Source organism: Mirounga leonina, unplaced genomic scaffold (genome assembly GCF_011800145.1).
Source record: "Mirounga leonina isolate KUSES-001 unplaced genomic scaffold, KU_Mleo_1.0 Mir_114, whole genome shotgun sequence".
NCBI lineage: Eukaryota > Metazoa > Chordata > Mammalia > Carnivora > Phocidae > Mirounga > Mirounga leonina.
This window is the reverse complement of record NW_023270265.1, coordinates 14,790,860-14,934,505: the sequence shown is the minus strand read 5'-3', so window position 1 is coordinate 14,934,505 and position 143,646 is coordinate 14,790,860. Positions and strand designations below refer to the sequence as shown.

Below are 143,646 nucleotides of genomic sequence, written 5' to 3'. Positions count from 1 at the left end.
TTTTGCTTCCCTGAACTTATCCCTACCTTCTGCTGCCCCATCCCTGTCTGCCATCCCTGTCCCCCATCTGTCTCCATCTCTGTACCCTGTCTTTCCTTATTGCCTGGTTTCTATCTCCTGTGCCCCCCATCTGTCCCCCATCTGTCCTCCATCCTTGTCCCTGTCTGTCCCCCTTCCCTGACCACCACTGTTTTCCATCTCTATACCCTGTCTCTCCCCATCACCTCATCTCTATTCCCATCTGTCCCCTCTTGGTCCCCATTCCTATCTCCCATCCCACATCCTGTCTATCCCACATTTTTGCCCCTTGCTATCCCCTTGTTTATCCTCTCTTCCCTATCCCCCCATCTGTCCCATCTTTGTTACCTACCTGCCCCTCATCCAAATCCCTGTCTCCATGTCTGCTCCCTGCCCCCCACCCTGTGTCTGCACTGCCCCCTCTTGGCGGTCTGCCCCCTCTCAACAACTCTTACCCAATTGGCTGTTTTCTCCTGTCGTTCCAGGAGCTTCTGCTGCAGGGTCTCACCAAGGCCACCAGGGGCCCCAAACCGCTGCACAATGGCCTGGCTCCTCCTGAACTGTTCCTCAGGTACTAGGTGCTGCATGCATCGCAGATAAGTTGCCAGGGTCTGCTGCAAGGGGGGCACTGGAAGTTTGGGCAACTCCTAGAAGAGAGAGTTCACAGGCACTTGCTATGCCTGTTCTTTTTTTTTTTTTTTTTTTTAAGATTTTATTTATTTATTTGAGACAGAGAGAATGAGAGACAGAGAGCATGAGAGGGAGGAGGGTCAGAGGGAGAAGCAGACTCCCCGCTGAGCAGGGAGCCCGATGCGGGACTCGATCCCGGGACTCCAGGATCATGACCTGAGCCGAAGGCAGTCGCCCAACCAACTGAGCCACCCAGGCGCCCGCTATGCCTGTTCTTATGTGGGGTCCATAAGACTATGCCTGTCCCCACGTTGGTCTCCAGAGTATGTCTCCATTTGTCTCTATCCTTGTTCCCCGTCTTGGGTCTTGCCTAATTCCAGGACTTGGCTCAGCAGAATTATGACCTGAGGAAGCTTCCGTTTGTTTTTTTCTGATACCCCAGGCCTGCCCGCCCCCAGGAGGGGATACAGTGTAGAGGAAAAGACCTTGATGTTGGCACCAGACAGACCTGGGTTCATGCACTGACCATGATGCTGACAAGCCATGTGATCTTAAGCAAACCACCTCACCTCTGTACCTCAGTGTCCTCCCCTGTAAAATGGGGGTAGTAGCCTCTACCTCTCATAGGATCAAACAGATCCTATGTGAAAGTGCTTTTAAATCACAAAGAATGGGTCTAAGGTGAAAGAGATCTGTTATTGATATTGGCAGCTGGTCACTCTTAATTTAGGAGTTGTTCCCAGCTGGGGCTTCAGAAGCTAGTTTATCTCTGGACCCAAAGGGTGTAACACTGATGGAGAGATTGGCTCCTTCTTCCATCCCCTCCTTTTCCTTCTTCCTCACTGAGCTAGTCACAGTCAGAAACCACGGCTTTTCATAGTACTGATTCAAGTTTACAAAGTTGGTGGTAGGGGGCCACCTTCTTTCAGGGTTTTTTTCCCTTTGGGGTGGTGGGGGTAGGCTGTGGAGTAAAGGGACCCATTGAAAGCTTGCCTCTGCTCTGTTCCTGCTGCTGCATGGGCTGGAGCCCTCCCCACTGCCACCCTGGGCAGACAGGGACCAAGCTTGGGAGCCTGTGCTGATGAATGAATGGGAGTCCTTGCCTGCCTGATCCTGTCTTTAGAGCTCACTGCCCTAGGGGGAGGGAAGAGGGTGTCAGTGCCAACTATAAGCTGCTTATGCCCCAGGGAATGCTCAAAGGTGAGGGTGGTCTGGGCAGCATTCTAGGTTGCTCAGCCCACTTCAAGAGAGCCAGGTCCAGGCCCCCCACCCGGCTGCTCTGGTTCCCTCTTCCTTCTCTTGTGGTCTGGGGGTCTGTGTGGAGGGCAAGTGGGCAAGCACCTGCAGAAAGCCCAGCCCAGCTGGTGGCTTTGCCAAGAGTGTCAGCAGGCCTGGTTGGAGCCCCTGCTAGAAACAGGCCACCCTTCCTCAGGGCTCTGACAGTGTGCTGGGACTCAGTGATGGGGAATCCGTGATGGGTAAAACAGAATGAGTCAGGAAATCTCGGCCCACATGTCTCAGCCCCCTGGGGCTCCTCCCCAGACTCTCCTGGGCTGCTGGCCCATGCCTGGGGCTGGAGACAGGGACATGTACTAATAAGGGTCTTTGGACACTAAGGTCTCAGGTCAGTACACATTTCATGGGCAGTTCATGTGAGCCAGGCCCTGGACTGGACTCAGGGACAATGGAGAAAGAAGGCCTGCTCTCAAGGAAGCCCCAGTCCAATGGGAGGGACATGCCATAGACCAGACTCAACAACAGAAATGTCTGTCAGCTGTAACAGTCAAGACAATGTGGTGAGCAATTTCATGGGGAGAAGCCCAAAAGTTCTGATTAGGGTTTCAAATGAAGTCCTGGGTAGAGGTGGCAAGAAGACAAACATAGCAGGGGGGCCAACACTTCGACAACCTGGAGATCAGATGTGCTGCTCCATCACTTAGGAAGATGGGGAGGGAGGACGCCTGCCTAAGGAGGGGTGGCATTGTCTTAAGCCAGTGGGGAAGATGGTGCCTAAGGCCCCAGGACTGAACTAGGGACGGCAGCTGGGGCTGGGATATGACAAGGCTTAGAGAGTTCAGTCTTACCCTAAGGCAACTCCACTGGGCTCAAAGCCTTTGGAAGTGAAACTTGGGGAGACGGAAAAGCGTTGGAAGAAGAGTACCTGGCCCAGATCAAGGGCTGTTCCTGGCCTTGGGAGTTAGGAAGCATGGTAGTCAGCAATTCTTCAACATCCCCTGAAGCCACTCCCCGCCCCTCCAGGCTCTCCCAGACTCCTCAGCTGGCTCAGGGCAGGACTGCAGCCTGGACTTCATACCCGGCCGAGGGCAGGGCTGGTGGACAGGCAAGTGCTGGGGGCCAGTCCTATACAGGACTATTCTGGAAGCAAGGGTAGGTGAGTGGGGAGAGCAGGGATAAGAAACAGGACTCCAAAAGTCACTCACAGGCTCCTCCTCACTGCTGGGAGTTTTTGCTGCCATCTTTTGGGGAGCTTTTTCCAGTATGGGCATCTTGGCGACTCCTGGCTGGGGAAGCAGAGGTGCAGACCTGGGGGCCGAGAAGCAGAGAGGCATCAGTACAATAGCCACATAGAACTGCCACGGACCCTTCACCTCCCAGAGCCTGACACTCCACCCCTACACCGTGAGGAAGCCAGAGCTGCATATGGGCCCCAATTACACAGGGCCTCATTTTAGACCTGCTCCCCAATCTCCCAACCCCCAGACCAGCCCCCCTGACCACAGTGTCCTTTCTGAGTTCCCAAATAGGATAGAGTGGGGTCTGAAGCAAGCCTTTAGCTGACACTCGGTCCATAAGATTGTCACCCAGGCTCAATTGGCCACCCCAGGCCAGAGTGGGGAGAGAGTTGAGCTGGTTCACTCCAAATCATGAGGGGTCCTTGGCAGAGCACTTGCTTTGTTCCTGCCTGGGACCCAACAGATACATGTTTTGTTGATTAAAATCTCTCCTACTAGGACTGTGAGCTTCTCCTGTTGTGTTCAGTGCTTCATCTCTGGGACCTAGCCCGGTGATGAGCATGGAGTAGGATCAGGGCTGGGTAGCTGAATAAAAGGAATGCACACATGCCTGAATGTATATAGGTCCTCTAAGGCTGTGGGCTCCAGGACACACTCTGGGCTGACTGGGAGCCTGGCCTGTGGCCAAGGCAGGGGTTGTGGTGGAGGACCCTGGGGCCTGCTGGATGGACTGTGACTTAGGCAATCTCTGGTTTGCAGGCTCCTAGTGTAGCATGGAAATGCTGAGGGACAGTACAGGGCAGCTGGGCAGTCCGGCCCCTGGGGGCCACCTGACTCAGCCTGGCGAGAAATGGATTAATTTTTTATTTGCAGTAGAAGTGACCTAGGACGAGAAGGGCAAAGGCCTATTTTTAAGGCTACCCTCTACCCTCAGCGAACCCCCTAAGCAGAGCCTAAGAGCCACACACCTGTGATTTCCACTCACCCATCCCCTATTCACCCCCAAGAGCCTAAAGCTGATGTGTAGCCCATTTTTATCCCCCACCCCCCACCCCAGGCAAGCACAGCCCAGGTGGGGGGCTAGGCTCCAGGCACAGTTGACCTAAGGACAGAGCATCCAGGAAGATGGATGAAGCAGGATCAGGAATGGAGGAGCCTGGGGCTGCTGGGCAGGACTAGGCAGAAAATACAGAACCCACATTAACTCTGTGCCAGGATGCCACCGACTAAGTGGTCCCCCAAGCTGCTGAACAGCATAGTAGCTGCCCCGACACCCTGCAAAATGGAAGCAGCGGCATCCAAATTAGGGTCCCTGGTAGGGCTGCAGAGCTCTGAAAGGTTGGTGAAGGCAAGGTCAAGTTGGTAAAGGCCCTAGTGCAACTGGAGACCCCAATATCTTGGAGAGGTGTGAGATTGGAGAGGGCTAACACCCTGGGGACCAAATGGGAGGGACTGGTCCCTGTGGGGCAGCCCCTTGCTTTTCCTCTTTGGCCCATGGGCCCGCAATTAGGAGGTGTATGTCTGTAGGTAAGTGTATCTTTCTGTCTGTCTCTGTTTGGTGCCCTCTGATCCATGCTGCCACCAGCCTGGCTTCCGAAGGCAGCCAGGAGGGGTCTCTGCTCTGCCCTGGAGGCCCAATCCCAGCTCCGCCCCCGCAACACTGGCAGTCCCTGCTCTCTAGGGACTCCCTGGGACCCAGCTCACACTTGCCACCTGAGGCTGCTCCGCACCTCCAGCCCTCCGCGACAGTCGGGTGCGCAACCGCAATTCAAAGGGGTCCGGTGAGACCTGCCAACGCCCTGACTGGGCACAGAAAGTGCAGACCTCGGCATTGATCAGTTGGGGATCCAGGAGAATAGAGAAGTAAGGATACGCACGTGGAGTCGCGGAGCCTGATGGTCAAGCCTCTCCAAGCCCTTTCCCCCTAACTTCTCACCGTCCTGCCCCCGGACCCCCAGCCTCCACTCGCGGTGGGGAAGCGCCAGAGCCGCGGAATCCCACAGTCTCCGCGCGGTTCCCCGACGGCCGCTTCGGTTCAGGACTCCCGCGGATCCTGGGGCCTCTGGATCCCCGCGCGTTCCCTAGACGGAGCCTTCCTCCACCGCCCTCGGCTCCCTGCGCTCTGCTCCCCGCGCCGCGCTTCTCCAGCCCCTCTCACCTGCCCTCGGCTCTGCCGCGTTGGCTGCCGCTCCACCGCACCGAGCAAGACTGGGGGCGGGAGTGTGAGCCGGAAGGGATCCAGGGGCGCGTAAGCAGTACGGGGGTGGGGGCCTCTGTCCGCGGTAGCGGCTCCGACGTCGCCGGGTCCCCGCGGCCTCCCTACTGGCTGCCCGCGGACCGGCCGCGCCTGTGATCGCCTTCCTCCTGTTCCTCCTCCCTCCCCTCTCTCCTTTTTCCTCCCTCCCTCAGCCCCACCCCGTCTCTCTCGCTCTCAGTCCTCTCCCCCACCCCCGCCGCCGCCTGCAGCGATCCCACCTCCCGGCCCCCTGCTCCGGCTCGGACGGCTTTCTGGACGAGTTTGTGTAAGGGTAGCGGAATCCAGGCCCGAGAAGGGGGTGCAGAACATTGCCCCGCCCAGGCCCATTGCCCGCTGCCCAGCTTTCCCCAGCCCCGGCGCTCTCCCAACTCCATTATCCTAGCCCCGGCTGCGTCTGCAAAACCCGGGGGAGGGTTGGGTCTGGGGAAATCTGTGCCCTCCCCGCCGTCTAGGCCAGGCTCAAATCATACAACTCCTTTCAAAATGATAATCATCATCATCATCATCCTGTTTGTTGATCACTGCAGGTTCTCCTTCCTTTTCTATTCCCACCCCATCCTTGCTGGCACTATGGGGCGGGGGTGGGGGGGGTAGGGGGTGGGGGGGAGTGGAGATACAGACCTGAGGATGCTTACAGAAACGTAGCCAGAGGCAGACACTCCTCCCAGACAAAGCACTCCTCCCCCCACCCCCACCCCAGATATAGATCCTTACACACCAACACACACAGACAGACCCACAAAGACAGACCCTGCCCAGACAAACACACACAACAGCCCAACACGCAGATCGAGGACAGACGTGCACACACCAGCAGTGAAGACTCTCACAGGCATTGTTTAATACACAGGCGTACCCCAACTCTGCTGCCTCTCCATGCCAGAATTGGAGGACTCTTCGGCCTTCATCAGGCCGCAGGCTCCAGGACTGGGAGTGGTCTGCAAACGGGGGCCTGCAGCTCCGGAGACCCGCACTCAAGGTGGGGAGACTTCTGACAGCCTTGGCCAGCTGCATCCACCAAGGCCGGGGTAAGGGTGGGGGTAAGAGGGTGGGGGTTGGCACCCTCTTCAGTCACGACTCAGACCCGCACAGCCAGGACACAGCAGGCACACCAACTGTTCCCCCACTCCTCGAAGGATAGAGCCCAGCTCTCCAACGAACACACAAGACTGAGGGCGGACCTCTGTCCGGAACAGCTCGGCCCCTACTCCTCACCGGAGCCTGGACAGACCGGGATGCCGGGCTCGAAGGGAAGCCCACCCCCGGCCTTCAGAGCTCAGAGGCTGACACCCGGAATGTTCTCAAGGGGCGGGGCCTAGCGCCCGCGGAGGGAGCGGGTCCTCAGGCTCCCCCGGGCGGCGCCCTGGGGCGCTGCGCTGGGGCTGGGAGGGAGGGGCTGTCGTGAACTGAAGGAAGTCGTGTACTACAGGGTGTCCGAGGGTGGGAGCCTTTGCTGGGTTTGCTTTTTTTCGTATCTCCTCTATCAGGTAGCAAAAGAGCCACAGGCTTTCCGGGTGCTTGCCAGGCTCAGACCTGGATTAGGGCTAGACACCGCTCACCCTCCCCTCTGCCCTGGCCCTCTGCCCGGCCGCCCACCCTCATCAGTAAAGAGACTCGGTCTCGAACAGATATAGTTTATTGATTCGGGCCAGAAGCACCGCGGTGGAGGGGGCCAACCTGGCACTGAGAGAAACGGAAGGAAAGACAGACAAACGCACGGTTCTACACAGGGGAGCCCCGAGGTGGCGCCTCGCGCACCTCTTTATCTCTGCAGGACCGTATCGCATCGTGTGCCTCCGTGCTCTACGCCCCACTGGACGAGAGGGAGGGAGGCACAGAAAGGGTCATAGAGAGGGGATCCCGACAGGGAAGTCAAGACGGGCGAGGCTGTGGAATACTCGTTGGAAGGGGCGGGCCCTGCGCCGGAGATGGCCAGTGCTCTCACAAGGTAGCCACCTTGACCCAGGGGGTGGGGAGTGGGTGGGTGGCCTGGAGGAGTAGCGGGGCTGCTAGCTGCGGGCGTAGTAATTGTTGTAGACGTCCTCGCACTCGTCAAAGGGGCCGGAAGGGCTCCGAGGAGCGCCGTCCGGGTCAGACACCGGGCGCTCACGCAGACGCACAGCATCATACAGACCCTGCGGTGGCTCATCCAAGAGCACGTCGCGTTCCGAGCGGGAGCGCCTCAGGAGGCCCACGTTGCGCAGCAGCAGCAGGACGGGCGCGTAGAGCAGGTTGGCCAGGCCCATGCCGAGGCTAAGTTGCGCAAAACCGAGCGAGTGCACTATGTGGCCCGCCACTATGGGCCCGAGCGCATAGGCCACGGAATAGGAGATGTCGGCGATGGCATAGACGCTGCCGTAGACTGAGACGTGGCGCACGTCCACGAGAAAGGCGAGCGTGGGCAGCAGTGCCGTGTCAACCAGCGCAATGCCGAAGCAGAGGCCGCAGAGCGAGACCACCAGTGGTGCGAAGGAGCGGCAGGCAGGCACCACGCAGGAGCTGGCTCCGATCACTGCCAGCCCGAGGGCTCCGTACAGCCACTGCAGGTGTGGGTAGCGCGCCGCCAGGCGCACGGTGAGGTAGACGCCTAGCACGTGCGGCACAAAGGCTGGCAGCCAGGCCATGCCCCTCTCCCATTCAGACGCCGCCATCGTGTGCTCCATCCACGTGGCGATGGTAGGCTCGAGGAAGGCAAGGGGGATGTTGCAGGTGGTGAGCGCCCCAGCCACCACGGCGATGTAAGGGTCCAGCATGAGGCGGTGGATGGGTGTGCCCACCGGCAGGTTGGCCCGCGCCCGCGTCACAGCGGAGAAGGGCTTGGCCACCACCAGCAGCAACAGCGCGTCGAACAGCGAAACAGCGGCGAGCACCAGAAAGGGCACGTGCTTGCCCGCGAACTGGTAGAGAAAGCCCCCGAAGGGTGGCGCCACTAGACTTCCAAAGCTGATGAAGGCCAGCGCCACGCCCAACGCGCGACTGCGCTCGGGCTCCTCCGGATACTTGTCGGCGATCATGGCAATGCCGGACGTATCCGCAAAGGCCGAGCCCAGACCCTGCAGGCTGCGCGCAGCGAAGAGCGTAGCATAGTCTTCCGCGAACGCGAACAGCACGGTGGAGGCGAACAAGACGCCCAGGCCGATAAGCAGCGGCACGTCGTAGCTCATGCGGTCAATGAAGGGCCCGCTCAGGGGGTTCACCAACAGCTGCAGGATGGCTTTGGAGGCAAACAGCACCCCGATCTTCACGTCCTCACTCTCCGTCGCTGTCTTCGGGGATTCCGAAGTGTTGCCCATGTTGGCACTGCCAGTGGCTGGAGTGGACGGCTGCAGGGTGGTCACTTCGGTGTTCGGGCTGGGCCTGCCGGCCTTGTGCATGTGGGCAATGTAGTCGGGCACGATGGGCACGATGACCATGTACAGCATGTTGTCCAGGAACAGCGCCACGCACACGATGACCAGCACCAGGCGCCGCTGCCGCCGGGGATCCTGCAGCACGGCGCCCATCGCCTCCGACAGCTTGATGGCTGCCGCCCGGGCCGGACCCACGGGCGCCGCGGGTTCCATTGCCTCTACTCCGCCGCTTTTCCGAGGACGCCTCCGCCGGGGCCGGGCGCGGGCGCCCTGCAGTGCAGAGACCGGGGCACCGAACTTCGCGGGCGCGGTCCGCGCGGCGCAGCGCCCCCTGTGTCTCAGGTGGCTGCAGGGCTCATGGCCCTGTGTCCCGGGAAAGGCAAAGACCCTGTCCCTCGAGACGCCGCGGCTGTTCGGAGCCGAGCCCGGACCCGCCGCTGCTGGGCTCAGGGGCGGTCAGGGAAGGCTGGCGCGCCGAGGGGCCAGGGCCAGAGACTGAGCACGCTGCGCCTCCGGCTCCCCGGGCGCCGTCCCCGAAGCGTTGAAAAGCCGCCCGCGCGGACCGAGGGGCATGCTGCTGCCGCCCGCCCGCCCGCTCGCTCGCCCAGCCGCAGCTCTCCCCTCCCCTCGCGTCGGCTCTTGCCTCCTCCTCCGCCGCCTCCTCTTTTTTTCCTTTCCACTCGGGGCTGTGACGCGGCGAGTCTCGGCCCCCGAGTGGTGCCCCGGCCACTTGCGTCGCTCATGCTAATGCGACGTCGGCGGGGCGGGGGCCGGGGGGCGGGGCGCGGCCGGGCAGGGGTCCCCTTCCCAGATGCGCCAGGACTGGAAACCCTAGAAAGGGGGCTTGGTAAGAAGAGAGTTCTGGCCAAGCCTCTGAGGATGGATGCGCCGCGCGAGGAGCGGGCTGTCTGTTCCCCCCCGCCCCCGCCTAGTTCTAGGACCCGCGGGGTTTGGGCCCGCTCTTTCCCCCTCCCCAGAGGGTCGCGCAGCGGCCGCTCCCCACCGGCCCCGCTGGAGAGGAGGGTGCCGAGGGCTCCAGATCTCCGCCTCAGCCTGGATCTCGGCGTACAGCCGGCAAAGAGCCCCCGAGGTGAGCGGTGGCTGCGTCCATCAGTTCTCGCAGCTGAAATGTGGGGCGGCGATTGGTGGAGAACCGGCTGGGATACCCCAACCCTTTCTCTGGCCCCACCCCCTGGCCCCTTCCTCCCCCGGGAAGGGAGGGGGAGACGCAGAGACTGCTGGGCCCGGTTCCGACAGACCGGCCCTTCGGGAGAATGTCACAGCAGAGAATTCCTAACTATGAGCTTCTGGGGATAGAGGGGAGAAGTCGCCTCGCTTCCACCAAGGGCCCCGAATATCAGCCCTGCCCCTCCCACCCTCCGGTACTGCTTCGCCACTTTCTCCCAGCCGGTACTCCCCCTTTCAGCTTTAGCTGTCCGGGTCCCCCAGCTCCGCCTCTTCTCCTTTCCCTCCTCCTGACCCCCTCCCCACTGTAACTCCTCCTAGGTGCTCCTAGCACTAGAACAAGCCCTCCAGCCTCTTCAGCGAGGTCCCGCCCCTTTCCATACCCCCCCCCCCGCCTCCCCCCCCCCCCCCCCCCCGAATCTCCAAAGCTGCCTCCAAGTCCCAGGTGGGCTCTGGGAGTGACATGGCCGGGGGTCTCTCTTGCAGCTGTAAGAAAGCCCGAGTGGGCGCCGAGCCCACTCCCACGGCAGGACCCAGCAGCTTTGCTCTCATCCGAGGCTCAAGGGAGGCTCACCTTCTCAGAGGGCCGCACCGCCCAGACGCCGCATTCTCTGCAGACTGGCTGAGCCGCCCTGGCTGCGCGCTGGGCCTGAGTCCCCCAAAGAACCATGACCCTAGATGGCACATCGAGTCCGTGTTCCCGTCCAAAGCTGGCAGGAGAAAGGCTCTGAGGCAGCTGAGACTGGGATACATGTGTTGTTGAGATTACAGTTTGCCTTTTCCAGAGTCAGAGAGGAATTTTCCCATTCTTCTGGTCTCAAGAGCACACTAGCATTAGATCCAGCTTCTTTCTCTCCTGTGCTCCCCACCCCAAGCGAGACAGGGGTGATGCAATGCATGGAGCTTGGGCTTTAGAGACAGATGACTGAGGTGGCTCCCAGTTCTGCCACTTACTAGTATGGGTGCCAGGGAATTACTTCACCTCTTTGTCCTCCAATTTCTTTATTTGTAAAATGGGGTAGTAAGAGTACCTAGTGCTTAGGGTGCCTGACACATAACATAATAAGAGTGATATAAGTGCTTGCTATTGTCGTTACTATCTGTAAAGTGTGTTCTTTTATCTTTCTTTCACAGTAGTGGGTCTTCTGAAGAGCAGGTAAAAGGTACAGGGGCATCTTGGCTTCCTGGCTAATCCTTATGGTTAGGTGGGCATTGTGATTCCAGGCTCTGTCCTCGCTGGTGGGAGCCCCAAGGGCAATGGCAAGTTGGCTTCTGTCTTTGAGATGGCTATGGGATGAGGTGATGGAGACCAGAGTGTCAAGGTGAGAGACAGCGGCTTTGGTACCTGTTGCTTAATCTTCCCCCACCACCCCGTCCCAGGCACCCCAGGGAGGAGGAGGAGAAACCCTTCCACTTAAGGAGCTCCCAGCACTTGCTCTCCACTGACCAAACTGCCCTCTGTCTGAGAGAGGGAAAGAGCCCAGTATGGGGACAGATCTGGCTCTGACTGACCTTTGGCAAGTCACAGTCTCTCTCGGTCTCCAGCCTTTGTCTCTGTTAAGTAAGGGGGTGAGGGAGGAGCCCACTCACTGCATTCCCCAGGGAAGTGGGTACCAGAGAAGGGCTCTTCAGGGTGACAGAATTATTTTAAATTTTATTCAAAGGCCTTGAGTCAGCACACACTCTTCAGCTTATCACAGTGTCCCTCCAACTGACTTTGCATATTTATGTCACCTGCCTGGCTTTTCAGTCATTTGAGTTTTAAACCTTGTGATGAGGAAAACGACTTTCGAGAAAAACAACTTTTGTTTTTCTAAGTTGCTGCCTAGGCATTTTGCAGTTTGATAGCCCTACTCACACCCAGACTCCGGACATTTAGATAAGCACTTGAGTTTAGGATTTTTAAAAAAGATTTTATTTATTTATTTTTTTGAGAGAAAGAGAGAGCATGAGGGGGTGAGCGGCAGAGGGAGAAGAAGTAGACTCCCCCCCAAGCTGGGAGCCCAGTGGGGGGCTTGATCCCAGGACCCTGAGATGATGACCTGAGCCGAAAGCAGACGCTTAACCTATTGAGCCACCCAGGTACCCTGAGTTTAGGATTTCTGACTTAAGTTCCCATTTTGCTTTTCCCGGGGCACCTTTAAAAATAACCACTTAGAGTTAAGCCCACAGAATGTTAGTGACCCCCACCACCTTGTAAGTGTTTGCTACCCTGCTGTCTACTGCTCGCTGGTGACCTTGGACAGAGGACTGCCCTTCCCCCTGCTCATTGCAGCCACACACCTCCCCTCACTGTCCCACCCCTCCCTGCACTTCTTGGATCTGTAACAAGTAAATCTGTGACTCTACTTCCTTTGTATGGTTGTATTGAAACTGCATCTTCAATTGAGGTGACCCCATGGGTTTCACTTTCCCAGAATGGGAGCTCAGATGCTCAGATGGCTCGGGGCGGGGGACTACTACCACGCGCGCACCCCCCCCCCATGTGGGTGTTTTTCTCTTCCTCTTTCAGCACATTGTAATCTGCATATTCTTAATTCAGTACACCAGCTCCAGCTTCCTAAAGCTTCTTAACGCAGACCTCTGGCCTCTTCTGACTCTCCCGTTGTGAGACTTTTAGAGAGGCAGTCTTCCAGCCTGTAGAGCAGTTGTTATTTATGCATATATTGTTTGCTCCGTCTGATTTTAAAAGGGGGGGGGATTTAAAGCAGATGTTTTTCTGTCTAGTGGCTGAAGAATTTAGAACTTAGTGGAATCTTAGAGAAAAGAAACTTTCCCAGGGACTTCAAGGTGCAGACATCTCTCCCAGCCTGTTAGCCCTCATAATTCATGACTGTTCTTGAATATGGAGCCAAGTTATCTCTGAGATCATGCTCAACTCTTCAGTCCTCCATTCACCAATGGCAGGAAACAGACTCATTTATTAAGCACTCTATGCCAAGGGTGTTATGTGTGCTGTTTCATTTAATCTCACTCAGTCCTGGTGCAGTGTAGGTGTTCTTTCCCTTATCTTACTGATGAGGAAGCTGGGCATAGAGAAACTGGGTCACTTGCCTGCGATCCCAACAGTAGAGCCTGGATTTAAATCAAGGCTTCGGAACCTGTTTTGTGGTTCTCACAATACTTCCCTATTCCCTGTGCTTCATTGTGCCTCTGCTACTGCATTTACAAGGTGGCCACACCTTGGCAGTGTAAGGGAGAGGGACAGATGAAGATTGGTGGGAGGAGGAAGGTTCTTGGCTGCCTCCCTAAGGAAGCTTCTGGGACACTAAACTCCCTCACCCTCCAACTTCCAGGTCAGAAGGCAATCCTCTACCCCATCAATCAGCAGCCCCAAGGACTAAGATGCAGGAGTCTCAGGGAATTGAGGACCCCGTGCCTCAGCAAAAGGCTAGGGACTGAGCCTTGGCAGAACTGGAGAATTCCCAGTTCCTGCGCTGGCCTGTTGGGAGCTGTCCAGGGTGCTGGCCCCAGCTTCGCAGCTGGCTAACTAGCCTTACACAAGAGCCCTGCCCCTCCTGTTTCCTGTGTCTGTGGCTTCCTCTTCCACAGAACTCTTGGTAAATTCCTTTCCAGAGACTTCTCTGACCATAACTTACAGGAAGAAGAGAACTTCCAATCCAACCATGTTGGAGAAAATGGCAACATTTTCTTCTCTGCTTTCTCAATTAGATACAGGAACTGTTGCTACAGATTACATATCTGCTACTCAAGGTAAGTGAAATGGTAAAGGACGGAATTGATTTTTTAGGCACATAGAAGTGCTTATGATGTTCTAGGCACTGTTCTAAGCATCTTACAAACATTAACTCATTTAATCCTCTTACCAACCTTCATATTACCTTTTTACAGGCAAGGACACCGAGGGACAGTAATTTATCCACGGTCAGAGAGCTCATAGGTGGTGGAGAGAGGATTCAAATGCAGACTATCTAGCCCCAGCACCCAGCTCTCAACCACCTGAAGATTATGAGTCGACTTACTTGAAAGTATCTAGCTCAATACCTGGTACTTAATAGGAGCTTAATTATTATTGTTTTGTATGGACAGGGACAGCTTGGTGATTCCCTGCTGACTTTTCTCATTTTATCCATTGGATACAGCTGTGGCCTCCATCTGCTAGAACAAAGTCCTTTCCTCGAGCTTGGACTGGTGTCAAGTGTTGCTTGCTGTAGACCTGGGGAGTCCTAGTATATGGGAGCTTGAGGAAGGTGTGGAAGGATAGCCTTCCTGCGCCTGTGCCTGGGTGAGGTATGGTGTGTGTATGCCAGGGTGGATCTGGAGGGAGTTGTATAGTATGTGGGTGCTGCTTTGGAAGAAGGCATCAGCCCATCATGGACTCTTTTCTAGAAGGTTGTGGGCCACATTAATTCCGGGGCCATGCCATTTGTTGCTTCACTGAGACATCTGGTCTCAGAGACTCAAAATGACCATGTCTCTGTAGAGAAGCAGGTTCATAGCAGTGATGGTGGCAGCGTGTGGGTGGGGCACCTGCTCTTGATTTATGATTTCTTTGTCTCCCTGGAAGCACTTAAGTGCAGGCTTAATTCCAATGAAGCTCAGAAGCCTCTTTGGATTCCAGTACTGGGGGAGGGGGTGCCATTTACCTTGGTCTCACTACTCACTCTGTGTGCTTCCTCAGGAAGGCCTCAGGGCCTCAGAATCACTTAATTAATTTAGGCTTCCTCAGTCACATATTCTCAGATCCAAAGGAAGAGAGCAGCCCCTGTCAGCTTTTCCTGGAAGCCTGTGAGTCTGGTGGCTGGAAGCCAGAAGGACTACGTGCCTGCCTGCCTGCCCTTGGCTAGTGCATCCTTAGGACTCAGACCTGTCTTGCACACTGCATAGCTGGGCTCCAGTGGAGGAATAAGGGGACTGAAGTTCCTACTGTGGACAGGCCTTGGAACACCTCTACAGCTCAGAGAAGAAGCTGCTCTTACCTGCTTTTCTTCTGACTCCTGACACTCCTCATGAAGTAGAAGCAGGGCCTCAAAAATCACTTGGTTTATGCTCCCTCCGTTCTCCTCATCCCAATTCAATGAGTTTCTCAGGTTCATCTCCCTCCTCCATTGAGACCATCCCCACCCAGACCCCTAATCGTCCCTTAAACGTAATCTTCCCTCACACTGGGGAGTCAATCACCTCCCAAACTTGTCCCTTGCCTCCTGACCTGGCCAATCTACCCCTGCATGGATGCCAAACTTCTTTTCTGTAAAGTTTCAGGCAAGTTCCCATGTGATTAAAGAACTCCCAGGGCACCCTGCTGCTGTCCAGCTTCTTCTTCCAGCATTGTGGCTTTCCACAACGAGTCCCCAACCCGTCCTATCTTCCTTGTCTTCCCTAACAGACCGCTGGAGCTCCCACCTCGGCACTTTTGAACCTGAAGTTCTCTCAGCCCATGCCGGGCTTTGCCTTTCCTTTGTTGCCATAAATGCTTCCCTGATTCCTAAAGTATTGTGAACGCCCTCCCCTTCACCTAACCATGACTCCTGCTGTATTTTTCTATTCCTCTTCAGGAATTTATCTCACACTGTGTTGGACCTGTTCTCCCCTGCCAGCCTGAGAGCCCCTTGAAGGCAATATCTGCCTAGTGTGTCTAATAACAAGATTTGCTTGTCATGCATTCAGAGCACCGGTCAAAGTACTTTGCATAGGAATGGATATGTCAGTGGTTTTTAAATCTATCTCTACATTTATTAAAATGAAAACCATGGAAGTATACATGAATAGAAATTGCTTATAGAGATGCTCATAGAAATTAGAACATTATGAATATTTGTTCATGGTCCCCAGCCCTGGTCCTCTCTGCCCCTCTCAAAAGCTACCACTGCTACTCTTTTTACATGTATTTCCCAAGTTCTTTCTTTTATTTTTTTTAAGATTTTATTTATTTATTTGAGAGAGAGAGAAGAGAGAGAGCAAGCACATGAGAGGGGGGAGTGTCAGAGGGAGAAGCAGACTCCCTGCCGAGCAGGGAGCCCGATGCGGGACTCGACCCCGGGACTCCAGGATCATGACCTGAGCCGAAGGCAGTTGCTTAACCAACTGAGCCACCCAGGCGCCCTCCCAAGTTCTTTCTAAACCCTTTTCCAGACATATCTATGAACCCATATAAAATGTACATTAAGCAGCCTTTATGTTTAAATATATATATATATATATTGAGATTTTTTAAAAATTTATTTGACAGAGAGAGACACAGCGAGAGAGGGAACACAAGCAGGGGGAGTGGGAGAGGGAGAAGCAGTCTTCCCGCCGAGCAGGGAGCCCGATGCAGGGCTCAATCCCAGGACCCTGGGATCATGACCTGAGCCAAAGGCAGACGCTTAACGACCGAGCCACCCAGGTGTCCCTAAATATATATATTTTAACATAAAGTTTGTTATATATGTATCATTCTGCAGTTCTCTCCTTTTCCACTCAAGGATATATCCACTTTAATCCATAAAAAGCTCAATTTTCTTAGCTGCTGTGTAGCATTTTTTGTTATGAACATACCCTAGTGTTCACAGTTAGTTCCCTGTGATAGACACTGGGGTTATTTCTAATGTTTAGGCATGATGATGTTGCAATGGATCTCCTTGTGCTTGTGTGGAGGTGCTTTCCCAGAAGAGACACCAGCACCTTGATTGATCCCAGCAATTTTGAATTTTGAAAGAAATTTCCAAATTGCCCTCCAAAGTGGCTGCATAAATGTATACCCCTGCAAGTAGTATATAAGAATACACAATTTCCAACACCCTAGCAACATTTGTTCTCTTCTGCTTTTTTTCCTTTTGTCAATCTGTGGGAGAAAAATGGCATTCAATATTATTTTAATTAGATATTTTAATTGGCTGAGTACCTTTTCTTATGTTTATTGACCATTTGTGTTTCCTTTTTCATAAATTGCCTGTTACTTTCTTCCCCCATTTTTCTATGAGGTTGTTTGTTCTTTTCTTCCTGCGTTGCAGGAATGTTTATTATATAGACTATCATTATTAAATAGAATAACTTCATCAAATATATTTTCCTTGGGCATGTTAATTGTGGCTAAAAATCATTGCTACTTCTTCAGTACTAGAATTTATGGTTTATACATATTGGGCAGGATAGATTGGAGTGGACGTGAAGTTGCAACATCAATTAAAACCCTTCAGAGCCTCTTCATCATCAATGGAGAGACTCCAAATTCTTTAGCTTGATGTAACAAGGTCTCTATAACCCATCTACCTCTATGGCTTCAATATGATACCTAGATTTGATTGCTGATTTCATCACTTTCTACCTGTCTAACTTTGAGCACATTTACTTAAATGCTCTGGATCTAGCTTCTGTTATTTAAAAAAGCATACAGCTGTCCCTTCTTTGCAAGTTTCTAACTCTCTGACCTTGTGCAAGTTACTTAACCTTCCCAAACCTTACTAATATATCTATAAAATGGGTGCATTGACAATGCCTCCAACGGTTTGAAATGAGATTCCTTGTGAAGTAATTGTTACTGCTGTTAATTATTCTTCCTTCTGTCTGCCTAGATGACTCCTACACATCTTATGTGGTCAAATCAAGTCTCTTTGTCCTACTCCCCAAATAAAACTGATTTGTCTCTCCTTTGTGCCAAGACCATGTGTCTATCACTGTATTTGTCCCACTGTGTTATGAAGGTGTGTTCACGTGTCTCTTTCCTCTACCAGAGGGTAGGGTCTGAGGAGAGTGGGTTGCACTTAGCTCCTGGTATACAACACCCCAGTAGATGACAGTGCAATGGAAGAATTAGCCTGTGTGTCACTTTTGAAAAGAATAGGACTTTCTTATTTTGCCAAAATTTTGTTGAACCTGGAACAGACAGAGGGACACTTAAAGGAAAGCTAAAGTGTACCTGAAAAAAAAAAAAAGCCCTAGATGTACCCTGGAGAGAGCCAGAAAACAGATTTCCCTTAAGGCACCTTGACACAGCAGTGTAGCTGAAAAATCTCCCCTGATTGACTAGTTGGGTAGGCAAAAAGATATTTAAGGGAAACTCTACATTTTACAGTCAGAGTTGGCTAGGTAGGGAAAATCAAGAAGATAGATGAAGGGCTGCCAGCCATCCCTTTTCGTTTTTAGAGGCTTGTTTTAATCAGAAAAGCAAGCACTGATCAGTCAGAGTCATCCCATTTTCAGACTTGAGAAGTGTAAGTTTGGGGCAGGGAAATCTCAGAGCCCTGCACAGAGGGAGGGCAGAGGACTATTCTAGAAGGATGTCCTTTATAGATGCGTGCTGCACAGGGCTGGAGCATGCTTGATTGTATCGGTACATCCCCAGCACCTAGCACAATCTCTGCACTTAGAAGGACTCAGTGAAAATCCAAGGGAGATGCTTGTTTGAGAGTGAATTGTTCTGAATGGGTATGTAGTGACCGTCTTCACCGAGAACTATGGAAATCCTCTGTGCTTCGATAGTGTAGACATGGGTTCAAGATCATCTATCTTGAAGCCTCTGAAAATAGATTCCTTCTCAGAGGGGCCCCAGGTGTAGATGGTAGAGTTGCAAGGAGCTGGCCCCATCTGGTAAGAAGGCTGGCCCTGCAGGGCCCACCTACTGCTTACCACCCTGAGCCTCCCAGTCACTGAGGATGGATGGGTCTAAGTTTCAAATATGGGCCTGGAGGGAGCAGGGACACTATAAAGTCAGCTCAGTTCCCCTGATTTTTGTCTGAGGGGCCAGAAGTTTGTCCTTTCCCAGGCTGCCTGCCAGGGCCTTCTCCGGGCATTTCTATGATGTAAGAGAGAGGTCAGCAAGCAGCCCCAGTGTGAGCCCTGGTTCTGGGCCAGATGCCGTGACAGGCTTTTACCATTATTAGCTTTCAATCTCATAAAATTCCTATGAGCTAAGTCCTCTTCTGGGCCTCATTTTGTAAATTGGCAGTGTGGGGGGTTGAGTAATGTGTCAAGGTCACCTGGCTGTCTGATTCATGTCCATGGGTTTATCCATTTAGCCATGTGGCTACTGTCCCCTGGAGGCCTGTGGAATTTCTCTGTGGCCTTCAAAGCACTGCTCTCCCCCACAACCTGTGTGCAGGGTCATGGCTGCCATCCTCCTCCAGGTGTTGGGGACCATCCAGCCTGAGGCACAGAGGCTATACCTGCTTCCTCCTTCTTTAGACATTCTGACCTCTGTCCTTATTATCTCTTGCTAGGACTATCGCAGTAGCCTCTTGGTAGAGCCCCCTGCTTCTGGTGTTACCACCAGCTCTTGACTCCCCACAGTCAACTTTTTAAAACATAAATCTTCCCCACAGTAGACACTGAATAGATATTTATTAAATAGGTTATCCTCCTACTTTAAATCCCCATTGTCTAAAGTCAAGTTCACAAGCTCAGCTTTATTTTATTTAAAAAAAAATATTTTATTTATTTATTTTAGAGAGAGAACACGAGCCGGGGGGAGGGGCAGAAGGAGAGAGAGAACCTCAAGCAGACTCTGCACTGAATGTGGAGCCTGATGTGGGGCTTGATCTCATGACCCTGAGATCATGACCTGAGCCAAAATCAAGAGTCAGATGCTTAACCGACTGAGCCATCCCAGCGCCCTTAGGGCCAAGTTCATGGCTTTCAAGGCCTTTGGTGTATGTCCCCAGCTCCTTCCCATGTTGCTTCTACTAGCACTCCCTGTCACACGCACATGGTTGCCTGCCCAGGACACCTGGGTCCTGCCATGCCCGGTCCCACTGTTGGCTATGTTTTTTTTCCCAACAGAATGGGTTACTAACCATGGGGAGCATCCTGGCCTACATGCACATACCTTTACCCTTGCACTGCCAGGAGGGATTCTAAGGTTTGATTGCATGTCTTCTCCCCACGTTGGTCTGTATTTAATCCATCTAACATCTCCCAAGCCTACAGTGGGACCTCACAGCAAGAAAAACATCTGGGAATGGTTTCTGCCACACACACATATAGATGTGTATACTGACCTATCCCAAGTGAGGCATACTCTTGTTTCTACTATAGTTATGTTAGATGCTGGTCACAACCCAATAACTTGGGTTTATAATTAGCAAATTGTTGGTGACCTGTGGATTGAAAAGCTTCCACTGCCTCCCTTATTCCTCACAACAACCTTATCATGTTGATGCTACTATTCTCTTCCATTTTATATTTGATGAAACAGAGACACAAAAAGACACATCACACAGCTAGGAAGCAAGAACCGGGGTTTGAACCTAGGCAGGTGACCCCAGAGCCCATGCTCAAAACTTGCACAAATGTGGCTTTGCTGATGGATCAGGGCTTGTGGGGCTGGGTGATTTGGTACTGAGCCCACTGCAAGGGTGGCTTCCAGCTCCCTGCACACCCTTGGGAAATGGCCAACAGGAAAAAAAGAGCTGGAGCATCACCTCCCCCCTAGGGTTGAGCTGCAGCTACAGGGTGACGCTGCCCAGAGTGCTGTCTTGCACCTCCAGGAGTGAAAGAGGACAGTTAGCTTGTGCCAAATGGGTGGTAGCGGGATCCTCTCCTCGCCTGTGGTCCGTGCTCAGGGAGAGAGGCTGGGACCAGGTAGAGCAGGAAAGGGATGCTGGGGAAGATTGATGATGGCTAATGCTTCATAAATGTGAGCTATACCTCCCTCAGCTCTGTCACCACTGTGTCCCCAGGAGCTGACACCATGTCTGGCACATGTGGAAAAATGAATAAAAAGGGGCTTTCTCTGGAGGTGTTTGCAGGGAGGAAAGCGACCAGAGTTGTGACCCCTTCTTGTTGAGGTACGAAGATGTTAAGACACATCTGAAGAAACTCGGAGGCCTGCTCTGTGGCCATGTGGCAAGACGAGGCCCCGAGAGGAGGTCTCTGTGAGAGAACAAGTCGGGGATGGAAAGTTGGGTATTTCAACCCTCAAACTCCTGGTGAGGTCATGGGAGGTTCTGGAGGAAAAAAACCTATATCTTGATGGAAAGAAACGATCCCATGGGGGCGTGGGCAGGTGGCCAGGGACACCCCTGAGTGACCCTACCTCTGACCATACTGGCTACAGGTGTCCAATTCTGCATCGAGGTCTGACTTGGGATTGCCTGAGCAGGAGATGGATCCCCTGACTAGTCCTGGAGCTCCAGCTGGTGACATGGACAGGGATGCAGAGACTTTGTAGCCGCAGGTGTGAATGTAGAGGTGGTTTCCCTCTCTCCACAGGTGTGTGGGGAACTGGGCAGCTGGGCTGGTAATAGTGGGGAGATCATTGGGGGCACTCTCGGTGGAGAACATGATAAACTCTGAGTATCAGGGAGACTAGCCAGAACATTGTTTCCTCAGATAATTAAGATGCTAGTTTAAAGTTAGTTTCAAACTAATTCTTTTCTAAAAAAGATTTATTTATTTAAGTGAGAGAGAGATAGAGAGAGCATTAGTGGGAGGGGCAGAGGGAGAGGGAGAGAGAATCCTAAGCAGACTCCACGCTGGGCAGGGAGCCCGACAGGGGGCTCCATCCCATGACCCTGAGATCATGACCTGAGCCAAAACCAAGAGTCAGATGCCCAACTGACTGCACCACCCAGGCGCCCCATTTCAAACTAATTCTTGATGACACATGCACGCATCCCTCATAAGGACTGTGCCTGTCTCCCATGGGCTATGAGGCCCGAGCAGAGGGTTTGACTATCATCAGGTTCCAGGCCTGGCCAAACTAACAAAGAGTGGACAGTCTGTGGGTTTGTAAATGAACAAGTGACAGGAAGACAGGTGCCATTTCCTCACTTGAACTTCTTGGATGCCATCTGATAGCAGATTACTTGACCTGGAATGTACTTCTTCTTCTTCTTTTTGAATGTACTTCTTTTCTGACCTCAGATACTGAGCCAATTCCAGCCTCCCTTCTGAGTTAGTCTGCAGGGTTGATGGGCTCAGAAAGCCTCTGTTCGTCCTCTAGTGGCCGGAAAGAGAGAGAACAGCAGGGCCAGCCATTGCCCTGAATAGCCCTCCTCAGCCCTCCCTAGTGAGACGTGGGACCCAATGAGCACTCCCAAGGGGCTCAGGAAGGGTCCAGGCTATACCCCACATGGAGGACCACCAGATAAGACCTTCTACTTGTGGTGGGAGTGAGAGATGCCCAAGTTGTCCCCTCTGCCCCTGTCCAACTGGCCCAGGCTCAGACCCTTGTAGGAGGGATGGAGAGAGGCACCTGTTGCAGGATCGGGATCTGGATATTTTGGAAAGAGAGAGGAAGAGAACTCTTTCCTGAGCAAGGCATGGAGTGTGAATGGGCTGCCCCAGGCCAGAGGGCAGGGGAGAGAGGCACACCCTGACCATTGCTGTCCAGGGAAGAGAAGACGGAGGCTACACCCGGAGGCAGGTACTGCAGGTGGGGGGTCCTGTGTGGGGGCTGGGTGTGGGGGTGACATACTGGAGTGCAAAGCACTGGGGTTGGAGGGGCTCTGTGTCAAGGCCCTGGGAGCCAACTCGCTTTCTGTGGCTAATTGACAGAAACAAAATAAGAATCCCTATTTTTTTTTTAAGGATACACTTCCAGATGTGGAATGACTGGTCCAAATGGTAGGACCATTTTTGCATCTCCTAATACATAAAGTCAAATGGCTTTCTGAAAGCATGATGCCTGATTCCATTCCCATGATAGGGTGCCTCTTTCCAACCTGACAGCAACCAGAGTTATTATCTTTGAAAACCAATAATCTAATAGAGGAACCACATCATCTGTTTAATTATTGCCCTCTGAAGATTAGACATCAGCACCATGTCCTCCCAGTGGCCTCCAGGCCCTATGGTCTAGATCCCACCCTCACTGCCACTTGGCAGGTCCTCTGCATGGCTGTTCCACTCTTTGCATGAGTTCGACCCTCTGCTTGGAAAGTAATCCATCTGCATATCTCATTTCCTCATCTCCCTCTGATCTGCATTTATTAATGAAGCTTTTCCAGACAACCTTGCCTAAAATTGCTCTCCGCACTTCTTATCCCCGGCTGCTTTTCTTCTTTTCCAGTGTGAATCCTCATATACATAGTTTACAGATTATGTTTATTGTCTGTCTCCCCTCCCTGGAATGGATGCCCCAGGAGGTCACATGAAAAGGGGAAAACTGGCTGCACAGTTTCCTGAGTGGACATCAGCATTACCTGGAGGGTTTGTTAACACATAGGGTACTGGGCCCCACCAGTTTCGGATTCAGTGGGTCTGAGAATCTGTATTTTTAACAAATTCTCAGCAGGGCTTTGTTTGTCGTTGCCTGAAATTATCTTACACCTTTCCTGAATGGGCTGCTGGTTCTGAGACCATACTTAGAGAACCACTGGCCAGTTTGATTCCATTACTGGTCTTTGCTGCCACTGTCTGGTCACTCTTGAGAATGACATGCTCTTCCTCTGATGTTCAATCATGCATCCATTCATCTGCTTCTTGGTTTTAATGTTTCACTGAAAGTATCTTCGCGGGGATAAATTCTTCTTCTTGTAAATTCCTCAATGAAGATTTTACTTATACATTGGGCTTTAATAATCCATATCAAATTTCCCCAATATAACTTGTACCTCCGTGAATATTCTTTAGGAGAGGGTTAATCAGTTACTTAATCAATTAAATTTTTTGTCTATGCTTTTTTACCTATTATATTTTGGGTTGACTATTTTTAACAAATCCGCCCCTCCCAGGAAATTTGGTCAAAATGTGGCTGAAGTTAAATGGGCAGGGTCAAAAATGTTCTGCTTTGTCTGTGCAATTTCAGGATTACGAAATGACCTCTTTCTTTTTTTTTTTTTTTAAGATTTTATTTATTTATTTGAGAGAGAGAGAGAGAGAGCACATGAGAGGGGGGAGGGTCAGAGGGAGAAGCAGACTCCCCGCCGAGCAGGGAGCCCGATGCGGGACTCGATCCTGGGACTCCAGGATCATGACCTGAGCCGAAGGCAGCCGCTTAACCGACTGAGCCACCCAGACGCCCGAAATGACCTCTTTCTAAGATGAACCAAGAAATCTGAAATCATCAGAGTTGGAAGACCTGATTTGAACTTAGGATTTGCCACTTGCTGTTGTGATCTTGGGCAGGTGACTGATATTCCATTTCCTGAGGATTTAGTGAGATAAGGTCTGTAAAGCCCCAGCACATAATAGGTATTTTAGGATCTGCGAAGACCTGGGCTGTGTCTGTCCCTATCCAGGCTAGACTATACTCTGATGCTTCATTCTCCCTAAATTGGAAACAGCAGACCACCTGGACACCAAGTGTCGTCTGAGGTTTTCCCCCCTATGTGCCCAGATGTAAACAGCACCATGTAACATCCATGCATTATCTGAGGGGATGGCTGGGATTTAGAGACAATCCACACACATGGCCCTGGTCTATGGAGCTGGTGGGGTTTGCCTGACAATAGGATAGGGTGGAGGGACTCATTGGCTTTTCCTGTCACCTAGTCAATCCCCTCTAAGGACAATTGGGCAGCTGTTTCAACAAAAGGTGGGGATTGTTCTGACCAACATCACCGTCTCTGGGGCAAAATTATAGGTCCACAGAGACAGCTATAAAACATCTCCTTGGTTCTATTTGGGCATGAAGAAACAAGTTCTTTTCCCCAGTTTATTTAAGATATATATCAAAAGAGTAAGCAAGCAGGTTTTAAAAAATGAATTATGTCTTTATGATATATAACTCATTCAAACTGGGTTTTAAACAAGTAGGTTTGTTAAAGAAAGGGGCTTTCAAACATCTGCTTGAAACAGAAGATACATGTCCTCCTCCCTCAGAGCAGATTCATAGACCACTTCCCTTTCAGAAGACAGATAGAGGTCTTGGCATGCCTTGCTTAGGGACAAGGGACAGTCTACTGTCCATCTGTCTCCAAAAGAGGGAGAATCACTTCCCAGGTGTGCTTAGCCCCACCCACGGCATTCTCCCAGGGCCTCTCATAGCAAGAAGTATCATTATTTTACTCAGGCTTGGGGAAATGCTGATGCTAAATGCCCAACTATTTAATGATTGAAATTTGACTTTGGTTTGCCTAATTTCTAATTCCCTAAATTCTTCAATTTCTGGCAGTGGGTGCATCATTTTCTGAAGATACTTCAGATCGAGAGTGAGGGACATGGTCCTGTGTCTCTTGATAAATTGGCCCCTTTATCTTTAGGAAATGACCTTCTCCATCCCTGACATTATTTGCTCTGAAGTCTCCTTTGTCTGATGTTGATATAGCCACTGAAGTTTTCTTTTGACTAGTGTTATCTTGTCATATGTTTTTTTTCCACCTTGATGTTTAATCTATTTCTGTCTTTATACTTAAAGTGCTTTTCTTTTAGCATGTAGTTTTGGTATTGCTTTTTCATCCAGTCTGATAATTTCTGTTTTCTAATTGGATGTTTAAACCATGTACATTTTATGTGATTCTTTTATATGATTAAGTTCAAGTCTATCATCTTATGATTTGTTTTCTGTGTATCCTATCTTTGTTCCTTTTTTTTTTTTTAGATTTTATTTACTTATTCATGAGAGACAGAGAGAGAGAGAGGCAGAGGGAGAAGCAGGCTCCCAAGGAGAAGGACTTGGACTTCTTGTTTGATCCCAGGACTCTGGGATCATGACCTGAGCCGAAGGCAGACACTTAACCATCTGAGCCACCCAGGCGCCCTCTTTGTTCCATTTTAACTCTTTTCATATTTTCTAATATTCAATTATATATTCTCTGTTGGCCTACTAACTCTTTGTTTTGTGATTTTAGCAGTTGCTCTAGGGTTTAGAGTACGTATCTTTAAATCATCATGGTCTACCTTCAAGTGATATTAAAGCATTACAGATAGAACACGGGTTTTAAACTGGGGGCAATTCTGTGCTTGAGAGGACAGTTTGCAATGTCTAGACAATAGGGGCCTTTAGTGGGTAGAAGACAGGGATGCTGCTAAAAATCCTTCAGTGCACATGACAGTACCTCACAGTGAAAAATTACCTGGTCCAAAATGTCATTATTGGAGTGATTGAGAAGCCCTGACATATAGGATAAAGAACCTTATAACAGTGTACTTACTCTCTCTCCTAGCCTTTGTGCTATTGTCATATACTTTATTTTACAAATAATTACTATAATACATTATCATCATTTTTGTTTAAACTGTGTTATCTTTTAAATCAACTTAAATAATAAAAAAGTCTTACATACTTACCGATATAGTTACCTTTTATGACATTGTTTCTTTGAATAGATCCAGACTTCTTTTTTAAAAATTTTAAATTTTTAAAAATTATTTATTTATTTATTTATTTATTTATTTATTTATTTATTTTAGAGAGAGTGAGAGCATGGGGGGGAGGGGAGAGGGACAGAAGCAGAGGGAGAGAGAGAATCCCAAGCAGGCTCATGCCCAGTACAGAGCCCCCAAGTCAGGGCTTGATTTCATGACTCTGAGATCATGACCTGAGCCAAAATCCAGAGTCAGCTGCTTAGCTGACTGAGCCATCCAGGCTCTCGGATAGATTCAGATTTCTATCTGGTATTATTTTATTTCTGTTTGAAGGATTTCCTTTAACATTTCTTATATTGCAGGTCTACTCATGATATATTCTTTTTAAAAAAAATTTTTTTTTTAAGATTTTATTTATTTGCGAGAGAGAGAATGAGAGAAAGAGAGCATGAGAGAGAGGAGGGTCAGAGGGAGAAGCAGACTCCCTGCTGAGCAGGGAGCCTGATGTGGGACTCGATCCCGGGACTCCAGGATCATACCTGAGCCGAAGGCAGTCGCTTAACCAACTGAGCCACCCAGGCGCCCCCATGATATATTCTTTAAGCTTCCCTATGTCAGAAAAAGTCTTTATTTCACCTTTGTCTTTGAAAGATGTTTGTTTTGGGTATAAAAATCTAGACTGATTTTTTTCCTATCAGTACTTTAAAGATATTGCTCTACTGTGCTCCTGTCTGCATTGTTTCCAAAGAGAAATTTTCAGTCTTCTTTATCTTTGTTCTTCTGTACATAACATGTTTTTTTCCCTTTGAACAATTTTAAGATTCTCTCTTTCACACTGGTTTTGAGCAATTTGATTATGATATACCTTGGTGTAGTTTTCTTCATATTTCTTATGCTTGGGGTTTGGTAAGCTTCATGGATCTGTAGGTTCATTGTTTTCATCAAGTTTGGAAACTTTTCAGCCATTATTTTTCAAATGTTTTCTGTTCCCTCCCTCTTTCAGGGACTCCAGTCACACACAGATTAGTTTGCTTAAAGTTGTCCTATAACTCACTGATGCTCTGTTCATTTTTAAAATTCATTTTTCTCTATTACATTTTGGATAGCTTTCATTTACAAGTTCACTAATCTTTTTTCCTGCAATTTATATTCTGCCATTAATCTTATCCATTGTATTTTTCATTTTTTATATTGCAGTTTTCATCTCAGGAATTTAACTTGGGTTTTTTTAAATAAGTTCCTTATCCTCATTATGAATCATATTTTCCTGCTTCTTTGAATGCCTGGCAATCTTTGAATGTCAGATGTTATGAGTTCGCCTTTCTGGTTGCTGAATGTGTTTTATTATTATAAATCTTCCTGAGCTTTGTCCTGGGATGCAGTATAATTTACTTGGAGACAGTTTGATTCTTTAAGTTTAATTTATAATTTGTTTGGTGGGTCTGGAGCAGTACCCAGTCTCGGGTTAATTATTTGGTATTATGAGACAAGACTTTCCTGAGTACTTCTATTGTGAATTATGAGGTTTTCCAGTCTGTCTGGTAGGAACAGGCATATTCCAGTCATTGTGTGAGCATAGGCATTGTTCCCTGACCTGGGCAATTTCCTTACATAAACATGCTGGTCAATACTCTGCTAAATACTCAAGGGAGACTCTCTGTGAGTCTGTAAGTCTCTGTAGTCCTCACTCCTTCCTGGTATTCTGCCCTCTAAACATTAGCTACCTTGATTGTCCTAGACTCCCAGCTCCATGTTCTCAAATCAGAGTTTTCTGGCCCTGTTTCAGTTCCTCCTGTTTGTATTACAACCTGGAATTGTTCTCAAGGTGGAAAGCTGAGGCAATTTTAGGGCTCATCTTGATTTTTTGCCACCTCTGTATTTCATTGCCTGGTGTCCAATGTGTTAAAATCCATTGTTTCATGTATTTTGACTGGATTTTTGGTTGTTCCATGTGGAGGCATAAATATGGTCCTTATTACTCCCTCTCAAAAATCTAGTTTTGTTGTATTATTATTTTTTCATTATATCTGACTTCTCAGCATCAAGTATAGGATCTGAAACAGAGAAGGTGATCAATAAATGCTTACCGGATGGTCAGGGGGGTGGAAGGATGCAGTGTTGTGTATAGGTTAGTGAATAATTGGTTGACTAAAAGCAGAACATGGTCTAACTGAGCTGAGGACCAGCACAGGATGACAAAGCTGAGAATCAAAGACTGGGGAGAGGCCAGAGGACACTGGACAGTCACTAGAGTCTGGTGTAATGGCAGAGAAAAAGCCGACCCAGGCCCAGTCAGAGAGTTGGCAGCTCTGTGGTATTTAACAAAGAAGCAAGGCAAAGGAGCAAAGCCCTGAGAGTGTAAGGTCTGTGTGAAGTTCTGATGTGGTGGAACTGCTCTATGGGCACCTCTGTGCTTCCTCCCAGGGTGGTAGATAGGTTAGCATCAGCAAGAGGTAGAAACCAGCTACAAATTCTCGTCTTTGGCCTTGACTCTTTTATTTATTTTATTTTTTTAAGTTTTATTTATTTTTTTTAGTAATCTCTACAACCAACGTGGAGCTCAAACTCATCACCCCGAGATCAAGAGTCACATGCTTCTCTGACTGAGCCAGCCAGGCGTCCCTGGCCTTGGCTCTTTTAAATAGATCAGATACTGGGGCCATCTGGGGGTCTATGAGAATCCAAAATAATCTGCAAAATGTATTTGTGTTTTCTTTTTACTTAGTATAGGGAATACAATGTAGGACCTTGTTTAGCTAGACAAAGTTGTATCTGTAATGTCAAATTTTAAAAGCCAATAGTACTTTGAGAAAGAGAGAGAAGGAGCAGGAGAGAGAGGGAGAGAGAGAGAGATGGTGAAAGAGAGGAGAAAGATTTAAAGAGAAACATCTTACACAGTATTTCACATAGAAATATGATTTTCAAAAGGTTAAGTTAGGGGCACCTGGGGGGCTCAGTCGTTAAGCGTCTGCCTTCGGCTCAGGTCATGATCCCAGGGTCTTAGGATTGAGCCCATGTCGGGCTCCCCACTCAGCGGGAAGCCTGCTTCTCCCTCTCCCTCTGCCTCCCTCACTTGTGTTCTCACACGCTCTGCTCTCTCTCTCTCTCAAATAAATAAGTAAATAATCTTTTTAAAAAAAAGATTAATTTACTCCCTAATTTGACTCTCTTTTGTGCATTTCCCTCTCTCTCTCTCTCTCTCTCACACACACACACACACACACACACGAGTCAAGCACTTAAAGCTCATGGTTGTTGTTGTGACCCTTTTCTTGTGGTTTGTTCAAGACATGGAGAAACAATAGAGATGTTCAGAAATGACTGGGCTATTTTACCTTTTGAAATAATAGTTTCAGATTGCATGCTCTGTTACAAAAGGTCCAAAAGTTACATCTCTTGTCAATCCAACTACTTTATAGATAACCTGTTTTATCAACCAATATGCAATCAGGACTAAATGTTTGGTCTCAGTGTCTTACTGAGGTTTAGAATAATCCTTTACTCTTTCTTTGGCAAACCTGTTTTCTGCAACCTTGGTGATGTTTATGAACTCTTTATTCCTCTTTCCATTCTCTCTCAGTTAATCCTTCCGGGTCCATTCCTTTGAAAGTTTCTTGTTACCCAATGATCACTACAATTTCTAGTGGACTTCCTGTGGGAAACAGTGCTGTTATTGCTCTTCATTTTATAAAATCACTGGCAATTTGGGACAGAGTGGCCCACAAGCGCCTCATGAGAGCCATAGGCCCGGGAGGCAGACAACAATAGGCCTTTTAATAGTAAGAGGTGGACATTCAAGGCATGGCGCATAGGGACTTTTGCATATACTATACGGTTTGGTCCTATGGAGTGGGTGCTATAAACACAAAGGACCATTCCCTGATTCTTGAGATACTGTTTTTCCTGGTTTTTGTGACATTCTCTCCTTCCCATTTTTCCTCTTACTCCAGTTTCTGTCTTCTTCGCTGGTTTCTCATGCTTGAACTGTAAATGTTAGAGGCTCTAGAGCTTGATCCATCTTTCTAATTATACATTGCCTCCAGGTGTTCTTGTCTGATTTCATGGCTTCACATTCCATCTGCGTCCTGAAGGCTTCCAAACTTGTTTCCACTTCAGACCTCTCTCCTCTGTTCCAGGGGAGCAGAGATTGTATCTTTGTTACTTGCTGCTGTGTCCTCAGTGCCTAGAATAGAGCAGGTGCACAGCAGAAACAGTACATAGCCATTGAATGAATATAAGGTGAGGAAACCAAGGCTCTGAGATACTAACTCACTTCCCAGGATTCATATCAGTGGCTAAGCCAGGACACCAGGCCAAGCCTGTTGTCACATGGCCTCAAAGTCTGTGCCTTTTCATATATTCAATGGCTGTCTTGAGGAAGGGTCCCAGAAACTTCTCCTCTAGGTGCATGCATGAACAGGGAGTATGCACATGCCCAGGAAAGTGGGCCAGATCTGATGCCCTTGCCGAGGACTTCCGGGATCTGCCACTCAAGGTGAGGGTAATGGTGCTGTGTGCCCAGGACACTGAGTGCTGTAGCTGAGCCTTGTGGAATAAACCAGGCATCTAGCCACCCAGTGCAGGACTGGCAGTGTGTGCAGAGGACTGGAGAGATGCGAGTGCTGGCATGAGGTGGTGTGATCTCTGCAGAGAGGACCCCACTCCTATAGAACCTGGCTGTGCACAGCGGCAGTGGAGGGGCCTGGCTGTGCTTTTTTTTTTTTTTTTTTAAGACTTTATTTATTTATTTGAGAGAGAGAGAGCACGCGCAAGCAGGGGGAGAGGCAGGCAGAGGGAGAAGCAGACTCCCCGCTGAGCAGGGAGCCTGATGGGGGGCTCGATCCCAGGACTCTGGGATCACGACCTGAGCCAAAGGCAGATGCTTAACCTACTGAGCCACCCAGGCATCCTGGGACCTTGTTGTTCTTTCAGGGAGCTCTAACCACGAGGGACCCTCTAGGACTGATGGGGGTGTGTTGTCCACCATCGACATGGAATCGGTCAATAGACGGAGGGAGGATTTCAGCTATTTGTGTGTTTAAAGAAAGTTTTCAAACCCGGGACATACCTGGGGAGTATGTGGTCAAGAGGCCATGGTCTGGCTTGCCATGCATCCATGATTCCCTCTGGAGGAGGTTTGGTATTTTGATGGTTAAGGGTGGCAGGGGTGGGATACCTGGGGCACAGACTACCTTCCAAAAGGGTCTGCGGTTTGTAAGGACAGAACATTGACCCTCAGTTTCTCCCTGATTGAGTGTGGGGATAATCAGAGCTGCAAAGGGAGAGACATGAAGAGATTTTCGGGCCCCAGGGAAGTCAAGGCTGCATGTGAGCAGCCGGCAGGATCAGATGACAAATGGGAGTGGAGAATCGGCAGCTTGGTAGACATAAGGCCACGCCAAACGCTTTTCTGTGGGGCCTGGAAACTTCTGAAGGTCCTGCCCCATGGAGGTCCTGTCCTGGCCGTGCTCTGTGACCCTCTTCTCCCCAGTTTCCCAGGAAGGGCTGCTACCTCCCAGGAAATCCTGGTGGGTGGTGTGTTTGGATGGAAACAGTGTCCATGGGAGCTCCATTTGAATAGCAGAAAAGGGGTTCCTGAGTGTAGAAGGTGCATGAGCCCCCACACCTTTGATTTTCTCCACCCCAGCACCCCACCCCAAGTCTCCGCAAAAACATACCTAGAGTAGCTCAATAAACCCCCAATGCAGCCATGTTTCAATTTCTTCTGCTCTGCGAGGCCTGATGTGCTCAAGAGCGGCCCACAGCTGTGCACTTGGGCAGCCCCCATTTTGCTTCTTCTGAGCATGCACAGATCTGATAAGCTACAACCTTGTATTTTTCAAGTTTTATGATGTCAAAGATGACTCATTAGGTCGACGCTAGCTTTACTGATTAATCTTACTTATTCACATGTCTTATTTCTCCCTGAAGGTTTGCTGGGAGCATTCATTTCTGCTACACTAGGAACAAAATCACGGGAAGGTCTCTGGAGCATTGCATATTGCAGACTCCATCTCTTTGGCCCTCCACATTAATTTCCTTCAAATGACACCAAGGGGCCAATATGTTGCACACACACTTTTGCTTTGACGAAATTTTTGCTTTCATTTCTAATCATTTGTGTAAAAAGCTCTGGTTTGGGTTTGTTTAGACCATTTGGGCAGGGAATTGATCTCCAAACCATTTCCAAATTGCTTCCACTTTGGAATCTTGCTGAGCCTGGCATTTTTGTCCCCTGGACCAAAGGCCTCAATGCCTCCATCAGTCAGAAAACAACACACACCACACTGGCTGTGATTCCCAACTCCCATCCCCAATAAGGATCTAAAAAATTTTAAATTAAAGCTGTGATCCCAAGGCATTAATTGTCTGAGAGGGTTTTGTATTCTTTCCTTGAGTATTGTTTTGTTAAGTTGGGATTTATCTTGGGACCTTTCCCGATTTCTGTACCTTTGTTCCCCGATCCTTACCTGTATCAGTTCTGTACTGACTCCAGCTAGAACAGCCAGCTACAAACAAAATACCACATTTCCTGAGTGGGAAAGGTGAGACAGTATAACTTTATGAAAAATATTACCACTGGACTTCATGGTAGTTATTCTGGTGTGATAGGAGGGAGATAACCAGAAAGTGGAGGGAAACGTAAAGAAAAGAAACAGCCAAACGTGGGAGGGTCGCAGTGAGGATGAGAATGAAGGAAGAGAGGCGTTTCCCTGAACGTGGTGGAGTCAGAAATGCCTCCTCTGGTCTGGAGCTCCGGAGGCTGCTACTCAGTATGTGGCAGGTGCCAAGGCTGGGAGACAGGCCTGTTCCCAGCCCACTCCTGGGGAATCCCAGTTTCGGTGGTCTGAAGGGGGCCTGGGAATCTGCCTTTAATGACCACATTCATGATGCTGATGCAGCCTCATGCCACAGTTTGAGAACCATGGCTCCAATCTAAGAAGAGCATACTAGAGCCAGGAGGTAGAAGGAAACCCTGGCAAACCCCTTCAGGATCCCACGTGACAGCCTCCCAGCCATCCATCTCATAAACACCAAACAGAATCATGTCTGAGGCATTTTGTTAGGCAGGGAGGATATGGAGGTACAATGGGTTCTTTCTATCCCTGCCTTCAGGGCCTTATAACACAGTGTGATCCATGCTCACATTGATAAAGCATCATGCTGTATTTTTAAAGTATTATTTATTGAGCATGGGAGAAGCTATTAATCAAATAATTAAAACAACAACAACAACAACAAGTGTCATGCTTATCTACTCTGTTTCTTAAAATCCAGTCTTTAACTGAAGTGTCAGTGGCAGATAGGAATGTGGTTTGGAGACTTTGGCATACTCACAGCCCTGGGGACTATGCAGGGCGTGTCCGGCAGTGTGTGGGGGAAATCGTGGGGGTCATCTCGGAATCCTGCTTTTCACATTGTCCCAGTGTCCAGGCCAGGTCTGGGATCCCTCCCTTCATAGCCCTAAACCCCTGGCCATAATAGTGAGTGGAAAAAAAAGGAAAACCAAGTAAGGAACACTCCTGGCCTTCTTCAAGAGTCACAGGAGCTAGAGTGGGTGTAGGGTGTGTGGGGAGAGAGCTGGGGATGGGACTGAGCATGGCAGCCAGCTGGATGGAGGGTTGAGACCTGGAGCAACTTGTCCAGGCTGACGAGCTGCTCCAGGGGCTTGGAAATGGCTTCTGAAAGTCTCTTCAAACTTGAATCAGAGCTGATGAGGTGGTGGGGACAGGGAACAGAAGGAGCAGTGGGAGAGTTTATTCTCCAAAATCCTCTCAACAATCTTCATATTCACATGTTGGTACTAGCGGTGGTTTTCAAACTCATTTGATCCAAACCCACCCATTTCTATAACAAATATTTCTTCACACCGCCTACACACAGTTTTAAAAAATTGGTATAATGCCCTAGGTAAGTAAAATAGAAGGGAAGTAATTCATAATAAAATCATATTCATTTCAACATGTAAATACCCGGGCAGACCCACACTCAGATGCAAACGAATAGTAACATGCTTGTACCTGTATGTAGAATCACCTTAAAAGTGACAAGCAACAGTGAGAACGGATGCAGGTATTATATTTGAGATGTGGATACTAAGAGGGTTGTTGCCACTGGGGATGTGACTCTTAAAATGCTGCCAAGCAAAGTCCCAGCTTACTTTGCCCACGTGGTAGTTGCATGTCCTTAATAAAATTGTGCAAAAGGGTCTTTATGTTTACATGGAGTTCAGGTATAAGCCCAAATAATTATAAACAGATGTTTTTTTGTTTGTTTTTGTTTTAATCTACACCCATCTCTAGGAGAATTTGAAAGTCAAGTGGGGTGTAGGACAATTCTCCCTTTTATGCCCTACCCATTGACAATGTCAGAATTCCAGATCTCTGCCCAAGAAATGCCTGTAGTACCCCCTGCTCATCATTGTGCCCCCTGTTCCCCTCCACGAGGACAAGGACTTTAAGGAGTGCCCTGTGCAAGCATGCCAAGGATATGTAGAGAATGGGTATCCTGAGTGCTACTCTGTTCTTCCTTTTTTTTTTTTTTGAAAGGCCAGAAAACTAGAGCAGTTTCTGCAGAATTAGTTAATAAGACATACTAAAATGGGGATTCCACCAACTTGCAAATTGCACCCGGGGGGAGGAGCTCTCTGTGGCCTCATTTCTGCTGGCCCTACACTTCTGCTAAAACCTATCACTCGTGGTGTGACACTTTCATTATTTACTGCTCCGAGGCTCAGAGAGCAAAGCGGCCAGGCTGGTCTCCGCTCACTTATTCATTAGTTTTAATTAAACCCTCTAATTTTATTTATGCTGCCACAAACTGATTAACAATTTGCCAGCAAAGAGCAGAAAGTCTTTTTTTTTTTTTTTAAAGATTTTATTTATTTATTCGACAGAGAGAGAGACAGCGAGAGCAGGAACACAAGCAGGGGGAGAGGGAGAGGGAGAAGCAGGCTCCCCGCTGAACAGAGAGTCCGATGCGGGGCTCGATCCCAGGACCCTGGGATCATGACCTGAGCTGAAGGCAGCCGCTTAACCGACTGAGCCACCCAGGTGCCCCAAAGAGCAGGAAGTCTTAAAAAGCATCTTGAGGAATCTGTAGGTCTCTAAACACAGACCTCACAGAAATGAGGTGGGTTGTGGGTAGGGGCTCTGCCAGGCTGGAGGAGGCACATTTTGGAAGCTTCGCCACTTCTCACAACCTGAAAACAGCTGTTGGCTCTGAGATCCGCGGTCCCCAAGGGGCTGATGCCCTGCGAGCGCGCGGCCGTGTCTCTATCTGCTGAACCTGACAGTCCTTGTGGCTCTGGGAGAGAGGACAAGGCTGGGAGTGGCATCCTGTGTCCCTGGAGGGGAAGGGTCAAGGTTGTAGGAGCCACTGAGACCTTGGGAAATGGACATTGACCCAGCCAATTACAAAGCTGTCTGGGGGGTGCTGTGCTGGAATTGAGGATGAAGAGCAAGGAGAATTTCCTGCAGACCGAAGGCAGGGGTCAGGAAAGCTTTACGAAAGGGCTGAATTGAGCTAAATCATGGAGGACTTGTAGAATATCCATCACCCCAGAGGAGAAGGACATGAGCAAAGACTCAGAGGTTTATCCCTCTGCTTCCCAAGGACCAGGCACATGGCTCGAACCAAATATCTGGGGGAGAAAAATGAGTGAAAAACGGTAACAGGCTGAATTGTGCAGTTTGAACCTAGCAATGTACAAATGTGATTTTTGCCCCCCTCTGATAACCATTACTATCAACTTTGCTTTCTCAGGTTCTTTTTCCCTTCCTGAAAGTGGGGAGAAAGAAAAGTTGGTCTCTTGCCAGACAAGATCTCCCAGGTCACACCTGGCCAGTATTCTCATGTGGGGTTAAAAACTTTGTGTCCTTTCAGGTAAATATTCAGGTTTTTTGAGATTCTCTGCCCAGGTCTTCAGAAGCAGTGGGCTGCCGGCCGAGGAAAGCACGTGATCTCCCTCCCTCCCGACCTCCCCTCCGAGTCCCCGGTGTCTGTGCTCATCGGGCAGTGCCCAGAAGGGTCCCACTGAAGGACCACCTGCTCTCAGTGGGGGAGGAGTGGCTCTCTCATTCCTGCGTCTCCTCCACGTGTCAGCCATCTGTGCACCTTTGGGGGGGGCCTGTGGATGTGCTTATTCTATAGGTGACAGTGAAGTGACCTGTGACCTGGCAGGTCCTCTCTGGTACGGTGACTCCTAAGAAGGGAGCCCCCTTATTGTCTTCTGAGTCTCTGGCCCTGAGTATTGTGACAGTCTCCTGGGTCACCTTCCAGATCAGTTAGCTTTTGCTACGTAACAAAGTACTTCAAAACACAGTGCTTAACACAGTCAGTATTTACTGGCTCTCACAATTCTATGGGTCAGTGAGGAACTTCTCTGGCCTAGGTCAGCTCTGCTGATCCCTGAGGTCAGCTAAAGGCCTGGGACTCAGGCGGGACTGAATGGTCTAGGATGACCTCACTCATGCATATCAAGTTAATCTAATGTCCCGTTGGCTTATTTAAATGGCAGCTGTCACAAGATTTCCAAAATAAGAATTCAAGCCCTAATGTACTAGAGCTTATTTAAAAGTTGTTTTATTGAGATATCATCACATACCATAAAATTAACTTTTATTTATTTTTTTTAAGATTTATTTTTTGACAGAGAGAGAGAGACAGTGAGAGAGGGAACACAAGCAGAGGGAGTGGGAGAGGGAGAAGCAGGCTTCCCACTGAGCAGGGAGCCTGATGCGGGGCTTGATCCCAGGACCCTGGGATCATGACCTGAGCCGAAGGCAGACCCTTAACGACTGAGCCACCCAGGGGCCCCATAAAATTAACTTTGCAAGTGTAAAAGCCAGTGTTTTTTAGGATAGTCACAAAATTGTGCAACCATTACCACTAATTCCAGAACATTTTCATCACCCCCCAAAAAACCCTATACTCTAGCAATCACTCTCCAACTCCCCTTTCCCACAGACCTTGGCAACTGCTAATTAAAGTGGTTTTAATTTGCATTTCTGAAAGGACTAATGATGCTGAGCATCTTTTCACATGTTTGTTGGCCATATATATATATTTTTTTGAGAAATATTTTTTCAGATGCTTTGTCCATTTTTAATTGAGTGTTCTTTTTGTTGTTGACTTGGAAGAGTTCTTTATATATTCTGGATTCTAGTCCTTCCTCAGAAATGATTTGCGAATACTTTCTCCCATTCCCTGGGTTGTCTTTTCACATTCTAGAGAGTGTCCTTTGATGCACAAAAGTTTCAAATTTTGATGAAGAGCAATTGATCTATTTTTCTATTGTTGCCGTGTTTTTGCTGTCATATCTAAGAATCCATTGCCATATCCAAGGTCATGAAGATTTACTCCTAAGTTCTCCTCTAACAGTTTTATAGTTTTAGCTCTTACCTTTAGGTCTTGCTCCCTTTAAGTTAATCTTTGTATATGGTGTGAGGTAGATTCCAATGTCATTCTTTTACATGTGAATATCTAGTTTCCCATCATCATTTGTTGAAGGGACTATTCTTTCCCTATTGAATAGTCTTGGCACGTGTGTTGAAAATCAATTGACTATAGATATATGGGTTTATTTCTGGACTCTCGATTCTATTTCATTGATCTATATGACTGTTCTTATGCCAAAATAATATTTTAAAATGTAAATTTATTTATTTATCACTTCCTTACTTAAAATCCTCCAATGGATTTGATTTGTACTTGGAATAAAATCTAAATTTCATGCCTAGTTTACAGAACTCTAGGTATTCGGCCCCTGCCTACCTTGGCTTTGGTCACAGTGGCCCAATTTCTAGACTTTAAATTGACCAAGTTTGTGCCTGCCTTACCCTCTTTGCACTACTGCTTGCTGTCGAAAATCCTCTTCTACCTGACACTCAGATAGTGATCTTCTTTTGTTATTCAGATTGCAGTCAAAATGCCCCCTATTCAGATGCTTCTTTATACCCACTAAAGAGGCACTGCAGTCACTCTCTAGCATGTAATCCTGTTTTATTTTCCTGAGTAGCATTTATTACTTTATCTTTTTATTTGCTTAACACATTTATTGTTTTTTTTTTCTCTGCTAGAATGTAAGTCTCATGAGCACATGTACCTTGTCTGCCTTGTTCACCTCTGTGTCCCCCACATCCATCAGAACACCTGGCTCATAGTAGCCGCTGGATAAAATGCATCTGCTAAAATGAAATTACCAAACCCATGAGTTGGTGCTCTGCCTTCTCTAGTAGCCATTTGTTGAATAGCTTTCTCTGCAAGGCGGCTGCTCAAAGGGAGCTTCACAGATAATGAACAAGTGGAATTGCTCCACAGTGTACAGCATTCAAGATCATATGATTCCACTTTCTTTCTATAGATTTTATCTGGAATTAGATACCCTGTAAACATGTTCACGTCCTCAGGTTATTCTTACTCTTGCTAAATTCTTCTTTATGTTCATGCTCTCAATCAGTTTCCACTCATATGAAGACTAGGTCAGCAATAACTTTTTTTCTCCTGTGTTCCCTTCAAAATCTCCTTAATGTACAAGTGCAGATGTCAGTTACCATGCTGGTTACTACTAATAAAATTACACTGAGATAGTGGAGTCTGCTAAAATCAGGGCGCATTGAGATTAACCTGTACTTTTTTCTGAAGTTTGAGCAGAGCTTTGCTCATACATATCTGTTTTCTTCTTCTTTCCTATTTATTTATTCATTCATTTATTTTAAAAAAATTTCTAATTGAAGTATTGTTGACGTATAATATTAGTTTCAGCTGTACCACATAGTGATTTGACAATTCTGTACGTTACAAAATGCTCACCACTTTAAGTGTAGTTACCATCTGTCTGCCACAATACAAAGTTATTACAGTATTGTTGACCATATTCTGTGTTGTACTTTGCATCCTTTTGACTTACTTTATTACTGGAAGTTTGTACTTCTTAATCCCTTCACCTATTTGATCCATCCCCACACTCCCCTCCCTTCTAGAAACCACCAGTTTGTTCTCTGTATTTATGAGTCTGTCTCTGTTTTGTTTGTTTGTTTTGCTTGTTCATTGTTTTGTTTTTTAGGTATTTTATTTTATAAGTGAAATCATATGGTATTTGCCTTTCTCTGTCTTATTTCACTTAGCAAAACACCCTCCAGGTCCATCCATATTGTTGTAAAAGACAAGATTTCTTGTTCTTTTCTTTTATATATCAGCTTTGGAGAGCAAGGTGTTGGTTGAAGATTACTGAAATGACCCTAAAAGATTAGGGGAAAAAAGCAGTGCCCAAAATTAATCCTGGAGGGATTTGAGAAAAAGTCAGGGTAAAGACAAAGTTGGACAGAATATATGAAAGAGTGAGACTGAGAGAGATAAAGGCACAGAGGGCCATGGTGGAGATGTGACCAAAAAGTAGGAAGACTGTACTTCATCTCCACATCACACTCCCCTACTGTATACACACATGCACATAAATACACACATATAATATATATTTCAATGGAATCATATAACCATTGTTATATAGTCATTGCTTTTAAAATTACTTATTTATTTATTCAATACATTTTTAACATTACTTTTTGTAGTGGTTGCTAACATAATTCTAAATATGCATTTGCCTCTATTTTTAGCTTTATCAGTTTTGCTCAGTGTTCAATTCACTTCTAGTATATTTCTTTTTTTTTTTTAATTAGTTTTTCCATGTTTATGGGGAGTGGGGAGCCAAATTGGGGCATTGCTGCTACCCTGAAGTTTTGAAAAATGAGAGTCAACTTAGTCGTTCTGTTTTGTAGGGGTAGGGAGAGTTTCTTACACCGAACACTAAACAGAAATTAAAGGCACAGTGACAATTCTGGTCATATTTAAATGAGTTAATATTTGTAAAGCATTCAGGACAAAACCTGGCCCACAGTCAGGGCTATAAAACTGCTTGTTACATAAAAAGCATTAAAATCCAAAGTAGTAAGTGCCATAGTAGAGATATTGAAAATATCAGTTTAGGGTGCGGAGGAGCTGTGAAGGCCTAACTCTGTTTGGAGGGTCAGGGAAAGCGTCAGAAAAAGAAACTTTGGAATGGGTGAGAGAATTCCAGGCAGAGAGACCCATGTGCAAAATCACATAGGCCTGATGATAACAATTAGGGATATGCTGGGAAAAAATAAAACGGTCCCCCTCCTACCAAAAACCCTGGTTCATAGATTTTGTCTATTTCTGTAGTGTAAATACTCCCACATGGCCAATTTTAAGTTCCCAATGTGAGGCCACTGATTCATATCTTGAAGCTCTAACCCCTAATGTGACTGTTATTTAGAGATACAGCCTTTAGGAGGTACTTAAGGTAAATAAGGTCTTAAGAGTGGGGTGGGTCCTAATCTGATTGAGCAGGTGCCCTTATAAGAAAAGGAAGAGACAGGAGCGCCTGGGTGGAGTCGGTTAATTGTTTGCCTTTGGCACAGGTCATGATCTTGGGGTCCTGGGATCGAGCCCCACATTGGGCTCCCTGCTCAGTGGGGAGTCTGCTTGCCCCTCTTCCTCTGTCCCTCATCCCCACTCCCCTCGTGCTCTCTCAAATAAATAAATAAATCTTAAAAAAAAAAAGTGAGGGGGAAGGAAAAGGAAGAGACACCAGAACTCTCTCTCCACCATGTGAGGACAGTGAGAAGGTAGCTGTCTGCAAGCCCAGAAGAGAGTCCTCACCAGAACTGAATTGGACTTCCCAGCCTCTAGAACAGTGAGAAAATAAATATCTGTTGTTTAAGCCACCAAGTGCATGGTATTTTGTTATGGCAGCCTGAGCAAACTAAGACAGTTGGAAAGAGGTGCACGCAATGGACTTGCTAGACAGTCCAAGCTGACTGCAGCACAGTACAAATAGAATAGTAAATAGTTCCTTAAATCTTGAGCAGAGGCATCCAGAGAGTGCAGAAAAATCAGATTGGGCAGGATAATAAAATGGCTTGGATAACATGTTAAATAGCTTGGATTTTATCTTGCAGGGGTGGGTCTCAGGCAGAGGAGAGACACCATCAGAAGGCTCTGAAATCCCCACCCAAGTTCATGGGTAGGGAGCAAGACTGGGCTAGGAGACTGGTTGCAACGGTCAAGAAAATTGAACAGAGGGGATGGAGAAGATGGGATAGATGTGTAAGCTATGGGGGAGGCAGAACCAATGGAACTTGGGGACTGAATGGATGTAGGGGGGAAGTAGAGAGGTTTTGGTTGACATTCAGACACCTAAGTTTGTAAATGAGTATTATAAGTAAGTTACTAAAACCCCCACCACTTCTTATATTCTATCTTAACCCATTCAGGCTGCTAACAGACTACCACAGAACTGGCAGCTTAAAAATAACAGAAATTTATTTCTCATAGTTCTGGAGGCTGGGAAATCTGAGATCAAGATGTTGACAGATTCGGTGTCTGGTGAGAGCTCATTTCCTGCCATCTTTTTGCTATGTCCTCACATAGCAGAAGGGGCGAAGGATCTCTCTGGGGCCTCTTTTATAAGGGCACTAAATTCCATTCATAAGGGGCATGAGTGAAAAGAAGGATCCTGAGTATTCAGGTGGGCACAGGAATCATCGAAATCTGAATTGTTGCTGCTAATGTGACCTTATTACCATTCTCAGGCAACAGAGGTCAGGAGAAACTTGGCTTAGAGAAAATACATAGATCCTTTAATTAACTAAATACAAATTCATCTAAAAAGCTTTACTGAATTAATAGTGACTGTTTCATTATGCCTTTTCTAAATTAAAGGGATACTAAAAGGATAATTACAATTGTGTGGGGGTAATGATGCATCTTTCCAGTCTGAAGCTCCAAACCTACTCTCCATCTCTCTCAACTCTGCCCTGTGCCCAAAGAGGCTGATCTATACAGAATGGAATCAACAGCCTCCGTTGCCCTCTGGTAGTCAGTAGGTTTTGACCAATGGGAGGCAGCAGCAGATGAAATAATGAAAGGGCAGTTAGTTCAGGGTATTTATTTTCCCAGTTCCCTCCCACTGAGCGACCATGGGTTAGTACATTTCAACTGGTCTTTTCCATTCAACTATTCTCTTCCGAACCTTTGTCTTCCCATTACCCTTTCATGCCCAGGGATGGTGTATTCATTTGTTAGTGCTGCCATAACGCAGTACTACAGACTGGGTGACTTAAAAAAGAGAAATTTATTTTCTCACAGTCTGGAGGCTATAAGTCTGAGATCAAGGATTGGCAGGGCTGGTCTCTTCTGAGGCCTTCTTGAATTGTAGATGGCTGTTGTGTCCCTGTGTCTTCACATGGTCTTTCCTCTGTGCATGTCCATGCCCTAATCTCCTCTTCTTATAAGGACACCAGTTATATTGGGTTAGAGCCTACCCCAATAACCTCATTTTAACTTAATAAAATGTTCTTAGGGTCTTCAGAGATCCTATCTCTAAATACAGTCACATTTGAGGTACTGGGGGTTAGGATTTCAATTGAATTTGGAGGGATGCAATCCAGCTCATAATATATGGGAATAGCTCCTAACGTTTTGCCTTCGCAGGGGTACTGTGCCATCTGAGTTGTTTTCCTAATCCTGTCCACACCTTTGTAAAAGTTATTAATTCTCAACTACCTAGTTTGAGTGTACCATCTGCTTCCTGTCCAAATTCTGATTGATACACGGGGGCTCACCAAAATAGTGCACATTAAAAGGGGGACCTCATTCTCAAAATGGTTGGGAACCACTCTATTTCAGGGAGAAACAGCTTTCATATTCAAGCATTAAAACTAATACCTTACCAATGCCTTTCTATTCTCAATTATTGTATTCAGGAGATCACTAGAATTCTTTATTCCTTTGTAAAAAAACAAGTTACATTTTTATGTAACTTGCGGGATGACTTGAGGCAAAGGTAGACTGGTGCTGCTGACAAGAGAGATATGGTAGTATTACTGAGTATTACCAAGTAGCTTCCCAGCCCCCTTTTCCTATTGTCCAACTTCAGGCTTCAAAATGAGGAAGGCACTTCCCTACCCAGGACAAAAGATCCTTTCCTAAAAACAACAACAACAACCCCCCCCCCCCAAAAAAAAAATCCCACAAAGATCCTTCCCTTAGTCACTGAGGTCACTGCTACTCCTCTGGGAGGAGGACTATCTGGCCCTGGCCCTGGAAAATTCACCCTCTTACAGGGCTGGAATCCCTGGGCTGGGAAGCTGCCTTGTTTGGTAAGGCTGACAACCCTCATGGGCTACTCCTTCCTCAGGTAAACCTCAGTTTCCTCCCTTCATTGTGAACCTAGGTGTTGATATTTTGTTTCTTCAAAAGCTCCAAGCAAAAATTCTCATTTGGCTCAAAATCCTTCTTACCTCTTTGATATGAAGACAGATAGTAAATGACTCACTAATGCCATCAAGACATTCATGTAGGCCCACTACACACACACAGCCCATCTCCACCCACATATGTGTGTCGGAGATGGAGGGGCAACAGAGATAAATAAGTCCTCTCCCTATTCTTTGCGTGCCAACAGCCGTACCAGAGGACCAAGAGGTAGCAACAACGTCTACCGCGCGTGGCTATTGAAATGTGACATTCAAGCCGGCTCCCTTCCCCAAGCTTATTTTCTTTGGGGTTCACGGAACACACGTACTTCTCTCTCCCTCTCTCTCTTTCTTTCTGGAAACACGTCTTTTAATTCTTATGATCGCTTTACTAAAGAGGTATTTTTTGACCAGGACTGAAGCGCGTGCCTGAAGCCGCACAGCCGGTCACCAGCCCTTAAAACACTCACACAAATCGTAGCTAGAAAGGCGGGGCTACACGCATCCCGCCAATCACGTGGTCGCGCACGCTTTTCCAGGGCAGCTTGGCGCATGCGCTGTGGTCGGGTCACGCTTGGGGGCGGTGCTTACGGCGGACAAAAGACGCATGCGCCGCGGCCGGCCCCGTGTTCGGGTTCCACGGCTGGTGGCGGCGGTGGAGTCTACGTTTACGTACGGGTGGCCGCGCGGCCCTGGGGTGAGTGTTCGGGCGGCCGGGCTGAACGTCGAGCAGGGGATGTCTGGGCCCCGCTCGGACTCCCAGGCGCCCATGGCCTCGCCTCGGGCATCTGGCCGCCATGAAAGCCCATCGGCGGGGCTGGCCGGTAGCTGGCCCTCGAGTCGGGCGCGCGCCTTCTGTGCCGGCGCACCTGCGGCCGGAAGTGACGAAGCAGCGCGCTCTCACCTGGGGCGGCGGGCGGCACACTACAGTGCCCTCCACGAAACCTCTACTGCTGGGTTTTGTGTCGGCCCCGGAGCGCAGGATCAGCGCGGCCCTGTTTGATTTCGATGAAAAAACTGGAGTTGTTTGTTACTTGAAAGAATCGGGGTAAATACAAGTCAGGCGCTTTGGGCATTGTTACTGTCAAGTGGGAGTGTGTAAAGGAGGATTGAGCAGTCCGTGTACGAATGCTGTAACATTGATTTCCTACGTAGCATCCATCTTCACCCTGTTCCAAGCTGCAGTCATTTTTCACTCGTGTGTCTCCCATCATTTCCTTGTTGTACTGTTTCCTCCAATCCGTTGTCCATATAGTAGCCCAGGTGGTCTCTTAGGAACTTGAAATAGGTCATGCCACCGTCACCCTGTTTAAAACTCTTAAAAATCATTCCATTGTAATTGGAATAAAATCCAAGTTCATGTTTTCCTGGGTCCTTTGTGATCTTGACTACCCCTCCATCTTCACTTATGCCCCACTCCCTCCCCAGCTAGGCATGTTTACAGCCAAATCTGCAAACCAGAATCCAGCTCCTCCCAGAGGAGCCCCAGTGCTCAAAGGGGAGGACAGTGAAGATCCTGTTTTTCCAGATGATTAAGCCTTGCAGAGTGTTAGAAGGTATTCTGTAAGATTTATACAATGAATGGAGTCTTTATCAGCAACTTTAACTCAGTTGTTCATGTAGGATAAAGTAAAAAATTCTCACTGCGTTCCATCCTTCTTTCATTTTCCCAAGTGCCCCAGCTCTTACCAGCCTTAGAAATTACACGTTTCTTTGCAAAATGTTCATTCCAGTTTTGGCCTTATTAATCCTTTTCATCCTTCAGATACTGGCTCAAGTATCACTTTATCAGAGAGGTCTCCCTTCTCATACCTACCTTTGCACTGCCAATTAGGTTCCTCTGTTATTTTGTCCTAAAGAATCCTGTACTTTTATAGCAGTTACCATAATTACATTTGTGGATATAACTTATACATGAACATACATATTTAAATGTGTAAATATGTATGTATGTAATTCTTAAAATGTATGTCTTCCCCAAGAGACTCTAAGCTCTATGGTGACAGAAACTAGTTAACCTAGTACACTGTCTGGCATAATTGACTATCAAGTATTTGTTGAATGGATGATTTATTTCACTTCTGAAACTGTTTAGCTTCTGATGAGAACCTCCTGGTTTTCTGTGCTCATTCCCAGGAGACTTGCCCTTTGGTCCACGGTCATGCTCCAAGTGGCTTCTTGATGTCTCCCTCTCTCCTTCCCTCCCTTCCTATCCCAGTCCCTTCTGGCTTGTTTTTTTTTTTTTTTTTTTTTTTAATCTCTCCAGCTTGGACCCCAAGTTCAGTTACTTGAACTACTCTTCTCAGCATTTGTATCCATGCCCTTTTGTCCTTCTGTACTTCTGCCTGAAAACTCCCAACAGTGACATTTCCCCTGGGGCTGTTAATTACCAAAGGAGGAAATTGTGCAGCCTTGGGGATTGTTGGCAGTCCGTGGTTTTGGGGGGCCCTCCACACCTGTCACCAGTGTTTGTTTCCCATCATTTATTCCAGATTCTTATTCTTCTCCGGCCCCTCCTGCTTCCCATCTGCTTCCTTTCTGCGATTCTCATTTTCATGACTGAATTCACCAGTGATTCAGTTGTCCACATCAGATTTGTTATTTTAGACTTCTTCATGAACCTTACTTCCCTTCAGCATATATGGAGTATCTTTTATGTTATCAGACCCTGGGCCAGGGATTGAGATCTTAGCTTGTATATGTTTCTTTAGCTCCAGACCCAAAGCATTGTCCCTTCCTCTGTTTCCAGGTGGCCTCTTGTTGGTGCCTCTTCTACAGACCTGCCCTGCTGTGTTGTTATTGACATGTTTCTTCTCCCCTAGAGAATGAGCTGCTCTGGAATGGATAGTGCAAAGTTCCTGGTGTCTTTGTATCCTAGTGTTAGTCGCCAGGACCAAAGTTTTATTTAATGAGAAATCAGTGGGGCTTATTGGGAGAACTTCTGGTATTTTTATATAAATAAAGTTGTGGTGGTGAAAGAAACCTTAGTTTATTCAGTTAAATAAAAAGCAAGGCTGTCTCTTGGTTATTGCATTGCTTTTTAATGTATTTATTGGAGTTACACAGGCAATATAGTGAACACATATTCACTATTTTCATTATTCCCCCCATTCCTTCTGCTTCCTCCTCCTCAGTGGTTGCAGGTTTAGTGTGTATCTCCAGATCACTTTGAATGCATTCCAAACATACAGGTGCAGATGTATATTTTTTTATCCAACATAAATGTATTCGTACTCTGTGGTATTTTTTCAGTTTACAAGACTTTTATATCAGTGTCACTGAAAATACTTAATGCCTATACTAAACTATTGGCATGCTACAGTGAACATCCCGTATGTATGTGAGTATTTCTCTGGAATAAATATTTGGTCACGTGCATTTTAAATCTTGATAGATATTGTTAAACTGCCTTTCAAAAAAGCTTTAGTAATTTATATTGCCACCAGTATTGTGTGAGGGTGGATCTTCCTTGTCTGTATTGGATACAGGCCCAACCTGTTTTTGCCAGCCTGATTGGCGAGAAATTGTATTGCACATTGAAATGGGGTTATTTTTGAGAGTACTTAATCTTTCTCAGATTCAGATTTTAGTGGTGATACTGTGTCTTGTTTAGAGTTTGTTTATTAGAGTAAACGTTCAACCTCAGTTTCTGCTGGTCAGATTTGTAGAGAAGCTTGTTCCTTACTTCACAAAATTTGTATATCACAGTTCCTCATGCCACACTGTATTGTGAATCTTTTGTGCCATAATGCAGTGAAGATGCTCACTTGGAAAGTAGTCAAATGACTTCAGTTGATTTGGAGAAGACTCTTAGGGTGTCAGTCAAGATTTTGGTTGCCAGTTTTCTTAGCTGGCTCTCCAGATGTCCTTTGTTGTTGATACTGTGCTTTTTTCTTCTTGTTTGTCTTTTGTTTTTGTTTTTGTTTTTTTTGGTTAATTTTTCTTATTTATTATCAGAACTCAAGAAGATGTATAGCTTGTGCCCTTTTAAGAAAAGTAACACTTGAAACATCGAATTTATCTAATTGGAGGATTACTTGATCTTTTGAGAAATCAATCTTCTTTAAGTATAAAAATTTTAAGGAACTATATAAATATCAACTCTTTATAACCAAAGGCTTATTACATTTTTTTTCCTTTTAGATAGTCTGTAGAGGATGCAAAATGCGAGAATCCCCCACTCAAGTCAAACTCAGGAACAAGACTGTTTGCAAAGTCAGTATGTCAGTGATAGACAAGAAATGACAAGCAAGCAAGAGAATGATGACAGTGCAGAGGTGGAGGAAAGCCTCCCTTCTTGTTCCTCTGTTAATGGACCATCCACTTCTGCTGAGGGGTGTTCATCGGAAGTTCCGAGAAGAGGGCCGGCCCTGCTGCACATCGACAGACATCAGATACAGACAGTGGAGCCGAGTGCGCAGGCCCTTGAACTGCAGGGGTTGGGTGTGGATGTGTACGACCAGGACGTGCTGGAACAGGGTGTACTTCGGCAAGTGGACAGCGCCATTCATGAGGCCAGCCGTGCGGCCCAGCTTGCAGATGCGGAGAAGGAGTATCGATCAGTCCTGGATGACCTCACGTGAGTGTAGACTGTCTTCTCTGATTGCAGAATTTGTGTTTACATGTGATGGAGAATTTCAGATAATAGCTGTGGTATTCCAGAAATCTAGGAGATTTATAGAACCTCTTATTTGGAGGATGGAGTCAATTAGGGCAGTCCTTGAGCCTGTGTGTGAACCCCAGCCCTTTCCCTCAGGAGCAGCACTGAATGTCGTAGTCAGGGTCTCAGGCCAGCTCACAACAACCTGTTTATGCATAACGTCCTAGAGAGAAATAGTGTTCTGAGTACCCTAGAACTCACAAGCATGTGCCCAGAATGGTTTTCAGGAGAAGTGAACCTGAAGGTGTGACATGTGCTACTTGAGATACAGGAGCACATCACCCTCCCTCCCCTCACATTTTTCTCTTGTCCTATAGTTTCTTGCCAGTTTCCTGTGTCTAAACCAAGTGTCAGTGTTTTGGTGATTTTTCAGATTTGCATTTCTGAAAATAATGTGAAGCAACTCCTTGCTTTTCCTTCCTTCTGTCCTACTTATGACTCTACAGGAAAGATGAAGTCCCGTGGAAACTTCATTTGTGTGTTAGAAGAGAAGCAGGCTCTGGACCTGGGCTAGAAGGCTGGGGCAGGTGAAGATTGAACTCCTTCCCTATTGCCAGCCTGCCCTGTCTTGGCCAGTGTTCTAGGCTGTGTCAGGCAAGCATGAAAGAGGAGAGTAATGAGTGGAGGAATGGTGCAGTCTCAGATGGGGGTGGCTGGGGGAGGGGAGAGGAGGGAAGAATGAGGAGCTGTTGGCTACCCTCAGCCAAGGAGACTGTGGTACAGATGGCTGTTGGAACTTAAAGGACATGTTTTCTGCCAGCAGCTTCCTGGTGTGTTCTTTTGGCTGCTTGAGTAGCAGGTATTCTGGAATACTTGTAGTATTCCAGGTGTGAGGAGCTCAACTCCTGATAAGGAGCACACTTTTACATTTGACCTTGGAAATGTGCCTACTGCTTGCATAGGTGACGTCAGAGTGCTGCAGAATTACCACGGAGATGAACACTAGATCCTTGGTGACATGTGGTTAGACTGCTAGTAACTTGCATTGATAACATCTTTTGTCCTGAAATCCACAAAGGATACAAAGAGCAGATTATACAAGTGTCAAGATTGAATTTGTCTTTTGAAAATTGGGAGTTACCATTCTGTGGTGTCTGTTTTAGGAGCATTATATTAGAGATTTTTTTTTCCCCTTCAAACTATAAAATATAATGCTACAGCAAATAAGTCTTCAGTATTGTGAAAGAAAAATATTGTCGCAGAAATCTGACTTATATAAAAAAAAAAAAAATGTCAGCATTTTTAGTACTTTTCCAAACTTTGGGTGACTTCCAAATGAGCTTTAAAAACCCATGTATGGGTTGTTGATAATGGGGGAGGGTATATGTGTTTGGGGAAGGATATATGGGAGTCTCTGTACCTTCCTCTCAGTTTTACTGTGAACCTAAAACTGCTCTAAAAAAATAAAATCTTAAAAAAAAAAAAAACCAAGCCATGTGTATGTATTTTTTTATCTAAAAGGACAATTTATTGCACATTGTTTTAGCACAGTCTCTTGAATCTAGTACACACTTAAAATGCTTGTAGAGTGAATGAAACAGCTTACAAATGGGAATGTGCTGATTTCAGTCAGCCAGATCAAAGAAAACACTAGCAGTTACCTTGAACTTCTAATAACCCTTCAAGTTGTAGATGTGGCCAACAAGAATATGCATTCTGGTTTAGTTTCTTTTATCTTTTAGTTAATAAGAGGTAAAAGGACATCTTTGTAGCATTTCTGTTTTCACATTACACTATTAAAAAAATGTTACCAGAGTGGAAAATAGACATTTTATTTTATTTTTCAGGTCATGTACAACATCCCTACAGCAAATCAATAAAATTATTGAACAACTTAGCCCTCAAGCTGCTACCAGCAGAGACATCAACAGGAAACTAGATTCTGTAAAACGACAGAAGTATAATAAGGTGATTCCAAATAACACATTAAGTATTTCATTTTTGAAAAAGTCATCAGTTCTGTTCATTTAATATTTGGGAAGTATTCTGAAAAGTAGTTAAGACGTGAAGGAAATAGGTATAATAGAAAATTTTGAGTTCCTGTTTTTATGTTTAATATTTCAGCTATTTCCCTTTAATATCTTCTGTTAAAGAATATCTTTTAAAATACACACATACACATATTTTTGAGAAAAGGTTCCCTTGTTGGCTTTGCATGCTGCCTTATTGATGTTTATGATTATGGTCTTCCTTGCTGTGCCATTTTCTTTTACCCAGCTTAGGCTCCTGTTTGGCATGCCGGCCTCTCCTCAGTCTCTGTGTGTTGTGTGAACTTACTTTCTTTTTTGCTTGGCTCTTGCTTGTCCTGATTATATACACTGTGTTTCCTTTTGCTATGGCCATCACCCCTCACACACTCATGCTCACTGTTCTTAGGTATTATGGTCATCACCTGGACACACTGATGGGTCTGCACTTAGGGTTGTACAACTTCAGGGTAGGGAATATCTGTTATGACACTGTTTTTTTGAGGTTTGTAACATTTTTTAGAATTTATGCTTTATGAAAATATATCAGAGTAGGCAGGAATGACTAGTTTTGATCATTTTATTTCTGCCATCCAAAATGATGAGCAGATATCCTTGTGCTGGCAATTGACCCACTGCAGTGAGTAAAGTCCTTGCATCTCTTATTTAAGCTTCACTAGTGATGTCTATAGACTCAGTGCCTCCTTTTGCTTTCCACACACCAGTCCATTATCTTCACCATCCCATCGTCTGTCCCCTACCTCCAGAATAGCAGCCCAAAGCTTAGAGCTAGCAGTGGCTTCAGGAAGCTGGGGTCTCCCCAAAGCAGAGAGAGGACATCTGGCCTCTTGTGCGAGCATATGAATGAATATTCAGAGACCTCTGACCTTGGGCTTCTGGTGGGCTGAAGTTTCAAGGAGCAGTGAGGACCAGACTTTGGGCCATTTTACGTACTAGTCTAAGTCAATTGTATATTCCTATCTTTCTAAAACAGCCCTTTGATGGTTGGAGATAGACTATTCAGAGAGAAAGACTGTGTTTAGTTTTTAGAAAGGCTGTTTAAATGAGATGAAATGAGGGAAAACTGAAAGAAAAGGAATTCCAGTTTAGTATAACATGGCATTATACTCAGCATTTCTTCTCATCCCACTCTCATATTTGGTGTTCAGACATTCTTGAACTTGGAAGAAGAACCAGGTACCATAGGCCTAGTTAATTGGAGATGCCCTGGGAATGGCTGCATAGCTGAACTCTCGTGATGTAGAGGGAGATAAGACAAAGAGGGGTCTGGGGTGGGTAGGGTAAAAGGGTATATCCAAATGCTTTTAAAGTATAGTAATTGGGTAGAATACTATAAAAGACTATAAAAGACAATTGTAAATATGGTAGATGAGCAGAGGAGGCTTTTTCAAGTGTTTGAACATTTGTGTTTGTTTCTTATCCTTACAGCCATTGACCTCATAGCCTGTCGTTTGCAGAAACAAAGTTTAATAATTTACCCAGTGTGCAGTGGGGAAAACCAAGTAGAGCAGTTCTACCACCTCTGTGGAGAGTCAGTACATGTGAAATTAAGTGCTCAGGCACGTAGAAAGCTGGGCCGCCCAGACAGGAGAGTGGGTGGGGACAGGGATGCCTGCCTGATGGAAATGCTTTTAGGCCTACATCCTGCTAGAAAAGTGGCAGTTGCTCAAATAAGGTGCTCTATAATAATAGCAACATATGGGATTTCTGTTTTATTTTGCTCTTGATTAAAGTTTTTAAATTTATCTTTTGTATTTAACAATAAAACACTCACTTCATTGTTGTTTTCTGTATTCAATATTTACCACTCAAGGAACAACAGCTAAAGAAGATCACAGCAAAACAAAAACGTCTCCAGGCCATCCTTGGAGGAGCAGAGGTACAAGTTGAACTAGATCATGCCAGTCTGGAGGAGGAGGATATAGGTGAGGATACTGGGAGCAGTGTCTCTCTGTTCTTTTTTTTTTTTTTTAAAGATTTTATTTATTTATTTGACAGAGAGAGACACAGTGAGAGAGGGAACACAAGCAGGGGGAGTGGGAGAGGGAGAAGCAGGCTTCCTGCTGAGCAGGGAGCCTGATGCGGGGCTCGATCCCAGGACCCTGGGATCATGACCTGAGCTGAAGGCAGGCGCTTAACGACTGAGCCACCCAGGCGCCCCTCTCTTTGTTCTTGAATTGGTGCCTGATGCCTGTAGTGGTGGAGAGTATCTCCTCAGTCCTGGCCTGGGTTTCAAGAAAAATCCCTTTCTTTGCCTTACTGTTAAAACAGATTTAGGAAAATTTTACTCTCTACACCTGCAGAACCAAATATCTTAAGTTATATGGGGGTTTTTGGAGAATGAAAGTAAATGCTTAACTCCATCTACTAGAGGCTGCTGGTGCACCTTTGGTATTATGTTTAATAAATTAGAGAGCTTAACATTCTTGTGTAGTTAATTTTGTAGAGACAACTAACATCTTGATCAAATTACGTTTTTACGCCCAGCATCATCAGTCAGCATTCATAGAATTGCTTTTACATATGTTTTTGGGATGTATTTGGCAGGTTTTCCAAGCATCACTTCTGTTTAAGAAAAGCTATCTTCATTCAGGTTATACTATGGCTCTGATTTTGTTTTTATTACTGCCCAGGATGGGTGTCTTTTGGAAAATGTTTTGAAAAAATGCGTAAGCTCTGAAACGAAATACCTTTGTAGTCTCTGCGTGTGTATATGTAGGTGCGTGTTTAGAAATTGTTGGTAGCTGCTCAGTCATTTAATACTTGAAATATAGACTAAGGCTTCTTAGCATTTAAGCTTTCCAAGCAAATATTTTCTACCAGCTCCTGAAGTTTATTCAGTAATACAGGAGAATTATTATGAAGAATTAATTGAGGCAATAGAAAAAAATATTAGAGAGATGGATTTCTAAATTTCAGTCTCTTAGAATTCGTTTGGCCTGCGACCAAGACTTTCACTGCTGAGGTACCGTGTTTCTTGTTCCTGTCTGGCTGCCTAAAACCTGCTACTGCATTTTACCTCCTCTTGCTTCATTGGTAAAACTTTGCCCAGGATTAATAGTTACTTCCCCAATTCCAGAAGCCCCTTTTCGTCCTTGCTCCACTTGGCCTGTCTGTAGCAGCTGATACTTCTGTGCCTTCCAGGATCCCAATCTCTCCTGGTTTTCCTTTTGGCCCTCTGACCGCTTTAGTAGGTTGTTTGTTTTTCTTTTTTGAAGGAGAAAGTCTGGGGTGGGAAGTATAGGGTGAGGGTGGGGGCATTAACAAGCTGATTCTAAAATTGATATAAAAATGTATTGGGCCAAGAAAAGTTAATCTTGAAGAAGAACAAAATAACAAGATATGTTATCAAGCTATAGTAATTAAGACAGTGAGGTATGGGCACAAGGAAAGACAAATAGACGAATGGGACAGAATGTAGGGTCCAGCGAACAGACCCACCCATACGTGGTCACTTGGTTTATGACAGATACGGCAGTGCAGTGCTGTGAAGAAGTATCATCTTTTCAGTAAGTGGTGCTTGGTTAATTCACACGAAGGTAAAATGAATCTTGGCCCATTACACCATGTACAAAAATAAATGACAAATAGATTTTAAATATAAATGTGAGTGGTAAAACAAAGCTTTTAGAATATAGCATAGGAAAGTATTTTCATGATCTTAGGGCAAAGACTTAATGAGACACAAAAATGCTCACTTGTAAAGGAAAAGGCTTGATAAGTGAGATATATCACAACTAAACTTCTGTTCAAAAGATAGCATTAAGAGAGTAAAAAGGCAAGCTGCAGAGTGGGAGAAGATATTTGCAACACATGTATTAATTGAAGGACAGGAATCCAGAGTGTATTAAAGAACTCTTGGGAAAGGGCTAAAGACTTGAACATTTTCTTCAAAAGACGCTATTCAGAAGGTCAATAAATCTATGAAGAGGTGCCCTAGTTCATTAGTTCGTAGGGAAATACAAATTACAACCACAAAGTGGTACCATTACACACGTACTAGAATAACTAAAATGGTAAGAATGTAGACCAGTTGAAACTCTCAAACACTGTTGGTGGAACTTAAAATTAATAGGACCATTTTGAAAAACTGTTTGGCAGTGTCTCCTAAAGCTTAACATACTCAAAGAATTATGTAGAAATGTATTACTGAAGGATGTGTACTGGAATATTCATAGCAACATAATTCATAGTAGCTAAAACCTGGAAACTACCCAGATGTCCATTAACAGTGGGATGGAAAAATTATAGCGTAGCTATATGATAGAATACTAACAGCAATGAAAATTAACAACTGCAACTATATTCAACAATAAGGATGAATCTCAAGCATAATGTTGAGCAAAATAAGCTGACACAAATGTACAAACATTTCCATTTACATAAAGCTCAAAGCCAGGGACAGCTTGTTTGTAGTGTTAATAGTGTGGTCAGTCATTATTTTGGGGTGGGGTAGAGACTGGAAGGTGCCATGGAGGGTGCATCTGGCGGTGCTAGTAATTTCTGTTTCTTGTTCTGGATGTTGGTGTACAGGTATGTTTTTTTCTGAAAATACACTGAGCTGTACACTTAGTATTTGTGCACTTTCTGTTGTGTATTTTTCTTCACCACAAGTTCAGTGAAAAACTGGCTGTGGCATTACTGCACTACAAGAAATGTAGATTTTAGAATATGGATTCCTCGTGTAATGTTGCCAGAGATTAAGTTCAGAGATTTCTGGGTGACTTTATATTATTATGACCAAACTTCCAGTTTATGTCCTCTGTTCTGTTTGCACATCTAACACAGTGCTGTCCAGTAGACCCGTTTGCAGTGATGGAAATGCTGTCTGTGTTGTCTGTTGTGGTCGTCCTTAGCCCCACACGGCTCGTTGAGCACTTGAAATATGGCAGGTGCATCTGAGGAACTGAATTTTCAACTTAAATTTAAATAGCCACATGATGACTATTATATTGGGCAGTGCAGAGCAAACATTTACCTATTTAGGTACATGTTGATTCTTTATACATTTGCAGTTTTACTGTCTCTTGAATTTTAAGTCCGTGTGGATGCTGGTATTCAAAGTGACATGGAAGCTTGGGAGATTGCTTCCTTGGGGGCTATTCTTTGATAAGGAAATAGACACATTTGTCTGTATGTTACATATGAGTAGGTCTGTCTTTGGCTGCATTATTTTAGAAAAAGTTATTGAAAATTCACCTTTTTGAGTAGGAGTATATTGAATTTGGCATGATGAATGCTATAATAAATTCATTCTCTTCTTTATATACAATATGCTTTAGTACATCCATGATATGTTTTAATTTTTAAAAAATTTTAATTTATCTTTCTTAGCATGTGCGAGTGGGGAGCGGAGCAGAGGGGGAGGGAGAGGGAGGGGGAAAGAATCTTAAGCAGACTCTGCACTGAGCGTGGGGCCTGCCATGGGGCTCAGTCTTACAACCCTGAAATCATGACCTGAGCCGAAACCAAGAGTGAAGACCCAAAAGACTGAGCCACCCAGGCACCCCCATCCATGGTATGTTTTTAAAATGTGAGTTAATCGTAGGTGCTGTTTGTTGAAGAAGTGACTATTTGTGTTGTACTCTTGGAAAGGTTTACGCTAGTGCCCACTACATTGTCATCCCTCTTTCAGAACCGGGGCCGTCCTGTCTCGGCAGCATGCTCATGCCTGTCCAGGAGACGGCTTGGGAAGAGCTCATCCGCACGGGCCAGATGACACCTTTTGGAACCCAGATCCCTCAGAAACAGGAGAAAAAGCCTAGAAAGCTAATGCTCAATGAAGCATCAGGCTTTGAAAAGTATTTGGCAGATCAAGCAAAATTGTCTTTTGAAAGGAAGAAGCAAGCTTGTAATAAAAGAGCAGCTAGAAAAACCGCAGCCTCAGTCACTTCGGAACTGAGCGCAACACTCCCTGAAAACAAACCAAATGAGCGAAGCAAAGTTCTCTCAAAAACAGATAAGCGCTTGAAAAAACACATCAAGAAGCTCCAGAAAAGGGCTCTTCATTTCCAGGGGAAAGTGGGCTTGCCAAAAGGAAAGAAACCTTTGGAGTCTGACATGAGGCCAAAGGCGGAGGGCGACTCCGAGGATGACGAGTCCGAGTACTTACCCACGGAGGAGGAGCTGGAGGGGGCGGGGGGTACCGAGCTGCTGGGAGAGGGCACGGACTATGACCTGAAGCCCGGGCTCATGCCCCGGAAACGGCAGAGAAAAGTCACGGTGCAGGAGATCGAGGATGACTTTTTTCCAAGTTCTGGGGAGGAAGCAGAAGCCGCCTGTGGAGGAGGAGGTCGGAAAGTAGTGAGATGCCGAGATGATGGAGATGAAGATTATTATAAGCAGCGGTTAAGGTCAGTCTGCAGATTGTAAACAGATTGTGCTGCTTGCTTTCTCTTAGGCCACAGGTTTATTAAATAAGAGTTCTAGATTCAGCTTAATGTATTAGACCCCCGTTTATCCAAAGGTTGGACTTCCTTTAGCCTTAGCCTCCTTGGACCAGCAGAGCCCCAGTGGAGCTAATCCCCAATGCTTCTAACTTCTGTATCTTCATTCAGATTTGGGGCAAGTCTCAGAAGAAAAGCTTAGGGGAACGGCTGGGGCAAGAGGCCTGTGGAGGACCGAAGGCGGAGCCGTATGCCTTTATACTCAGGCCACCTGTAGCCAGGGGCAGGAAAAGGAACAGGCTGGCCTGTGTGGTGTATGCTGCGTGGTTGGTTTTTTCTTTTGAAGCAGGAAAGTAATTGTCCAGGACGTTCCTCCAAAAAGGAGCTGAGATTTAAGCTCTAGTGTATGAAAGAATAAGCTTGTTTTCTAAATTCCACCTTCCTTGTCTTGAGAAGGCGGCCCCCTGCGGAGTTACTAACTCCTGTCCTGCTGCGGGAAAGGCGGTTCACACGCACTGCCAACCCTTCCTTTTCACTCTCAGTTTTGATGCCGGGCACTGACTTTGGCTTTTCTTGCCATGACTCTCTCAGTAGATGATGCAAATAAGATGAAAGGGAAGGTGATTGTGTTCCTTCGGGAAGTTGGTTGCCACATATTTTTTGTAAGCCCTGAGAAACTGGATGCTGCAGGTACCCAGTGTGCCCACCGAGCACAACCCTGCCGCATCTCTGGCCTCCCACATGAGCTCACGCAGCACTAAGAAAGTCCAAGGGAAAGGGAATCTGTTTAACAGATTAGTTTTTAAGTATTTGCTCCCGGGATGGCTTTTTCCCAGTCCTCAACAGTTTTTTCTTGTTTTCTATGTAGGGAGACCTCATTTATAGTGTTTCTTGTAGCTTTCCACTGACCTCTGTGAATTCAGATTGTCCTGATATTTTTTCCTTCTGTTATTTAGAACTGATGACCCACATCCAGACTGTCACATAATTCCCTAACCCTTTAAAAGCACATGTGGCATAGTTCTTTTCACACAGAGTTTGAGGACCTGTGACCTAAACCGAGTTCTTGACCTCTTGTAGCATAGTTGAGGAGTGGCTTACATTTGTTACTTCTCATTGCAACTTTAACTTTATTTTGCACAATTAATATCAGTAGAGGTGTTTGAGGGATATCAGCGGGATACTCTTGAACCCTGAGCAGTGTCAGTCTATTTCTTAACTAACTGTAGAGAATTAAAAAAGTGTTAATCTCAACATACTGATTGTAAATGGAACAATATTTTCTTCTCATTCAATATTAAATTTATTTTAAATGTATTAGTATCTTGATCAGAAGCAGTTTATTTTGATTGAATTTTAAATACGGGCTTAATTTAAATTCATGGCAACACTTTTTTCTTAATAATCTCAAGACTGTAGAATAGTTATTTCTAAAGCCATATCAAAGCCAGTTTTTTGCTGAAGTTACAGTAAAATCTCAAATGAATTTCAGAAATATCAATAACTCTAATTGCCACCAAAATGCTATAGCTCTTAAAATTTTATGGCCACAGTTATTAAGGCTGTTAAACTGCAGATAACACATTGAAATGTTTGTATTCCATCTCCTTTGGTACGCTTTGGATTGGGGGATGGTAAAAGAAAAGGCTCAGGACTGAGAAGCATTATTAAGAACATTTTAGAACTGCCAGTTGCTTTTTTAAATTTTCTTTCTTCTTGTTGCTGATCTTTGAATACAGATTGAAATTGTGATGGTATTCCCTTGAGTGAACTAAAAAAAAAAACTTTAGGTTCCCTTATCTTAGCAGTGGTTTGATGATAGATGATCAGAATAAAGCCCCATAGAGTTTGCAACATAGAAAATGACTTTTTCTCTATGGTTAGAGCTTAGGAATATGTACCTAGGCCAGGCGCCTTTTATTGAACTTGTATTGGTTATAGCCCTGTGAATTATAATGCTCATTTAGACTCAGAAGTGAAAGTGAGTCACTCCTAGAGATCTCAATTCCTTTATTCTCTCAGCTGGAGCATCAGAGGTCTTTCCTTAGCTCTAGCTTAGTCCCAACTATGTATCTTTGTTTTTAGCTGTTGCCAAGTGTGGGAATTTCCTATCAAGCCTTTTCTATAGCTTAACCTTTTCTGGAACAGGATAATAGCATTTAGGATCCTACTTTCTCTGACTTAGCCCAAGACCTCAGATCAGTCTTGGAAGTGTTACCCGTTTTTTAAAGTGCCCATATGTTTTTTTGCCTTTCCCACATTTGTATCCTGCTTCTGTCTCTGTACTAAGTTGCATTTGGAGGCTATCTCCTCAGTGGTGTTCCTTGATTTTCATACCTCTGATAATGTACCAGGATGGGTGAGCCAGTTTGTAGAAGTACATATTCTGTCAGTTCTTACTCATGTCCTTAGTATGCAGATCCTAGAAAACATCCATTATTTTTTAATTTTCATTTTGTAGCAGCAGAGTTTCTATTAGGGTATTGCTTTTAGTTGTGAGGTTCAGCTTTCCTTAAAATACATTGCTGCTTTAGAAAGCTAGGGTCTGGGAGCTCCAGGAGTCAAAGACTTCTTAGGAATGACACATGTTCTGTGTTTGAGCAATAGGTGTCCCTGGTGAACACTTACGTGTCACTTATCTCATCCAGTATGTACAGCCAGGACAGGTCAGGGTGGCCCAGAAGACCACACGTTTCATATGTGCACCTTTCCCCTCAAAGTGATCAAAGATCAGCAGTCCTTGTTACCTCAGTGTTTCTGATTGATTTCCACGTGAGATAGGAGGCAGCTCGCATTGCTACATCTTTGCTCTCACTGCCTGAATGCATGTGTGTGCTCCAGGGCCAGGACTAGGGTTTCCGGCAAGGAATTTGCAGTCTTTTAGGGGACATGGGCACCAATAGGCCCTAACCAGTGTGAAGGGAATAATGAATTCAGACAGATATTTGGGGAAGACTTTGTGGAGGAGATTCAAACGGGCATGGGGCCTTGTCTGTTGAGTAATTCAGATATGTTAAAATAGACCTTAGGGTGCAGGTTGTTGAGAAGGAAAATCCTTGCTTTGCTTTGGAGGCACATCATTTCTCATTTGGATTGCCTTGGATAGTGGTGTAGTGGCTGTGGTGTGCAGAGATGCCTGGTTTCTAAGCCATCAGCTGTAGGACAGGCAGGGCACAGGCCCTTGCCTTGCCGGAGAACTCTTGGGCAGTGGCCATCTGTTCAGGGGGAGACCGAGGCCCGGTGTGGACTGCCTGGGAAGGAGTGCCGCAGTCCGTTAGCGATGTCTGCCATGGGCACGGGGGCCTCGGGGAAGCAGCAGCATTCATGCCAGGTGTTTGCCAACCTTGAGATACAGCACAAACAAAAAATGTCACCAACCCTGGCCTCCTCCGGCAGCGGTTGGCACTGCTTGGGCCAGGCTTGGGCTGTAGGTCAGGTTACGTCCTGAGTGAGAGGATGCACTTCAAAATAAGTGTCGTCTCCTCCTGGCACAACTAGGGCTAGTGTTAAGACTTTGACTTAAACCCATACCCTGAAGCTCTTCTTTCTATTTCTGTTTGCCAGATGTTACTGTTTTAGTTGCTAACCTGACGGGCTGTATTTCCTTGGCAGTGAGCATAGAGTAAAGCAGAGGTTCCTAGCCTATGGGCTGATTCTGCAGAATCACCTGGGAGCCCTACCATTGGAGGTGCTGATTCAAGAAGTCCAGTGGGGGGCTACCAAGCAGTAATTTTTAAAAGCTCTTCTAGGTGGTTCTGATGCACTGTCAAGTTTGGGAACTACTTGATGTGTATAAATAGATTTTATATACTGTTTTTCCTTTTGCGCTTATGGCTTTTGGCAGATTCAGTTTGTATTTGTTTCTCTGAAATCCTCTTATATATACCCTGCACGAGTGTGTTTATATAGGGTCGGGCTTGAAAAGGAACTTTGAGGTTAGGTCAAAGCTACATGCTGTACATAATAGATCATCTGCTTCTTATCAGAGCATATGCTTCAGAATCACCTGGAAAGCATCTTCAGGACTCAGCCTGGAGTGTCTGAGGCAGCAGGTCAGGGGTGGGAGGAGCTGGGCACTGCGTGAGTGCTTTGACTGAGCTCCAGCTGAGTCTGAGGCAAGGGTGGTGGCATCCCTCATTATTGCAGGCCCTTACTATGTTCCCACTTAGGAAACCCTGGAGGCGATTGGAAAGAACTGTGGGTAAGGATGTTGGGGTTTGAAAATCAAATGCTTTTTTTTCTCTACTCTAGCCCAGAGTCAGCTTGGTATCGCTGCTGCAAAAACCCCCTCCTGCATTCTACTCCCACCTCAGTGAGTGAAACACAGTAGAGTTCAGAAACAGACTCTTGAGTAGGTGGTGCCTGAGTTTCCTCAAATAATCAGGTACTCGGGGGCCAAGCTGCTGAGATCACAGCCTGAAACCGATTTGAGTTGCTACCTGCCAATGGTTTGAAGGCTTTCCACACTCCCCACCTTGCACTTTTGGTGATTTCTTTTTGTTTTTTTTTTCAATAGTGAATTTATGATAACGTTAAGATAAAAAAAAACTACCTACATCTCTATTTTTCACGTTATTTGTCTACATTTCATTCCAGGCTTTGATCCTATGTATACATATCTTTCAGTTATTATAATTATAGTAAGGTGTTCAAACATTTGATCATGCCCTGTTCAAGTTAATCAACTTGCCTATGATCTCACTGTTAAGAGGTAGAGCTGGGATTTTTTTTTTTTTAAGATTTTATTTATTTATTTGAAAAAGAGAGCACAAGCAGGGGGAGCAGCAGAGGGAGAGGGAGAAGCAGGCTCACCGAGCAGGGATCCCGATGCAGGGCTTGATTCCAGGACCCTGGGATCATGACCTGAGCTGAAGGCAGACGCTTAACTGACTGAGCCACCCAGGCTCCCCTAGAGCTGGGATTTGAAGCCAGGACAGGGTTGTGTAAATGTCATTTCCCTTCTATTTGTGGAATTGGGTGGAATGTGCAATATCTAAGTGTGACCACAAGGTGGCGCCAAGAATCAGCACATAGCTGCCTCCACCTCCCTGCAATGGAAACCAAACCGAAAACCTAAGCGGATTGGATGGGGACTTGGGGAGATTGTAGGGAGTCTAGAAGACTTGACAGGATGGGGATAGAATTTGCCTCATGTCTTGTATAACCTGCATCTGTAGTCATGATGCCTGTTGGTGTAACTGGTTTCTAATCCATCTAATAAAATACCTTTAAACCTTGAAGATTTTTCTTTTCTGCCTCTCCCCTCTTTTTTTACGTAACTACCTTTGAATGACTCCATTCATTATGTAAATCTTACACAGTGTCTTCACACTGCAAGGCTTAATCATCTGAGTAAACAGTATCTCCGTTGTCCTTCCCCTTGAGCACTGGGGCTGCTGTGGCCAGGGGCGAGTTGGATCCTGGTTTGGAGGGTTTGACTGTATATATGAAGAGAAAAAGAGAAAGAGACTGAGAAGAGAAAGGCTGTCAGCATTTTCAGATGCTTAGGGGGGTCAAGCCAAGTAGGATAAATGTTGAAAAAAAGTCTCAGGGTTTTGAAAATTTGGAGGCTTTGATGGCCTGAGCAAGGGTGGCATGTGGGGGATGGAAGGAGGTTCTCTGAGAACTGAATGCATACTACTTGGCAATGTTTCATGTCAGGTGGGCTCGTTGGTTTAAACCTCACAACCCCTGAGGAAATAGGAACTGAGAGCAGAAAGGTGACATAATTTGCCCAAGATAGCATAAATGGAGAAGGCTGGGGAAGGGGTCTGAAGGTGGATTGGGGTAGGCAGGAGTGATCTATCAGTTTGGTCAGTGCAGTGGACTGAGAAGAGCATTACTTCAGCAGCAGGTTTCTGCTGTCACTTGATGGGGACCGCCTCCATATTTTTTGTGGGTCCCATTCCTTGCCTGAAATGCTGTGGAAGGCCATGCCTCCTAGAACCACTCTCCTAGCTGCCTGTCTCCCATCTTATTGTCCTCACAGAGCCTCTTTGTCTTGTTTTGCCCAGAGCTGGCTCCCTTTGCACTGGGATTGTCTCGTTTATTCTTCAGTTAGATCTTTGTTTGCACTGGATGACAATTCAGCACATTCGGGAAAGTTGCACATAGGAAAAGCCAAATTACATTGTAGACCTTGTAACTTTTTAAAAAAAGTCACTTGATCTCTAAAATCTGAATTTATTAGAAGTTTAACCTAGATTTGATCAAGAAACCTAAAGCTAATTTGATCAAGAAACCTAATGATTTAAAGATTGTTCTTACCATCGGTTTCTGGGAGTTAATTTCTCAAGAAATAAACCTGTGTTCTCCCCGCCCCGCCCCCCAGGAGTCTGTATTTTAAAGAGAGAAGAAAAAGTTATTCCCTTAAAGAGTTTTCTTAGAGAGAATCTTGGCTTCTTTTAAATGACGAAGCTAAGACACAAATGAAGACTAATTCTGCTTTGTGCTCTGCACACACCTCTCATTCCCAGCTCCAGTGCATAATTGTCTACATCAGTCTTAATTTACTCTGTGAGATCTGGACTCCTCACTGAGGGTATTTCATCTGCGCAGATATGCCAATTAAGTCCACCCAGATAGACCATAAAAAGGCAGATAAGAAAAGTAAAACACTGAGTATCTCAATTTAGCAAATTAGACTAATCTGTAAGGGATTCTTAGCTGTCTGAAATAGAAAACCTATCGCACTACAGAAATGCAAACTATATTAAATACCCAGCTTGGTGCCTTGAATATATTTTTTAAAAATCAAATTGTACTCATTGTGCTTCTGTTGTAGAATTTCTTTCATGGATATTGCAATAAGTGGAGAATGAGCCTGAGATTGAAATTTCACCCCGTATTGAGAGTTTAACTGTGTGGTGTGTGAATTTTTCCTCATAGTGCAGATCCAAACTCTGGGCTTGGTGGCCCTTGCAATGTGAAAATGAAGGCAGAGAAGTTAGGTGACTTTTGAATTTCAAGCAGCTCAATATATGACTTTCTTGGAGTTTTGGAGCGGGCATGTTCATTTTATTACTAAATCACCTGAAGCTACTAATAATTGACAATTCTTATTGATGGGTATATTTTGCCTTTTTGTGAGTTGGTGTAGGCATTGGTTTGTTTGTTTATTAAGTAAATGTATCCTTTGTGTTTGTTCAGCCCAGATCATCTGTAGTGAAAAGAATTGCTAAACAGATTTTACTGTTAAAAGTTGGCAGGTGTACAGTGAAGAATGAGTTTTTTTCTTTTTTTAAGATTTTATTTATTTGTCAGAGAAAGAGAGCACAAGCAGGGGGAGCGGCAAGCAGAGGGAGAAGCAGGCTCCCCGCTGAGCAAGGAGCCCAATGTGAGACTCGATCCCAGGACCCTGGGATCATGACCTGAGCCAAAGGCAGACCTTAACCGACTGAGCCACCCAGGAGTCCCGAAGAATGAGTTTTGACTCACTCTGTGCAGTATTGAGGTAGGGAAGGACATCTTTTGAGACAAATTTGAATTGAAGCTTTAGAATTTGGTTTGTCTTGTACAGTTGTTTTCATTGTATAGTGCTTAAAGAGGTGATTATTGACTCTTTGGCTTACACTATGAGACGAGAGGTGGTTTTAGGTAGTTTGAAAAATATTTTTGAGAGGCAAGATTATGTAACAGGAGTACGGATTCTGGGGGCCTATTATTTGGGTTTGAATCTTCATGTTGGTGATCTTGGCCAGGCTACTTCACCTCTCCCTGCCTACTTTAACTGTGAAAAAGAGATTAAAAATAGTATCTGCGTCATAGGGTTTGTAAGGAGTAAATGAATTAATACAGGTAAGTTATTTAAAACAGTGCACAGCACACTGTCAACATCGGTAGCTATTCTTGTTATTATTAGTATTTGTTTTCTGACTGTAAATTAAAAAAACATATACATAGTGTGGATGTTTGTATGTGTAATTTCAAAACACAGCTGGTCCAGAGCTAGCAAAGGTTACTCAGGAGGCGATATGTAACATAGGGTTTAGAAATCACAGACCATGGAATCGAATGCCAGAGTCTTACCTAGTAGCTGTGAGATTTTCTACATCTCTTCATCTTTGAAATGGGGATCATAGCAATACTTTCTTCAGGGATGCTATGGGGATTATAAAAGATAATATATCTAAGCTATTAGGCATATGTCAGGTACTCAGTAAGTATTAGCTGTTCTTATTTGCATGCCCACTAGGTAAAACATTTTTTTTTTTTTAAGATTTTATTTATTTATTTGAGAGAGAGAGAATGAGAGAGAGCAAGCACATGAGAGGGGGGAGGGTCAGAGGGAGAAGCAGACTCCCCGCCGAGCAGGGAGCCCGATGCGGGACTCGATCCCGGGACTCCAGGATCATGACCTGAGCCGAAGGCAGTCGCTTAACCAACTGAGCCACCCAGGCGCCCTAGGTAAAACATTTACTACAGAGATTTCATCGAGCCAGTAGGAGGGTCTGTAAGAATCATGAAGAAGAGCCTATAAATATTGATACATATGAAAAGGTGTCCTCTTTCCAAAGTAAAAGGCAGTTTTACAGTTGGTATTAGTATGCATAGCCAGATCATTAGCTATTATAATACTTAAGTTTTGTTGATGTCAGGCTTTTCTCACCTCTTATACATTTTTTTATTAATACGATAAGGCTCACTTAGTGATAAAATATCTGTACAAATAGGAGCACATTATCAGTAGTTGTTTGGGGAGAAATAAAAAATTATTTCTCCTTTGAATGCACTAGGGGGCACTAGACCTCTGCCCACGGGGCATCTTCAAGCTTCACAGTCTGCTTGTTGGTTCTAAGTGTGTGTAGGTCAGGATTACACTTTGGTTCCTCATGGTTTTCTCTGTTCTCAGGTCAGTGTTCCAGATTATTCTGTTGTGTCTTGTAAGGCTGGATTTCCACACTCCTTGCTGACCTAGATGTGTAGGAGGACATCATACCCCAAGTGGACTGTGATAATCTTACTCTTGGCTGATGGCATGGGTGGACTAGCATGAGGGCCTTCTAGACTTGGGAGCTACATCTAACTCCTGAATGCCCAAGATTGCAGTAGGTGTTTTCACAGTTGTTATTTTTTATTCATATTTAACCTACAATTAACTAGAATGTCTCAATTTTACTTTTTTGTATAATCTCCTGCCAATAATTAATGTTGAGATAGCGTCTGGCATGTATACAGTGTAAAAAAAAAAAAAAAAGTTTCCAGAGGGTGTAGTACATATATTATCATGTCGTGCTGTGACAACCTCTTATTTGGCTCCTTCGGTGGCCAAGGAGACAAATGCAGTGATGTTGAATGATATTTTTAAAATTCAGATCTCCCCTTGCCATTTATAGACCTGAAATGTAGCTCTCTGCCCACATCTGGTTTTCACTTCTCAGTGGGAATCTGAAATCTGTTTTTTACTGGGTTTTCCTCTAGTGGCTGCCACTGAAGTCTGAGGAACTGTCGGAGTTAGAAGATCTCCCCAGTGACTAACGTACTTCATTTTATTTGGTTGCAGCTGTGACTATTACATGGGTGGATTAAAGAAAAAGACGAAGGTGGGATCATCAAAAACATTATTTCCTTTCTAGTGATGTCAGTGTAGTTTAGGGCTAGTTAAACTTTTTTCCCCCTCTGTCAGAAGATGAATTCTTTCATTTAAAAAGGTTGAATCTTTTGCCCATCCTTTTGCACCTGGTCCTAGGGAAGCTTGGGCTCAAACCCAGGGCTTCTGATTCTTCCTGAGGACTGGTATACAGAAACCAGTTTTGTTGCAAAGTAAATCTGCTGGAAAACCCAAAAAACCGAACTCAGGACTTGAAAATAACTTACAAAATTTTTATGACTCAGTGTAATGAGCTTCCTCTCCTGTCCTTTTTTTTTTTCTCCTTATAAAATTAAGAATTTCTCTGATTTTGTCCTTGCCATGCCTCATTCTTTGTTGTGCACCTTAACCATGTTTGTCCAGTGGATGAATCTTGGAGTAGTACCTTAACATCATACATGTGGAAAGAGGAGGAATACAGCAGGAGGTAGGCTGTAAATGAGCCAGAACAGGACGATTCTTGAACCCATTTTTGAATGACCTACTTTGACCATTCTCAAGCCACGCTTCTGTCCCTGGTGTCTTCCTTATCCCTAGCCCAATTCTGAACCTCATTCATTCATTCATTCATTCATGCAGCATTTACTGAGTATCTCTGTTGAGGTGGGCCATTGAACTACTGGTCTCCAGAGGTATGAAAATGACTAAAAACAGTCACTGGCCTCAAGTGGCTCCTGGTCTAATGGGGGAGATAGATACGGTTTTCAAATGAGGCTGAACACTTGGTGAGTGCTCTAGTAGAAACACCAGGTGTGCCCAGGGTGCCGTGGGGTTGGGAAGGTACCTGGAGGACAGGACACCTGACTCTGGCTGGCCAAAGAAGGCTTCCTTCTCTGGAGGCACTGCTTGAGCAGACTCTGAAGGGTCCATGGAGGGTGTGGATGTGTGTGTTTGTGGGAGGGAGGTTGGGGACAGTACAGGAATGCACATGGCACAGGAAGGAGGAAACCACCAAGTCGTGGCATAAAGACAGCTAACTGTGTTTTCCCGCTTAAATATTTTGAACATCCTTGGCATTCTGGAAATTCTCCTTTGAAAAAAAAATTAAGTTTAAATGGTGGCAGCTAGCTCTCAGGTGTATTCTTAGGGTTCCATTGACAAGGTGCCCCAGCACCTGGAGGAAGTGTTGTTCTCGGTATAGTTCAACTGGTTATGCCGTGCGTTGTTGCCAGCAGCCCGGCCCTGGGTCCGAGTTGCTTCTGACAGATCCTTGTGGTCTCCGCCCCAGGCCCCACAGCCTGGGCCAGGTTCTCGTTCTTGCATGAACGTAGCAAAGCCAGGGAGCAGTTTCTCTGCCTGCATCTGACTGGAATTGTCCGTTTATGTTTATTGCTGGGTTCTTTTCTGAGTGGCTGCCGGTGGAGTTGCTAGCAGGCTGCCGGTGGCAGGCGTGTGAGGAGCTAGAAGCGCTGCCAGGGAACACCGGGCCCACTTGCTTTTATGTGGCTGCAGCTGTGACTATGACATGTGCGGAGGTTTTTAAATGAGAGCGTAGAAAATATGAAAAACTTCTTTCTTTTCCAAAAATGTAAGTATTGGACTATTTACTGCCCCCTTCGACTTTCAAAATCCATTTTCTAGCTTATTTATTGAAATAACAGAATTTAGACATTGGGGACCATGTCTGATTTTTGTGATTTTAAATCACTGGGGTCCAGATCTTAATCTTGACCTACCCCCAACCAATTTTAAGTCATTCTGTATCTATTTTTTTGTTACTGTCACATAAAAAGCAGCCATACTTCAAACAGCTCCCTGTTTACACATCTGTTACAGAATTTTAAAATTGAGGTATTCCAGCAGGTACCTTCTGATGGGTAGGGGTGTTTACTCATGGTGATCAGTGGTCACAGTATTCATAATAATTTCTGGAGCATCCATTTGATTCACAAAGGTGGTTTTTGTCCAAATGTATGTGTTCAGGTAGTTCTCTTAAGCCGTTGTGGTGCATTGTATTATTGCAGGCAGATTGTATTGTGCTGTATGTTGCCTCCCCTTCCTTCTCTGTACGTGAACAGAGTGACAGTGCCAGTCTCTGAGGATCGCGTCTGAGTTTGTGTGAGGATTTCAGTAAGCAGACATGATTATGTAGAACGGTGTATTTATTTGTTGAGTACTCATACTCTAGGCTCATGCTAAGGGCTTTACATGTGACACCTCATTTAATCCTCCCTCAGTCTAGGGAAGTACATGCCATTGTTCTCCCCTCCTCACACTTGAGGAAAGGTAGGTGCCACAGAAGCTAAGTGACTTGCTGAGGGTTAAAGAACTGATACAAAGCAGTCAGGATTTGATTCTAGACCGTCTGAGTGCAGACTTTTCCTGTTTTGTCCTGTGCTTATTCCATGTGTCAATCCCAGGTTATTCATAGGTCCTTTTACACCTCCTGGCCAGACAGACTGCTCAGCCTGCCAGGCTGCAGGACAAGCAGGTCAAGCACACAAAAGAGAGCAACTTTAAGACCCTTGTTGGCTTCTAGGATGAGCAAGACATCTGTTTCTCTCAGTTCAGGTGACTCTGGCGCCCCTCCCCCTCCCTTTTCTGCCCTGGCGGCCTTCTCAACCGTCAGGACTTGGTGCGGCACTGCCTCAGGGGGCATTGGGTAGACGGTCAGAGGTCTGTTTTGGCTACAAGCCACCTGAGGAATTACTGCTTTCTATAACAGAAGGACGTCTTAGCCTGAGCCGCATATGCATGTGGTTTTATAACCCTGGTATTTTCTGTCTTTAATATGTGTATATGATTCTACTGGGGCGATTTGTCTTCACAGTGGTACAAATGCTTGTAGGCAATAATGACTTTTCCCTACCACCTTTAGTCATCCTTTAGCCAAACTGAATAAATGTTCGGCTCTTTTCATCTTGATGAAGCGGAAGGCACTGGAATGCAATCATTTCTGCAGTGGCTTATGTGGTTTCCTAGGTGCCGTGTTCTGTGGTGACATGATGCCTGTACATTTTAGGAGGGAGGAGAAAGAGGAAGCTGAAGCCCTGTTGACTCAGAGTGATGCAGTGGGAAATTGAACAGCCACAAAGACTTACTGGCTGAGTCTGAGGAAATAGCTATCATCTATCAATGGAGTTTAAAAGTGATACTCTTTATGTAAAGTATTTAATGACTTTATGCCAAACTTCTAAAACCGGTATCTTCTGGTGTTTTTCTTTTTCTTCCTGTAAAATTATCTTTGCGTAATTGCAAAATGGAGTATTTTTAAGTGGATATGGTAGTTTTTGTGATTCTTCTGAGTTTTGTATTATTCATAAATTTGCTAAACACAAGTATCTTTTGTTTTGCAGATATTTGGTTTTGAGTTCTGATAGTAAGGAATTTGGATACTGAGGAGTATCTCATTATGTGAAATTGCTTGCTTACTAAATTTCAGATAGTAGGTAGCAAGAATCCAGATATATACACTAGGAAAATGTATGTACATCATTTTGGTTTCTAAGTTTCAGTAGTGGGTCTACTTGTATACCAGGGCCTTTCAGCCTTGGCACTATTGACATTTAAGATCAGATAAGATTTTGTTGTAGAGGACTGGCTTGTACATTGTAGGATGTTGAGCAGCATCCCTGGCCTCCACCTGCTAGATGCTAGTAGTATATCTCCGTCCCCACAGCGGTTGTAACAACCAAATATGTCTCTAGACATTGTCAAATTACCCTGGGGGGTGGGGAGGATGGCCAGATTGCCCCTGGTCGAGAACCACTGCTGTATACCATTGCACTTCACTAAATTTGTAGATACTATGAAACTCAGAAGAATAGCAAAGACGATTATAGCCACCGAGAGGTACTTCATCAGTTGCACAGAGATAGTTTTTAAGGAAGAAAAATAAAAAAGAGGAAGAGATCACCTTTAGAAGTTAAGCACAAAAAGGTCATTAAACATTTTATATAAAAAGACTACCTCATGGTTTTATGACAGCTATTTTTTTAGGCTTGGCTATGTACTGCCTCTTACATTTGCTGCTCTTCTCTGGAAACTACCAACAGTGCTTATTTATAGGTACTCTTAGTACCCTGAGAAGCAGCTTCAGATCACCAGCTACCTCTTCCTTACTGATCGCAGTTAAACCTCAGGTATCCCTTCCTTTTGTTACTTCAAAGAGTTGACATTCTCAACAAGGCGAGACTTTATCAGAGGATGTGCTTTAGGGTCCTCCAGCAGCTGCCGCGGTGGGGTTGCCTGTTGCTCTTATATTTGGCCTCCTGTGCTTGGTAATTGATACTGGAAAACACCATTGGTCTAACCGGGCAGCGTGTATGATACTATCCTTCCATTTTCTCGTTTACTTTCCCCCACACATTCTTTTAGTATTCTTACATAATCAGTGGCGGTTAAATGTCATCTTACACATGTTGCTGTTCTCATTCGCTTCCTGTGAGCTTTTTACTTTGAAGGCATTTATCTGTATTGCTTTATTCCATTCCCACCATTTTGTGAAATTCACATTGTGAATATGCATACTGAGAAAGGTCATCCTTTTATTTTGGAAGTAAACAGAATGTGAGGCTATTGAGTTTTGTGTATGTGTATACACACACACACACACACACACACGTATTAACTCACGACACCGGTGTCCATTATAGAGTTATTTGGATGCAGAATTAGTCTGGTTAAATACTACACCTTCCCAACAACCTTAGTGTGTTACTAAGACTTTCAGATCTTTAGACATTTTTCTGGTATACATACATGGCGTCACCCCTCTGAAATAGATACACTCATTTTATATCTGAAAAGCATCATATTACTAAATTTATAACTTAGATTTTATTTAGTGAACACATTTTTTTCTAAGTTGTTTACTTATCAGTCCTTTGATATTGTTGATGCCCCCATTAAGTAAACAATATGTTAATCTGATATATAGCAGTTTTGACCCAAAATTTGCTTTATGTTCAAAATACTATGCTGTTTTATGCTATGACTATCATATCTTTAGCACAGAAATAGTAATTATAAATAAAATCAATTTTTTGTTACATTGCCATTTTGGAGATAGTTATATTGAAATTTTCACTGAATCTTTTCTAGAATTAAGTTCATATATCTTAGGAAGTAGCAGAGAAATTCCCCCTTAGGGTATGCCAGAAGAGGCACAAGTAGTTTTGATAATGAAATGGGACCTTACAGAAATATTTCTAAAGCAGCTGTAATAATTCAAATAAGAATTGAATTGAAAAGGAAGGAAAAGAGAATTTTTTTTCTTTGAATATCAGAGTTTTGGGTAATGACGGTAGCAGAAAGCTAAAAGACCATTCTGATTTCCTTCTTTTTCATGTGCATTATGTAGAACTGTATTTTAATCTGTCTTGTAACCAAAATAATGGAAATATGACTTTTATTTTCATGGTAGGAGATGGAATAAGCTGAGGCTGCGGGACAAAGAGAAGTGTCTGAAGCTCGAAGACGATTCTGAGGAGAGCGATGCGGAGTTCGATGATTTTAAAATGCCGGGTTTTCTGTTCAAAAAGCTTTTTAAGTATGTGCCATGTGTTCTTTTCTTTATATCTGTCGTCAAGCCATTGTGTACAAATTAATATTTTAGATATGACTCAGTAGTTACCTGTGGGCCCCTAAGGTACTTGCAGTAGTTTATTGCAAATATAGATACTGTCAAATGAAATTTTAGCCACGTGCTGCTCATTAAAGTAGATGATAATAAATTGACTAAAGTGCGCATGGGGCACGTTGGTAAGCTGGTGAATCTGTGTGGACCTGTCTCAGCCGGCTAAAAGCAACACATTTAAAAGCCATCTACATTGAATTATTTTTTTGTTCTTAGTAATTCTAAGGGACCAAACCTCTAATTTCTTAAGTCAGATGAATTAAGTAAGAAGAGTAGTATATTAAAATCAATATTGAGGTTTTTTTTTTTTTTTTTACTTCTGTGTAGAAATAAAAACTATTCTGAGTAGTTTGTTTTATGTTGTACCTAAGGGTATAATACTTTTGAGCTGACCAAATGTGCTTCTAAATAGTCTATGTAGATGTTCTAATGTCAAAAGAGAAGATCTAGGCAAACACCTTCAGCATTAAGTTGCTATTTGAAACTGACTACGTTTCATATGTGAAGTGGCTGAGTGTTCCAGATAACTGGAAGCTGTGTGATAGATGCCTGGGCCAGTCTCCCGTGATGAGTGTAAATACTGAGGCACATTTTCAATCTCATCACTCCTGGGATTTACTTAACAAGATACTTTAGGAAGGCTTCTTCGATGCATATAGGAAGTTAAGCCATTAAATAGCTACTTTCTGTTTAGTAGCATCACTTGGTAGTTGGGTGTGGGATGTAAACTTCTTTCTTTGAGATGATTATGCTTAATCTCCTTCATAGATTCGGTTGTCTGCCATGCCTTAAACTTGTGCAGGATGTCTATTTAAAAATAACATGCTTTTTATATTTCCTTTCAAAGGGCTTATATTATAGTTTTAACTCTTACCTCAATGAGGGGAGGGTGGGCAAAAGGAGTTGGGAGTAGTTATTTTATACCACTAAATATATAGGAAAGCTGAAATCCTAAAAATGTGAAGTGTCTTGGTTGGGCTGCCGTAACTGGGCAGAAGCCGACCTATGTAGAAATTCAAATCTGAATCGCTCTAGTAATTTTTGCAGACAAATCATTCTTAGCCCAGAGAGGTGGCCACTTTATTGCTTCTCCCAAATGAAAATTAACTATGGAAGGGTATGTAAACATTTATTGACAACTCTTTTTATCTTCTCTAAAGTGATTGCTTATTAAGGAACAGTCCAAATAGTATCAGTTTGTACTAGCAAAAGGAATACCCAAATTATAAATTAAATTGATTTAATGAAGAAGGATACTTCTGCATGTGTAGTAAGTTGGTATATATCCTTAAGAGTCGAGTTGAATGTGCATTGTTGTATAAGTGTGAGATTTTCTGCTAAAGAAATTTCAGTTACTAGAACCAAACTTTGCTTACTAAGAGTATATAGGCTTCGGTGTATTGACTATTAACCCTATAGTAGTTAATGTAAATACATGTCATATTTGTTTGTTTTAATTAGTCTTAATTATACATTTCTGGAAAATATTTTGTGTTTCATTTCTCAAAAACAGGTTTTTAAACATTTCATAAGTGTTATTAAACTTCTGTTCCTTTTCTTCTGCTGTATGAAAAAAATTAATAGGATTGGTAAGTTTCCATTTTTCTTTTATGATTAAGTTTTAGCTAGGCCAGTTTAATTTTAAACCATAGATATTTTTTTGCTGTATTTACTGCACTCTGTGGAATTAAATTAACAGGGTATAGTTGTACGCAAGGGAGTTAGAGGTACAATTATCCATTTAAGTGCTATTTTCTGCAAGATCATGTTTAACTTTTAAAATTCTGTTTTGAAAGTTTGCCCAGCAAATGCATTCATCTGTATAATTTAGCAATAAAATGACAAACTTCAATCTTTTGACCTTACTTTTAGCCACACTAGCAAATGCAATCTTGGGTTAGTGTGACAATGCCAAGATATACCAATTATTTGTGGTTATTTTGTGATACTTCAGTCTCATGGGGGAAGCAGAGTATGGTCATTTTTTTTATTATTGTACAATAGTTTGTAAAAAATCTTTACAAGGAGTAATTTTTTATATGCTTTTCAAAGGTTCTGAAAACTGTATTCTGTAACCTGCTTTCATTTGAAGTATGTCATTGTTTATAGTGTTTATTAGGAAATCAAAGCAACAAAACCTAAGTTAGTTAGTGGCACTGCTGAAACCAGAACCCAGGTTCCCTAACTCCTCCTCATCCAGCGACACACACCCGCCAGCCAGCGTGCTGATGCGATCTGAGGGCCTTTGTAGAAAGAAAGAGCCACTCTTTGCCATCTTTGTACGATGTCCCAGTTGTTGGGGATTTCCATGTAGTGATGTGACTAATAGGGCCACCTAGTAGATATTTTTCCTTAAACCATTTTTTTAGTGTTAATCATTTTATAAACACACAATCATATGCTCTTGGAGATTACATTTGTTGATGAGGAGACACCCATCACACTACTCTTGCCTCTCCTGGGTCACATAGGATGCAGTTGTCTTAATGCCCTTCTAAACTCCCTTTGGGATACTGTGCAGGTTGCCACTTTTCCTTTCATGGTTTCTCAAGGTCTCCTCTAAGGATTTTCCCTGCCTTAAGTTGATTGGCCCCAAACAAAAAGAGGTGTTGGACCTGTGTTGGGGGAGGCGGTGTGGTGTAGTGGTGGAACACTAGAATGATCACTGGGAGATTTTGGTCCTTACTCTGCCTGGAGGAGTTGCTCCCATACTTGTTCTCCACCTCAGTAAAAGGAGGTTGATTATTTAGTGCTTCTGATCATACATCAGTTTTTTGTACTACATCTTTATCCACAGCTGAGATTGGTCCAGTGTAATGGTTCACAGTCAGCTTTTAGTCTAGATCAGGGGTTCTCATCCTGAGCACAACTGACATTTTGGATAGAATAATTCTTTTGTTGTAAGGACGATTCTGTGCATTGTAGGATGTTGAACAGCATTTCTAGACTCTACCTCCTAGATAACAATTGTACTTTATCAGTTTGAATGACCAAAAATGACTCCAGGGATTGCCCAGTGTCCCCTAGGGAGCAAAATAACTCCCCATCAAGAACTGCTGGTCAACATTATCTCTAAAGTAGAGTCACTTTGGAAGGAGAGGTTCTGGATTTCAGTTCAGGCTTGCTCATTTTTTTCCTAGCAGTATGATCTTTGGCAAGTTACTTAACCTCTACGTGCTTTCATATCCGAATATAAAATGGGTTGCTCATCTTTATGTAGGGTGGTTGTGAGGCTATATCCAAACCACGTGGCCCTCTGCCTCCCCAGCAGTTGGCTTCTTAAGGAGTTGGTTAGCCATTATTCTCTGATTATGTACCATGTATTAATAGAACTTGTCCTTCTTCCTCAATTCAATGATCTTTTATCCATATAAGACTTCACCGTGTTTTGATTTTTAATCCTCTTCTTCAGGGTGCATATTCAGTGTGTATAATAGCAAACTTAATAAGCAACAACATTCTCATTCAAAGTTTTCTTTATATGATAGATAGTAATAGCAACAGCTAGAGGTAAACTTCTGGAATTGATTCTAGGGGAAACTACTTCCCCTAGTAGTGATTAAGAGTTGAAATAAAACTAGTTCAACAAGGACTAGAGTTCACAGTGAGATTTTAGCTAGACATACCACACAAACTGGAGTAAATATCGGGCCAGTAAACCAACAACAAAACCACCTGTGTTTAAGATCGGAAGCTTATCAGCCTTGGTATTTTCTTCGGGGGAAAAAAAAATCTTTAGATTTCATGGTCTTTTTTTTTTTTTTTTTTTTTAAGATTTTATTTATTTGACAGAGAGGGAATACAGGCAGGGGGGAGTGGGAGAGGGAGAAGCAGGCTTCCCGCTGAGCAGGGAGCCTGATGTGGGACTCTGTGACCTGAGCCGAAGGCAGACACTTAACAACTGAGCCACACAGGTGCCCCTAGATTTCATGGTCTTTTAAGTATTTTTTGCCTTAGATTGGTTTTTAAACTTGGCATATAATTTTCATACCATTCTATGATGTTTTTCCTTAACTCTCAAAAATTCTTCTTGCATTAATCCTTTTTTTAGCTTCATTTTTTTAGATTATAGATTGACTATGCCATTGATGGAGAAAGGAAAATACCAACTTTGTTTTTAGAGAGGAACATATTATTTTTCTTTGTCTTATACTCCTTATTTAAAATTTTAATAGCTCTGATCTCTCTGTATTTATGATAAAGCCCCAGAATCAAGTTCTGCTTTAAAAAATTAAAAAGACTTTTTGTATTGTTGAGTCTTTAAACTGTTCTTTTTTGCATCTGCTAATAATACAAGAGAATCATCTGTCATGTACTAATTTTGTGAGCAGCCTTTTATTCAGACTTGTTTATGGCCTTAAAATTCAATTAAATTTTTCCTATAGAAGATAATACAATTGTCAAGTGACTTTTCAACAGTATATGATGTAAATTGTGGTGTTCTGTCTCTTGCTTTTTGATGCTGTTGAGATAGAAAAAGTAAACGTTAATGCCTCTTTTTTCATAGAAAAATTGTGGGAACTTTATATAACTAAAAGTATTTGAGATTTTTTTCCGAAAAGATACTGAATAAAATATAATAAATTTATGCTTGTTTACCAAGCTATTTCTAATGTTGAAAAAGAAATGAAATAGTCCCTAACTACCCGGGTCATCTATCAGTTTAATTAGAAATGTGTTAACATGTTCTATAAAGAAAAATTTGTGATTTTATGCCTAGGTAATCAAAAATGTATGACCTTATAAATATAATACTCATGTAAAACACACATCCGGCATGTTTCTCTGACTGGTACTAGAACCTAGCCAAATGATTAATTCATGAGTACTTTCTGTTATGATCTCTATCATCCACCATTTGCCATTTTCTCTTTCTTGTTGGTGTTTGTTGTTGTAGGTACCAGCAGACAGGTGTTAGGTGGCTGTGGGAATTGCACTGCCAGCAGGCCGGAGGAATTCTGGGAGACGAAATGGGATTGGGCAAGACCATCCAGATAATTGCCTTCTTGGCAGGTCTGAGCTACAGCAAGATCAGGACTCGTGGTTCAAATTACAGGCAAGTGCTCCTCTGCAGACTGTCAGTCTGTGGAGCTCAATTAATATTTCATCAGCTGTATTGCTGTGGAGGAGGGTCTTGTGAATTATTGATGACATTTCAATTACAATATTCCTTTAATTCTTTTAGTGGGGGACATCAAAGGAAAATTTTTACGAGACAATGGAGCTGTAGGGCAGGAGAAATTAAACATGTAACGCTTTTAATGAATTCCAGGCATTGATGCTTCATTTTGCAGATGAGCCCCACTAGATATTTTGGGTCAATACAGTGTCTAAGGTTAGCTTCTACAAATGGATTGTTTACAAACTCAATTATGTTAATATCGATAGTTTACACAATATGGAATTTTAAATTGGGCATAATACCTTTAGTTCCATTTATTAAATTTTACATTAAAATATTTGTTCTGGCAGGAGACCAGGTGAGCATTACAGTAAGTACAAAGTCTGTTCATGGGGAAAGTTGGAGCTTTGGAGAAGCCATTCTCCCGAATTTCTTTTATAATCAGTATGTGCGATAGCATTTACAGATAGTGGTAGTGTTTTTTTGTTTGTTTGTTTGTTTTTTTACATGACATTGTCTGCTCACTATGGTTTCTTCTCCCTCTCCCAGTCTTCGAGAATTTTATATCAACTCTAAAGCCAAAGCCTAAATGATTGCCTAAAATGATGGAAAATTATGTTTAGATTGTGATCTTTATTCTCTTTAGGAATTTAAATGAACTATTAAAGCTGTGGTATTCGGAAAGAATCAACATTTAAACTGTGTTAGTTCAGTATGTTGGGACTGAAATATTTTATCTTGAAATACAGTGAGCATTTATTTACATACTGAAGCTGTAAATTGGCTTTATGTAAATCAGTATTGGTAAAAATAATACGAGGTGAATTATGTAGGATATTTATCTCGAACCCAGAAAATCTGAGAGCTCCTTGGATTCAAGTAGGTTTATCTAATGAGTAACAGCAAGATATTTACCAGATGGTTATGTTGTAGCAACCTCAGACACTCACTAAACAGGGTTTGGAGACACCTTTAACATAGTGCCAATGTGCTGGAAGCTAACAACTGCAGAAAGTGATTGTCCTTGCACTTGGGTTTAGCCCCAGAGAAACGTTTAGTATGGAGCCAAATGCAAACCATAAACTATTGAGTAAAGAACTTTTTTTTTAATCTTAAAAATAGTGCTTTGTTTTTATTCCTATTCCATTAATTTAACAGATCATACTTTTCACGAGGAGTATTTGAAGTTCTAGAATATTTTAGGAATATTTTATATGATGTAGGAAAGGGAAAAAACATTTAGAGATTTTAAAATACTAAATGCTTTGTTGTTATTACATGGAAGTTGTATTGAAGCAGAGGTTTTCCTTCAAATATTACAATTCTATTGCATATTTTATTTGGAACCGTGAAGACATTCCAGCCCAAGGGAAAAAGAGTTGAAAATGAGCATTTAGTGTTTTCCTATCTATGAGTGTCATTAGTTTAGCATTTGCAAAAGTGCTTTCTCTGTTTTAAATAAGCTCTTTGATTGGCTTGGCTCTGCATCTCTACCTGGGTGTTTTTTGTTTGTTTTTTTCTTTTTGGATAACTGGAATGCCCCAGGCTGCCCTAGATTGTTTCTAGGAGTGTCTTTCTTTCCTTAAATGATTTCTGGGATTTTCTTACTTCCCATCTCTTATCTTTCCTTCCCTTCCTGTTATCATGAAACTTGTGTGGAGTCTAATACTCTGGGCCTACGAAAACTCAAGTCATCCCTGCAGTGTAGTTTTGATCTAAAAATTAAAACATGCTCTCCAGAGTGGTGGCAATCCTACTAGGAGTGAAGGCAGGGCTAATAATGAGCAGCAGCTGTAATCAATTAACTATCAATGCTCATATCCTTTTTTCCATAATGAAATAGTGTGGCATGTTGGACGATAGCCCAGATTGTCTTTATTAAAATAGTATTGGTAGAAGTGGCTTCCCAGAATGCAGATGTATCAGCCAGCCAGGCTCTTTATGAATAGAGGTGTGCTGGGGAGCTTGGTCCCCTCCACTTCCATGTGCCAGAGCAAATTGTATCATATTTTTCTCACAATTTTATAACCTGTCCACCTCTGCAACTGGATGAACTTGGAGTTCTTCTCTGTGTTTATGTCCTAAAGAAAAAGAGATAAATGGTCAAATGAAGTTCTCAGGGAGCTGACATGGCTCATTTTGGCTATTTACATTTTCTCGGAACCCCTGTGAGCTGTAGATTTGGGGGCCCAAACTTGAGATGGTCTTCGTGTTACAATTTTATGGTCCATGATCATTGAAACAGTGTAAGTCTCTGGGATACCAAGAAGAAACTTCATGGTAAAGAAGTTTTTTTGGTTTTGTTTTTTAATGTGTTTTGCATGTGTGTTTGTTTTTAAAATAGGGAGAAGCTTATAACATGCAGTTATAAAAACCTATACTGGTTTTTGTGCTCCCAGTTCATCATGTGTATACTACCTTCTCTTCCCTTCTACTCCCTTCTCTGCCATTCATACTACAATAGGTCCCCTGAATTTCATGATGAGGAAATAAATTATTTACCTTTCAAACTTCAGTTAACACTTTAAAGCCTTGGATATCATTTAGTAAATTCCTGGTTACAAACAACGTGGCCTGAACAAGTTAATGAACTTTCAAAGGTAAATATTTTACTTTGTAATTCCTCGTAATAAGTTCTAGCCTGTGGATAGCAGGATTTCCATCTTGTAGGTTGAAGTATTTGACCATTGGAGCTATTGGCTTGTCCTAAACTCATTAGATAATCAATGCTAATCAAAGATGAAAGGAATTTTAGCCAGTTTGGTAATTGATGCTAATCACTCTAGTACATTTAGCCATTTCTTATTTTCATCTCACTGGTTTTGAGGGTTGGAAAAGGGTGGTTCAGTTGATGTGACTGTTAATGGATTTGATTGCCCCTCCTGTGGTTCAGGAACAATCTAGGTCTGCTCCTAGATTTCCACTCAGTGTGAAAACCTCCGTAGTCTTCTAATAGCGGGAGAATGGCAGAAATGAAAGGGCACCATAATGCCAGATCTGTGTTCAGCTAGAATAAAATATTGGCCCTAAATGACACACTGTGAGTCATCAGTGTAGCTGTTCACATTAAGCATGTGATAAAAAGAAAAAATGCTATATAGCTGAATAAAGCATGTGTATATATTTATGCTTATTTGAAAGTGACTTTGTAAATATTTTAAACAGGTTTTGATTGGTTGTTTCCTAATCCCTGCTAAGTGCATATTGATAATAACTCTTGTTCCCTAGGGAGGATATAAAGAAGCTGGTGCATTTAATCCTTTTAGAAAGAAATATTGTCATGGAAGGGGCCAGAGCAGAGTCATGCCATCCTCAGGGAGCTTGAGGGGACGCCTGCACGGGACCTGCCCTTAGTGAGGAGCAGAGCCTGGCTTGGGAATTCTTTGGGAAATGGAAAGTCTCTTGTAGCCTCTACTTCTTGAGCCCTTAATATGGAGCAGAGGGGCAGGGGCAGCAGCTGTGGCTGAAGGGTGAGAGGATTTAGAAGTGGATGGAGGCAGTTTGTCACATTGGAATATAAGGGTGAGCCTCATTTCAGTTATGGCTTGTTTCTGTATTAGAACTACAGGTATTTTTGAGTTGTGTGGAAGATTATTTTTAATATTTCAAGCACTGTGTGATTTACTCTGAGTGACTTAAAAATTTTTTTAAGCTCAGAAATTATTTACCGAGCTGTAGCAAAAAAATAAAAATTACCCATGATTCCCTAACTCACAAATAATCTCTTTTAACATTTCAATATATTTTCTAACAACCTTTAAGAAAATGTTTTTTTTTTTTTTTAAAGATTTTATTTATTTATTTGAGAGAGAGAATGAGGTAGAGAGAGCATGAAAAGGGGGAGGGTCAGAGGGAGAAGCAGACTCCCTGCCGAGCAGGGAGCCCAATGCGGCACTCCATCCCGGGACTCCAGGATCATGACCTGAGCCGAAGGCAGTCGCTTAACCAACTGAGCCACCCAAGCGCCCAAGAAAATGTTTTCATTTAATAAATCTAATATTCATTAATTACGTCCCGTGGTCTCGGCATTTGAAGAAGAGGCCATTCCTACCCTCAAGGGGCTTAGGAAGGATCTAACGCACAATTACAATACGAGTGATGCATGTTATGGTAGGGTTAGTATGGGGTCCTAACTAGTGTGGATATACCAAGGAAGGATGCTTAACTCATCCAGAGAAAAAAGGAAGGCTGTAAAAGAACCTCGGGCTAAAGCACAAGTAGATGGTAGCTAGGATAAGGGGTAAGAAGGGACAAGGGGAATTTCGAGAGATCAGAGGAATATGCACTTTGTAGGAACTGAAGACAGTGCTGGCAGTAGGAATGCTGAACCACAGAGGCAGATGTTGGGGGTGGGGGCAGTGAGAGAGGTGAGGCTGAAGAGGTGAGCAGAGGTCATCCTTCTGGTCTCATAGGCCAGCTTAAGGTGTGTAGATTATTCAAGAGCAGTGGGCAAACATTAAAGCCTTTCAAGCAAAGGGATGAGACATTCAGATTTTGCTTTTTTGAGATGTCTGTGCTAAAAAGTGCAGTAACCTAGGTAAGAGGTGATAGTGGCCAGACCTGGAGTATCAACAGTGTAGGTGGAGAGACAGGGTGCCTTTCTTGGAGGCAGACATGACATGAACTCAGTGTAGGTTGAGTAGGTAGAGAACAAGAGGGACAGATCAGTGATGAAGCATGGATTTTGAATTTGGGGACCTCGATAGTGGGTGACAGTTCTTTCCATTGGGTTTGGAAACATGGGAAGAGGGCACGGTGGGGGAGGATGATGTGTGATGTTGTGGGGGCGTGTAAGTGGAGAGCCAGCAATTAGACATCCAAGCGTATGGTACTTTGGAGTTCAGGAAAGAGATCTGGGCTGGGGACCTAGGTTTGGTGTCATCCGTGTAGAGGGAGTAATTGCAACTATGGGAATTAATGAGGTAACCTGAGGAAAGTAAGTGCAGTGTGCACCTAGCTTCAGATATTCAACATCCTTGTTGGGCTTTTAGAAAAAGGTGGGGCAAGGGGAGAGTGGCAGTGATTCTGCCCCAGAGTGAGCGAAAGGTAGGCCCCGTGGCCTCAGCGTCCTCAGTCAGTCTTGGCTCCCACTTGCCTCCTGTAGCACAAGCTGAGCATGAGTCTAGTGCTGAATTCCTGGAGATAGTCTGACTTTTGCTTAATTTTCATCTTATGTACCAACTGGTGCCTAGCTCCCAGCAGGACTGAGGAAGAAGTAGGCACAGTAATGGGACCCTTGACATAGTGGATATGGTATGGGCTCTGAGGCAAAGGCAAAGGGATTGGTCACACAAGAGGACGGGTACTTGTTCTACTATAATGGGGGGAAGGAAGGCAGGATGGGGCACATTCAGTTACCTGTGGTGTGCAATGTATTAGGATATTTTGGCTGCAAGTAGGCAAAACCTTACATTGAGTCAGATGTTCACAATATGTGTGATACACCTAGGAACCTACAGAGGAGGTGGGCAGTAGACACAGTGTGATCCGCAGCCCAGTGATGTCATCGGGGACCCAGGGACTTCAGTTTTCTCGTAACGTCAGTTATCCTGGTAGCCATCAGATCTCCGTGCACTGTAGCCCAACTGCCCGGCAGCCACTGGGCTACACTTCCTTGTTCATATGCGGTAGGAGAGACCAGAGAGACAGCTCTCCCCCAGCCTGGAATGGAAGTCCTTCCTTCCTTACCCTGAGTGAGCCAGTCTTACCAGGCCCCGAGTGGGAGAGTGAGCAGTGCCGGGGGGTGTGTGGGGGGGGTACTGTGTGCTGACAGCTGTGTATGAACCTGGGTTCCTGCTTCTCCCGTCTTTCCACCAAGCCAGGCAGTGGTCAGAATCCCATCAAGTACAAGTGTGGGAAGGAAGAGGGGACACCCACACAAAGTCATGGTTCTGTTAGGAAGGAGAGAGGGAGAGATAGATGTTGAGATAGTGGCCACCACCACCTATCTACCAGCTCTCTGTGTGAAAGTGAGTTGGAGTGATTACATAAGTAGTTTTGTTTTTTAAAAGACTTCTTATGAGCATTTTTCCAGGTTTTTAAATATTCTTCAAAAGTGATTTTAATGGTTCTGTGATATTCCGTCTTATTTAATAAGCCCTTACAATATTTGCTATATGGCACTGTTCTAAACACTTTACAGGTATTAATTGAATTAAATCTTCATTTAACGCTATGTGATCAGTACTGTTATTACTCCCGTTTTAAGATGTGAAACTGAAGTTCAGAGAGGTTAAGTAATGTGCCCAAGATCATGCAGTTAATGTGTGCAGAGCTGGGGGGTTTCAGACCCAGGCAGCACTCCTAACGACTAGCTTGTGCTGAATTAAAGAAATGGAATGGTTTGTTCGTCCCTTGTCTTTATGGACATTTAGGTGGCGCCCACTTTTTCCACAGTGTAGATAATGCTCCAGTGGATATCCCCGTACATCAGTGTTTGTTTGGGACTGCTGGGTCAGTGGGTGACTGCTATTAAGCCTCTCGCTGTGTCGTGCTCTGCTGCTTCCCATAAGAATAGCACAGCTGCACTCTTGCTATGGGCTTTCCAGGGGAAGTGGTCACTGTGATGCGCGCCCCACCATGCAGAAGCGAGCAGGCTGCAGCGGTCAGGAGATTGACTGTAGGCATTGCTGCGTCTGCTGGTAACCACGGTGCCTTGGGCATGCCAACCTTCAGAGCCCCCGAGCACGGCAGCATTTCTGTCCTGCTTACTTCCCATAGCTGGGAGGTTGACTGAAATCGTGTGGGTGAAAACTGCTAAGATTCTCTTAGGTTTGAAGGGATACGTAATGCCTTCCCTCACCTGGAATAGAAGAGGAAAGGAAAGTACTTTTGTTAGTAATTTTTGTTTCATTTTCTTTTACTTTACTCTAGATTTCACTTACTGGGTGTTAACCTCAACGGCTTTTTCTTTAAAGAAAATATCAATAAATTTCCATAGCTAGGCTTTTCTTTTTCAGATGGTTACCTTTCTATTTGTTAATTTTTCTTGTTTTTTGGCGGTTAATCATCCATATATTGTCATTCATGGTTGTGTTTTCTTGGACGTTTTGGGTGCAGGTTCAAGGGGTTGGGTCCGACTATAATTGTCTGTCCAACGACAGTGATGCATCAATGGGTGAAGGAATTTCATACATGGTGGCCTCCATTCAGAGTGGCAGTTCTACACGAAACCGGCTCCTATACTCAAAAAAAGGTAACACTACAATACTTCAGTACCTGTTGGTTTGCTTGGTTTTAAACGTCTCCATTTTACATATTTGTTTTTCCTTCGATCCCTGTATTTCTCAGATACATGTTCCTGTGTTTCTTCTATGCATTACTGTTACTGATGTAATTTAGAGCTCTGTATTTTCAAAACAATTATGAATGTAGGCTTTATCATTCTAACAGTTCATAGTGGCCTTGAGACGTGTTTGTTGTCCAGCTAAACACAACTGGGCACAGACAGGGCACCACGAGCCTGCTAGTGTGAGTGGGACCATACAGTGGGGGCTTAGAGAGCAGTTAACTAGTTGGATTCGGGCCATTAGTGGCTTTCCACAGTTTTAGGAAAGTGTAATGTAGTAACTCCTCATTGGTAAATGCATTTAACATGCTTTTCAACATATTTTTAATGAACAAAAGAACAGCCTGCCATTTTGAGAATTTCCTAATTTGTTGCTTTTCCTATTGTTTTTTTGTTAAATTGTGTTCTCTGAATCTGGTCATCATGTAAGCACAAGCACTGTATTTTGAATTTCTTCACTAATGTGTAATTTTAGTCACACGATTAAAAAGGAGGTTATTTGTGCTCAAATGGGTAGCACAGAGAGGTGTATTATGCTTTTTTAATTCTCAGATCTGACCATCCAGACTGTTTGCTGAATAGCTGATAATTGCCCTTCTTCACTGTGGGTTTGCAGGTTGTTTTATTGACACAAAGTGGCAGTTTGCTATGAATTCTTTCTTTCCCAAGTCTTTGGAGCTCTTGAGTGAGCTCTTGTGGACTCACACGAGAGCAGCATGCCTGAAAGAGCTACTGAATGTTTGCCTCACTGAGTTAGACACATGTGAGCTCCTGAACTCCATTGTTTCTGCACTTTCACCCAGTACCCCTTTCCTCCAAACTCCCGTTTTGTTCACGATCATGAGTAAGTGCAACTTTTGATAGAAGTCAATCAGGAGTCTCTATAATTTGGTACCTCAGGTTTGGTGAGATGGAATCTTGCTTATACTAGCTGCTGTTAAACCAACTGACTTTGCCCTGAATTTTAAATGATAAATGGAAAACAAACTGAGTTAAAATAATTAATGAAGTAGGGTTAATTCTGTGGACAAAACGAAACGAAACAAAACAAAACAGTGATTTTTAACAGCATAAAAATAACCATTTAGATTGTTTTTCTAGTCAAACCAAATTGTTGTAAATACCTTTTTTGTCACCCTTGTAAAACATTTTTGATGCCTTTTTTCATTTCCATCGTATGTTGACATTTCTTAATGTTTTGTATTGCAAAATCCAGCAGGATTCGTTACTTGATGTTTCTCTTTAAAAGGCACATTTTCCGTATGTTCCTCTTTATCTCTTTTGGGCTACTGAAGGGCATATATTCACTTTCACCTTTATCATAGCTTACCTGCATTTCCTCTTTTATTATAACCTGAAGAACTATCTTCATGTAAATGAAATGTCTCCGTTGGTGCCCTGCTTCCTTGTTTGGAGGGCAGAGCTTTAGAGAATAGATATTTCACTTTTGTTTGCAGTGATTCCATCTTCTGAGGTTGTTTTGCACACACAAACACATGCATATATGTGATTGTTCATAATTTTTTTGGTGCTTTACAGTTTGCTAAGGACCTTAACTTGAAGTTTCTTATTTAACTTTTGAGAAAAAGCAGTAGACATGTGTTTTTCCTCTGACCCTTAATTAACTCTGTTTCTTTTCCATTATAAAGTATCCCCGATCCCTAAAGATGTAAGTTGGCATGCAAAAGACCAAAAAGGTGTTCGTTTGCATCTTACAAACCATACTCTTGACTTAGAAACACAGTTTATTATTTATCATTGTTAATATCAGTTTATTATTTGTGATGAGGACACATTAAAAATACATTAAGTTGTTTGCACAGACCTTGTTAGTAACACTTCCAAGATCAGAACTCCAGCTGCTAGATTCAAACACCAAAGTGACATTTGATACCTTTGCTCCTTCCTTTTAATATTTGTTCATGAAGATCTTTGTCACCACCCCGTGCACACCTGTTGGCTTGCAGATACTGTGTTAGATTACAGTTAAATATGTTTTTTAATCATGTTTCAAATATTCTGTCTGACCTCTAACCCAGCATCTAATGCTTGACTTCCTTTCTGTCCTTATCAGCTGAGATTCTTTTTCTCCATGGGGGAGCTTTCTGTGCCCACGGGCCTGTCCAGATAACGGTGCTCTGGCATGGGGACATCCAGTGCTGGAGAAAATACGGAAGAGGAGAGAATTTCTCTTTAGAAAAGTTAAAAGTCTAATTCAGTAATTGTTCTGCTTCTCATTCAAGTAGATTGTCTTTATTTTCCTAATGATTTGTTGTGGCTGATAGGACGTAAAATTTTGAAAATTAAAAAAAAAATTTTCATTTAGAGCACAGGCATCAGATGATCACTTTCTGAATGGAACACATCCATCATCCTTCTTCCTTACATTGCCTTTTAGCTTCCTACTTCTCTCACCATGTGACCCTGTATTATCTTTGTTAGTACTCTCTTTGATTGACAGCATAATTTAGAATTATCAGATGCAAACCCAGCAACCATGCAGAAAAATATGTGGCTGGTATTTTCAACCAAACAATCAAATCAGATAAAGACATTTTCAGTCTTCTGGATCTTCTTTTAATGGTCAGTTGAAATCTCATTTCATAAGAATCTAAGATTTTCCTTTTCTCGTGTTTTATGATCCCTTTTTTCTAACATAGAGAAACTTGATACATGAGTTGATTAACATACATTTATTGAGTAACTATAAACATGACATTGAGGCTGTTAGGGCTCCAAAATATGGATATGATGTTTTTAACTGACCTTGAAAAACTAGCCATTTTCTTGGGGAGAGAAAATACCTGAAAAGATAATAAAAGAAGGCAGTTTTGTGGTACTTACCTCATAACTCACAGTGGGTGGTGGCATCTTTAGCACTGTGTTAAACGAAGTTTATTTAATTATTAAGGACACTTTTTTCCAATTTGTTGGAAGATGTTTTTTTTTTTTTTTTTTAAAGATTTTATTTATTTATTTGACAGAGAGAGACATAGTGAGAGCAGGAACACAAGCAGGGGGAGTGGAAGAGGGAGAAGCAGGCTTCCCGCCGAGCAGGGAGCCCGATGTGGGGCTCGATCCCAGGACCCTGGGATCATGACCTGAGCCGAAGGCAGACGCTTAACGACTGAGCCACCCAGGCGCCCTGTTGGAAGATGTTTAATGAGAAATTTCTTGCTTGTATTCTGAACCAGTAGTCACTTTGTCTCTGCCACCTTTTCCTGTTATATCCTACAGATATAGTAATTCTGTGGAATATTTTTGATAATTCAAAGAGTTTTATCGCATTTTGACAAACCTGTGGCATTTAGGGGCATGAGAGTGGGAAATGCAACAATAGCACAAAGGTTCCAAAGCATAGCTTTTATCATTACCAGATCAGGGTTTGAATCTTGGATTTGCCATTTTACAGCTTTGTGACCTTGAACAAATCACTTAGCTTCTCTGAGCCTAGTTTGATCTCCAAAAAATGAGTATTTTTTGGTAATTTTGTGAAGAGTTGTTGAGGGTAATAGGTATGCATGAGAAGCTTAGTGTCGTCCTTGGCATGTAACATTTACTCAGGTAATTCTTACTGTTAGAAATAAAGAATGTTGTAGACCATTTTTCTTGGTAGTCAAAAGAAAAGATTGCTGTTTCTGACTGATTCAGTATAAATACTTGCTAGCTTGAAGGTTCACACTTGCTTTATCAAACATGTTTGTGGGCATTCATGTCTAGACCTTTTTTTTCCTCACATCCAGATGCATCTGGCCCCAAATGGATACAATGAAATAGCATGCTAAAATTCTTTTTGCGAAACACAAGGTGTGACTAAAGGACAAACCACAGGAAAACATGGCTGTTTGATGAAACTGCCATCACGTGTTCTTTAAAAAGGCCCGTTTTCTGGAACACTAGTCAGAGGACTTGGCTTTTTAAAGAGCTGGAAGGGAGGCAGGCAAAAACATAGCAAATAAAAGTAGAAAAGGGCCACATGGTCCCTCCAGCATCCTAAATATTTCAGGCCCATTCCAAGTACACAAATTATAACACAAAGTGATGTAATTCCTATTAACTTGAGAGACGGTGTATACACCTGATACACGAAATGATAGATGCTATATGCTTGTTCTGTGAGGTGGATTGTAGAATTATGGTGCTGGAGCCCCTTTTTTCTTCATTGTCAGCACAAATCCTTGTTTATTAAAGATTTAGCTTGAAGGAAATTTTAATTAATTACAGGTGCCGTAAATCCTGCCCGGGAAGCCGCGCTGTGTTTCCCGTGAATGGCCTTCCTGTGCCTCTGCTGCAGCCCGCTCGCCCCGCTGCCTGACAGTGTGATTTATGGCTCTTGTTTTCTACCGGTCCGCTGTTTGCCCTCTAGGAGGGATCGGTCTCCTGAGCCTCCGTAATAACAGCAGCGCTTTCACAGACGTCTTTTAATGACAACCGCACTGCATTCAGTAAGTCAGGCTAATTGCAGATATACCCTATTAATTGCAAAAACTAGGAGAGGTTACATATTTTACAAGCTTTTAATTTGAAACCGCCCGAGATGATTTGTCTTAAGTGTTTGGATAGAGACGTCCGTAATATTCAACAATTCGCCATTATTGAAACTCCAGTCTGGGCCGTTCTAGAATTCTGAGATTGAATCAGGTGAAAACAAATAGTCTTAGATGATGTTTTTACCCAGTGGCCGTTAAGTGGAAGTTACATTGTCAATAGGGACATTAAAAAAAAAAATTCTTACGCTTCTTATGAAAGGGTCTTTTTGATTATTACTCATCATCATACATCTTTCTGAATATGGTAGAAATTGTGTATTTCTATGGCTTAACATTACAGAATTTTCCAAATCAACTTCAGTCCTTATTAAACATGCAAAAGAAGCTGACCATGGTGCCAGTGGTGTGTATTTGAGAGACTTGGCATCTCATTTGCTCAGCTGTGGTGAAGTGGCATCCAGAATCCAGTTCAGGGGGGCATTCCTTGGTGGGTGGGGGCGTTAAGGGAATGGCCGTGGTGAGTCTTTGCATCCAGCAGTTGCAGGAGTTCCAGGGTCCCAAGCAAGTGGATGCACATTTGCAGGGCCTGGCTGCGACCCAGTGGACATTTCATAAACGTGGGTGGTAATCTGTCCTCTGTTGGTTTTGAAGCCCCAAACACTGGCAGTTGTTTTCATCCCCCCTCGTCTCTGTGTGTGCACAGAGCTCCAGGCCTAGAGGAGAGTTGGGCACGGACATTCTCGGTTTCGGTCCGCTGCCTTCTTGGGTCCTAGCTGCTTTATGACTTCTAGCAGCCACTGCTCTCCTGGCGGGGAAGACGGGCGTAGAGTTGTGGCAGCTGCCTGTCCACAGTCTCTGTGGAAAATTTAGGCGCAGAGGAGCTCTTAGCATCAGCTCTGGCTTCTGAAAGTCCCGGGACTGGCGGGATGAGGCGTGTGAGGTGGAGCCCCGCATCTTTGCACGGCCCGCTTTTCTTCATGGGCACTAGGAGCTGCAGCGGGGCCTGTAGTGGTGGATTAGCAGTGTAGTCGGGGTGAAGGGGAGGGAGGCGAGTCCAGGAGAAACCTGGCTGTGTGTTTGGAAAGCTGTGAGCCCTGAGGTTTTTACTGTGCATTCACCGTAAGGTACAGAGTTGGGAAATGGTTAATCAGCTGTGGTCTTCAATGTAGGACTGTGCAGGCATTGAAAACCAAAACTGTTCATGAAAGCCATGAACAGGAAGCCTGCAAAGTAGTGGTCATAATAATAACATAGCTCTCCCTGTTGAACCTTTAATACATACTGGGTACTGGGTATCGTAGGTGTTCTCTAAAGCAGTTTTATAAACTCGCAAGTTTTGAGTGGGTATTATGACATGAGAAAGTCATTTCTCCCTCTTTGTTTTTCTCTTTCAAAATGTTTTTGGCTCGTACTACACCATTTTATACTCTGTTGAGTTAAAAAATATTCCAATCCTAGTTTATTAACATAATATTAAAATCATTTTTGAAGATGTTGAGTTTTATAAAATTTGCATAATTGTGATTACATGAATGATTGCATTAGGTTTCCTGATACTTCGCTCTTCTTATATTCCTGTGATGAGCCTTATTAGGTTAATATACGGCTAGATTTTATTTATAAGTAATGGATCTCTAGTAGGGAGTACACGTGTAAGTGTGGTGTGTCTGTTAGTTTTGAAAACAGGGTTTTGCTAGCCTTACAGTAATGAATTGAAATGTGTCCTGTCTTTTCCTGCATTTTGGAATAGTTTAAACAACAGGATGGATTCCTACATTGCTCGTGAAACCATTTGGGTCTGGTTGACTTTTGGTGAGAAGAGCATACCATCTTTTTCAGGTTCTTCAGTAATTGCTCTGATTGGTTTGTCTCATTTTTCTTGGGTCCATTTTGGTACTTTATTTTTTTTTTAACAGTTGTCCTCTGTCAAAGTGTTCAGGGTTTTGGCATTAGCTCAATGGGGGCAGTGGTGAGAAGACACATTTGTGTAGTATCTACATCTGGGTTGCGCTCTTTTGACCTCACGCTGTGCAGCTGAGTCTGTTCTTTGGGCTGACTTGACAGAGCTTTGTCTGTTTTGTTTTTTTCAGTGAGCTATTTCATTTTATGCTTTTGCAGTTCTACCAGTTTTGTTTTTTTTATGGTCCACTAAGTTTTGTTTTTATCTTATTCTCTCATTTTCCTTTTTTAGCAGATTGCATTGACTGACTGCTCAGCTTGCTTTTAGCCTCAGTGGCGTGTGAGGAATGAGTATTCCTTGTGTGGTCAGAAACTCTGCTGATAGCTCTTAAAAGGAGCTCACGGATGGTGGTGCTCAGATCATTTGTATTTTAATTTTTGACCTCTTGTTTTCTTTAATCTTAACTTTCTCTCTTCTGGTCTGTCAAACTCTGGGAGGCTGCGCCTGGTCCCCTGCAGGCTGTGGATGTCCTGCTTCGTCAGCGCAGCTATGAGGGCTTTGCACCCCTGGTTTGGTGCAGGGCTTGTTGGTAGGTGAAAGTGCGTGGCTCCTCCTCCAGCGCGCACTGTTGCCTTTAAAATATAAAATATCCCTCTCTGTTCCTGTTCAGTTCGTTTTGTCTGCTATTTGTATTTCTAGTCCTACCCTGTTTCTGTTTGCATTTCTTGGGTAGTTCCCATATTTTCAGCTTTCAGTGCCAGGCTCGTTTTGGTCTAAGGGTTTGGCTGTATGTACCCCCTGGAAAGTCTTGCTGCTAATAACCCACTGTCATTGTGGAGACTTCTGGTATATTTAGTCTGAAACCAGCGATCGTATTTTCTGTTTATTGTATTTTCTGTTTTCCTGATTTTTTTTCTATTTTCTATTAGTTTTTTCCCCTAGAGTGGTTTGATAATTATACAGTCTAATTCTTGTATTTATGTGGAAGTAGCAGCTATGGATCAGTAGATGGGCTTGTTTTTTTACAAATGTAATCCAACCTGTTTTTCTTTTATAGTTAAAAGGCAGACAGTGTCGAAGGGGAAGGGAGGGAAAAATGAAACAAGACGAAACCAGAGAGGGAGATAAACCAGAAGAGACTCTTAATCTCAGGAAACAAACTGAGGGTTGCTGGAGTGGTGGGGGTGGGAGGGATGGGGTGGCTGGGTGATAGACATTGGGGAGGGTATGTGCTATGGTGAGCGCTGTGAATTGTGCAAGACTGATGAATCACAGATCTGTACCCCTGAAACAAATAATACATTATACGTTAATTAAAAAAAAAAAAACAGACAGTGTCTGTCACTTGTACTCCTTTCTACCCTTGGATGGGGCAGGGTTTTTAGTGTACTTTTATTTCCTCCTGTTCTTACTCTAGGTTTTGTTAAATAAGAATTATAGTGACACTTAAAAATATATCCCTTTTTATACTTTAGATTTATGCTTAATAATATTTACTTACTGTTTTAATACAGGTTTCCCTACTGTCCAAAAGTAGAGCATTCCTATAAAACCCGAAATGGCTTGAATTGAAGAAGCACTTACCATTAATTTATATTGAAAAGTTCTTGAGCTTTCCTAGACCCAAACAGTAACCTCTCTTAGGCTTTTCTGATACCTTAGGACACATCTTGCTAACATGCACAAAATAAATCGAGATAATGCATAGGTGTTCAGAGATCCAGTTCAAAGCTACAGCGCTTGCTGCCCAGACGCTGAGTGTGGTTCCCGGGCAAGGAGCTTGGTGGCGCCACTCTCGTGCTCAGGGTGTGCGCTGCCTCATAATGGCTCACTGCGAAACAAAGACAAAAACTCACCTTTTTTCATAAAAGCGAAAATCCTTTTTGGCTTTCTTTTGGTCGGCAAAAACAGATACGAACGTAGGTCTTTTGTAAAAGTGAAGAAGCTAACTGAACTTTGGAAAGGCAGAGAATACGTGTGATTTTTTTTAAAGAACTGGTGTATGTATTACATGTAATTTTCCCTTAAATCTTTTTATTCTTTCACGGTGAAGTAGGAGGCAGCGTTGCCTAAGATTGAGTTAATATCAGCTTCGGAGGTGGCTCCCTGTCTACGTTCAAATCATGACTCCACCACTTCCCAGCTGTGTGACCTGGTGTATTATTACAGTTTCCTCCCCTGTAGACCAGGGGTTTGTAACAGGACCTCTGTCCTGTTGCAGGGGCTTGCTGGGAGTGCTGTGTCTGTGATGAGCATTCTGGGTCAGGGAGCTCCGCTGTCCGCTGTTCTGCAGGCGCTGTGCATTCCAGGCACACTTTCTTCTGCCCTTGGTGAGGGACCATGTTCTTTTAGTGACCATACCTCTGCCCTGGCTGGATATGTAGTGTACTGTGCCTAGCCTCTCTCTGGCTGGTCTGTTTTCTGTTTTTGCCTGTCTGGAGGTGGAATTTATTTTTTCTGTCAAGCATGACTGCCAGTTTGGATCAATGCAGAATTCCAGGGTCAGAGCGTTTCCCCTAGAATTATGGAAAGATTGTCTCTTTGCTTTCTGACAGTTCAGAGAAACAGAAGAGTTATCCAACTCAGGTGGAGTATTTTTCCTCTGAAGGGAATCTTTTCTTCTTCTGTTTTGTTCTGACTAGAAGCTACAGCATTTTCTCTTTACTTTTGGAATTCTAGTAGGTATATGCCTAGGTATAGGTCTCTTTTCATTGTTTCTGCCTGACGCTCCATTACGTTTTGCTCTATAGACTCCTGTTCCTCTTCAGAATTTTTTTCTATCTTTTAAAAAAATCATTGTTTTTATATCCTTTTGTATTCTCCCCTCCTGGAATTCATGTTCCGTATCAGTAGAGTGCCTGGATTTGTCTTCTTGTCTCGAGACCCTGGCTTTTCTCTCATTTTCTTTTTCTGGCTTTAAAATAAAAAATCACTTCCCATCTATCTTGTTGTTTTAAGTTTAACAAGAATTGACACACAGAATATTTTAGAAAAATAAATATTGGATAAGTGTTTACATATGATAACTTTTTCTAGTCTTCTTTTGAGGGCCCTCCTCCTTTTTTTTTTTTTAAATTATGTTAATTTAATCACCGTACATTACATCATTAGTTTTTGATGTAGTGTTCCATGATTCATTGTTTGCATATAACACCCAGTGCTCTTTAATACCCATCACCAGGCTAACCCATCCCCCCACCCCCCTCCCCTCTAGAACCCTCAGTTTGTTTCTCAGAGTCCATCGTCTCTCATGGTTCGTCTCCCCCTCCAATTTCCCCCCCTTCATTCTTCCCCTCCTGCTATCTTCTTCTTCTTTAAAACATATAATGTATGATTTGTTTCAGAGGTACAGGTCTGTGATTCAACAGTCTTACACAATTCACAGCGCTCACCATAGCACATACCCTCCCCAGTGTCTATAACCCAGTCACCCCATCCCTCCCACCCCCACCACTCCAGCAACCCTCAGTTTGTTTCCTGAGATTAAGAATTCCTCATATCAGTGAGATCATATGATACATGTCTTTCTCTGATTGACTTATTTCGCTCAGCATAATACCCTCCAGTTCCATCCACGTTGTTACAAATGGCAAGACTTCATTCCTTTTGATGGCTGCATAATACTCCATTGTATATATATACCACATCTTCTTTATGCATTCATCTGTCGATGGACATCTTGGCTCTTTCCATAGTTTGGCTATTGTGGACTTTGCTGCTATAAACATCAGGGTGCACATACCCCTTCGGATCCCTACATCCCTACATCCCTACGGTATCTTTGGGGTAAATACCCAGTAGTGCAATTGCTGGGTCGTATGGTAGTTCTGTTTTCAACTTTTTGAGGAACCTCCATACTGTTTTCCAGAGTGGCTGCACCAGCTTGCATTCCCACCAACAGTGTAGGAGGGTTCCCCTTTCTCCGCATCCCCACCAACATCTGTCGTTTCCTGACTTGTTAATTTTAACCATTCTGACTGGTGTGAGGTGGTATCTCATTGAGGTTTTGATTTGGATTTCTCTGATGCCGAGAGGGCCCTCCTCCTTAATAGTAGATCTAGTAGTCAGTGTTTACCAGTTACAGATTAATGAAACATAAACTTCCAGTGCTGATAATGTATAATTGTAATCGTATGTATTATGATTGTGTACATATTTTTAAAATGCATTAGATTATATCATTGAAAGGTTGCCATTTAAAGAATCATGCTCATTTAGTTTATTTAAATGAGCTTATTTAAAACTGGCTTTACCATTTTATCATCATTTTAGGAGAAACTAATTCGAGATATTGCTCATTGTCATGGCATTTTGATCACTTCTTACTCCTACATTCGGCTGATGCAGGATGACATTAGCAGACATGACTGGCACTATGTGATCTTGGACGAGGGGCACAAAATTCGAAATCCAAACGCTGCTGTCACCCTTGCTTGCAAACAGGTATGACCTTTTTTATAGCAAGGGAGATTTCCAGGTGGAAATAATGCAGAAAATTTTTTATTCTTGCCCATAATCATGGTTTTAAAAATTCTCATTGTTCACATTACTGACTGTCTCTCGTAGGGGTCAGTTGTTAGAATGTAACCAGATCCAACTCTCATCCCTAGTGTTCAGCTTGAACAATAAGAAAAATTCTTCCCTGTTTTTCTATATTGCATAAAACGTATACATTTTGGAGATGATTAAAATGATACGTAAAAGTGTTAAATAACCAGGAGTGTATGGGAATATTTTGGGGTGGGGATGGTGGTCATCTCTTGAAAAGTGAATTTAATAAAAAAGGGTTTTCTTTCCCCAATTAGTTCCGCACCCCTCATCGCATCATCTTGTCTGGCTCACCGATGCAAAATAACCTCCGGGAGCTATGGTCGCTCTTTGACTTCATCTTCCCAGGAAAGTTAGGCACATTGCCCGTGTTCATGGAGCAGTTCTCGGTCCCCATCACCATGGGGGGATATTCAAATGCCTCCCCGGTGCAGGTAACGTATTAGGCAGGTGACATTTCTAGGTGTTTTAATATTTAAACTGTTCCTACTTAATACTATACTTTGTAGTCACGTCATTCGTAATCTAAGGGAAATGGCCAAGCTTATAAACTGGTACCTGCCAAAAATCACAAAATTATTTTTGCTTGACACCTCATATTTTTCCAGATGAGTTTTAAAAAATCATGTAATGTATTCAAAACCGGTCAGAAATTATGAAACAAGAATGAATCAGTTCTGGACACTATATAATTTAGTGCATCTTCTAAGATAGTGTCAAAGCTTCGCAAAGGGGAAGCCAGGGAGGATTGAGTTGTTCAGAGAGGATCCGATTCTGGGAAAACAGGCCAAGAAGAGTGGGGCCATTCTAGATTAGGGCAGTGGTGTGAACACAGTCGTGTTGTGTGGCTACCAGCCACAGTGAAGAGACATGCCTCATTGCACTGGAGATGCTTGTGGGGTAGCATGGAAGGTGTGGATGCCAGATATGGGGGCCTTGAAAGGGAGGCAGAGGCTCTCAGCCAGCGAAGAGCCACTGAAGGTGTCTGAGCAGGAGGCTGAAAGAGGGCTGCTCTTGGAGGGTCCCTCAGGCTGCAAGTGGTGAGGGACCCCCAGGAATTGTTAGGGGTGAGGGTGATGAGGACCTGGACCTGGACTTGGGTGGTGGTTCTGAGAAAGAAGGTGGAGAGCAAAAGTTCCAAGTGGCATCTTTTTCCGTAGAACAAACAAGATGTGGGGGCCGCTAAGATAAAGGAAATGGGGTGGAAGTAGTGAGCTTGCTATAGCTGACCCTTGAGGTTTTAGACCTGGGTGACTGGCAGAAGTTGGGGGAGGGGGTTGTCACAGACAGGAACATCAGGACGCTGACCTGAGGGCGGTCTGTGGCATGTGGAGGCAGACCTCAGCCGTGGTGAAGGGCACAAGCCCTCAGGTGGGGCCTGCACCCACCAGGTCATGACTGAGCCAGAAATAAAGCCATCTACCAAAAGAGACATTTACGTGTTTAAAAATACTTAGAGAAAGAATTTTGGACCTTTAAAATTAGGGGATTGTTAAAAATCATTTTAATACTTGAGATGGAATGACTTATAACTAACTTTTATAAGAGCCCCTCTTCCTCCACGGAATCCCTGCTGTCCTTCTTTTATACCATTCTTTTAGAAATTTTATTTTGAAATAATTTCAAACTTAACAGAAGGTTGCAAGAATTAGAAAAAAACTCCTATGCTCTTCACTAGATTCACCAGTTGTCAGCATTTGCTAACATTTTGCCACATTTGCTTTATCTTTCCTTCCTTCCCTCCCTCCTCCTTTCCTACTTCTCTGTACATGTGCACACAAATTTATACTGTTTGTTTTTCCTGACTCATCTGAGAGCAGGTTGTAGACATTATGTCCCTTTTATCCAAGTCCTTCAGTGTGTATTTCTTAAGAACAAGGACATCCCCCTACGTAACCACAGTAAAAACATCCAAATCAGGAGGAAATTTAACACCGATACAATTCTGAGGTCTGTAGTCATTCACATCTTGCCAGTTGTTCAAGTAGTTTCCCTGTCTCTTTAATCCTCCTTCAATCTGCAACAGTTCCTCTAGTTTTGTTTTAGCTCTCGTGACTTCGATATCTTTCCAGACTATGGGCCTTGTATTTTGTAGAATGAGCCTCACTTTTGGTTTGTCTTCCATTCTCTGTGACTTGTCTTTCTCGGTGCTTCACCTCTGGAGGCACATGCTGTTGGTTTATCCTTCATGGGTGGTGACAATTGGTGGTATCTGATTACTGGGGTAAGGTGGTATTTACCAGATTTCTGAACTCTTCAAATTAACCACTTCCTTTGGAATTAATAAATCACTTGTAGGGAGAGACTTGGAGACTCTGTAAATATGGTCCCTTTCGTCCTTATGTTAGAAGTCTGTGTACTTACCTATTTTCCCTTTGTAGGTATAAGGTCTTTGGGAGCAGAACTGTTGGGTTTTTTTATTTGTTTGTTTTGTTTTAAGATTTTATTTGTTTATTTGAGAGAGAGAGGGAGACAGAGCACGAGCCAGGGGGAGGAGGTAGAGGGAGAAGCAGACGTCCCACGGAGCAGGGAGCCTGACGTGGGGCTTGATCCTAGGACCCTGGGATCATGACCTGAGTTGAAGGCAGACGCTTAACTGACTGAGCCACCCAGGCTCCCCAGAGGTGTTGTTTTATATTCGCTTTTTTAAGTCCATGGTTGCCGTGAGTTACTGAATCCCAAGAAGATCGTCTGTCAGCAGATATTTATTGTGTCAGGCTGGGGCTAAAATGATGAGAGGTGGCTGGCAACCAGAACCTTCCCTTGAATAGTGTTCTCAGTCCAGTGGGATTATCATAATGATGACTGTGATCAGGGGAGATATCCAATATCAGAGCTTGTGGGAGTCAAGAAAGGCTTCTTGGGGGAGAAATGACTGTGCTAGGCTGAGGAAGGTGAGGGGAAAAAACATTAACTACCAAGAATATGGCCTGCTTCTTAGCTTTGCATGTTAAGCTTAGATTTTAGAACTGAAAAGAAAAAAATAAAGAACTGAAAGAACCTCCTCATTTCTTGCTCAAGGTTATTGAGACTCAGTGGTTTGGTGAATGGCCTAAGGTCCCTCAGCTCTGGAATAGGCAGAACTGGGGAGTAATTGTCACTCTGCCTTGTCAGGAATAGGAAGGAAACATGGACATGCTCAGTTGGTCTTCATTTTACATGGCACTGGGAAGTTGGGAGTGATAGTTAAGAGAAATACAGTTGGATCCCTACCATGTGTGTACTCAGAGAGACAGGGAGGCAGATGGGAAGTAAATATAGAATTAGCTTTATTGCCTAAAGCACAGGATTGCCTAGGAAAGTTGGACTGAGAACGTGGCCGGACATCAAGGCTAAGATTGGGTTTCTTAGTCTTCCTTGCTCTCCCATTCCCACTACATTCTAGAGTTTTAGTTCTTCCTCTGAGGAGAGTTGGTTATGAAAAACAGACCCATCCCCAGCCACTGTGAGTTTGACCCCTGTGAGTTCACCACAGTGGGTCAGGGACAGGGAGGGGTGGTAGAAGGAGAACTCTCCAGAGGGGGTGGACAGGCAGGAGAGAGAGCAGGTATGAGCTGCCAGGCCACTCACCAACCCAGCCCTGGTTTTCCAGCATTATCATCCAGCTCACTCGTGCTTCTGGAGGAGAAATATGTGAGTAGAGGTGGGGATGTGGAGATAGTTTCCTTACATACTGTATATGTTTTTAGGAAGATTTAAACAGTGTACTTGCTTCCTTGGTGGGACTGTAAAGTCATGTTAAATTTTGAAATTTATCATCTCTGTATTACAAACCATAGTACGTACCTGATCATCATCTTAAGGGTAATTTTTAATCTGTGTCTGAATGATACATTTACGAGGTTACCTGTAACTAAAAGTTGTTGATTAATTGAACTTGTTATTGTCTGCTATTCCAAGTAAATCCTGTTTTTTCTGTGTATGTACTCACATACACACAAGGTGAACACACATATATATGTACATATGTGTATACATAGTTGAGTGAGGTATACTTAGGGTCTTTTAAAATGATTTTCACTGTGTTATTTTTTTTTAAAAAAGATTTTATTTGAGTGAGAGAGAGAGCATGAGCGGGCAGGGAGAGGCAGAGGGAAAGGGAGAAGGAGGCCCCCTGCTGAGCAGGGAACCCAGTGTGGGCTCGATCCCAGGATCCTGGGATCATGACCTGAGCCAAAGGCAGATGCTTAGCTGAGTGAGCCACCCAGGTGCCCCTATGTTAATTTTTTAACATGAATTTTTCTGTATGTGTTATGGTCATGCTTTTTTTATTGTCATTTATTTTGCAGCTAATTTTGTTAAACTTAGACTTTGGTTGGAATTGTTCTTGTTCCATTAAATAGTAATTTACTAGGTGGTTAAGCCTATTTAGATTTTTTTTTTAAGTATCAATAATTTATTGAATTCTTTGTTTGCCTTTAAGTGAATTACCCTCTGCAGAGGGTGTTTTTCCTGAGCTGTGGGATCTTTGTTTTTCTACATACAGTTAATACGCATCTCATGTGGATATGCTCCATTACAGAACCATATGCTCCATCTCAGGCTAGAGTGACCTTTCATTTCTGGGATCATAGGGCTTTTCTTGAACTTACTCTCCTAAGTCCCCAGTGGGCAGTAATCTCTGCTTATTATCTGGTTGCTCCCATGGCTACAGCTTTCCCCCAGAGTTAGCTTTTGATCTTCAGTCTCACAGAGCAGCAGTTCCTTTGTAGCTTTTGGAGAATGCAAGATTATAAACAGAGATTCATTTGAAAGCCGTTTTTTCCCTAGAGGGTAGTCGAGGACTGAAGAAATCTCTACTTTAGGGTTTAACAATATAATAATAATTAAAGCAAAGTATGGAGGAGGAATAGGGCACAAAATCACCAGTTCTTTTGTTGTACACTTTGGTTAATAAGTTTTTAAACTGATGATATCTTCTGAAAGGTACCACCTGGAGTATATGGAACTTATCCTAATTTTTCCAAACCATTTTCCAACCATTTCCAGCCAATTTTGTATAAATTCATTAGAAAAATTTTTTTAACATCGGAATCAATTGAGAAGAACAAATGCATTTGCTAAACATAAGTAATTATTTGCCTTTTTCTCTTATTAAAGGTTAAAACAGCTTATAAATGTGCGTGTGTCTTACGAGATACCATAAATCCATACCTGCTGCGGAGAATGAAGTCAGATGTCAAAATGAGCCTTTCTTTGCCAGATAAAAATGAACAGGTCTGTAAATCCAGGAGTTACCAACCCATTCCTAATGCGTGGACATACTTGGCTGTTTATTCTGCTTTTCATATGCAGAATTGGTGAGGCTGACAGGTGTGGTTGCGGGTGTATACAGCTGGTCTCTGTGTACACCTGCATGTGACAGGTGAGCTGCTGTGGCATCTGCCCTCAGCAGGACTCCTCCTCAGTCCACAAGCTTTGATCTCTCTCGTATTAACACACAGATGCCTGCAACTGCACTTTTTGAACTTGTCCATTTTCCTCAAGCCCCCAACTCATTCATGCCACAAATCAGAGGGGCCAGGCATGTTCGTGGGAGATAGCCGTGAACAGAGCAGCTGCTTGCTCTCCCGTTGCTCACCTTCGTTCTTGAGGAGGGGAGACAGTCGTAGCCACATACGTCACCCAGCAGGCAGCAGTCATGTGGAGGAAACCCTGAGCAGGGTCAGTGGGATGGGGCATGTAGGGCGAGGATTTGGGGAAGTGGGCTTCTTACAAGGGATGGTGAGAGGTCTCCTTTCTGATAAACAGACATTTGAGCAGAGGCCTAAAGAAGGTAAAGGAAGCGAAGCATGGGGTTTCGGGAAGAAGAGCGTTCCAAGTCAATGGAAATGGAAGGGTGTTGGTACCTCCAAGGACCAGCAAGGAGGGCAGTGTGGCCTGAGGGCAGGAAGAAGGATGAGAGCACTTGGAGGGAGAAGTCACTTAGCCAGCCAGGTCACCAGGGCCTGCTGGTCATGGTGAAGACTTCAGATTTTACTGTGAGTGAGGAGGCAGTTCACAGGGAGACACTGAGCCAAGCAGTGATGTCATCTGACTTAGGTTGTAAAAGGGGCATCCATTTAAGGCCCATCCTGGGTTCCATTGTCTCAACAGGTAACTGCACCCTCTTTTCAACATCTAACAGTAAATATGTTGTAGATTCTCAGTGTCAAAACTATAAAGGATCTTGGAGATCTGTCACCAAGGCTGCTTTCATCCCCGCCTCTTCCCTCCCCACAAACTCATTTCCAAAGTCAGCCCTTGATCTTAGCATTCTCCTTACAGGTCTCCCTTTCCCGCCAGTGTCTCAGGCCACGGGGCTCTGTGCTATGTCTCATTCCATATCCATCGGTTGTTGCTGTGCTGTTTTATTTGTGCTTTTTCATGCTCTCGCTTCTTTGCTCCACATCCTCGTAAATTAGGGCAGCCAGTGTCTGACTGCTCTCCCAGCCATTGGCACTCTCCACTCCACTCAGTATCGCACAGCGTCACTGGCTTAGTTTTTCCAGGGCTTGTCTTCTTGCTGACATACCTTCATGTCCCTCTTCCGAACATCAAGAATCCTGATTTAGCTTATTTGCACCAATTTATTTTCACTGTGGAGCCCCAGAATGTCTCTTCTTTGTAATCCATGTAGCAGCCAAGGCACATGGCTTGGAGACAGTTCCTGTTTTCCTGACATGTGCCACTTGTCTTTCCATTTGCATGTGATGTTCCCTCTCCCTGGAGGTTTTTCCCCCTCCACGGTACCCACCCACCACACCCCCAGGTTTCCCACAACAGAAGTTGTAAGATCCCACTAGGCTCTTTTTTTTTTTTTTTTTTTTAAGATTTTATTTATTTATTTGAGAGAGAGAGAGAGAGAGAGAGAATGAGAGGGGGGAGGGTCGGGAGGGTCAGAGGGAGAAGCAGACTCCCTGCCGAGCAGGGAGCCCGATGCGGGACTCGATCCAGGGACTCCAGGATCATGACCTGAGCTGAAGGCAGTCGCTTAACCAACTGAGCCACCCAGGCGCCCCCCACTAGGCTCTTGACTAGAACTCCTTGAGATCAGGACTTTGTCTTACTACCCACCTTAAAGTGCCATGTAACACCTAAAACTGATTAGCAGAAACTAAGCATCTGGTGAATATTTAGTTCAGTTAACCTTGTGGTTAACAGAGGAAAGGCTTTTCTCTGTTGCCATTGTATTTAAAAGACTGAAATACAAATTTATGAAATCAGGAATTAGAAATACTCAGGTTCATATTTTCAAAAGATCACTCAGGCAGCATGTGAAAGCATTGGAAGGGAAGGAAAATGGAGGCAAAGGGATGAGTTAGGTGGTCCTTCCAGAGTCCACAGAGGGCATGGGCCTGAGCCCCGGAGGGTATAGGGCTGGCAGGTGCTTCCCAGGTTTCCTGTTTAGATGCTGGGACAGATCTGCTGCCAGACACTTCAAAAGGACAGAGTGTGGAGGAGATATTTGTGAGTTGATTCGGGTCGTTTGAAGTGCTCACGGCACATCTGCCTGTCCCAAAGGCAGTTATAAATGGGCCTCAGGTTCTGAGGGGAGAGTTCTAGGCAGGGATGTAGTTGTGACCTCTGAGCAGGGAAGGCGTGAATATATGAGCAGGGATGAGGTTGCCCTAGGCGCATACACGGAACGAGGAGAGCGAAGCTGCAGCATTGTGGAGACGGTACCAGGAGGGGCTAGCTGGGAGGACAGGAGGACAGGCAGAAAGGCAGGAGGTGGGTTCGGGCAAGTGGCATCCTGAGGCCTAGGGACTCAGTGTGGCGGGCTGCTAGGAAGTCATTAGCTTGTCCACAGCACTTTCTCAGTGGCCATGCCCTCCAGGCTTGTGCTGGGACCAGAAGAGGCTGGAAGGTGAGTATGTGGGGATGGTGATTATACATAAATCCTTTTAGGGAATTTTCCCCATCACTTTTTGGAGAGTCTAAGGTGGCAGAGCACTGTCCAGAGGAAGAGGAGAGGGTTTTTAGATCTGGTATGAAGGTCAAAGGGTTGCCCTCTTCCCAAACAGGGAGCTGGCTGTTCCCCTGAAAATAAAGGAAAACAAAGTGAGGTGGATAAAGTAGATAAATTTTAGGGGGTGAAAATTAGGGAATCATGACTGATAGCCTTGGTTTCGGTTTTTGATGTTTTCATTTGTTGTGTGTGGGTTTTTTTTTTTTTTTTTTTAAGATTTTTATTTATTTGAGACAGACAGTGCACGAGCCAGGAGGGTAGGGGCAGAGGGAGAGGGGGAAGGAGACTCCTCATGGGGAGGGAGCAGGGAGCCTGATGAGGGGCTCAATTCCAGGACCGTGGGATTATGACCTGAGCCGAAGGCAGGCATTTAAGGTTTTGAGCCACCCACGTGTCCATTTGATTTTTTTAAAGTAGAGATTGAATCAAAGGTGGGTAGGTCAGTAGGTGGCTTGGGGAGAATGAGGAGTGTTGTCACAGCCATTCTGGGTTTACAGAAGGGGCTGAGCAGGGAGTGCCTGCAGAATTCTCCCCGAGACCAGGAGCAAGACACTGCCCAGATGGGTCAGGTTCTCCAGCAGCACTCAGCACTTAGCATAAAAGGAATAGAAAAGGCAGGTGTTTGAGTCAGTCTTCATTTGGAAGTTTACAAGGCAGATGTAGTGGGTGGCAAAGGGATAGCTGAAGGAAAATGTCTTGGGTTTATGACTAGCCAAGGAATAGAGTGGACATGAAGAAAGAGGAAGATTGAGAGGCAGAAAGTCAAGGAACATTCTGGCATGGAGTAACAGGCACAATCGGGCTGGGAGGATGGACAGGTCTGGTAAACTCATGGACCTGTGCTTTGGCCTCCAGGATAGGGTCTCTGGTCAGGTGTGCTGAAGTGAAGTGTGGGCGAGGGGCATGGGCGGTGAGACAGTCTGAGCACTTGGAGGCTAGGATGGAGGAGGGCTTGTGCATCTGGTCCTGAACTTTGTTGTGGGAAGGAAGCCAGTATTGGGGGACTGTTGGGATAGTAGGTAGGGACCAGGAGGTGGATGGATGGCAGAAGTGGAGGGGCTGATGAGAAGGGGTAACTGTGTCTTTGTTTAGCTCTGAGATGGGGCACCATTTTGGCTTTTTAAAATAAGAGGTGCATTGTTAAAATTGTATACATTGTACTTTTTTGATTAGAAAACCTTGTTGATGTTTTAATTATTTTAATTCTCTGGGTTGTTGTTTTTTTTTTTCCCACCCCCATAGGTCTTATTTTGCCGTCTTACAGAGGAACAACATAAAGTCTACCAAAATTTTATCGATTCCAAAGAAGTTTACAGAATTCTCAATGGAGATATGCAGGTCAGAAATGAATTGTAGAGCAGGGAAGCGGGGGAGGAAAGGAAGCTAGTACTAGTCATGTTTCACAGGTACCTCTTGGAAACACTTGGGTGTGAACCATCTCTTAATTCAAAGCCGGAAGTAAGGGAACGTGCAGTTACATTTGAGCACACTTCCTTTTGTCTGCATTGCAGCATGGTTACACTTGAACCCCACGTCACGTGGTGTAGCAGAAGAGTAGTGCTAGACGCAGGGTCTGTAGTGGTGAGTCCTGCACCGATGTCTGGTCCTATGCAGAACGCAGGGAAGTGGCCCCGACTGCTGGGGCTAGCAGGGGCATGAAGGAAGAATGATTATTATAAATGTTTGTGTAAGTAATAACAAAATAACATTTTATTATTAACAATAATAGTAACAGCATTATTGGCAATACTCAGCAATAGATGTTGGGAAAGGTCTGTTCGATAAGCATATGTAGTAGGTTTATATCAGCATATACTTTGAAGCTCCATATGAACTATTCAGTTTCTCTGTGCTTCAGGGTCTTAAAGTGTAAATTGTGTTCTATTTATTAGACACATAAAACTTCCTTAGTCTTGGGTCTGTCCTCATGGGAGGTACAGCTGAGTAGCAAGCATCTTACTCTCTGAAACACACTTCCCTATAAACAGAGGTTGATAAAGAGATGAGTGCGGGAGGCATGGCTGCCTGTGTCCCATCATGTCTGCACGCTTCTTCTTCCAGAGGAAGTCATTTCAGTTCTTTTAGCCATGGCTCACCATTTCTTTTAGTTCATCAATCATTGGCCTCTATTAGAGGTTCTTAAATCATTCACATTTATTCATCTCTCCTAAATCTGCCCTTCACGTGCCTCCAAGTTGTGAAGCCTTAGGTGGTCTAGATTAGCACTGGCCTGTAGATACAGAATGTAAGCTGCATGTGTGATTTTAAATTGTCCTAATAGTCATATTAAAAAAGGTAAAGAGAATTTTGGTAATGAATTTTATTTAACCTGCTCTATCTAAAATGTCATTTTAATACATGAGATAGTGTACCTTTTTTTTTTTTTTAAACTGTGTCTCCAAAATTGGATATTTTACATTTTCAGTACATTTCAGTTTAGACTAGCCTCCTGTGGCTTGTGGCCACTGTATTGGAAGCACAGATATAGAGGCAGAGGAGTTACAGATGACTCTGGGGGAGTTCTGAAATATTCCTGATTTGTTCACATTTTTTATTATTTGTTTAACTGTTGTTTGCTAGTTAGAACTACCATACTCTTTGATTATTGGCTTAACTTACGGTTTATCTTTTCTCCTTGAGCGTTTGTACTCATGAGCTTGATTTGAATCATACTTGGAAAGCTGTGAAGGATGCCCTCCTGCTGGGGCCTGGAGGGCAGGCACTCCCGATCTCCTGTGTCCTTCTGCTGCGTGAACCACCCCCATATCTTTCCCATTTGTGTATTTCCCATGCAGATATGTTTTTGTTTCTAGAGAACTTACCAAGAAAAGATGAATGAAGGTTGATTTCTTCTAGCTCCTAATATGCTGAGAATAGGGAGGAAGCTAAGAAGCTGGTGAAGAATTACTTTTTTTTTTTTTTTTAAGATTTTTAAAAATACTCATTTATTTGAGAGAGAGAGAGAGAGGGAATGGGCAGGGAGAGGAGCAAAGGGAGAGGGATAAGCAGACTCCGTGCTGAGTGCAGAGCCCGTTGCGGGGCTCTTTCCCATGACCCCGAGATCATGACCTGGGCCTAAATCAGGAGTGGATGCTCAACTGACTGAGCCACCCAGGCACCCCAGGAATTACTTTTTAATCTGTGTTACATATCGAATAGCATTCTTCCCTTCCTTCCCAAGTGAATGTTATTTTACATGGCATAATCCAAATGCACGTAATTCTTTTATACCATAGATTTTCTCTGGACTTGTAGCCCTAAGAAAAATCTGCAACCACCCTGATCTCTTTTCTGGAGGCCCAAAGAATCCTAAAGGTATTCCAGATGATGAACTAGAAGAAGACCAGTTTGGATACTGGAAACGCTCTGGGAAAATGATAGTGGTTGAGTCCTTGTTGAAAATATGGCACAGGCAGGGTCAACGAGTATTGCTGTTTTCTCAGTCAAGACAAGTGAGTATACAGACCTCATACAAGACACAATTTGGTTAAGACTTATAACAAGTTATTAAGAAAATGGGCTATAATCTAAAATGATTCTAAAAGCAAATTCACCTGCTGATACTGAGCTGGCAGCCTGCAAATCTCTTTGGGAGCTTGGATCTTTCTCTAGAGTTGGTGCTAGAAGTTGGCTTTTGTAAAAGGTTTACCATGTGATTCTAGGGTGTGAGCAGGTTTGGGTCTGAACTTAGATAGATGCCCTGTAAGAATTAGCAGTAGGGAAGTATCAAAAATACTCCCGTAGTAGTTATATTTATCTGCCTCAAAGCAAGAGGCCCCTTTTAATTTAAGCCTGTTGGGGAAGGTGTGACTGTTTAGACAAATGTGGACCTCACTGGAGGTGTGTGTTTGATTTTTAAACTCTTATCCCCTTCCCCCTCTCCCAAACAGATGTTGGACATACTTGAAGTATTCCTTAGAGCTCAAAAGTATTCTTACCTCAAGATGGATGGTACCACTGCAATAGCTTCAAGACAACCACTGATTACAAGATATAATGAGGTAACAAGTGAATTTAACAGTAAAGCCAAGTAGTGCTACTCTGTGCAGAGGAAGAAAGAAGAATAGCCTCACCCACCTGAGCCCTGCTTACATTGGGGATGGGCAGAGGGTAGAGGGAGACTTTCCTCTTTTAACTCTGGGCATTCCTGGAGTGAGTGAGTGAGTGTGTGTGTGTGTGTAAACAAAGAATGTATATTCCTTCTTGAAAAGCCAACTCTGAGATATTGCCAATATAATTGGTATTAAAAACAGGAGCTGTGAGATGGCATCTTGACTGACCAGCGATCTCTAGGACGTAACCCATCCTTTGTATTGGAAGAGATTCCCATGTGTAGAATATGTAAAGACAGAGGGGAAGAGCTGTCACCAGTCTTCAGTGTGCATACTGAATGTTGTGCGTCTTACTCTAGGACACATCCGTATTTGTGTTTCTTCTGACCACTCGGGTGGGTGGCATAGGAGTCAACCTGACGGGGGCAAACAGAGTCATCATCTATGATCCCGACTGGAACCCAAGCACAGACACACAGGTAAAGGAGCGTGCGAGTGGCAGACAGTTGAGTGGCCAGCCCTTGTGAGGGGCCTTTGGTGCCCCTGTCAGCTTCCGCATGGAGCTCCCATCTTGGTTGTTGCCTAGTCCTCAGCATGGAGGAAGAATCTTCAGCAGTTTTATCTGTAGCATGCGTCGCTACATCTGGGGTACAAAGAGAGTGCAAAGTTACAACACACGTTGTTTTTCATGTAGATGTGGCTCAGTCTATCTTTGGGACTTGCCTGTTTATCTTCCTTAATGGGCCTGAGGTGTATTTAGTGTCATTAGGCAGAATTTTGGCTTTGGCAGGGGGAGGAAGCAGCCGGCTGTCTCTGTTTCTTTTCGAAAGCGCTTGTCACCGGGAAGGGCGCTTGTTGAAATGCATCTCTCTGCCGTAGGCCCGGGAGCGCGCATGGAGGATAGGCCAGAGGAAGCAAGTGACTGTGTACAGGCTGCTGACTGCGGGCACCATTGAAGAAAAGATTTACCACCGGTCAGTACAGATGGCGGCCCGCTCCGTGGCCGGAGACTGCCCTCCTGGCTGCCGCGTGTACGATGTAGCTGTAGAAGGATGCCGCCCGGGTTGAGCTGGGAAGGTTTTAAATGTATTGCTTTAAAAATGTGTTTTTATCTTAGAGCAGTAGTTACTGTAACTTAAAGGATATGTGAGGGGGTTTTGTTGTTTCCTTTTTGTATTTTTTCGTTCTCATTAAGCTTAGATGACTTATTGTGAGTTTTTAAAAAATGTCTTTGAACCTGATCATTTTTCTACCTTATTAAACATCAGAGACTGCTTATGTATAAACTTCATCTTAATTTTTATTTAAGGGAAATGTATATACTTTCTATAGTGTACCATCTTTTTTTCAGAAAAATTTTAAGAAGTGACAAAGTTGAAATACATAGGGAATTTTCCCACACCATGCAGCTGTGATCAGTGTGGGTAGCCTGGTGGTCTTTGACTCAGATGCCCCCGAGGGAGGGGTTGACTAGGACACCTGTTCTTTTTCCATCTCTCTGTACAACGAGTCGGGGTATAGACAAGGGTCCCTTTAACAGTGGGGTGGAGATACGGCCACCTTCTCCCCCTCCTCTGCCGAAGACTTTATTCTTGAACTGCACCCCCTCTCTTAAAGGGAGGCTCCCTGCTTTCCACCATGCACTGGGCCACTCCCTGATAGGTGTGTGTTCTTCAAGGCCTTATTCTGAGAAGGCAAGAGACGAGCTGTGTCCTGTGAGGGAGAGCTTCCTCTTAGACATGTTTTAGCCTTGGGGTAGGGAGGTGTGGGGGGAGGGGGAGCAGGACTGCTTTGTGGGGGCGTGTGGGCAGGAGTGACAATGGTGTGGAGCTTCAGCTAGAGTGTGAATCAGCAGGCAGAAGGTGGGTGAGATGGCTCCAAGGGAAAGCTTTGCAAAGGCCAGGTAAGAGCGTTCCAGAATCCCATCACAGAAGGGTTCTGAGGAGGGCCGGAGGGGACCCTTGGTCCAGGAGTCCCGGAATCCAGCTGTTTCCAGCTCAGAGAGGCTGTGAGTCACATGATTGTATGTAGAAAGGTGATTCCTGACATGTGATGGATCTTGGAGATGGAAAAAGCTCACTGGGTATAAATAAGATACTCTTTGTGATTTAAATTCTGTCAAGCATGGGAGACCACCCGATATTTTATGTACTTTCTGAATTGTAATTTTCCAAGGCGAAAAGCTTGGGGATGATTTAGACATTTATTCAGCTACAGTTATCGTATCTCTCAGATTGTTTTAGAACTAGGATTTCGAGGTGCAGCTAAGCGTTGTTTTATACCAGTTTAATTTTTATCTCTTTAGACAAATTTTCAAACAGTTTCTGACAAACAGAGTGCTGAAAGATCCGAAGCAAAGGCGATTTTTCAAGTCCAATGATCTTTATGAGCTGTTCACTCTGACGAGTCCTGACGCATCCCAGAGTACTGAAACAAGTGCTATTTTTGCAGGTATTCCATAAAATAAGTTCACTTAAAATAATAAAGTACAGGGGCGCCTGGGTGGCTCAGTTGGTTAAGCAACTGCCTTCAGCTCAGGTGATCCTGGAGCCCCGGGATCGAGTCCCGCGTCGGGCTCCCTGCTCAGCGAGGAGCCTGCTTCTCCCTCTGACCCTCCCCCCTCTCATGTACTCTCTCTCATTCTCGCTCTCTCAAATGAATAAATAAATAAATAATAATAATAATAATAAAGTACAGAAGAATTATGTCATGTAACTTGAGCGTGTTTTTCCCCTTTCAGGAACTGGCTCAGAAGTTCAGGCTCCCAAGCTCCATTTAAAAAGAAAACTTCCGCCGGCCTTTGGAGCAGACCATAATGTTCCAATATGCAAAAAGTTTCCTGATTCTAATGTATCCACAAACGAGGCCACATCATCTGAAGAGAAATCTACAGCTACAGGAGCTGAAGTGAATGCAGTAACTTCTGATCCATGCGATCCTTTGAAAGATGCCCCCCAGCCCCCTAGGACTCCACCTGGCAGTGACGGGCTTAGAGAAGACATGAACACAGTGTCTAGACTAGAGGAATCATCCGTGAATTGTGGACATGGGGATTGTTCAGATTCTCTGAGAATCAGCAAAATGGACGGGCTGTCTAGTGAGGAAAGCATCAATGAAAAGCAGGGTCTTCCCGACAGAAGAGAAAGCTGCCAGGCTCAGACAGAGCCTCTTTGGGAGAATAAGCCATCGGAAAGTAATTTTTCTAAGCACAAGTCAAAAACGAAACATAGTGCACTGGAAGAAGAGCCCCTGGAGCAGCATCGGAGGCCAACGCAGAAGCCGAAGAGCCCTAAGCATCCCAGAGATGCCAAGTTTGAAGGAACTCGAATTCCACACCTCGTGAAGAAAAGGCGGTACCGGAAGCGGGACAGTGAAAACGAGAGTGAGACCAGTGAACAGAGCAATGATGATTATGTCTTGGAAAAGCTTTTCAAAAAGTCAGGTAATCTTTTTGCTGAATTTGCCGCAGGTGTGCTAGGAACAGAAGAGGAGTAGGCTGTTGCTAGCAGTGGCAGCCTTGACTCACAGGGCAGAGTGGGCTCTCAGCTGGAAGTATCTTTTCTTCTAAAATTCAGATTTGAAATGTATCGACATTTTGAAAATTGAATTCACCTCTCTTTTTTGAAGACCTAGAGGAATTTGAAACTCTGGAGAGCAACAGTACTTGACTTACAACCACACACAAGAGGGGTGCAGTGCTTTAAGTAGGTTTGTAGTACTGAACGGTGATAGGAAGTTTTTGTACGTGGTGTATTTACCTGATTTTCCAACCACAGGAGATTAAAGTAACAGCCATGGGGGAGAGGCAGGGGCAGGCCAGGGCAGGCACTCTGGAAGTAGGAAAGCTTGCTTGCTCACATCAAGGGAGAAAACTCAGGAAGGCAGACGCAACAGTTGCTCAGAACCGGAGAGGATAGGCAGTCCTGCATAGCTTTGTCGTCCCTGGGGGTGTCGTCTTGTTCAGGCCTTGGCACTCACTGGGTTCACATTGTGATGGCCCCGAGTTACCAGACATCACTGTTCGTGGTTCTCGGTGCGGGAAGGCCAGGTTTCTGTACGGCATTTCAGAAAGAGACCATCTGGGCCTGATACCTTTTTGTAAGGTAGTTTATTGGTAACTTTTTATTTTTTCTGTTTTCCTAGGAAATGATCTCTTTTGTCTAGTTTTCAAGTTTATTTGCACAGAGGCATTGAAAATATTCTTGTAACAGGTTTTTAAAAATTTGTTTCTGTTTCAAGATAATTTCTCCCTGGTCATTTCTAATTTTGTATATTTCCTCCACCCCTTTTTTGGTCAGGTTAAGCTAGGGGTCTCTTTTGTGATTTTTCTTAAAAACATAAACCAGCATTTTAATTTATTAATTAAATCTATGGTTGTTCTCTACCTCATTAGTTTTTGCTTTTATCTTTATTACTTTCTTCTTTGTGCTTTTGTTGTGTTTCAGTGAGTTTTTTTGGCTTAATTTTTATAAGACTCTTTGACTTGGAAATTTAATTCATTTGTTTTTATTCTTTCATTTCTATTGATGTATAAATATTTAAGGCTGTGAATTTTCCACTGATACCTGCATTAAATTCTGATAAGTAGCATTTTCACGATCATTAGTTTTTAAAAATTCTATAATTCTGGTTTATATTTTCATATTTTTCCCTTCAATAAAGAATTGATTAATAAGAGGTTTTAAAATTTTCCAGATAGCAGGGATGTTGAAGTTGTGGTGACAAAGGCATTATGCTTCAATTATTATAAAACAGGGGTAGTGAGTAGTCCCTACCTTGTAGGGTAATGATGAAGGTGAGTGGCAACGGCATTTGTGAAGTTCCTGGGTCATGATAGTCACCTTGGCAAATAGCTGAAAGTGTTCATTATTTTTTCTCTACCCACAACATACTAGACTATACAGAAGAAAAATGTAATTGTGTACAAACTGAAACAATATGTCACGGTTTTCTTTGTTCTTGCTAGTCGGTGTGCACAGTGTCATGAAACACGATGCCATCATGGATGGAGCCAATCCGGATTATGTGCTGGTGGAGGCTGAGGCCAACCGGGTGGCCCAGGATGCCCTGAAAGCGCTGAGGCTCTCCCGCCAGCAGTGTCTGGGAGCGGCGTCTGGTGTTCCCACCTGGACGGGCCACCGGGGGGTTTCTGGCACACCAGCAGGAACAAAGTAAGAGATTCCTGCTCTGCCCTGCATGGGAGGAGGCCATACAGTCTAGGCTAGGAATAGAGCCAGGGCAGGCGTAGTAGAAAATCTCTCAGAGAGGGATTGAGTCGTCTAGATTTGCAGGACTTGGGGAAAGACATATAATCTTACATTCTTCCTTTACATTGTCCCCTGCTTTCCGAAGCTGAGTTTTCAGGGGAAGGAGACATGATCTGTTTTGTTTAAGAGTTGATGTTAAAAATAAGAGATACAGAATAGCGATTACACTTTAATGAGATGATTAGCTGGTGTTCCGCAATCAGTAATGACTGTGCTATTTGGTATACTGGTTTAGAATAATCTTCCTACCTAGAATTTGAGGATAGTTTCCATCATATGTTGAACAAGATATTGAGTGGTTCTTGCTTGAGATGCATCAGTTATTTCCTAGGAGAGTAAAGTAGAAAAATTGAAGGGGATGAGTGTCATGGCTATGAAAGAATAACCTTGCAGAAGAAAACTTTTCCAGGAAAAGATTAAGTTGTTGAAAGGGCATTTTCATCTCTTAAGTCACAAAAGCAAACATTCTATCTACTGTGATTCTTTTCCTTACTTAGGAGTAGATTTGGTCAGAAAAGGAATTCCAGCTTCTCTGTGCAGCATCCTTCTTCAACATCTTCAAAGGAGAAATGCCAGGTAATATGATAGCCTAGCTGCTTTTCATGTCTGAGACTTGCGTGATTGAATTGCCATGAAAATTTAACCTGATTCGGATGTGAGGTAAAACACTGGCATAATGACACCTGGTATTTGTTTTGTAGGCTCTGATTAATGAAGCATTTTCATTTGAAGCTAAAAGGACCAGCCAACTTTGTAAAAGACAGAGTCTTAAACTCAAATCTGTAGCAGAATCTGTTTTGCCCCAAGAAAATTAACACAGGGGATAGGTGATGTGAGTTGCTGCCCATGCAGCCTGCTCCATCCAGAGGTGAAGTACCAGCTCCAGAGGGCACTACCCTCTAAAATGAAGGTTGAGAAAACCCCCTCGAATGTTGTGTGTAATTTACTAGCTGCTGGAACCTTGTGCCCGTCTCTCCCTGTCCTGTGACCCCCTGGGTGCCTTGAGTGCTTCACTGAGTAAAGATTAGACCAAACTCTGTTATGCAGTGCTCTCTCTTGGGTCTTTTCTGGTCAAGGGTTATGTTGCTGATAAAAGTTGAAGACTCCCAAGTTCAGACTCCTATTTTAGATTAATATGAACACATTTGAATAGAGAACCTTTTTTGACTTCCCATGTTACGTTCTTTTAGCAGTAGGGATGTGAAAAAAAGTTAGATTTGTGTTGTTGTTCTAGGGCAACTCACATGAGGCGTAAAGTGGGAAGAGTCAAAAGATTTAAAAGTGAAGAGAAGGAAGCACAGTTCTGCAGTTGTTCCTTGTCCTGCAGTGCCTAGATCAGGGTGGATTTGGGAGGAAGAACGGGAGAAGCCCGTGGAAGCCGCACTCCTGGAACCTGCTCTCCCACCAAAGGGAGGCTTGTTGCCCGCGTGTCCCGCCCCCCCGCCCCGCCCACATACACACATAGAATGGTGATGAAGTGAAGAGTGCAGTTTGGGGGATTTGGGTGTTTTCAGAAATGTTCTTTAATGGTGGGTGGATTTCAGTACTTGACTTGCCCCCTCCCTTTTCGGTGATCTCATTCTTTCTTGTCAGCCTCATTGCCTTGGGCTCGAGTGTTCGTTTATGGCTCCTCAGGGCTTTGGGGGAAGTAATGGGAGTGTGAACTAGAAGCTGACGTGTCACTGCAGTGGTCTTCTTTCTCCAGGATGGTGTCACAAGAAAGGATGGAAAGGATAATGCTTCTGAGCACTTCAGTGGAAAAGTGGAAGATGCAGAGTCTTCACCCGGGTCCCTCTCTTCGTCTTTACTGTTGGCTAAAATGAGAGCTAGGAACCACCTGATTCTGCCAGAGCGGCTGGAAAGTGAAAATGTGCACCAAGAGGCATCTGCTCCACCATCCTCCACCACCGAACATGATGACCTACTGGTGGAAATGAGAAACTTCATTGCTTTTCAGGCCCGTGTTGATGGCCAGGCCAGCACTCGTGAGATACTGCAGGAGTTCGAATCCAAATTATCAGCCTCACAGTCTTGTGTCTTTCGAGAACTGTTGCGAAATCTTTGCACTTTTCATAGAACTTCTAGTGGTGAAGGAATATGGAAACTTAAGCCAGAATACTGCTGATCAACATTACTTTTTAAACTTTCAATTTCCTAATGGAAATTTCTATTAATTATAGGTTTAATAATCATGTTCGTCAACAGAAGTTGGCTGCATTTGATGTTTACTTTGAATGATATCTACCTCATAATTTAAAACTTTAAGGAAGAAGAAATTCATCTCTAAAACTTAAAAGTTTTAAAAATACTTGGGTTGATTTATTTTGACACTATGAATTATGTTGCAAAATCAGGGACCTAACAGTTAATCCTTGGATCACATTTGTTCCTTTACCCAAAAGATGCCATCAGGGAGCACATTACTGCTCATGTAGATGTTTGTAGACTAGAAATCTCAATTATTTTTACTGGTGCTAAAAACATGTCTTATATTCAGTCAGACCTGTTCAATAAATTAGTTCACCAATATCTGATAGCAGATACTTATTTTTGGTGCATAGCTTTTAAACGTTTAAATTTATCACTTGCCACCCATAAAAAAATGAGACTTACTGTCTTTTGAATATATTAATTGCCTTTAAATAGTCTTCCTTTTAAGGTACTGTAAATCGGCAGGTATTTTTCATTAGTAAAGCATGAAACAGCTTGGTAATAAATGATGAGACCTGTACTTGCAGAAGGTTGTAGTGTACTCAGCTTATATTGGCTTACCTTTAAGCAAAGGGCATCTTTTTCCCCCCTATGGGGACAGTTGGTTTTAGGAAAATAAAATATATTATCTTAACACAAATCTTAAGCAGAACCAAAAGTGAGTACAAATAAAACAACCAACACACACATGCACAGAAACGTCACTCCAGACCACAGCTGATACGCCATGATTACAGTGTAGTGACCACCATTGTGTCCCGCTCTCTCTGCTCTTGTGCACTGGGAGGTGACTTTGAGCATTTCTAATTTTATTTATTGTTTGCTTTTCTAAGGATGCTGATTACTTTGTATTGGGCACCATTGTTCTCCTTATGTATTATCTTCTGTCCAGTTGTTTTCACCTCTCTTTGTCCTTTGCATTCCCTGTGACTCTTCTGTTCTAGACATTTGGTTTTCAACTGTTTTCTGGCTGTTGCTTCTGTGTTTATAGTTCTGTGATGGTGTCGTTTTGATCCTCAGGTTGTTTTCCTAGCTTTGATTTTCTTGTTTCCTTCTCTTTGTTGTTTTATCATCTCAGCACTGAAGTCTGGTTTTCTTAAATTCATTACATTGCTTAAATTTCTTCTAGAGCTGTCACAATGCAGTTTGTTTCTTGGGTTTGTTTTCTATCGCATGCTGTTTTCCTCTCTGCTTTTTCTGTGTCATGCTTGCCTTCCTCCCATGCCATTTCTTTACATCTTGCTTATGTTACAAGTGAGCAGCTCTGTCCATATCTGTATGCTCTTCCCTGTGACCCAGAGAGAAGGGATTTGGGTTTGGGGGTTGGGAAGAGCCTCTGCTGGGCACCATGCAGCTCTGGTTGGAGGATTTGCGTTTTACCCCTCTGTTCGGAGATTTTGTTAAATAGCTCGGGCCAAAGAATCCCTCCCTGTAGGCAGGAGATGTCATAGAGTCATGATTCCCACCAGGATTTTCTGCTGCCCTTTTTTTTTTTTTGAATTCTGGCTTATTCATTTTATTCTGTTTTTAGAGGGATTTATATATTAGAGGAAAAAGATTCTATTATTATCTTCAGTCTGCTATCATTATCTAGAAGTCATAGAAGGGATTTTTAAACAGCTCAATAAATCCTAAACTTGAGAATTTGGCTCAGAAGGGAGTCAAAACTCATGACAGTTTTTTTTCTGGGAAGTTCTTTTTTTATTTTTATTTTTGTAATTAGCCTGTAAGAAAATTGCTTCCCCCTTATTCTTAGATTGAATGCAGTTCATTATCTTTCTTTCTGAAATCTGACCTCTACTGAGAGAAGTTTTTTTTTTTTTTTTTTAAAGATTTTATTTATTAGAGAGCATGAGCAGGGGAGAGGAAGAGGCAGACTCCCCACTAAGCAGGGAGCCCCATGCGGGGCTCGATTCCAGGATCCAGAGATCGTGACCTGAGCCAAAGGTAGACTTAACCGACTGAGCCACCCAGGCGCCTCAAGAGTGAGAAGTTGTAGCCTTCTCATCAGATAGAAAATGCCATTAAAATTATGATGCAGTTAAAGGGTGGTCCTCACTCTCATTCTTGTCTCAGCTCTGCCACTGGCAAGCTAGGACCTTAGGCAGATCCCTGTCCTGCCTGTTTCTCAGTGTGGACATCTATGAGCATTGTCATCATGCCTCCCAGGTAGAGAGGCTTCAAGGAAGATACTCTAATATTTTTAACAATAGAGAGTAACTTATTCGTTTAGATAGAATCTACTTTTTGGAACTTTAAAAGCTTTGTACAATGTAGACAGATTTAATGTATTTACCGTTAAGTGTTATATTGGTATCAAGCTACAATAAAGGATTTTAAAATTTTGTGAAATTTTAAAACTTCCTAGTTCATACGTGAATATACTATCACCGTTTAAAAAATTTCAGGCAGTTACTGTCTCCTCACTGTTCTTGTTCCTATTCCAGCGATAAGGACTATAATTAGTGTGTATTTATTCTTCCCGGCTGTTTTTCCATGTATTTGCAAATACATGGTGGCAGAGATTGCTGTTGTCATAGCATTTCCCCCTTCTTCCTTTACTGACGAGTTTCTGGAGTTTTACCTGGACGCCTGGCAGGTGAAGACTCGGCTTCCCTGCCTCCCTGATAGTTAATTGTGGCCCCGTGACTGGGCAGTGGGATGGATGTGAGTGGAACTTCCAGATTGGGCTCTTAAATAATCTCAGCCTCTTGCTGGCTGAGATTCTGGGGGGACCTTAAGCAGTGATATGGGAGCTACAGAGGTTGTGTGTTGAGGCTGGAGAAGCTGGCCTGCCAGCCTTGAACTGCTTTCCTTCTACCTGTTACTTAAAAGCAAAATAAATTCCTGACTTGCTTAAAACCACTGTCTTTTGGAGTCTCTTTATTACAGAAGTAGCTTTGTTTTATAGGTGTGATTTAACGTGGATGGGATTATATTATCCTTACTGTTTTGCAGCTAGCTTTTCATTTAATGTTATATGCAAGACATCTTTTCATCCCTGAAATTATGGCTCTACATTCATGGAACTGCTGGATTAAAAATGACATAGATTTTTAAAAATTAAAAAAATTTTTAAATTTAAATTCAATTTAATTAGCATACACTATATTATTAGTTTCAGAGGTAGAATTCAGTGATTCATCAGTTGCATACAATGCCCAGCTTTGCCTGTTACTTCAAGTGCCCTCCTTAATGCCCGTCACCCAGTTACCTCATCCCCCCACGCCCCTCCACTCCAGCAACCCTCAGTTTGTTCCCTAGAGTTGTCTCTTATGATTTGCCTACCTCTCTGTTTTCGTCTTCTTTTTCTTTACCTTCCCCTATGTTCATCTGTTTTGTTTCTTAAATTCTACATAATTGAAAAAAATGACAGATTTTTAATTTTAATGGATGTAGTGAAACTGCTTCCTTCCATTTATACTCCATAAGAGGACCCATTCTCCACAACCTTACCAGCAATCAGTCTCGGGAGGTTTTTGTTTTTGTTTTGTTTTTAACCAATGTTAACGGTTGAAAAGACCTTGTTTGAACTTCAGTTACTCTGATTACTTATACAACCAAACACTTCCATGTTTTTGGCCATTTGTAGATCTTGAGTGTTGCCTGCTCACGTCACATTTGCCTAGTTTTACAATTGGGTTATAAATCTTTTAGGGTCCCTCCCCCCAAACAAAAATGAAAAGGCGATTGCCCCCAATTATTACTAAAGCTTTTCATTCTTCATTCTTTTCTCTGTTCATTCTTCTCTCCACCCATCTGAAATGCCAAGGTTATATGCTAAATTGTCTCTTCCTGGACAATGGATCCAGATAGCTGTTCTACCAACCACACTCTTCACTGTTGACTTTGAACTATGTTTTGGTATCTACTCGCAAGTTCCTAGTCCTTCCGGCCTCTGCCCCCATTGTCTTGTGTATTTCCTGTTCTGGGTAAATCTTAGAATCAGTTTATTGTGTCACTAAGATTGTGTTGCTCTTTTGATTGGGATTGCATTCGTTTATTCATTGATTTGAGGATAATAGACTTCTTCAAATTAATATAATTTTTCACATTAGGATCATGATAAGTCTCATTAAAGTATTTTATATTCTTGGATAAAATTTTAATAACGTTCTTCATAAAGGTCTTGCCACATTTCATATTAGGCTTATTCCTAGGTATTTTATAGTTTTTTGGTTTTGGTTGGGGATCTTTCTTACATAAAAATGTGGAGAATTAGAACATCCATGTATCTACTTTGCATATGATGTCATTTATCATATAGAAGTTTTAAATTTAAGTATAGTCAAATTCAGTCTTTTCTATGTTTTGTTTCCTTATTTAAGAGTCCCTTTCCTAATCTGAGGTCATGATTACATTCTCAAATTTTCTTGTAAATCCCACATGGATAGTTATTTTTCCAACACTTCTAGAAAAAATAGCCCATCCTTTCCCTCTGATTTGTGAAGCTATCTCTATGATTATATCAAACTATCATATAATTATGGAAATATTTCTGGGCTCTGTATTTTGTTAAATTGGTCCACTTAGCTAACTTTGCCAATAACTCATTGTTTTAATCATTGTAGCTTTATAATTGTTTCTCATATGGTAGAATGATTCCCCTCATCTTCCAAAAATGCCTTAGTTCCTGGTTCCATGTAAATTTGGGGATCAGGTTGTCACATTTAGATTCTCATTTTCAAAATTGTAATGATTTATACAGATTATTTGGGGAGGATTGTTTATGATCTTGAGTTTCTCATCTATGAATAAGACATTATTCCATTTTTATTTTATTTTTTTATTTATTTTTTTTAAAGATTTATTTGAGAGAGAGAGAATGAGAGAGAGCACATGGGGGGGGGGGAGGGTCAGAGGGAGAAGCAGACTCCCTGCTGAGCAGGGAGCCCGATGCGGGACTCGATCCAGGGACTCCAGGATCATGACCTGAGCCGAAGGCAGTCGCTTAACCAACTGAGCCACCCAGGCGCCCTATTCCGTTTTTAGTACATATTTATTATGAAGACATAATTCCACTATATCTTTCACTTATAATAAGGTCATGCACATCTTACATTTATGCTTAATTATCCTACGGTTTTGGTTGCTATAGTAAATGACATTAAAAAGACATTTTCTAGTTCATAAGAATACTGTTGATTTTACATATTGGTATGTTAGCTAGCAATCTTGCTAAACTATTTTACTACAGCTGATTCTCTTATATATTCTAGGTATTCTAAATATCATCTACAAATATTGTCAGGATTGTCTCTTGCTTTTCAGTACTATGACCTCTTATTTTTTTCTTAACGTAGTTCCTCTAGCCCAATGTTAGCCAGGAATGGTGAATAGTGTGGCCACCTGTGTCTTGTTCCTACTTGAATGAAGAATACTTCCCATATGTCAAGCATATTTGTGCTGTTTATGGTTGATAACTTTTATTTTATTAAGATTTTATTTATTTGAGAGAGAGAGAGAGCCCAAACAGGGAGAGGGAGAAGCAGTCTCCCTGCCAAGCAGAGAGCCCAATGCAGGGCTCGAGCCCAAGACTCTGGGATCATGACCTGAGCTGGAGGCAGAGGCTTAACTGACTGAGCCACCCAGGCACTCCGGTTGATACTTTTTTTTTTTTTTTTTTTAAGATTTTATTTATTTAGGGGCGCCTGGGTGGCTCAGTTGGTTGGGCTACTGCCTTCGGCTCAGGTCATGATCCTGGAGTCCGGGGGTCGAGTCCCGCATCGGGCTCCCTGCTCGGCGGGGAGTCTGCTTCTCCCTCTGACCCTCCTCCCTCTCATGCTCTCTGTCTCTCATTCTCTCTCTCTCAAATAAATAAAATCTTTAAAAAAAAAAAAGATTTTATTTATTTATTTGACAGAGAGAGCAAGAGAGCACAAACTGGGGGAACAGTAGAGGGTGAGGGAGAAGCAGGCTCCCTGCCAAGCAGGGAGCCCAATGCGGGGCTCGATCCCAGGACCCTGGGATCATGACCTGAGCCGAAGGCAGACGCTTAACCATCTGAGCCACCCAGGCGCCCCTGGTTGATACTTTTTAATGAGTTAAGAACTTTTATTCCTATTCCTAGCTTGCAAATTATTTTTATTAAGAATGAATGTTTAATTTTTCAATTGCATTTTCTGCATTTACTGAGATGATAATACTTTCTTTAATCTGCTAGCATTCTGAATTGGGTTAGTATAGTAGATCTAGTTTTTGTTGAGTCAACTCATTCAGTCATTCCTGGGATGTTCTCAATACTAGGTTGGAGGTGGGAGATCCCTATTGGGTTGTGATGTATTTTGTGTTTAATATACTGCTGGTTTCAGCTGGCTACTACTTTGATTTTAACCCTTTGATTCATAAAGGAATTTGTGCTATAGATTTTTTCTCTCATTTTTTGATGTGCTCTCTATGTATGTATACTTTGTGTTTGTGTGTGTGTGTATGTGTGTGTAGGTTATTCTACTCTTGGAAAATGAATTGGGACACTCCTCACCTTGTTCTAAGAAGATTTCATACCACATGGGGATTATATGAACATTTGATAGAATGCTTGTAAAACTCTTTGGGTTTGGTACCTTTGGGTGAATGTTTCAGCTTGATCCTTAGGCTCATTAAATTGATTGTTAACAGTGTCAGTTCTATTAGTCTGTCTATGCCTTGCTGTGTTTCTTTTAATTTCACAGTATATTGTTCGTCTCTAAGATTTGTCATTGGTCCTTCTTTCCTAATAGTCTATTCCTTTGTCATGGATGCATTAGGCTCTTTTATCCCTCAAGTGTGTTAATTATCTTTAATATCTCCTTACATTTCCTCTAGTCAGTTCATTTCCTTGAACTCCCGTGCTGCAGTTTGGTGTTCTGGTACTTCCTTTTTGTGGTGTTGGTTTTCCTCTTTGATGATTGATTCTTCGTTGTGTTTGTATGGATATGTGTGAGCTCCTCTGTTCTGCTTAGAGATGCTCTTGTTTATCCTAAGCTGCCTTGAGAAGGAGGGAACTGGACTCTGCTGCTGGGGAGGAAGTTCCAAAGCAAGTCTCAGGTGCATATGGGCACCCCATTTCTCCCCACTGCTTCCAGCAGAGGGCATGGTAAAGCCCCTCTGTCCAAGTGCTTGCCCTCATGGCAGAACTGAGGGTGGGCCCAACCCCTGGCTGATCCTAAGACAATGACTTACTGCTGCCTATGGGCTCAACACCCAGCCACTCCCATCTTGGCAGCCATCACCTGCTCCATGGGAGGTTGCCTTCTCGTCCCATTGTGTCTGCCCTTCAGGGATGCTTCATAATTTCTGATTCACAGTGGCCCTCCTTTACTCATCTTCCAACACTCATTGATATCTGTCTATCTATCTATCTACCTATCTATCTATATCTTATACAACTATATATGACTATTTTTATATGTGTATATATATTTTGTCTGGAAGGGGTGTCAAGCATTTATGCTCAGTCTACCATTTGGTTCGGTCTTCATATAATGACTCTGATTTAACTTCTTTAACCTAAGTGTATTAACACTTAATTCATGAGAGTAATTTTAGAACATATTTTTCATCTGAATCTTAATTTACTGCCCAAGTGGGAAAGGTTCTTTCGAAGTTGAATTTCACTTTCCCATTCAGTGTCCTCCACTGTTAAATCTCTGGGAACTTCCTTTATGCAGAGAGGGGAGGGAAGGTAACCTCCTGATGATCCCGTCACACCAAGGGGACATTTTATACCTTCACTGGCACAAGTGTCTGAAGTGAATGCAAACGAAGTAACTCTCCACAGGCGAAGAATGTCACTAATGTTTTTAGTCTATTGGATATGTTTTCATCCTCAAATTAACGGAGTATAATTTTGAAACTGTTTTTTTCTGGAGGGTAAAAATTTCATTTTGCTGAGCAAGTAGCCTGAGAGTAAAGGGAAAAAATTTTTACTAAATACAGAAATGAAATTTTGGAGGTGAAGAATCTAACAGGACTGTAATCTCAGTCCATCTTAACAGAAGAAGCTCTTCATAATTCTATGACCACCTGTCCCCTAGCAAGACCAACCCAGCAAGAGTGCTGGAAACCCTCTGCCCCAAACCTTATGTTTTGCACATTTCCTCTTTTGTGCATTGTAGATTTCAGATTTGAAAACCTTTGTTCTCACCTATTTCCTTTACCTATATTGTGGATTTCAGATTTGAAAAAAAGGCTGGAACCCAGCTTCAATTTAGATTATTGCTTTGGATAACCCTGAGTTTAAGACAAATGCATCTTTGCAACTGACTACTGCATCTCATTAGTATTGTCCCTGTCAAGAATTTCTAAGTTGCTTGTTAGAACCCTCTGCTTCTTTGGAGAGGGAGAAAGGGCAGCACCTTAGCTCGTACCTTGGTTTGAGAAACCGTATCTGAATATTGGCCACCACCATTTATCGTTGTCTTTTGCACAATGAATTGGGTGCCCTCAACTTTGTAAGCATTACACAAGGAAGTCTACAGACTTGCTTTCTTTTTGTTTTTTCACAGCAATCGGGGTAGACCAGGGCACTCCCACTCAGCAGGGGGACTCCCACTGGGCAGGCAGAGGGAGGAGGCCTGGAGAGGGGCGTGGTCCACAGCTGGTAACCTTGACCACAGAGTTGCAAACTAGGAAAACCAGGCGTTTAACTCTTCTGTCTGGGGGATGGGCAGGAGAAAGTTGGACATTAGCAACTGTGGCTATTCACTTTAGTTTCCCCCCCGAGAGGTGGATACCTCCAGGGCAGCAGCCCTGTTTGGATAAAACACCCTGGAGTGGGAGAAGATCTTCCTGAAGGGGACCGAGGTGCCTTGGTTTCCCTTGCTCCCAGGAGACTTTCCGGACTTCTCTCCCAAGATGAAGTTTTACTTTGAATTTGGAGGACCAGCTCTCTCCCTCTCTTCACCTGTTCTTTCCTCATTCTCTCTCATTCGCACCTCATCTCCTTTGGGCTTTTAGTGGCTCAGAACCAGTAATCAAAGTCACCAAAGCTCCATTTTTAAAGCCACGAAATCGGGAAAACAGCTTTGTAAAGCTGCGCCAGAGTTGGACAGGCTGCTGGTGCTGTGGGCGGAACTCAGCCCCGGGGCACCCAGGGGTGGAAAATCCATGCCCTGGGTGACACTGGCAGTGCACAGAACATGCCCCCACCCCTGATGTGGGACAACGTATTTTACTGTTAAGAAATCAGGATGCAAAATTGTACACCATGCATAATGAGTTTGTATCATGGTAAAGAGGCAAAGAACAGGGAAAGATGTAGACAGCTGTTCTGCCTTGAAGAGGACAAAATGGGTTTAAAATTCCTTTTCATTAGTTGTACTTTTATAATAGTCACATTTTAGAATAGTTTTAATTTGCATTAAAAAAGAGGTGCCCTCCTCCATTTAATAACCACAGTTTGGAACCTCGAACACTCAAGAGATGTCAAGGTGGGAAGGTAATATTTTAATAGGGTTTCCTGCTGCTTCCCCCTCCCTGCTCACCTGTTTCTTCAGATATGACAGCCCCCGACCCTCAAGCTTCTCATTCTTGAGGATAAATCTTCATTTGTATGGTGCTTTTCTCTGCTGCATTTCCCCTATTTCTAAGTTACTAGTTTTCAATGAAGTACCTTTTAAGTTATGCTCTTTCATGAAGGCAGAATTAAATGATATTTTGCCCAGCTTTTGCAAATATGAAGATTATGCAAAATTTGTTTCAGATTTTTTTTTCTTAAAGAAATAAATGTGACAGAATGAACCAACCATCTCAATTCCTTTTCACTTCCTCTCCCTGAAGTAACTAGATACCTCATGTTGACATACGTTAATCTTTTAAAGTTGACATATGTTATTCTAGGCATATTTTTATTCATTGACTATATACCTAGCCCTACACTAAATAGAGTATTTTTTAGAAAAAAAATTAAACAGGATAGTGTCATTCTGTGCATACTTTTTGCAACTTTTTCACATACCATATGATTCTGAGATTTGTTCTGTGTTGGCAATGCATTGCTCTTGGTTCTTCATTTTAACTGCTATATAATATTCCACTGGGATCTAATTCCTTACTGATAGACATTTTTGCTATTATTAGGAATAATGCTATGAACAGCTCTGTTCCAGATTCTTTGTGCACAAGTGCAAGGGCTTCTCTATGACAGACATCTAGTTGTGGGGTTGCATTTTTAGCTTTTTAGGAACTAACAAATTGTTCTCTACAATCATACTGATTTACTTGGCTGCCAACAGTTATGAGAGCTACACCCTTGCCAATATTAGATTTTGAGAACCTTTATACATTCAAAAAAGTATTTATTTTATTTGTTTTTACTTTGATATTAAAACAACATTAAAATATGTCTTAGTTTCCAGTAGAACTTTAATATGTCAAAAGCCATATTGTCTAAATGTGATTCTTAAGCAAATACCAAGTAATGTTTTTTTTTCAAAGATTTTATTTATTTATTTGAGAGAGATAGAGCATAAGTGGGGGTGGGTGAAGAGGGGCAGAGGGAAAGGGAGAAGCAGGCTCCCCACTAAGCAGGGAGCCTGTTGTGGGGCTGGATTCTGGGACCTTGGGATCATGATCTGAGCTGAAGGCAGAACTTAAGCAACTGAACCACCCAGGTGCCCCCCAAATAATGTTTTAAATTCAGAAATAGAGCTTTATGATGAACACATAGAAACGATGAATATTCTTTTTAAAGACTTTTTTTCCTTTTAATCATACAGTCAGGAAATACCTTCATTTCATGGTTACAGAATGGTGATAAGTAATATCTGTCCTCTTCTCTTCTCGTCTTTCTCTTCATCTTCTCACTCAAAGATATTATTTTATTTGTTATAGCAAATGCCTAAATGAAAATTAGGCAAGTAATATCATATCTAGCCAGCTGCAACCTCTGGCCTTGACCTGTATACTCAGGGTTTCTTTGTTGTTGTGAGACTCTTGATTACGTGGCCTTGGGTCATTTTTGCTAGTCATCAGCAAATTCACTTGTATGACATTACTGCCAAATGCAAAGGCAGCTGAATTACTGTGAGTAATTTTGTTGGAGGGTTGCGCCTTATGTTTGTGGACAAATATTTACCTATGTTCATTGAATTCATCTTGTTAAGTGGCGATGCATATTTAAATGTATTTTAAATGGATAGAGATGAAATTGTATCTCATTGTTTTATTTTCATTTCTCCAATTACTAGAAAAGTTGAACATCTTTTTATTTGCTCAAGAGACTGTTCATCATGTTCCCTTTCTGTGAATTGCCTGTTTATATCATTTGCTTATATCCATTATCCTACCCCCCTTTTTTTGTACTTATTTTAGGACTTACGTAGTCTAGATACCAATCTTTTATCTGTATGTTGCAAAAGTTGCCTCTGAGTGGCTTGTGTTTCTACTTTGTATTAACCTGTCTCTTATCAGAGAAGTTTTCAGCCATCGGTCTCTTTATTTATGGTTTGAACATATTGTGCTATGTTTATGAAATCATTCCCTCTCCCCAATGTCATAAAGATCATCTGTATTTTAAAGTTTTCTTTTTCTTTTTCTTTTTTTTTAAAGATTTTATTTATTTATTTGAGAGAGAGAGAATGAGATAGAGAGAGAGCATGAGAGGGGGGAGGGTCAGAGAGAGAAGCAGACTCCCTGCTGAGCAGGGAGCCCGATGTGGGACTCCAGGATCATGACCTGGGCTGAAGGCAGTCGCTCAACCAACTGAGCCACCCAGGCGCCCCAGTTTTATTTTTCATATTCATGTCTTCAATCTGTGTGGAATTTGTTTTTGTGGATGATGTGAGTTAGGAATCTAATTTTACCTTTTTCCATATAGATAGCTGATTGACCCAGCACTATTTATTTATTTCTCCTCTGACTTATAATTTTACCTCTGTCAGATGACGGGTTTTGCACATATACATACATACACACACACACACACAATGTATGTGTATATGATTTTATATATATATATGACATATATTTATCATATTGTTCCAATTTCTGTAGCATTATGGTAAGATTTGATATGTGAAGTAGAAAGTCTATCATCTCAGTCTTTAGAAAAGGCTTGGCTTTTTTCTTTTCCATTGGAATTTTAAGATCAACTCTTCAGGTTCTATGAAAAATCTTGTTTGGGTTTAAATTAGAATTGCATGGAATTTATAGATTATTTTAGTGAGAACTATTATATTTCTGATTTGAATAGACTATTCAAACATGGTATACTCTCCATTTCTGTAGGTCTTTTATATCCTACATGAAGTTTTATACTTTTTTTTAAAGATTTTATTATTTATTCATGAAAGAGAGGCAGAGGCAGAGGGAGAAGCAGACTCCCCGCAGAGCGCGGATCCCGATGCAGGACTCGATCCCAGGACGCTGGGATCGTGACCTGAGCCAAAGGCAGAAGCTTAACTGACTGAGCCACCTCGGCATCCCTGAAGTTTTATACTTTTACAATAAAAGTTCATATATATCTTTTTTATTTAGTCAAAGATACCTATAGATTCTATTGCTATTGAGATTAATACCTTTTAAAAATTTACATTTTCTCATTATCAAGTGATTGGATCCTCTGATTAGATCTTTTAGTTTTACCTTTAAGTTCTCTTGCTTTTTCCTTAGCAGAAGATTCTTATTCCTTGTTTTTAAGGTAATAATTTAAAAGTTTCACTATTATGTATGGTATATGCATTAGGTTCTGATAGCTGGCCGTTATCAGACTAAGGAAATTTCCCTCGCTGATTTTACTAATAATCATAACCACATATGGGTGTTAAATGTTATCAAATGCTCTTTCTACATCTATTGAGGTGATTATGATTTTATTTCTTCCTTTGATCTCTTCATGTGATGAGGCCCACTGCTCTGTTGTCATTGTGTTCCTGTGATAAATCCTACTTTGCTATCTTTTTAATTTTTATTTATTTATTTATTTTAAGATTTTTATTTATTTATTTGACAGATAGAGACACAGCGAGAGAGGGAACACAAGCAGGGGGAGTGGGAGAGGGAGAAGCAGGCTTCTGCCGAGCAGGGAGCCCGATGTGGGGCTCGATCCCAGGACCCTGGGATCATGACCTGAGCCGAAGGCAGCCGCTTAACGACTGAGCCACCCAGGCACCCCGAGGTTTGTCTCTTTTATGAGTCTCTTCGAAGAACCAGCTTTTAGGTTTTGTCATTCTATTATTTCTTTGATTTCTATGTTATTAACTTTCTAATGGACCTCAGGTGCTCAGAATTGGATAAGTGAGAATTCTTGGCTCAGGATGCTCATCATTATGCTGTCATGGTCTGTTTCATTGGTTTATGTATGTAATAATAAGCATGTGGGAGCCCACTGCTCACGATGAGAGAAAGGACAACTCCAACAGTTCACACCTACCATTTATTCCTCCCCCTCCCTCAGCTTTCTCCTCCAACTGACTATCACGATTCTGGATCTTGTGCCTTTCATTTTCTTGCTTTGTGTATTTGTGTGTATTTCCGAAAGTAATTGCTTAATTTTAGGTACTCTTAAAGTAATAAAAAGGGCATTTTGTAGTACATGATATTCTGGAACTTTTTTTTTTGAGAGAGCGTGTGGGCAAGTGGTGGGGGTCAGTGGAAGGGGGAGAGGGAGAGGAAGAGAGAGAATCTTAAGTAGGTTGCATGCTCAGTGCGGAGTCCAACACAGGGCTCAATCTCATGACGCTGAGATCATGACCTGAGCCAAAATCAAGAGTTGGATGCTTAACTGACTGAGCCACCCAGGCGCCCCTGGGACTTGTTTTTTAAAGTCAATATTATGCTGCTGTGTCTCATCCATGTTGCTGCATGTAACTGTACTTCTTCAGTTTTCACCATTATGTGATAGACCATTTGGTGAATATTCCATAAGTTATCTATTCACTTATTGAAAGGCATTCGGTTATTTCCATGTTATTTTTGTATTATAAACACAGTGGCTGTCAACATTCTGATATATGCTTCCTGGTATTCCATGAGTAAGACCATCTCTGGGACATATTTTGCTGGACGTAACCAGGAATGCAATTATACCAATTGTTCCAAAAATCATGCTTTCAAGCAAAGTATAAGAAATCCTGTTGATTCATATCCTTTTCAACAGCTGATGCTATTGACCTATAGTTTTTGTGGATCAAATGAATACAAAATCTCCCCCTAATCTTTTTTTTAAGTTTTATTAAATAATCTCTACACCCCCTGTATGGGGGCTCAAGCTCACAACCCTGAGATCGAGAGTCATATGCTCTTCAGACTGAGCCAGCCAGGCAGCATTCTCCTCCCAATCTTAATTTGATTTTCCCTTGGTCATTGATTCACAAATGATATTGAACATTTCTTAATATGTGTTTTCTTCTTCATTTCTTTCTCCTGTTCATTTTTATTGGTTTGTTTGTCCTTCTCATTGATTTGTAGGCGTTCTTCATATTCGTGGTACTAATCTGGTGTAGGTTATACATGTTGCAAATATGCTCTCCCAGTCTATAACTTGTCTTTGCTCTTTCTTTTTTTATTTATTTTTTATTTATTTATTTTTTTAAAAAGATTTTATTTATTTATTTGACAGAGAGAGAGATAGCGAGAGCAGGAACACAAGCAGGGGGAGTGGGAGAGGGAGAAGCAGGCTTCCCGCCGAGCAGGGAGCCCGATGCGGGACTCGATCCCAGGACCCTGGGATCACGGCCCGAGCAGAAGGCAGAAGCTTAACGACTGAGCCACCCAGGCGCCCGTCTTTGCTCTTTCTTTAAGGTGTTTATTGAACATAAATTCTTAGTTTGATACAGTCAAATTTATCAAAATTTTAGTGCCACTGCTTGCTGTCTCCTGTTTAAAAAATCTGTTCAGAAATTCAGAAAGATGTTTACTTCTATTTTCTACTAAAAATTTCACTTCACCATTTAAGTCCTTAATCCACCTGGAATTCATTTTTATGCACAGTGTGAGGTAGAGGTTCAATTTCATTTATTTCCCCAAATGGACATTTTTTTAAAAAATCATTTTCTTCCCTCTATGGTATTGGAGTTTTAGCCTATTATACTTTTAATAATGTCTTGAATTGGGCTCTTGTTTCATGATTCTTCAATCTTCCTTGTATTTTATTTTATTTTTTTTAAAGATTTTATTTATTTGTCAGAGAATGAGAGAGAGAGAGATCACAAGCAGGGAGGAGTGGCAGGCAGAGCAGGTAGAGGGAGAAGCAGGTTCCCTGCCTAGCAGGGAGCCCGATGCGGGGCTCGATCCCAGGACCCTGGGATCATGACCTGAGCCGAAGGCAGACACTTAATGACTGAGCCACCCAGGCGTCCCTCTTCCTTGTATTTTAATACAAGCATTTAAAGCTATAAATTTCCCTTTAAATGCTTCTTTGGTGCATCCTATAGTTTCTAAGCTTATGTAGTCATCATTATTTGGTTATAATTTCTTTTTTTTTTTTAAGATTTTATTTATTTATTTGAGAGAGAGAGAGAGAGAGAATGAGAGACAGAGAGCATGAGAGGGAGGAGGGTCAGAGGGAGAAGCAGACTCCCTGCCAAGCAGGGAGCCCGATGCGGGACTCGATCCCGGGACTCCAGGATCATGACCTGAGCCGAAGGCAGTCGCTTAACCAACTGAGCCACCCAGGCGCCCTGGTTATAACTTCTAATTTCCAATACGATTTCTTCTGCACCTCATAAACTGTTGCTAGTGTTGAACTTTCTTTTTTTTCAAGATTTCATTTATTTAGTTGAGAGAGAGACAGATCATGAGCAGGAGAGGGAGGGGGAGGGGCAGAGGGAAAGGGAGAAGCAGGTTCCCCGCTGAGCGGAGAGCCCGATGCAGGACTCCATCCCAGGACCCTGGGATCATGACCTGAGCCAAAGGCAGACGCTTAACCGACTGAGCCACTCAGGCACCCCAATCAAGTGTTGAATTTTCAAATACATTTGCAAGGTTGACTCTCTTTCTTTTATTGATTTCTAATGTTATTTTACTATGGTCGGAGAAAATGGTCCACAGGGTATTGATTTTTTATATTTGTTGAAGCCAGTTTTGTTGTCCAGAAACTGGCCAGATGATGCTGATTATTAGGTGTACTGTAAATGTTTGTTAGGTCAAACCTGTAAACTGTGTTGTTTAAATGTTCCATGTCCTTACTAATCTATTCTTTCTCTACTTTATCAATTACTTAGTAAGGTTTTACAAAATTTTCTATTATGATGTGGATTTTTAAATTTTCTTTTTATAAGTCTATTGATTTTTGCTTTATCTGTTTTCTCACTGTGTTGTTAAAAACATACAAATTTGGATTTTTTATATTTTTATGGTGAATTGTTTCCATTATCTTCATGTATGATCTTACTGACTCTAATAATGCTTTTTGTCATAATGTCTATTTTGTCCAATGTAAGTAGAGCTTCAATTGCTCTTTTGATTAATATTTGCCTACTATATTTTCTCATCTTTTTACATTCATCTGTTTTTGTGTGTGTCATAGTGTTTACTACATCTCATAAAATAGCATATGGCTGGATTAAAAAAATCCCATCTGAGATTGTTGTATTTCAATGGGAAAATATAGTCAGTTTATAACTGAGATTACTAATAAATCTGTATTTACTCCTATCTTTTTAGGGTATTTGTTTTTATCATGCTTAATTTTAATCCTCAACTTCATTTTTGTCCTGTCTTCTGTGAATTGTTATTTTCCCTTTAACTTTTTTTTGTTGTTGTTATTCCCTATAACTTTTATTTACTTGGAAGTTATACAGTTTATCCCTATTCTTTAAAAGTTGAATATGCATTTTTTTTTTTAAAGATTTTATTTATTTGACAGAGAGAGACACAGCGAGAGAGGGAACACAACCAGGGGGAGTGGGAGAGGGAGAAGCAGGCTTCCCGTGGAGCTGGGAGCCCGATGCGGGGCTCAATCCCAGGACCCTGGGAACATGACCTGAGCCAAAGGCAGGCGCTTAACGACTGAGCCACCCAGGCGCCCCTGAATATGCATTTTTAAAAATCAACATTTTTATACTTTTTCTGAAAAATAAAAGAACCACAGGACCCTTGCACTGTTTTGTTTTTTTTTAAAGATTTTATTTTTATTTATTTGACAGAGAGAGACACAGCGAGAGAGGGAACACAAACAGGGGGAGTGGGAGAGGGAGAAGCAGGCTTCCCGCGGAGCAGGGAGACCGATGTGGGACTTGATCCCAGGACCCTGGGATCATGACCTGAGCCGAAGGCAGATGCTTAATGACTGAGCCACCCAGGGCGCCCCAGGACCCTTGCACTGTTATTGTATTGTTTCCACCAACCTGCATGCATGTTGTCTTGCCTTTAGGTCTGTCTTGCTTCCAGTGATATCTATTGATATAGGTTTGCTCTGTACAGTTTATGCTCCCTTAGATGTGCCTAGAGTTCCCTCATTTCTTTGTTCATTATTGCTGGCAACATCTCTTTCCTTACTTCTAGGTCCAGTTTCTCTGCTTTGGAAGTACAGTGAGTGAGCAAGTGAATGAGTATAAATGGCACACTCTACTTGCATGAAAATTACTCTATCCCACCTCTGGGATGATTCTTCAGCAGTTTATCAGGTTTATCAGGTATGTGTTTTCAATATATTGAAGATGTCCTTCTCTTGTCTTTTGGCTTCTTCTATTGCTCTTTAGACACCTGCCATCAGTCAGACGCTCATTGCCTTATAAGGTTATTGGTCTTTTCTCTCTTGTTGCTCTCTAGATTTTCTTTTTGTCTTTGCTTTTTAAATGATTTTTAGTGAGGTATAGCCATGGGTTCATTTTTTATTTTTCCTGCTCAGGACTACTTCTTCTTCCTCAATCTGAGGATTCATATTTTTTATAATTTCTTAAAAATGATGAACCTCTCAAAAATGGCCTCTCCTCCCTCTTCCTTCCAGAATGCTTATCGATGTGTGTCAGCTCATCCCATCCTAGTCTGTAGTTCTTGAACTGCTCAGAGAGTTCCTTCTGTTTCTTTCGCTGTGATGCATGCTGGGTGATTTCCTCAGACTGTCCCGCACCCTCTCACTCATTCTCCTCTCAGAGGCATTTAACTTGCTCTTTAACCTATTGAGTTTTTAATTTCAGTGACTTACATCTTTAGATGTTTTGTTTTGTTTTTCTTAGCTAATCTTTTCACAGTTCCTTGTTCCTACAGGATTTCCTTTTAAGGATTTTTATTTATTTATTTGAGAGACAGAGAGAGAGAGAGAGACAGAGAGAGACAGAGATAGAGACAGAGAGCACAAGTGGGGAGGAGAGAGAGAAGCAGGCTCCTGCTGAGCCCCCTGTGGGGCTTGTTCCCAGGACCCAGGACCCGAAGGCAGACGCTTAACTGACTGAGCCACCCAGGCACCCCTTTTACAGGATTTCTAATCTTTTTAATCATTTAAAATAGTCTTACCTTACAGACTTTTTTTTTCCTTATAAACTTTTTCATGTTTTGCTCACTCAAGTTTAGTGGAGGTAGGAGAAGCTTGTTTGACATTCCTGCTAATTTTTACTCATCTTGTCTTATTCCCTGTATATTTTGGAATTTTTAAATTGGGACCTTCTGCATAACAGGGGTTTCATTTATTTGTTTTGAATGTGGGAATCTTTGGGCTGGGAAATTATTCCTAAGGATTGGTTTTGCTTTTGTTTCCTCTAGGATGCCTGAGGTCTCACCCAATCATAACCAATTCTCATATTATTTTTTGCAGTTTAGGGATTTCCACATTTCCCTGATTGTGTACATGGGGACTGCAAGCCTATGTGTGATGTAAGCTTAGGTTTTCACTTTCCCTTGGGACAATCCTCCCTCTTCCCCGGCCTGCTCCCCACTTCAGAGGCCTGGGCACATACCAGCTACCCTGACCTCATTTTCGCTGCTGGGCAGAATTTTCCTTGTTCCCCTTTCATGGTAGCCCCACACTGCCACAAATCCTAGCTCTGTGCCTTGGTCTCAGTTCCGGCGCTCGGGCTTGAGTGGGCACAATGAGTTTTCTCCTGTCTCTTTTTGTGATATTGAAGCATAGGGCTAATTATCTCTAGCCTGCAATAGAAATATTCCAAATACAAGTATGAATCTTTTTAAATATTAAATCAATGGTGACGTGAAATGTACACTCAGTCAGAATGAAGTCCTTTGGCCAGCAGCATGAGCATCACCTGCGAGAGTATGAGAAGTGCAGGACCTCAGGCCTCAGAACCTGCATTTTGACAAGATTTCTGTGATTCATGTGCATGTTTGAGATCAGTGTTCTGAACCTTGGGTAGGCATCACTGTGTCCAGGAGGGTTCCTTAAATCAAGAGTGCTGGGCCCCACCCCCAGAGTTCCAGAGTCAGTAGATTTAGGGTGGGGTCTAGAATCAGCTTCTCTAACAAGATCGTGGGTGGTGCTGAGGCATCTGAGGACCTCACTTTGGGAGCCACCTACTCTCTATATATTCTGTAGGATAACAACCAGATATGTCCCTAGGACCTAAATTAGGGGTCAGAGCAAAGTTCTGGGGATTAGTTATTTTGGAACTTATCTTCCAGGAGTGGGGTATTGTTTTCTGCTCCTTCATACCAGGTCCTCTGAGAGCCATTCCCAAATCCCTACTCTTTCAAATAGATTGGAGCAAAAATCCTTTGAAGGTGGACATGAAAATTACAGGAATGTGAAAAGTCTTTCCTTTGCTCAGAGATGGGAAAGAGCTTCCCAGGCTCCATTCATCATCTACCACTCGCCTCTATTCTCCATTCATCATCCACCTCCACTCACCTTTATTCACCTCCATTCACCATCTACCACCACCCACCTCCATTCACCACCCACCATTTACCTCCATTCACCATCCACCATCCACTTCCATTCACCATCCACCATTCACCTCCACTTACCATCCACCACCATCCACCTCTACTCACTTTTATTTACCTCCATTTCCCATCCACCACCATCCACCTCCATTCACCTCCATTCCCTTCCATTCACCATCTGTCATCCGCCTCCACTCATCATTCTCCATTCATCATTGATGTCCCTTCACTCTCTTGGTCTTTACAACCTGCACGTAGGTTTTCTTAACAGAAGGATGAAGCAGCTGAGGCTACAGGAGGTAAGCGACTCACCTAGTGTTGGGGCAGAGTGGGCATGCTTTCTTTCCCTCTTTTTAGAGCCTCCTTTCAGCAGCATCAAACATTAGTGCAGCAACTTCGCTCCATGCTCTCATTTCCTGTACCTTCTTCTATGATGAGTAAGAAGTTGCTGTTCCAAAGACAGAGCTGAATCCTGCCAATACCACACACCCAGGCACTTGGGTCATCAAGCAATTTGAGATCTTAAAGATGCTTGAAAGTTGTCATTCTTGGCTTTCAAAGGTGGTTATGCCCACTTCTCATGTCCAGAGAAGTTAAGAAACATTCTTCAAAGCAATATAATGACTTAGAAAATGGGACCAGAGACCTCTAGTTAGAAAGTGTGGCTGAGGTCACAGTTATCTCCCTTCCTTCCTGAACCACGGTGTAGACCCACAAGGGCATGAGAACAGAAGAGGAAAGAGTGGATGAAAATACCAAAAATATTTTCAAAAGACAAAATGCAGATGAAGGCGGGTAAGTAATCTAGCAGAATAAAGCTGAAGGGGGAGGAAGACAATGTGCTGAGGAAGGCCAGAAAGCCTCAGAATTAGAAGCACAAGGGCCTGCTGGAGGCTGAATGTAGCAGAATCTCCTCCAAGTCTGGAAATGCCAGATCCCTTCTGCTACCCAGACAGTGCAGGAATGTGGACCCTCTGCAGAAATGAATTAGAGGAGCTGTGGGCTTTGGGCACCAAGCACAGCAGAGAGTAGGGGTACAGAGATGTCGGCAAGGTAGAAATCAAGTGGACATCTGTAGAGATGGTGAGAGCCAAGCCACTCTCTCCATCCTGGGCCCAGAGTCCCAGTGGCCAGACTTCATCCCCTAGGTAGGAAATTGGCAGATTCTTCTGGAAAAACTGAATGACCAAGAGAAAAGACTTCATTCTTCAGGTCCTTCAAGATGGAGGGGACTCCAAATAGTGGGGGCCCCCCAGGAAAGTCACCAAGCAGCCAGCTCTGTTCTTGCACATGGAGCTTTCACTTTTGATGCCTCTTTATGCAATAAGAACAGGCAGGGAAGGATCCAACATTTGAGGACAATGTGTATACCTGTGTAGTTCCACCCCAATCAAGGCATAGGGTACGTTTGGTTAATGACCAGCTTTAGAATAGCATTTGACTTTTAAAACATATACATATATTGTTTTGTTAAAAAATAAAAGAAAGACAAAAGAGCCCCATTGCTCTGAGGGACTTTCATCTCCTCCAATACACACATGGACTCCCTCGAGTGAGTGGCCCCAACACAGCTTCAGCTCCAAGTCACATGTCCTTGGATGTGAGCTCAAAGTGAGCAGAGTATGCTTGGAGGATGGAGAAAGGATGGGGTGTCTGCAGTCGCACTTCCTGTGGCACCCGGGCTGGGTCTCATGACTTTGGCTGGGCTAGTGGTGAGGGTTGTAAGGGAAACCCAGGGCCCAGGGCTTGTTGGTTTGGTTATATTCCCAAATGAGGGCTGACGGTGCATGGAGAAGCCAAGGGAGGCCCCAGAAGACGGAATTTAAGGTACCCCAATGGTTGCTTGGTTTTCTCATCAACAGGCCCTTTCCACCTGCAGCGAGTAGGGCCTGTGCTGGGCTCTTGGGAAGAGCTGAGAGGCTGAGTGTGTTTCCCTTCCTCTGGAGCTTGTGGTGAGGTAGTTGGGTGAGGGATAGGATGGAGAGGAAGGGGCCCAGGCTGACTTCCAGGGTCCCCCTTGTGCGGCACATTAAGGCTGGGTGAGGCCATCTGTGAGGGTTTCCTTATAAAAGAGTGTGCGCTGGGAACAGCCATGAGAGGAGCAAGCTGAGTAGAGCAATTATCACAGGGTGAGCAGGGTCTTTGGGGGAGCCACCCACCAGTGATAGGCTGGGAGACTGCTTCCTTCTCTGCACTGGTCCCAGTTGAGCCTGAGAGAGCATGCCTGGGAAGGGATGACCAGCCTTGGCCGGTCCAAATACACTTCCCTGAGCTCTCAGATTGCCCACAGCTGGTGGGCCCAGAGGCAGGTTGGGACTGAGGTTTCTGGTCTCAAGGCCATCTGAGGGAATGCCTTCACTCTGAGGTTGACTGGGAGGCCTGTAGAGAGATTCTGGAGTGAAAGAAGCCATGGAGGGTCTTTGAAGGAGACAGGGTGGGCATCCGCAGCAGCAGGAATCGAGGTGGCACAGGGTGGGCAGTCTGTGTTTCTGGTGTGAATTTAGCAAACCCCTAAATGCACCTTTCATTTCCTTCCTTATACCTCCCTCTCTCCTCCTTCCTCTCATTTGGTCATGTTTATTGGGTGTCAACTGTATGTACCATTAATCCATTCTCTAAGAGTAAAGACTGTTCTCAGAGACCCTAATCCTAAGGGAGATGGGCTCTCAGTGAACTATCAAGAGGCTGGATGAAGCAACGCCTTGGTAAGAGTCTCAAGCGACAGGTGGATGGATCGCAGCAGGGATTCCAAGGGAGCTGGTGTCAAAGCTGGAGTTGTACTTGTGCAGGCCCCAGCCCTCTCTCGGACAGCGTCCCTGCAGAGGTTCCTGCCCTCTGGGCTCTGAGATATGCATAGGTGCTGCTAGCCAGAAAAGGGAAGGTATTATAGAAGGGGGGCAGGGAAGGCTGTGTGGGAATGTGAGTAATCATAGAAGGCCTGGAATGAGAAGAACGGACTGGACTTTATTCCATAGGTAACAAGGAGACATTCGCTCCCTGGAAGAACTTTGGAAGTTTTGTGATGTGTAAAGAAGAACTAGTAAGAGTATCCATAATCGGGGCGCCTGGGTGGCTCAGTTGGTTAAGCGACTGTCTTCGGCTCAGGTCATGATCCTGGAGTCCCAGGATCGAGTCCCGCATCGGGCTCCCTGCTCGGCAGGGAGTCTGCTTCTCCCTCTGACCCTCCCCCCTCTCATGTGCTCTCTCTCTCTCTCTCTCTCATTCTCTCTCTCAAATAAACAAAATCTTTAAAAAAAAAAAAAGAGTATCCATAATCATACTTCTCATGGGCAGCTATCACTAACTTCTAGATGTATTCACATCCAGTCTTTTTCTCTCGTGACTTTTCTTTGATGATAGATTATATTTTATAAATATATCTTTCATTTGATGTCTTCACTAAATTATTTTCCCATGTTAAGAATTCTCTTGGTCGCATAATGTTGTATCATGCAGATGAGTCATAATTAACATCACTTCCCCATTTTCTCCTGTTACAAATAACACTGATGGACATTTCCAGGTACAAATGTTTTTTTCTCCCTTCTCATTCTGGATTAGTTTCTTGGAAGGATTCCCAGGTCAGCGGCCCTTCAACTTCCCCAGAAAGGAGGCAGCCAGTTCCCTGGTGGTCAGTGCTGTGGCGTTTCTTGGCATCTGGGTCTTGTTTCTTAATGGTGCCCAGGGCAGCTTTCCTCCTTCTCTTTTAGGAATGTGAGCACTGCTCACAGCGGGATGCCATGTTCTCACGTGTAAGACCATGAGGGCCTGAGATCCACCCCAGAGTGGGAGCGAGGGAGCCTCCTTTCAGCCTGGGACTTGCCTCTGACACCGACTGGTGCTTGATGTCCCCTGGACAGGAAGGGGACAAGGGCCTCCACTCTCTGGGCTGGAGGGGTTTGGGGGCAAAGGAGGCAGCACTGTTGAGCACTTACGATGTGCCGGGCCCCACTCCCACTCTTCTGTACGCATCATCTCGAATGCGTCTCCCCCAGCCCTCTCCAACCTGAAGCCCAGGCTTCTCTGGTTCCAGCGCCCGGGTCGTGCGGTCAGGCTTGGGGGTCCCCGGACGCCGAACGCGGGTGCTGGACCGCAGGGTGTCTGTCGGCCACACCCTCTTTCACTCTTTTTTTTTTGGAAGGGGGACCCCGATCTGAATCTGGGACCTCTTGATGTGCAGCCTCTTTTCACTCTTTCAAGGATGCCCAAAGCAGAGAATCTGGGTCAGTACATAAATACCTTTAATTTAAAAATACTTCTATTTTGAAATAATTTCCAACTAACTGAAAAGTTATGAGAATGGCAGAAAACTTCCATGTGCCTTTGACCCAGATTCACCAACTGTTTACATTTTTGCCCCATTTGCTTACGTGCGCGCACACACGCACACACACACGCACACACACACTTTTGCTCCTGAACATTTGAGAGTAAGTTGCAGACTCATGCCCCTTTGCCCCTAAATATGTCCTTGTGTTTTTCCCAAGAAAAAGGAAAATCTCTCAGTTATCCGCGGTATACTTGTCAAGGTCAAGAAATTTCCTATTGATATACTACTGTCACCTGATAGAAAGTCCATCTTCAAATCTCGTCACCTGCCCCACACTGTCCCCTGCAGCTCCCCCTGCCCACCTGTCCAGGACCACGAGCTGCCTTGGGTCTGCCAGCCTTTTAATTTCCTTCAACTGGCAAGTCCCATTTTCCCTCTGCCTTCGTGATCTCCCCAGCCCAAACTCTGGAGGGATTCTCTCCGTTGGAGCCTGTGGGGTCGGTGAAGTACTGTTAGCAGAGGGGGTGTGGTGTCCCCTCAGGGCGTGGTGCGGGCAGGCACAAGGAGCCTCTGGCCCCGTGTGGTTGTGCCGACCTTGACTGCCATGGGACGGTGGGCTCCTCCACTCTGCATTACTCTTTCTTTCCCCCTTTAGGCTCAGTAAGTAATTTGTGAAGAAATTCTTTGAGATTATGCAGCTGTTTGTCATCACACTTTTGCCCCGTATTTTTTTTTTTAAACAAGTTGTTTATTTATTTATTTAAAAAAAATTTTTTTAAAGATTTTATTTATTTATTTGACGGAGAGAGACACAGCGAGAGAGGGAACACAAGCAGGGGGAGTGGGTGAGGGAGAAGCAGGCTCCCCGCAGAGCAGGGAGCCCGATGTGGGACTCGATCCTAGGACCCTGGGATCATGACCTGAGCCGAAGGCAGTCGCTCAACCGACTGAGCCACCCAGGCGCCCTTGCCCCGTATTTTTAACCTTCATTGATGCGTTTGCCTGAGTCTGTGATTACTCTGATGCTTGCCAGAAGATGTTCTAACTCTGCCCTTCCCTCTACATTTATTATTGGCATTTACTGGAAAGAAGAGCTGTCACTGCTTATGTATTTATTTTCAGCAGAACGGACTCCTAGAATTTTATTTTGTTCAGTAGATTCCATTAGTATCCTCATTTAGTTTGATGCTCAGATATTCCTAGTCTTGGCCAGGAACTGCTTTAAGTGAGCTCCTGTGGCCTTTTGACATGTTTCCATCATTTTTGGCCAATTTCTTACCTCCTGGCATAGCAAGATGGTTCAGGCTCATAGTGTACTTTCCCTGCTTGAGCTGGAATCAGCCATTTCTCTGAGGAGTTCTGCTCCTCTCTCTCTCTCTCAGCCATTTCTCTGAGGGGTTCTGCTCCTCTCTCTCTCTCTTTCTCTCTCTCTCAGCCATTTCTCTGAGGAGTTCTGCTCCTGTCTCTCTCTCTCGCGCGTGTGCACGTGCATGCATGAGCATGAGCAGGGCTGATGCAAGGTTCGATCTCATGACACTGAGATCATTACCTGAGCTGAAATCAAGAGTCAGACGCTTAACTGACTGAGCCACTCAGGCGCCCCTCTCTTTTTCTCTTTTATTTTTTACTTTTTATTCTGAAATAACTTCAAGCTTACACAAGCGTTTGCAATCTGGCTCCTGTTTTAGTTGGGAATGTTATTTAGAAACCAAGTACTATATGTGCTCATTGCTATTGGAGTATTGTTTTTATTCTGTCCTCATGACCAGAAAGATAATGGGTTTACAATAGCGTTTTAAAGTGTTCCTTTAAAATAAATTTGGGGTTGGGATATGAATCAGTGAAGTTAGGAAAGCCCCAGACCATATAGTCATGGACTTGGTTTTGAACACCAGGGGGCGCTTTAAAGTACAACCCCCAGAACACTGAATACTGAGGATGCCCTGCTCATGGGAAAGTTGGGTTAGGCTAAGAAAAACAGCTCATTTATACCAAGTCATATGAGTTAATGCTCTCAGTATCTCATGAGCTTTAACGCTTACTATTGTACAGATGGAGAAACTGAGGCACAAAAGGCTACTCAGTGAGGCAGGTCTCCTTGGTGCTGTAGTAATTCAAGTCTATAATGGTGACCAGGGATGCTGATCTCTGCTTTCCTAATTTGGGATGTTGGATGTGGCACTGCATGAAACTTAAGGTCTCTTCCATTGCTCATATTCAAAGATAAAATGTTTATTGGGGTTGTCTTTCCATTAAAAACACACCCTGGCTTGGGTCCGTTTAAGCAAAAAACCATGACTTGCCCTCTCAGTTTGTCTTAAGGGGAATTGGTACATATTAAGGACTTTTTACTTGTCTCTACGTGCCTTGTAAGTCTCAGATCCTTCATATATAAAATGGGGATAAATATAGTTCTTACTTCTGAGGCTATTGGAAAGATTGGTTTCAGATAATGCACAAGAAATATCAAGTGTCTGGCACATAGTAAGTTCCCAGTAAATGTTAATCATTAAAAAAAAAAATCACTCTGCTAATAAGGGCCAGAGTCAGAGTTTGGACCCTGGCAGTGTGGCTGAAGGACCATCCTGTTTAACCTCTCCCTACCTGTTTGGCCCCTGGCACCTGGATGTTGTCCCCTGGTGACTGCTCGGATCCAGAGGAAAGCCTCGGCCAGGAGCTCTCTGGTCCTGGCCACAAAGAATGTGGGCAAGCCATGGGGCAGTGACGGCAAGACTGACCAGGAGGGACAGGAGAGGAATGGGGACTTTTTGCAGGTTGTCTACACCAACAGGAGAAGCCCCTCGGGGGAGACTGCCTACCCCTGCCCCTGCTGGCTGGGGAGGACGAACCACGCTCAGACTGGGTAAGCGAGAGCTCCGTTGTCAGTGCACTGGGCGTCCCGGGAACCCTCTGACAGGCAGGGGAGGCATCAGACAGGCAGGGGCCTTGGGGGGCCAGGAAGGAGGCCTGGCATCAGCGGCAGGCGGCCCCCCATGCTGTCCGGCCGCAGTCTGTGGATGGCACCGTGCATTAACGAGGCCCTTCAAGATCCCCTCTTGGGTCACACTGGCACGAAAACTCTGCCAAGAGGTGGTGCTGTGTGCATTCTACACTCTGAAACAGAGGCATCAGGCAGCCAGCCGTAGGACGCAGTGGTTAAGAACGTGGGCTCTGAAGCTTCACCGCCTGGGTTCAGATCCTAACTCTGCCATTTACCTCCTGACGACGTGGTTCATCCACTCACCCGCTCTAACCTTCATTTCCTTTTGCATAAACTGGGGTCAGGTTGGGGTCTTGTAGGGTTGAATGGGTTATTTAATTAAGCCCGCCCCCATACCAAGTCAAATGACTTTAATGTTCCCAGCAGGCCTATGAGGTGTATGCTATTATTATTGCGATTGTATAGTGGGGGAAACTGAGGCACAAAACACCACTCAGCTAGCAAGAGCCAGAGCCAGAGTTTGAGCCCAGGAGGTGTGGCTGTAGGAAGATCCTATTTAACTCCTACCCATCTGGACCCCAGCATGTGGGTAAAACCCAGGGATCACGTCTGACACTTGACCATGGCTCACAACTGCCCAGCAGGCAAGACGTGGGCCAGCACCTGGGAGGCAGTAAGAGTGCTTGGTCACAGGTAAAGCCCTGCCTGTACGTACCGGCCCCTGGAGAACAGAGGGGGAGGCTGAGGCTCCGGCCGCCGCTAGGTGCACTCGCCTCCATTGCTCTGCAGCTGCCAGCGGCAGCCACCTTTTCGTGTCACCAGCGGCCGCCCCGGTGGCTGTGGACTGTGAGAGGCAACTCAAAGGGGCCTGTGGCCTGCCAGAAGCACCTCCTCCATGCAGACTTCCAGGATATCAGTGAGTAGGGGTGGGTCCTCCTGCCCCCAGCTACCAGGTCAAATACTGCAAGGTACAGTGGGTCTGTCCACTGGGCCACAAGATCAATGCTTCTCATCATACCTCCTTCATGTCCTTCCCCTCCCACTATACGGGGAACCCCGACATCTCCCGCCCCTCCTGTGTCTCCAGTAAGCTCAATGCTGTCAGCTTCCTCCACGTCAAGGAGCGGAAGGCCACCGCGCTGTGGCAGCATGCGGACATGTGCGTGGAGGGCTGTGGTTGCCGGTAAGGCAGGGGTGGGTGGCAGTTCTTCCTGCAGCCTCGCCCTGGCACAAGCTTGGCTCCATTGAGTAGAGGGAGCAGGAAGCGGGTATGGGAAGAAAAAATCCACTTGGAAGCCCAGAGCACCAGATTTTGTGTAAGGATGCATTGAACTTCCTTTGTGACGGATGGGGCACAGATGCTCCCTAAGCCTTGGTTTATCCATCTGCAAAGTGATGCTGAATCTTGATTGACCTCCCAGGATGAGCCGAGGACTTGGGAATGGCACTGGCTGGGGAGGAAAGCGTGGCTGGGTCCATTCTGTGGGGCTGTTATTGCTTGTGTCATCCTCTCCTGCAGGGTCACTCACTGCTGGGTCCCTGTGGACCACACAGGCTGGGCACAGAGTCAGCCCTTGATAGTACTGAATCAATAATAAATGAACTGGAAGCTTCTGTAGTCACTCTTCTCACAAGGCCATGTCTGGAGGAAGCAGGAGGAAGAGTTTCATGTCTTCCCTGCCTTCCTCCATCTCCCCCACTGCTTGGGTCCTGAGTCTTAGCTTGGGGCCTTCCCCTCTCCCAGCTGGCTGGACGGTGGATGGTGGGGGCAGTCAGCCTTAGAAGGTGGGTCAGCAGTGGTGTTTATGAAGCTCAGGAAAGTAGGTCCCTGGCACAGCTGAGGTCTTGCATAGCCAATGAGCCAGGGGCACCTGCCTGCCCGTGCGGCTGAGACAGAGCAGTAAAGCAGAAGCTGTCTCTGATCCTCACTCTTCTCCTTGACATACTCACTTGAATCCCAGGCGAGATCTCCAGAGGTCTAGTGAAATCAGAACAAGAACTTTGCCTTGTTAGTAAGCTACCACTGGCAACCAGGTAGTGGAAAGAGAAGGAAGTCTTCCTCTGTGGGTCACTGTAGATGCATAGTGTTGCTTAGTGTTGCTAAAGGTGAAGCAAACAAGAAAGAAGAAACTCCTGTCAGCAAATTCTTCAGTATGTTGTCAAGGAGAAACCATTTATTTGAAAATAGGTGTGAACTAAATGTCCATCTATAGGGAACTAACTGGTGAAAGGATGACCTTCCTTCCTTCCTCCCTCTCCTTCCTTCCTTCCTTCTTCCCTCCTTCCCCCTACCTCCCTTCCTTCCTCCCTCCCTCTCCCCTCCCTC

At 43.9% G+C, this 143,646-nt stretch overlaps 3 protein-coding genes across 4 annotated transcripts in view; 1 reads left to right on the top strand and 2 right to left on the bottom strand.

Moving 5' to 3' along the window:
* Positions 1-3,140, bottom strand: part of CHAT (choline O-acetyltransferase) — a 46,727-nt gene extending 43,587 nt beyond the window's left edge. Inside the window, exons 1-2 of the mRNA XM_035020405.1 lie at positions 3,090-3,140; positions 474-662 (exon numbers count right to left, since the gene is read on the bottom strand). Of these exons, the coding sequence (XP_034876296.1) occupies positions 474-662; positions 3,090-3,125 (225 nt within the window). The 5' untranslated portion in view covers positions 3,126-3,140. The remainder of the gene's footprint in view (positions 1-473; positions 663-3,089) is intronic.
* Positions 3,141-7,388: 4,248 nt separating this feature from the next.
* SLC18A3 (solute carrier family 18 member A3) lies at positions 7,389-8,998 on the bottom strand. Its single transcript, XM_035020397.1, has one exon. The coding sequence runs from the start codon at positions 8,940-8,942 to the stop codon at positions 7,389-7,391; it is 1,554 nt and encodes a 517-aa protein (XP_034876288.1). The 5' UTR covers positions 8,943-8,998.
* Positions 8,999-43,925: 34,927 nt separating this feature from the next.
* ERCC6 (ERCC excision repair 6, chromatin remodeling factor) lies at positions 43,926-116,089 on the top strand. Of its 2 annotated transcripts, none has more exons than XM_035023844.1 (21): positions 43,926-44,018; positions 47,465-47,900; positions 49,769-49,889; positions 51,783-51,894; positions 55,605-56,322; positions 71,310-71,435; positions 76,420-76,578; positions 83,704-83,839; positions 94,595-94,765; positions 95,128-95,304; positions 99,971-100,087; positions 104,064-104,159; positions 106,058-106,273; positions 106,712-106,822; positions 107,233-107,352; positions 107,753-107,847; positions 109,179-109,324; positions 109,614-110,315; positions 111,840-112,044; positions 112,638-112,716; positions 113,846-116,089. In XM_035023844.1, exons 2-21 carry the CDS (start codon positions 47,479-47,481, stop codon positions 114,263-114,265), a joined length of 4,449 nt encoding a protein of 1,482 aa, XP_034879735.1. In that variant the 5' UTR covers positions 43,926-44,018; positions 47,465-47,478; the 3' UTR covers positions 114,266-116,089. The 2 variants fall into 2 exon arrangements, with proteins under 2 accessions (XP_034879735.1, XP_034879741.1); XM_035023850.1 differs by having other exon boundaries at positions 43,938-44,018; positions 47,469-47,900.
* Positions 116,090-143,646: the final 27,557 nt, after the last annotated feature.

Coding starts and splice junctions, on each gene's coding strand:
- ERCC6 (XM_035023844.1), top strand. CDS start 47,479: ATGCAAAATGCGAGAATCCCCCACTCAAGTCAAACTCAGGAACAAGAC. Junction 76,579..83,703: donor ACTCGTGGTTCAAATTACAG/GCAAGTGCTCCT, acceptor TTTTGGGTGCAG/GTTCAAGGGGTTGGGTCCGA. Junction 112,717..113,845: donor CTTCAAAGGAGAAATGCCAG/GTAATATGATAG, acceptor TTCTTTCTCCAG/GATGGTGTCACAAGAAAGGA.
- SLC18A3 (XM_035020397.1), bottom strand. CDS start 8,942: ATGGAACCCGCGGCGCCCGTGGGTCCGGCCCGGGCGGCAGCCATCAAG.